This window comes from Rana temporaria, chromosome 7 (assembly GCF_905171775.1).
Source record: "Rana temporaria chromosome 7, aRanTem1.1, whole genome shotgun sequence".
Taxonomy (NCBI): domain Eukaryota; kingdom Metazoa; phylum Chordata; class Amphibia; order Anura; family Ranidae; genus Rana; species Rana temporaria.
Genome location: NC_053495.1, coordinates 155,816,912 through 155,961,090, shown reverse-complemented (window position 1 = coordinate 155,961,090; position 144,179 = coordinate 155,816,912). Strand labels below are relative to the sequence as shown.

General features: G+C 43.4%; 5 protein-coding genes across 5 annotated transcripts in view; 2 read left to right on the top strand and 3 right to left on the bottom strand.

The window, feature by feature from the left end:
• LOC120945797 (ranaspumin-like) overlaps positions 1-25,388 on the top strand; it is a 359,304-nt gene extending 333,916 nt beyond the window's left edge. Inside the window, exons 7-15 of the mRNA XM_040360207.1 lie at positions 5,950-5,997; positions 6,409-6,453; positions 7,484-7,531; positions 8,495-8,545; positions 11,026-11,079; positions 16,067-16,138; positions 16,457-16,489; positions 20,655-20,705; positions 25,207-25,388. Of these exons, the coding sequence (XP_040216141.1) occupies positions 5,950-5,997; positions 6,409-6,453; positions 7,484-7,531; positions 8,495-8,545; positions 11,026-11,079; positions 16,067-16,138; positions 16,457-16,489; positions 20,655-20,666 (363 nt within the window). The 3' untranslated portion in view covers positions 20,667-20,705; positions 25,207-25,388. The remainder of the gene's footprint in view (positions 1-5,949; positions 5,998-6,408; positions 6,454-7,483; positions 7,532-8,494; positions 8,546-11,025; positions 11,080-16,066; positions 16,139-16,456; positions 16,490-20,654; positions 20,706-25,206) is intronic.
• Positions 25,389-33,575: 8,187 nt separating this feature from the next.
• Positions 33,576-100,654, bottom strand: LOC120945794. Its single transcript, XM_040360203.1, has 2 exons — positions 100,317-100,654; positions 33,576-38,169 (listed from the first exon to the last, which is right to left on the bottom strand). Exon 2 carries the CDS (start codon positions 36,169-36,171, stop codon positions 33,598-33,600), a length of 2,574 nt encoding a protein of 857 aa, XP_040216137.1. The 5' UTR covers positions 36,172-38,169; positions 100,317-100,654; the 3' UTR covers positions 33,576-33,597.
• Positions 78,203-115,030, top strand: LOC120945796 (ranaspumin-like). Its single transcript, XM_040360206.1, has 15 exons — positions 78,203-78,380; positions 78,499-78,563; positions 79,271-79,324; positions 83,460-83,516; positions 86,113-86,160; positions 89,380-89,445; positions 98,106-98,153; positions 98,565-98,609; positions 99,640-99,687; positions 100,650-100,700; positions 103,121-103,174; positions 106,908-106,979; positions 107,298-107,330; positions 110,466-110,516; positions 114,977-115,030. Exons 1-14 carry the CDS (start codon positions 78,287-78,289, stop codon positions 110,475-110,477), a joined length of 747 nt encoding a protein of 248 aa, XP_040216140.1. The 5' UTR covers positions 78,203-78,286; the 3' UTR covers positions 110,478-110,516; positions 114,977-115,030.
• Positions 115,031-115,124: 94 nt separating this feature from the next.
• On the bottom strand, positions 115,125-117,668 carry LOC120945795. The gene is made up of 2 exons (XM_040360204.1): positions 116,823-117,668; positions 115,125-116,377 (listed from the first exon to the last, which is right to left on the bottom strand). Exons 1-2 carry the CDS (start codon positions 117,604-117,606, stop codon positions 116,361-116,363), a joined length of 801 nt encoding a protein of 266 aa, XP_040216138.1. The 5' UTR covers positions 117,607-117,668; the 3' UTR covers positions 115,125-116,360.
• Positions 117,669-119,018: 1,350 nt separating this feature from the next.
• Positions 119,019-123,037, bottom strand: LOC120946223. The gene has a single exon (XM_040361046.1). The coding sequence runs from the start codon at positions 122,402-122,404 to the stop codon at positions 119,489-119,491; it is 2,916 nt and encodes a 971-aa protein (XP_040216980.1). The 5' UTR covers positions 122,405-123,037; the 3' UTR covers positions 119,019-119,488.
• Between the last annotated feature and the right edge of the window lie 21,142 nt (positions 123,038-144,179).

Genomic DNA, 144,179 nt, shown 5'->3' with positions numbered 1-144,179 from the left:
AGACATCAGTTCTTCGGTTGACTTAAGCCTAGTGCCCCCTATCAGTTTTTTGACAGGGAACACAATGGTCAAGAGTACTAATCAGATGCCAATCTGCAGACCTTTTTCGTTCATGTACCTTTGACAGAAGCCGGACGTTTGCCTTGGCTTCTATTGAACCAGCTGATGTACACACAGGCTGAATGTCGGATGTTTTCTGTGTGTACGGGCCTTATGGGAGTAAAATTACAAAACCCCAAAAAGTACAAAAAAAGGGCAAAACCCCCAAAAGAATGGATCATATGTTTATAAATGACATCATCTCAACACATTTAGTGTCATATTTTATAAAGTAATGAAGTTGGCATTCACTGGTGGTGAATAGTTTACTGCATAATATCACTTTCCAAAGGCAGCTTGCTCACCGGACCTGCAATGAAGCAACGAGTGGAGTAATGAATTTATCAATAGGTCAGGATCTTTAGAGTGCCTAGACATGCAGTTCATTTGAAATTCGGATGAATTTTGTTTTTTCAGAAACTCAGATGTAGTCGAATTTCAAGATTACAATAGTATCAAATTAACCACCTCAATACAGGGCTTTTATACCACCTCAATACCGGGCCTATTCTGGCACTTCTCTCCTACATGTACATATCATGCTAGAAAATTACTCAGAACCCCCAAACATTATATATGTTTTTTTAAGCAGATACCCTAGGGAATAAAATGGCGGTCATTGCAACTTTTTTTCTTGCACGGTATTTGCGCAATCATTTTTCAAATGCCTTTTTTTTAAAAAAAATTGTTTCATGAATTAAAAAATAACAAAACAGTAAAGTTAGCCCAATTTTTTTGTAAAATATGAAAGAAGATACCTCATATGTCACGCTTTAAAATTGCGCACACTGAATGGAATGGCACCAAACTTCGGTACTATCTCCATAGGTGACGCTTTGAACATTTTTACAGGTAACCAGTTTAGAGTTACAGAGGAGGTCTAATGCTAGAATTGTTGCACACGCTCTAACGCATGTGGCGATACCTCACATATGTGGTTTGAATGGCATTTACATATGTGGGCGGGACTTACATGTGCGTTCGCTTTTGAGCGTGAGCTACCAGGCACAGGGGTGTTTTAATTTTTTTTTTACTTAATTTTTTCATTTTTACACTTTTTTTGACATTTACATTTTTTGGATCACTTTTATTCCTATTAGAAATGTAAACATCCCTTGTAATAACAATGGTATGTGACAGGTCCTCTTTATGGAGAGATGAGGGGTCAATAAGACCCCCATCGCTCCTCCAGGCTGGAAAGCATGAGATTGGGAAAAATAAATCACTGATCTCATGCTTACTAGCCGCAATTTACGGCTTTGTTTACTTCCAGGAACCCAGGCATGACGTCACAACATCACGCCCAGGCCTCCGACGGTCAAAGACCATCTGGTCACCGTAAATCTCTATGATCCCCATGCGACGCTGGCCGATTTGGATGAAATTTGATTTTTGAATCAATTCGAATAGTTTTCTTATAGTTTCAAATTCAAATGTGAAGTTTCAAAAGTTTTTAAATTCAAATAGTTTTCCAATTTCTCTAAAGAGAATAAAATAGAATAGACATTAAAGGAATATAATAGAAAACAAAATACAATCGAAAAGAATATAACTGAAAATAAAATAATTTAATATAATGAAGTAAAACAGAACAAAATAGAAAATAAAAAACAGAATAGAAACAAATAGAATAGAATAAAAAAAATACAAAATAAAATAGGAAGAATATAACCATCTTCTGAAATTTGTATTTCAAATAGAATACATTTGAATTCAAATACATAAGAAAATACACGAATAATAGAATAGAAAGAATTTTACCATTTCAAAAAATTCTAATAGAATCAATTTGGATTTGGATAGACTAGAAAAAGATTCGAAAAGGAAAATGGTTATATTCCATTCTATGATTTTATTTCTACAATATATTATTTTGTTATTTTCTATTCTAATCTATTCCTTTCTATTCTATTCAAATTTGAATTGATTCTATTTGCATTTTGGGAAATGGTTATATTCTTTCTATTCTATTCCAGTTTCAGAAGATGTTATATTCTTTCTATTTTATTCTATTCTATTCTTTTCTATTCTATTTTGTTCTGTTTTACTCTATTATATTTTATTTTTGTTATGTTCTTTTCTATTACATTTTTTCTATTCTATTCCTTTATTTTCTTTTCAATTTTATTCTGTTTGGAAATTCGTAAACTATTTGAATTCAAAAACTATTTCGCTGATGTGAAAACGATTCATATCGATTTTAATTTGAATTCCAAAAATTCTAATTGAATCAAATACGAAAAAGTGAAACAAATTCCACAAATGAATTAAATGAATCAAACAAATTTAACTAACCAAATATGTAAATAACTAAATCGAAACAAAATAAAACAAAACACATTTTTTCGTTCTGCACATGTCTAAGAGTGTCACGGTCCTATGAATAGGAGAAGGTGAACAGGTGATTTTAACCACTTAAGACCCGGACCAAAATGCAGGTAAAGGACCAGGCCCCTTTTTGCGATTCGGCACTGCGTCGCTTTAACTGACAATTGCGCGGTCGTGCGACGTGGCTCCCAAACAAAATTGGTGTCCTTTTTTTCCCACAAATAGAGCTTTCTTTTGGTGGTATTTCATCACCTCTGCAGTTTTTATTTTTTGCGCTATAAACAAAAATAGAGCGACAATTTTGAAAAAAAAATTATATTTTTACTTTTTGCTATGATAAATATCCCCCAAAAATATATAAAAAAAAACTTTTCTCCTCAGTTTAGGCCGATACGTATTCGTCTACCAATTTTTGGTAAAAAAAAATAATTGGTTTGCGCAAAAATTATAGCGTTTACAAAATAGGGGATCATTTTTTTGCATTTTTATAAAATTATTATTTTTTTACTACTAATGGTGGCCATCAGCGATTTTTTTTGTGACTGCGACAATTTTGACACATTTTTGGGACCATTGTCATGTTCGCAGCAAAAAATGCTATAAAAATGCATTGTTTACTGTGAAAATTACAATTTCAGTTTGGGAGTTAACCACTAGGGGCGCTGAAGGGGTTAAGTGTGACCTCATATGTGTTTCTAACTGTAGGGGGGAGGGGCTGGATGTGTGATGTCATTGATCGCCTTTCCCTATATCAGGGAACAGACGATCAATGACAGCGCCACTGTGAAGAACTGTTCTTCGGGTCTGGGGACCCACGGCTGGGCATTTAACAATTACGTACAGGTACGTGATTGTGCCCAGCCGTGCCATTCTGCCGACGTATATCGGCGTTAGGCAGTCCTTAACCAGTTCCCGACCCCCGCATGTACATATACGTCCACAATATGGCACGTAGAGGCACATGGGCGTACTTGTACGTCCTTGCCTATTAGCGGGTGGGGGGTCCGATCGGGACCCCCCCCCCCCGCTACATGCGGAGGTCGGGTCCGCTCGGGGAGCGATCCGGGACCACGGCGCGGCTATTTGTTTATAGCCGCTCCATCGCGATCGCTCCCCGGAGCCGAAGAACGGGGAGAGCCGTATGTAAACACGGCTTCCCCGTGCTTCACTATGGCGGCGCATCGATCGCGTCATTCCCTTTATAGGGAAGACACGATCGATGACGTCATTCCTACAGCCACACCCCCCTACAGTTGTAAACACATACTAGGTGCACCCTAACTCCTACAGCGCCACCTGTGGTTAACTCCCAAACTGCAACTGTCATTTTCACAATAAAGAATGCAATTTAAATGCATTTTTTGCTGTGAAAATGGTCCCAAAAATGTGTCAAAATTGTCCGAAGTGTCCGCCATAATGTCGCAGTCACGAAAAAAATTGCTGATCGCCGCCATTAGTAGTAAAAAAAAAAAAATTTATAAAAATGCAATAAAACTATCCCCTATTTTGTAAACGCTATAAATTTTGCGCAAACCAATCGATAAACGCTTATTGCGATTTTTTTTACTAAAAATAGGTAGAAGAATACGTATCGGCCTAAACTGAGGAAAAAAAATGTTTTTATATATGTTTTTGGGGGATATTTATTACAGCAAAAAGTAAAAAATATTGCATTTTTTCAAAATTGTCGCTCTATTTTTGTTTATAGCGCAAAAACTAAAAACCGCAGATGTGATCAAATACCACCAAAAGAAAGCTCTATTTGTGGGGGGAAAAAGGACGCCAATTTTGTTTGGGAGCCACGTCGCACGACCGCGCAATTGTCTGTTAAAGCGACGCAGTCCCGAACTTTAAAAACACCTTGGGTCTTTAGGCTGCATATTGGTCCGGGGCTTAACTGGTTAAGTGGTTAAAGAAAGATTTCTGGTAAAAAAAAATTCTACTGGAATAAAAGCTAATCATTTATTTACTAAAGGAATAAAGATTAGTCACTTAGCTTAGTGAATAAGGTGAAGTTGTTTTCTCTTTAATAATCCAATCACATGCAAGCAAAAACCCTGTTTGTTTATTTCCATTGCACATGATTGGGCATCCAAAATGAACAATCCTTCATCTAGTTTACTAAGGCTAACCATACATGGCTTGATGTGTCTCATTCAGCCCCACAGACTGAAATAGAGAAATCAATCTATTGCTCCAGGGAATCTCCATTGCTGGCTATTGTATTCAGCAGTCATGTGGCTGCCTGAATACCCAAGCAGTGAGGCCCCGTACACACGTCCGAGGAACTCGACGGGCAAAACTCATCGTTTTGCTCGTCGAGTTCTGTGTGAAGCCGCCGAGGATCTCGGCGAGCCAACTTTCCTCATTGAACAACGAGGAAATAGAGAACATGTTCTCTATTTGGCTCGACGAGGAACTCGTCGGCTTCCTCGGCCGAAAGTGTACACACGCCGGGTTTCTCGGCAGAATTCAGCTCCGATCGAGTTTCTGGCTGAATTCTGCCGAGAAACTCGGTCGTGTGTACGGGGCCTCATGGCATCTAATAGGATGCAGACACTGCCGGGCTGATACTTTTCTACTTGACTAAATTTTACATTGACTTTTTTAGCTGGGTTGCAAGGCCACATATGGCTTGAATTTTGTTCAATTCAGCAGGAATAATATGAAATTCATCTACTGAGCAGGGGGGAGGGGCAGGAGCACTATTGGGGGACCCAAGAAGAGGAGGATTGGGGGTGTTCTGTGCAAAACCACTACACAGAGCAGGTAAGTATAACATGTTTGTTATTTTAATCTAAAAAATGTAACCTTTATAACCACTTTAAGCTAAGTCAGCATTTCATTTTCTATGTAAACAGTCTCTATTCCATTAGTAAAAGAAAACCCCCAGGTCCCCTTGTCTTCCAATATAAAGAGAACCTGTCTGAAGAAAGTAACATGACAAATCTGAGACTGATGAGAAAGAGCCACGTAGCTGATATATTCTTGGAAAGGGGGACAAATCGATGATTGGGGTACAAAGCCAACGGTAATATTATTGTCCCCAGGAAGGAATAAGTCTTAAGTCTCATTCACATGACACTCAGGCCCCGTACACACGACCAGTTTCCTCGGCAGAATTCAGCTTCCGACCGAGTTTCTGGCTGAATTCTGCCGAGGAAACTGGTCGTGTGTACACTTTCGGCCGAGGAAGCCGACGAGGAGCTCGGCGAGGAAATAGAGAACATGTTCTCTATTTCCTCGTTGTTCTATGGGAGCTCTCGTCCCGCCGAGCTCCTCGGCGGCTTCAGGGCTGAACTGGCCGAGGAACTCGATGTGTTTGGCACGTCGAGTTCCTCGGCCGTGTGTACGAGGCTTTAGACCAGCAGTCTGTGATTGGGCCGTGTGTTGATGCAGCTTGAGCCACCAAGTGGTGTGTGCAGACAGCCCATTGAAGCCTATGAGGACGGGGTACAGGCCTTACTATAATGTGTGTATAGAAATTATACTAATCATCTTTTTTTGTCTTGTGTTTTTTAGGATTCACTGAAACTATCTGAACCCGTGTTTAAGGCTGTTTGTGCAGTGGTAAGGTCAAAACTGTATATTGACAACATTTTTATTTTGTTTACTATAATGAATATCCTAATATTTACCAATGTATTGCTGAGTAAATTGATTTTTATTAGGCAAGTTACAAGGATTTTTTTTTATAAAATGTAGTACATTACCGTACTGAAATATGTGTGACTATAACAAAAATGGGACCATCACAACTTTTTGAAGAAGAAATCAGCCACATTGCTCATGTAAAACATATATCATTTATTAAATACAACAATATGAGGAAGCAATATGTTTTCTCATATTGTATTACATAAATGGTGTTTTACCTATGCATGTCTCTGTTCACTGCATTATATGAAGATTTACATGATTTCTTTATGTATAAACTTTAATTATCCATATATACTAATTAGAAATAATATTCTCCAATAGGGAGGGAAACTTTTAGCATCAGAATGCCTGAGGAATGCCCTTGCGGTATGTATATATAATATCATCTGTAAATTAGAAATGGCAGAAATAATAGATTGTATAATGTCGCTTAGAATTATTAATTGCTACAGAACCAGAATCTGAACTTTTACATACCATTTGGAGATTTGTCTAATACCAAACACAGCCTAAGATTTTTACTGAAGAGACTTTTACAGATTTATCACAGAGGATAATGAACATTATAATACATCTTCATGATATTTTAATCAAGATGAACCCCATGAAGACATAACAAACATTATTTGATCCAGGTATTCAGTCAATAAAATTCATAAATGTTTTTTGACAGACAGAGCTGCAGAATAGTAGAAACTTATGCCGCGTACACACGGTTGTTTTTTGTGATAAAAAAAAACGACATTTTTGAAAACGTCATTTAAAATGACCGTGTGTGGGGAAAACGTTGTTTTATGTCTTCTGAAAAACAACAAAAAAAAAAAAATTCGAACATGCTTAAATTTTTTGTGTCGTTTTTCAAAACGTCGTTTTTTGTGTCATTTAAAATGATAGTGTGTGGGCAAAATGACGTTTAAAACAACGTTTTTAAACCCGCTCATGCTCAGAAGCAAGTTACTGTATGAAGCGAGCTTGAATGGAACAGAGTGCCGTCGTACGTGCTGAACGTAACCGCGCTTTTCTAGAGCATTTTGAAAAAACGATGGTGTGTATGCTGCGTCGTTTTTTAAAATGAAGTTTCAAAAACGTCGTTTTTTTTCATCACATAAAACGTCGTTTTTTTTCTATCACAAAAAACGACCGTCTGTACGCGGCATTAGTGACCAACAGAAGAGAAAAGTCAGGACTGCTAAGGTTGCTTCATGAACACAATGACAAATCTCTTAGCAGGTGAAAAAGTATATAGAATTATCTGGAGCTTAGCTCTAAATCATGTCATAAAGTATTCAGAGAAATATACGAAGGTATAAACAGTTTTGCTATTGTTTGTGATTTGTCAATAAATGTTTGTCATGTGGATATGAGTTGTTGTGTGAACTTTTGTATTTCATTTCAGAATAATGCTGCGGGTGCAGTAACGGGTCTGAAAAACCTTTATTGTCAGGTAATATTAAAAACTATGTGAAAATGCTATTTTTTTTTTTTTAATTCTAAACTCAGTAATAATATAACCCTTTCAGCATAACTCATGGACTAATTTTCTTGCAGTAATCATTCAATCCCATTTTGTTCCCAAATTCTTTGTGTGTCTCTAAAACTCCATTTGCATTTTATATATAAAAAATAAAGAAAAAATGAAATTCAATAGCCGAGGGAGTTGTTGTCAAACTGGCTGACAACATCCACTGCATATGTAAAGTCCTGCAATATCAGCATATACATATTTCCAATGAAATCCTCAGAGAATTAGGGATTCTGACTGTTAAACGCTAATTCATAAAGTACAGCGCTGCTATAAATAACAAAAAAAAAATCAAATTCATATAAATGCAATAACATAAAACTGTCCCACGTGATGATTTTTTTTGGTGTCAACCAAATTGAATAAATATCACTAAATAACTAGTGTATGCAGAACATTAAAATCTATAAAATACAACAGATCAGTCCAACTGTGGTGCACAAGTAAAAGTGCTCTCATGCTATAAATGTGTATCGCCCTCTGTGCTCACACTACACTCACCTCTAGTTTTGACATATAACATTTATTTTATAGGTATTATTGTCCATCTACCTCTTTAACGGGTCTCAACACCACTGGTCTCCTTCCAGAATCCTCCTTTCCCTCTTTCCCTTTACATAGATAGAAGCCACAGTATCCACCAGACAAGGATGTGTCAGACTTAGCTCCAAATAAATACATAGAGATCTCAGAGCTTTGACACGGGTGCTTAAAGGCATGTGTTGATGTCTGCATTTCAGGAAGAACCGGTTAGGGTCAGCTTTAACATTGATTTGCTTTGTAAATCCAGCAAACAAAATAGAAATCTTATAATCAGTATTTGAATGTCATTAGCACTGTGTTGGATAAAATATAAATTTGCATTCATTATTTTCTGTTTTATAGTTAAATAAAGATGGTGCAACTGATGCTGCTGCTAATGTAGAAGAATTAGTGGTAAGAACCTTTTGTAATGTAAATGCAAAATATTGTAAGGAATGGAAACCAATTACCAATCATTTCTTAACTAATGGGAATAAGTTGAAATCTGATTGCTAGGTGTAGATTTTGTATATAAAAGTTGCTCTACTTGAAATGTCTCCTTTAATAAGCCCACAGGGCTTGGCAACTATATACTGTTCACATTTATTCAATTCCAAACCTACCATGGTAAATGACAACTGGAGAATAAAAGTTTTAATTCTGAACATCTGCTATAATATATTCCAAAAAGACTTAAACATGATTTGATATAAGGTAACAACCAATCATAAAGCACCCTGTCTGTCCTGACATCAGTAAAATTACAATTGGCTGCTATGTGTCCCTTCATGTTGCTAAAATATTTCATTGAGTAAAATCAATGGGGATTGGTGAGATGAACACTGTAGACAGAGAAAATGCCATATTTTTAGTGGGCAATATGGAGAGGAAGGATAATTCTCAGCATTGCAGTGTAATTTTGAAATGCAACTAAAAGTGTACTAAGCAATGTTTATCAAACTTCTGAACAATGTATATTTATTGATGCAATGGACAGATTGGGGTTGATTTACTAAAGATTAATAGACTTTGCAAGTGTAGTTGTTCCAGAGCTTAGAAAATAAGGTACACTTTGCAAAGAGTACCCAATCACATGCAAGGAAAAAAAAAAAAAGCATTTTTTGCTTTCACATGATTGGATGGTGTAAGTCAGCAGAGTTCCAGCTTATTTACTAAGCTCTGAAGCAACTGCACTTGCAGAATGCAACTGTACTTTGCAACGTGCACCGTCTCTTTGCCTTTAGAAAATCAACCCCAGAGTCTCTGCAGGTGGAACAGATCACTGATCAGTAAGAGCCCCAACTGCTGTCACTTCTCAAACATCAGTCCCCAAACCCATTTGGCAGATACCATGTGACCAATGTCATGAGTAGGGATGAGCCGAACACCCCCCAGTTTGGTTCTATAAAGTCTATGCGACATGAACATGAAAAATTGTGCTAATTTTAAAGGCTTATATGCAAGTTATTGCCATAAAAAGTGTATGGGGACCCGGGTACTGCCCCTGGGGACATGTATCAATGCAAAGTTTTTAAAATGACAGTTTATTCAGGAGCAGTGATTTTAATAATTTGAAACAATAAAAATGAAATATACATTTACATATTGGGCCTGGGGGTTCCATAGACCCCTTTCACACTGAGGAGTTTTTCAGGCGGTACAGCGCTAAAAATAGCGTTGCTCTACCGCCTGAAAAACTCCAGCTCAGCCTTCTCAATGTGAAAGCCAGAGGGCTTTCACACTGGGGCGATGCGCTGGCGGGAGAGAAAAAAATCTCCTGCCAGCAGCATCTTTGGAGCGGTGAGAGGAGCGGCGTGTATACCGCTCCTTCACCGCTCCTTCCCATTTAAAACAATAGGAAACTGTGGTAATACCGCGGTATTAACCCTTTCGCGGCCGCTAGCGGGGGGTTAATACCACACCGCTAGCGGCCGAATCCTGCAGCAAATCCGACGGTATAGCGCCGCTATTTTTAGCGACGCTATACTGCCACCGCGGCTTCCGCCCCAATGTGAAAGGGGCCTTAGTCTTCTTTGTGATGTGTTTTACAGTGCCGCAGCATAATGACATTTTCAAAGGACATTTTTTTATTTAAAATTATCTTGCGGCTGTAAAGTATTCCTTGCTTCAGGCGATATAGATAAAAATCCAAGAAAAAATGAATGCCATTTTTTTTCCTTTTAAAGAACAGGGTCTCCCCCAAAATCCCTAACAGGCCCTTTGGGTCTGGTATGGATATTAAGAGGAACTCCACACTAAAATTTAAAAAAATCCATACCAGACCCTTATCTGAGCAAGCAGCCTGGCAGACCAGGAATGGGGGAGATGAGCAAGTGTCCCCTCTCCTGAACCATACCAAGCCCCTTGGGGACAAGGGCCTTGTTCCCACAACTCTTGGCCGGTGGTTGTGGGGGTCTGTGGGCTTATCAGGAGTCTGAAACCCCCATTTAACAAGGGGGCCCTTAAGTTCCCGCCCCCCTATGTGAAGAGGTATCGCGTATATTGTACCCCTACCCATTCACCAAAGAAAGTGTCATAAAGTAAAAGAACTGGCAGTGCATTATGGGGCGTTCTGCGGCACTCAAATTTGCCACAAATGCCCCATATGTGTGGTTCATTTTAGAACAAACTGACATCAGGCTCATCCCTAGTCATGAGGGTGAAATGTGACTATTTACCAGAGAGGGTAAAGAGACCATATATTATAGCAACATTTTACTGTTTTTTCTTTTACCATACTTCATTCTTGGATTGTGTCACATTTGAGCCTAATATATATATATATATATATATATATATATATATATATATATATATATATATATATATATATATATATATATATATATATATATACTCATGTATGAAACTCCTGTTTACCTATTTTAAAACAGAAACGTGTTCCATGCATCTTGGGGGAACTTGGACTGTCAGATTCTGTTGAACTGGTAAGAATGTTCTCCAAAATGTATTTAAATGAATGTTCATCCTTACAATTCTGTTCTTGAAACCTCTTCAGCAGGTTCTGTTGGAATAAAAACTATAGATTAAAAAAATAAGCATATAAGCAATGAGCATTTTCTCAGGCTTTATAAGAAGTGCACTAACAAAATTCAGCTTAAAGTGACAAAGTATATAATGACGCAACTTTTTTGTTTTTATTGCTTTGTGTGCCCCATCAGGGATATTCCCCCTCTCTATTTGCCCTTTTTACCGTTATCTTTGAAAGTGAAAGTAAAAGAAATTTTACAATTTTGGTCTGACACCAGAACAGAAAAATATGGGAAATCTTCCAATGGGGACATTGGTTACAGTTCTGGTTACACTCTAGGATTCCTTCACTTTGGAGTGATTTCTGCTCACTTCCTGTTTTGGCTATGGGACAGGAAGTGAAGGGAAGTGAAGGGAAATCCCCCAAATGGGACACATATGAGAAAAAACTGTCAGAGGTTATAATCCTCACTTACTCTGTCCAAAATGAAAAAAAAAAGTTGCCTCTAGTTCTACTTTAAAGCGGTAGTAAACCTGCTGCTGTTTTTTTTTCACACCTGAAAAGCAAAAGCCATAATGAACGAGTATGCACCGCATACTAGCTCATTATGAAATACTTACCTTGGAACGAGGTGTGAGGAACTTAGCTGGTCCATGCCGAGGGAGATGTCATCTTGCCTCAGTATGTCTTCCAGGTATCGCCGCTCCAGTGCTGTGATTGGCTGGAGCGGCGATGTGGTCACTCCCGTGCGTGCACGCGGGAGACTTCTTTCTTTGCTGCCAGGCCTTTAGCTGAGGATCGCCGCTGCTCCTGCTCCGCTGCAGTCAGCGGCGCATTACGAGGGGAATATCTCCTAAACCGTACAGGTTTAGGAGATATTCTTTATACCTACAGGTACGCCTTATTATAGGCCTATCTGTAGGTAAAAGTGGTAGTACAGAGTTTACTACTACTTTAAGAAAAAGCTGCTTAACCACTTAAGACCCGGACCATTACGCAGGTAAAGGACCTGGCCAGTTTTTGCGATTCGGCACTGCATCACTTTAACTGACAATTACGCGGTCGTGCGATGTGGCTCCCAAACAAAATTGGTGTCCTTTTTTTCCCACAAATAGAGCTTTCTTTTGGTGGTATTTGATCACCTCTGCGGGTTTTATTTTTTGCGCTATAAACAAAAATAAAGCGACAATTTTGAAAAAGAAACAATGGCCCAGATTCAGGTAGATTTGAGCAATATTTGCGTGGGCAAAGAGCAAAGATTTTTCTCTGCGCCCACGCAAATATTTCGATTTGCCCAGCGATTCACGGAGCAGTAGCTCCGTAAATTGCGCGGGCGCTATGCTAATTAGCCCTGCGTAAGGGCGCCTAATGTAAATGATCCCGCCGGGGGCGGGAATCATTTAAATTAGGCGCGCTCCCGCGCCGAGCGAACAGCGCATGCTCCGTCGGGAAACTTTCCCGACGCACATTGCGGCAAATGACGTCGCAAGGACGTCATTTGCTTCTAAGTGAACGTGAATGGCGTCCAGCGACATTCACGAATCACTTACGTAAACGACGTGAAATTTAAATTTCACGAGCGGGAAGCGCAGCTATACTTTAGCATTGGTTGCCCCTGCTATTAGCAGGAGCAACCTTGCGCTAAAGTTGCCGTACGGAAACTCCATACCTTGCGTGCGCAGGGCCCGCGCAACTTTTGTGAATCGGTGGTAGTATGCAATTTGCATACTATACGCCGATCACAATGGCCGCGCCCCCTAGCGGCCAACGCAAGAATGCAGCCTGGGATGTGAAGGCATAAGGAGGCTTATGTCTGTCAGATCCTAGGCTGCAGTCGGTGTAACGAGGTTCCTGAATCAGGAGCAAGTAAGCACTTGCGCCGCGCAACCTATGGTTGCGCGGGCGCAAGTGCTTCTTGAATCTGGGACAATATTTTTTACTTTTTGCCATAATAAATACCCCCAAAAAAGTTATAAAAAAAACTTTTTTTTTTCAGTTTAGGCCGATGCCTATTCTTCTACCTATTTTTGGTATAAAAAAAAAAATCGCAATAAGCGTTTATCGATTGGTTTGCGCAAAATTTATAGCGTTTACAAAATAGGGGATAGTTTTATGGCATTTTAATTAATATTTATTTTTTTACTACTAATGGCGGCGATCAGCGTTTTTTTTCGTGACCGCGGCATTATGGCGGACACATCAGACAATTTTGACACATTTTTGGGACCATTGTCATTTTCAGAAGCAAAAAGTGCTATAAAAATGCATTGTTTACTGTGAAAATGGTAATTGCAGTTTAGGAGTTAACCACTAGGGGGCGCTGTAGGGGTTATGTGTGACCTCATATGTGTTTCTAACTGTAGGGGGGCGGGGCTAGATGTGTGACATCACTGATCGCCTTTCCCTATATCAGGGAACAGACGATCAGTGACATTGCCACTGTGAAGAACGGGGAAGGTGTGTTTACACACACACCTCTCCCCGTTCTTCAGCTCCTGTGACCGATCGCGGGACACCGGCGGCGATTTGGTCCCGCGGTCACGGAGCTTTGGACCGGGTCGCGGCCGTGCGTACGACCCAAGGCTGGGCACTTAAAGGGGACGTACAGGTACGTTCCTGTGCCCAGACGTGCCATTCTGCCGACGTAAATGTGCAGGAGGCGGTTCTTAAGTTGTTAAAGAGATCTGTGCTTGCAAAGAAGAAAACAAAATACCTATCATGCTTCCCGTGAACCCTGAACACCATTCTTATTTAGGGAAATCCTAAAGTGAATTTCCTTCTTAAACAGACACTTCCAGGAGTGTCCATTTCCTGTGACCTCCACTGCACTTATTGATCCTCCCACCACCCCTCTCATCATTACTGTATCCTGTACTGCACCCCTTGACAAATATACTTTGATCATTTAGTACCCTTTGTGATCTGTTTTATATCTGACTTGATTTGATAAAACATTGCACTGTTAATAATGGATTATTTTTTTACAAGCGGGTGTACCCCCTTAAAAATGCTTGAAGTATCTCTTGGGGTACATGTTGATAAGCTGTGCCCTAAACTGAGGAAAATATATATTTTTTTAATTATTCCAAAGAGCCAGGATGAGATTCATACTTCCTGCCACCCTAAGCCGACTATCTAGTGCCCACTTACTGCAAATGACTGACTAATCTTAGTAATATACCAACAAGACCTGACCAGATAGCCACACAAGTCACACTGAGGATAGGAGTGGAGACGATGAACAAAACAGATTCCCAGACAGATTTAAGCTAACACTGATGATTAGAAGATGAGGCAAACTCTCACCCTGCTCTGCTAGCAGTTCAGTTTTAGGTGTAGAGACCCAATGTGGATGAATTATAAGCACACAGTATGAGGTGTGGCAATTAAATTCCCGGAATGCCTGTGGCATAGCACTATGATGGTGAGGCACACAGCCATTTACACTTCAGCGTGTTCTCACTTGATCTAACTTGCACTCTCCTGGGTTGCAGACCAGTTCACTCAGTCTTTACAGAGTAGTAGAAGAAATAATACTTGTGTGCATTGCACTGTTGGCAGAAAATGAGTGGCAGGAATCTGGAGCAGTGGATTAACATACAAATTTGCATGGCAATTGGCAAAAGTGCAAATAAAAATTTAGCTCTATTACAACAGGCATTTGGTGATAATTCAATAAAAAAAATCGGGTGTTTTTGTTTGGCATAGGCAGTTTAACCTTCATAGCGGTGTTCCTGAGTGTGGCTCAGGGTGGAATTTCAGTACCATTAGCGGTAACCCCGAGCCACACTCGGGATTGCATTGCAGGATCCTATTGTAGCATACTTAAAGGGGTTGTAAAGACAAAAATATTTTCCTCTTATATTAAAGTCTGACAGTAGCTGATAAAGTAAAAAGTAATGTTTTGCATTATAACTAGTTTGATACCTGTTGAAATCGAGCTGTTTTATTCACCTCCAGCACTCCTGAATCGTTATTCTCACTGACTTCCTGGTTTGTGGTGAGCATTCATTCTTGCTACATCACGGCCTAATGGGAACTACAGTTCCCATTAGGCTTAGCCTCCATGCCTGTGAGGGATAAGAGAGCATCTTCATGCAGGGCTGTAGTCATAGGGAGGGGGTGAGCACATTCTGCTTTCCACCATGCAAAATGGCTGAGATGCTGGTGGAAAGCAAGAAGAGGAGAGACAGGAAATGGCATTTTCAAACCTGGATTACTGTATTTTGGAGGTCAAAAGGAAAAACGAGGTAAGTGATATTTAAATGCTCTAGCTTACAGCAATCAATTGATCTAATAAAAAACGAACCTTTAGTGTTCCTTTAAAGGGTCACTAAAGGAATTTTTTTTTAGCTAAATTGCTTCCTTTACCTTACTGCAGTCCTGGTTTCATGTCCTCATTGTTCATTTTTGCTCTGATGTTGCTGTAATCTTTCTCTGTTCTGGATACTTCCTGGTTGTCTGTTTCCTGAGGACCACAGTACTGGGAGATTCTAGTTTCGTTTTCCAAACCATCACTTCTCTATGGCTCTGTACATGCACACACATCTCTTATGGCAAGAAAGCTTTGAAAATAGAACTGATCTCTCTAGCAGATTGTTAAAATGCCAGTTTCAGATGTCTCTGTAAATGACAGAACTGTCTTTTTCACCCTCCCCTCCCCCTGGTACTTTTCAGTAGAGTAAAGGGAGATATTTTTACCTTAATTAGTCATTCTTTAGCAACCTTTCTCCTACTGTCACAGCCAGAATTAGTTAAAAGCTCCAAAACAAAGTCAATGCTGTAAAAAATCACCAAAAAAAGCATAGCAATTATAAAACCAATTAAAACATACAGCAGATATATAAAGCAATAAACGTATTAAATAATGATACTTTGCATTAACCTCTAAAACTGTTTCTATGTAGTTTTAGGATTTCACTAAATTATTTGTTTTATTTAAGGGAAAAACACTGGACGTTCTTGGTCCGAATACTCTTCGGGATCTGCTTGCAAAGATACTTGAACTTACTGGGGTAAATGTTTTGTTGGTTTGTGATTTATACTGTGTATGCATTCCTCATTCTGCTGTATACAGCTAATATTACATTGGGTGAACTGTATAGTGGGATCCAGAAAAGCAGCCAGGAATCGAAGAACACTTTTTAAATTACATTTTCCTGAATAAAAATCCCACAGAACTACTTTACAGCTAAAGAAAAAAAACTTGTAACCTCTTTATTATGTTGTTTACAGCTGAAAAAATTTAACAGTATAAATACTTAAAACAATATTTCTCTTATTAAATAGACTTACCACAGTGTATTGATTATCTTGTTTTATATTTAATATAGAATGATGTGGCTGGCGATCTACTTTGTTCTGTGGTAAGTTTGAAATACATTCCTTAGTAAATATGGCTTTGCATATGCTGTCTTTCAAATAGTATTTTTTTGGAGATTCTGCTTTTGGGTTTGGCTAAATCATATACAGTATAAAAGTATAATCATTTCTTTAAGTGCAGTTTATCTACAGCAACAGCAAATGATCAAAGATAAAGTTCTCTCTAACAATAACAACTGCATTGTAAGTGAGGGGGGAAAATGTATTTTGTCCAACCTTTATGTTAACTCTTACATTCCACTACACCTACACAGAACTACTCCGGGCAAAACCAAATCTTCTCCATAACTCTGTAGAAATCTTTAAATCTAAACTGTTAATAATTCTAATTTCTAAAGCTACACTAGCTACTAATACACAAACATGCTGATCTCCTAAACCAGACCCTTCACAAGGGTTTATTGTCTGTGTCTGCCCTGCTTACGGCTGCATTCTACAGCGTTTTGAATCGCAGGCAGTTTGCCACGAATTGCCTGCAATTTTTATAATTATGAAAAACGGTCGTGTGTATGCGGCATTAGAGTCATCAAAAGAATACTGTCATGAAAATTAGTATACTGAAAACAGCAAAGTGTTAAAGCCAAACTCCAGCTTTTTCTCACTTTAAAATAGTTAGTTTGGATCAAGCAGGCCTAACAAACCATTATCTTCACTAACAGATTCACATACTGTCAGCGCTGTATAAACTGTATGTTGTGTCAGTTATATACAGTATACAGCGCTGTGTTCCAGCAACAAAAAGTGCAAAAACGGCTCTGGCACTGGATTAAATGAAACAAACCTGACGACTATTAAATACAAACTTTATCAGCTCCTGCAGAATTGGTTCAGGTTAGCAAAACAAAACCCCTTGGGAAACGGTTGCCATTTCCACAAAGGAGGAAACAATTATTTCTTGAAGCACTAAGGGCAGTTGGATCAAATCCCTGGGCCAAAATATCGCTCTACTGGCCTTCGTTTTATGATTTTTGTAGTTGCAAGAATATCATTTATTCTTTTTTTTTTATTTTATTTCCCATATCATTATTAATCATACAGTAAAGCATAGGTGTCAAACACAAGGCCCGTGTGCCGAATGCGGCCCTCCAGGCCATTTCTTGTGGCCCTCGCACCTCTCCTGCAGCTGTGAGAGAGCTCCAGCCCTCCTCCAGAGCCTTACTTTCTGCTTTCAAGCAATACATCCAGCTTTTTCCCAGCAGCAGCATAAGGAAAGGGGGGTGCACTGTGATGTAAGGAGAGTGGGGGACACAACTTCTGATGGTGGGGTGGCTCTTGACATCTAATGTAAAGGGGAGGGGATGTGCTGGACATCTCATTTTACAGATACAACCGGCCCTTTTGAGGGCAATGGTAATGCTGATGCGGCCCACAATGAAATTGAGTCTGACACCCCTGCAGTAAAGCATTCCACAGCTTACACCCTTACTGTAAGTAAATTCTTTATAAAATCTCCTTCCCTCCATTCACAGATGATGTCCCCTTGTACTTTGTAAAGTCCTTATAATAAAAAGGCAATTCACCAAAACATTTTCACTTTTGACATTTAAATGTTTTAAATAAATTACTTCCAACATTGTTTTCAAACCAAGGATACGCAAGTGTCCAATCTTTCACTGTAAGGTTTCCCATGCCTTTTAGAGCTCTCTCACACGGGCGGCAGTAAAACAGGCTGTTGAATTGCAGTTTAACCCCCCGGCCACCCACCTAAATAATAACATTGCAGCCAAATTGGGGCTGTACACATGCCGTGGCCAGGGCAATTTGAACTCATCTTGCAGAATGACAGGTGACACCGCCTGTGAACTCTACTGTTGAGGTCAATGTGAACCCTCTGCAATGGTGGGCCCAACGCTTGACTTGTGGTTGCTGTGCAGTTTTTAATACAAATCTCCCCCTTTGGCATTAAACAGACATTCAGAAGGTAGCAGGATTGCCTGCTAGTCACTGCTATACCCCTCTTTGAAAAGTGATCCACTGCAGATTGCTTTTCAGAGGGCAGTATGCACTGCCACCAGTGCAAAACCTGTATGTGTTTTGTTGCCTGCCTCTGTATTCAAAGTGTCTTGTCTTTATTAAACAATAGTACCTAAGATGTGATCATAAAGCATAGCTACTGCCTTAATCAATAAAGGGCAATGCAATTCCCTTGGTTTATGTGCTTAATGCTATAATAACATTCATTTGTTATTTACCTGCCCACGCTATCATTCTGCCAAAATCTTTCAGTAACATCCAGTATTCTGAATTAAAGTGCTATTCAATGCAAAAGAAAACATTTATTGTATTGCAGCTTACCAATTCCTAGATGTGATGGCTGCATTAGTTTTCTTTTTTAGAATTTCTTTCCTTTACAGTAAAACCTTGGTTTGAGAGTAACTTGGTTTGAAAGAGTTTTGCAAGCTAAATTTTTAAATAACATTTTGACTTGATATACAAGCGATGTCTTGATATAGTAGTGTCATGTCACAACTGGGTATACAAGAGAAGCGAGGTGCTTCTAAGTGTAGCAATGTGGTTACATTTAATGAAGGTACAACACTTTGCAACATATTGCTACACTTGGAGGCGCCACTCTTCTCTTTTATACTCTGGAGCTCCTGTTGGATTTTGCTTCTAATCCATTGTGGAGGCTTCCATTTGTGGATGGACATTTTATGGTTACACAACCTATCACATTGCTATAATCGTTTTATATGGCCTATAAACGGAAGGACCTATGAATAAATGGTTGTGCAATGAATCATTTGAGTTTCCATTATTTCTTATGGAGTCATTTGCTTTGATATACAAGTGCTTTAGATTACAAGCATGTTTCTGAAATGGATTATGCTCACAATCCAAAGTTTTACTGTATTTTCATCAGGTGATCCTGCCAGTAAATCTATTTTTCAACATAACAAGCTATCCTATTGGTATAATACCCCAGCTAAAATGCACAAATGGAACCCACAGATCCCAGAATCCTGCTGGAGGTGTAACGAGGGTTCCGGCACTTTGCTACACATTTGGTGGCAGTGCCCGATCATAGCACGGTTTTGGGACAGTGTGAAAGCGCTAACAAAACAAATCACAGACACTGAAATTACTTTAGACGCGGCGGCTTGTTTGCTCCAGGTCACGGATATCTCCTTGAGGAGGTTTAAGAACTCCTTGACGAGACACTTACTGAACGCTGCTAGATCATTGATACCTCTCTATTGGAGGTCTCAGAGGACCCCCTCCATTGCTGAATGGTTGAAAAAGGTTTCGGATGTTCACGCAATGGAGGAAACTTTGACCCAGGCAACTGAAGGCGTGGACAAATTCTGTAAATTGTGGCAGCCTTGGGTGATCTTCAGGTACTCATCAGCTTACACAGACATTATGTCTCGATCAACACCCCGGATGGTATAATTGAGTTCTAGTTAGACACCTAATTCTGTGACTACATATAGTACATCCACGACTAAATGAGTTATGCCAACTATTTCTTTCCCTTTTTTTTTTTTTTTTTCTCTGGCTCTTTCTCTTGGGCCTTGACTCTTCATACCTTTGTTCTTACTCTATACTTTTCTTACTAAATATCAGAAATCAACTATTTCTGTAACTGTCCGCAATATGTGAAACCCATCTATCACACTTAAACTACAACCATGTAGGCTTCGCTAGATATGGGTGGCTCAGTCCACCTTGAATTGATTTAAGACCTAGTGGGGATTATGTTTGCATACATTACTATCTTTTGATATGAGAGTGTTATATAGGCTTAGGTTAATTAGCTTTCTTTTCTAAATCGCTCTTGGACCGATGTCCTGTGTTCTTATGCTGTGATTCACATTGTTTGCTTATACTTAAAAGATGTGAGCAGTTGCATCTGCACGAAATACATATCTTGTATGCTACAAGTTTGACTTTAATAAACTTGGAATGTTAAAAAAAAAAAAAACAAGCTATCCTACAGATGTAGCAGTTAGAGGGTTGAAACCACCCATATAACATTGACAGGGGTGCAATGATCACCTTTTATTTATGTAGAACCTTTATGCCAAAGGGAAAGAACAGATTGCTGTGACTATGTATATTTTAACAGTCCATATATTGCAAGCCTGACATGAAGCAATATGGTTTTCTGTCAACAGTTAATGTTTATTTATATTTTTTCTTCCCAAGGTCGGTAAATGAACTTAGGCTGGAAACTACTTCCTGAATTATTATCATGTGGTAAGTTTAATATTATATATATATATATTCTTTAATACATCTACCAGGATTTTACTGCAAGGAAATAAGAGAAATGGGCTTATATGATAATAAAATCAGACATTTCATCTTAAGGGAACCTGTGAGGGCAGAAATATGGGGACTGGCATTGCTGACTTGGTATTTAAGTTGCAGGTTCCTGGGCAGTCATCCTGATCCTGGATTCATTATCTAGTGAATCGCCATCCTTGGGCACACAAGCAGGAACTGAGTTTAGTCTTTTATAAATACACCGGTTACATGTTCTTTAAAATGTGTGGCTACTTCAGAGCCTGTCCCTTTAAACCCATATCAGCAATGGCGGCTTCTATACTGTTATCCTTACAGACAAAATGTAATGATATTTTATATTAGGACGTCACTATCATCTAATTGTTCCCCTCAAACTGTAAAAAAAAAAAATGTATTATTTAAAAAAAAAAACTGTCACCAAATGCATTCAGGGCAAAGTGACAATGTCTGTATAAAGGGACTTCCCAGCACACTGATACTCACCTTGCCTCCCTCCACTTCTTCCTCCATCACAGCTGTCTCCACAATCCTCCATGTCAGACACTAGGGGGAGCAGTGACATCACTCCTCTGTAATGATAGACCCAAGCACTGTCACTTGGTAGAAGGTCACATCCCTCATACCCAAAGCACGGGGGATTTTCACTGGCTGGTAGCAGCTCTAGTGGGTGAGGGTAGGTGGAGTGATGACAAGGTAAGTATCAGTGCATCAGAGAGGTCATCTATCTCTTTACAGCAGAACTTTACCCCTGAACAAAGATTTGCCAGCATCCAGACTTTTTATTACAGAGACATTCTGGGGGAGATTTACTAAAACTGGGACACACATAATCTGGTGCAGCTGTGCATAGTAACCAATCAGCTTCTAATGTCAGTGTGTTCTATTAACCACTTCATTACTGGGCACTTAAACCCCCTTCGTGCCCAGACCAATTTTCAGCTTTCAGCGCTGACGCAATTTGAATGACAATTGCGCGGTCATACAACACTGTACCCAAATTATATTTTTATCATTTTTTCCCCACAAATAGAGCTTTCTTTTGGTGGTATTTGATCATCTCTGCGATTTTTATTTTTTGCGCTATAAACAAAAAAAGACAGAAAATTTTGAAAAAAAACCACAATATTTTTTAATTTTTGTTATAATAATATCCCATTTTTTTAAAAAAAAAATAAAAATTTCACTCGGTTTAGGCCAATACGTATCCTTCTACATATTTATGTTAAAAAAATCGCAATAAGCGTATATTGATTGGTTTGCGCAAAAGTTATAGCGCCTACAAAATAGGGGATAGATTTATGATTTTTATTATTTTTTTATTTTTTACTAGTAATGGCGGCGATCTGCGATTTTTTTTTTGTCAGGCCTGCGATATTGCGGCGGACGTATCGGACACTTTTGACACAATTTTGGAACCATTCACATTTATACAGCGATCAGTGCTATAAAAATGCACTAATTACTGTATAAATGTGACTGGCAGGGAAGGGGTTAACACTGGGGGGTGAGGAAGGGGTTAAATGTATTCCCTGGGTGTGTTCTAACTGTGTGTGGAGGGGGACTGACTGGGGGAGGTGAGCGATGCTGTGTCCCTATGTACAAGGGACACAGCATTGGTCTCCTCTCTCCCTGACAGGACGTGGCGCTCTGTGTTTACACACAGAGCTCCACGTCCCTGCTGTCACCGCCGATCGCGGGCACCTGGCGGACATCGCGGCCGCCAGGCACGCGCATCGGCTTCCCAGAGATGCGCCGGGCACAGTGTTTCCCCGCTGCGCGCCCCCAGTGGCGCGCACAGGGAATGTAAACAACAGGACGTCCAGGGACGTCCACCCGGCACTTGAGAGCCGCGCTGTGGACGTCTTTCGTCTACAGCGCGGATCTCAAGTGGTTAAAGGGTAACTCCACTTTTGTGGGGAAAAAAAGCTAACAAAAAATAAATAAATATAGCATATATAGTTGTGGCACAAGTCATATTATAATTCAATGTTATTAAAAATTATCTTTTCTTTTCAATCTGAGGCACTGAAATGTTATGTAAAATGCAATATGGCTACCTGGAGATGTTCTGTGCACAGATGGTGTAGAGAACTCCTCCCAGAAATGTGATTGGCTCACTGACTTTACCAGACATCTGCACTAAGACACAAGTTAGATTTTGAGCATCCCCTGCAACAAAGATTTCATTTTTGATGTGACTCTCTCAAAGGGAAATCATGTTAAAGGGATGTAGGCCCTGCAACCTTCCTCATTAGAGCCGTGCAGGTGCAGCAGCTGATTGATATTTATAAAAACACTTCTATACAGATTCCATACAGACACAGACAAACACATGGCAATTTCCTCAGAAAAACAAAAGGTAGGAATCTGCAACAAAGTTTGTTAAAATCCCTGCAATGTACATAGATAACCCAGAGGGGGATGTTTTTTTCTCAACAAAAGTGGAGTTACTCTTTAAGCTTTGGCAATAAAACTTAGAAGCTGATTGGTTACTATGCACAGCTGCACCAGATTCTGTGTACAGCAGTGTTAGTAATTCTCCCCCACTATGTCTCTTCTTCTATAAAACATTCATACCTGCCTGCTCACAAACTTCCTTTGAATGCACAGCTCAGTGTACTTCCTCAGCATTCCTCAGTGCTGGAAATAATTCATTCCTGTGCATGTGTGTGGGAGTTACATCATCCTGGCCCAGCCAATCAAAGTAAAGATGACAAACCTTGTAGAACAGTGGTCATCAAGCCTGTCCTCAGGGCCCACTAACAGGCCAGGTTTGCAAGATAACTGAAATACATCACAGGTGATATCATTTGCTGCTCAGTGATTGCAGTATTCTAGTCTGCATCTCCCCAAGGTAATACATAAAACCTGGCCTGTTAGTGGGCCCTGAGGACAGGGTTGATGACCACTGTTATAGAAGACCGGGTGAAGATGTCAATGCTGGAGAGGGAGTTCCTGGACAACATTGGAGCAGAGGTAAGTATTGGAGTATTGGAGGCATAAGATTCTAATATCAGAACATGACAAGGTTTGAAACTTTATTTAATGAATGCTTCCCCTCAGATTCCATCAATAAATGTGAAATGTTACTGACATTTGTATGCAGTTAGCAATGCAGTAACTTTGTGCAAACAACTTTTTATTTAAAGTGATAACTTTAGGTGCATGACTTAGATGTCTGAGTTTGTATTAATGATCTATACTGTTGATTTCTGGTATTTCTCCCAACCAACTGAGTTCCAGACATTTGAATAGTCTCATACTTCCACAATAGTCATCTTTGTTCAGTACATCACACATCTGTGCTTACAGTTGCAGGGAAGCCACCAGACTATGACATTGTGATATCCAGCCAGGACAGGTTCCAAAGGAGGAGACATTTGAAACCAGAATGCAAACAATTATTAATTCCTTTGGGAGATGCCAGTGTTGCAGGAATTGGGGTTGTGCTGGATTTGGGTCGGAACATTGCACCTGGGAAAACAGGACAACCTACTGTGGTTTCTAAGCAGGGTGGCACAACATATGAACAAGTTAATAATGCCCGGGAAATGCCTCATGGTATAGAGGAGGAGGAAGAGGAGACATCTTGGGGTAAAAGGAAGAGAAACGCGTACAGCGATGTATATGATAAAAGAAAGGAAAGGGGAGGTAGAAAGGCCTGGGAATTTCAGAGGATAGAGAAAGTGATACAAATCTGATGAATGAGTGGTGGTCAGAATAGGAGAACCATGGCAGGGGATGAGTAGAGTAGAGATGGAGGAGGGAGGAGGGTACTAAATATTCATGATTTTCTTCTTGGATCCCATGAGTGATGCCATTGGCCATAAAGATTTTCAGTTTCCTGACTTTTATAAGCTCCAGTATACAACACTTTAGACACCATCACAGTTGTGGTCACCAGGACCACCTCCTGTAACAAAAATGCATAGACTTCATTGCCTCCATACACAATGACTCCGTCCCTTACTAGGTCTGTAGGCTGGAGATCCGGGCTAAATTGTCAGTTCAGTACTTTAATGTACAGCCTCCACTTTCTTTTCTGAGAAGGTATTTATTTCAATGGAATCATAACATAACAGTGCACCAAGTTTTGGGAGATTGATAATGAAGAGGGTTTTGGATTCAAAATTCATGAATTTCCAGAGGAGCAAATATTTCAATATTATATCTCATATGTATAAATACTGTGTTATAGGACTAAGAGGTTCTTTCTCATTATACATATTACTGTATATTGTTAACAAGACCTCCACTTTTAAATGCATTGAATTTAATCTGATTACTGATCAAAACACTTCCCAGAGTCACATCTCTAACTCTATATATTCTTCTTGTTATGTTTTTATGTGCAGATAAGAGATGCACATAAAGTATTCTTAATGCTGCAATACTGAATGCATTATATTTAGTTGTTTATTGATATGGCTAATTTGAGTTTATTTTCTAGGTGCATTCTGAACTTCGAACGTAGCAAATAGGACAGCATGAATAAAAAATACCAAAAAAATATAAAATCAAATCAATGATTTTTTTTCTGATTTTCTTACATTTCCTTTCTTACATTTCCATGTGCCACAAAACTCTTAACTCTAACTTTATTCTCTAATCAATAAACTTTATTCAAATCAATGAATTTGTGCAGTTTTGTTATTTTTACCAAGAATATTTTTAACATATGATGTGTAAAGTATATAGTTTATTATTTGGGAAGGATAACTTCTGGAGCTTTCAGTAGAAGGTATTGTACTATAATTTGATGTCATTTAAATTATCTTGATTTTAAATAAATACATTTAAATCTTGCCTAACATTGCTCTCAGCATTTGCCGTTAGGCTGCATTCACACTAATGTTTTTAAGTGTGGGGAGATTTGCCATGAATCTGCTGGCGATTTAACTGCACTGATGTGTGAATGACAAATCATGAATTGCGCATTCACGATGCCATTCATTTGAATGACACCTCAAATTGAGGTGCGGGTCTGCTGCAATTGTCACACAATAAATCGCGCTGTAATCGCGGCAACACGCATTGTGGGACACATGTTGCCCAAAAAAAGTTCATGAGCTACTTTTGGGTGACGTGTCCTGCGATGTGGGTTGCCATAATTGCAGCACCATTTATCATACGACAGTCGTGGCAGACCCACACTGCGATTTGAGGTTTCATTCAAATAAATGGCTTCTTGAATACACGTCTCGCAATTTGTTACTCACACATTGGCGCTGTCAAATTGCTGTAGTGTGAATGCAGCTTTAGCAGTCATAAATAAATACGTTATCAGTATATAACTGTTATGCAATACAATGTGTCCTTACAATAATTTTCCAGTCAGGTTTATATAACTATAGATGACCACAGATAATGTCCTATGGTACCAAGAACATTATTGCTTGGTCTCTATAGGCACTGGACACAGAAGCAGAGAATCCTTGGCCTTGGCCTCCAACACTCTCCCAATGTACCCCTTGCTGTTTAGTGCAGTGCACACTGTTGGACTTGTTGGCATATCTGCCATTGCTCCCATTTAATCCCATGATAGCTCTAAATTGGCAAAACTAATTGCTGTACAACCCATACAGAACACAACTGTATGTGTGCATATATACATAGGGGTGATCAGACTCCAGCGGTAGGTGCGTCTTTAGTGAGTACGCCAGTCCAGAACTGAGTTTAAGGGCCTGGTAGCCCACTTTTATTTTAAAGCACAAAAAGTTCACAAATACATCAGTAGCCCTCGCAGGGGGTTCCACCATTACTGTATCTTGAATACTCAACACTTTAGCCTCCTGGCTTTCATTCTTGCCATCCGGCTGTTTCAGGCCTGTAGACTAGGCCCAAGTTCTGTTCCTCAGAACAAACAGAGTTTCCTGATCAGCACCTTGCCGCTTAATCACCAATGACATCTGCCTCCTGCAGACATGCATACTCTAGCTGCACCCATGCAGAGTCTCTGACTCCTCTCAGAGAGCTAGGCGTTCACCTGACTCCCAGGAACAGACTTCCTGTCTGTGGGGTGGGGCTCTGAGCCATGGCGGGTCAAAACTAAATAGCTGAACACACAGCTGTGCAATTAATGTGTCTTTCTCTCCAAAATATGGCATAAACCAGCAATCTTTAAGATCGCACAGAGTCCCACCACCACATATCCCCCCCCCCGTTTCGAACCGGAGGGAGGAACACAAACCCATCATCACAAATGGGACACCTCTGTGCCAGCCATTGGCTGCGTAGGCCCATTTTTTCGGGTATGTTTCCACCAACACTTTACCGTGGCGCCTCTGTGCCAACTATCAGCAGCAAGAGTCCTAATCTGCCCAACCTTTTCTCTTAAGGGGCACTCCACCCACATCTTCTTCCGGGTGTGCTTCCACCAGCACTTCTTCCTAAACCGTGGGCTCCCACTAATCTCTCTATCCCTTCTACCTTCTGGCCTCAGGATCCTTTTTCCTCCCACAGACCTATTCTCCTGGGACTGTTGGGGACCCACTTCCATGAAATCTGTCAGAGACTGACCGCTCTCACTACCTGACACAACATTAACCAACAACATTTGTTTCTCAGGTTCACTAACCCCTATGTGGTTACCTTTGGCAACCAAACCATCTGAGATCAACACCACATCCTGCTGTTTAACCTCAATAGCAATGTTCCACAAGGGGTTATTCAACTCAACATTGTCATTCGGACCTCTTGTCCCCTTGTTTGCTAGGACAGTGTCTATGGAGGAACCACCTACAGGCAAGCAGTTACTCCCTATGGGACAGTCCCACAGTTTCACATCTCCAATAGCAATTGTCCTACCAATGCACATTGTTCACCACATTTTTCAACACCAATCTCTTTAACCATTTCTGTGTCCATTGGTACCTCAACCAATAGCTCAGAGTTGTCTGACCGTGCTCTACAGTACTTCCCATACACTTTTTAATTACAGTTACCATTACTGTTATTTCTTGTCAAAGTGTCTCTGGGTACCTCAAACTGCACCTCTCCACGAGTGATGGCTTGAATTCCCACTGCTGCCACGTCCATTCCGAGCCCTTCCTTTACATGAGGTCTAGCGGGTGAGACAGTACACGCGCCATGTACCAACCATTGCTCAGCCGCACCTCGGACCGCACCAGCAGGAATGCACCCCATCACACCAGCATACGGAGAGACTTCCACTATGTCTATTTCTGATTCCTCTAACAATTCCCCTGAACGCCTTCTGCACATAACTGCCGCTGGAAGCACTCTCGAAGAGAACTGTGAGGCAACTTTCCACAAAAGTAACCAACAGTGCAGCAACCAATTTTCATCAACATTGCTTAACAACGCCTGTACCACCTCCGTCCACTGATTGGTACTACGCAGTACCATGTCGCCCCTCTGCTGTGGATACACGCAGGTGTACATTGGAAAGATTTTCACCAATTCCAACAACATCTCAGTTATTTCTAGACATGCCACATCTAAACACAGAACTCTAGGAACTTTTCCTTTACTAACGATGTGGAGGGACTCATTTGCTAAGGCGTGAGAGGCTGGTTCACTTAAAGAGACCTCTACCTCAGAGGCAACTGACAAAACTTGCGGCTCCCTCTGAGCACTGCAAATCGCATGTGTCACCCTCATCCTCTCTTTTTCAGCAACACTGAGAAATTCCAAATCGCTATCCATTACCCCATCAACCTGACGCTCAACATTCCTCATCTCTTTTGCTGTGGACAAAACCTCTGCTATGTATGTGCCCTTTTCCGATCCTTCCAACTGGAGAGGGTTAACTTCTGCAAAAGCCAACACACCTGTGTCTACCGGCCTTGCAGTCTCTCCATTTAGCATAGCAGAACTTGTATCCACTCCACTGTTATCCACTGCAGACACATTTTTAAACACAGCAGGCTGCAAACAAGTAATTTCAGACATTTGAGTTTTACCATTTTTCTCACCACCAAGGTCAAGTAGAAAAAATAATAGCTGCGCTAAATCAAGTAAATTTGTGAATGCTACCAATGAAGGAGCATCAACATGTGCATAAGTGAAACATATAAGGGTAACATATAACAATGAACCATGCATATGATAAGATCTGCAAAAAGTCCATAAATGTACATAGGTATTAAGGGCCAGATTCACAAAGCACTTACGCCGACGTATCTAGAGATGTTTTTGCGCCTGATCCTCAAAACGAAATACGCCTGAAAACCATTTTTTTCCGTCCTACCTAAAACAATTACACCGGCGCTTCTTCGAGCGCAAAATACGCTAGACACACCATTGTTTTGCTAGGCAAAGATGCAAATGAGGGAGATAAGGCGATCCACAAAATAAATGTGTGCGGCGTAGGCTACGCCCTGTGGGCATCTGTTAGTTTCCCGGAGTAAAGTTACACTTTATAAAAGGTGCCCTAACTTTGCTCCAGCCGTGTAAAGGTCAGCTAAAGCAACACCATTAAGTAAGAGATGAGCACACACACTTGCCGGACTACAATCTGCATGCCACCATGCCAGGGGCATCCATGCTCATAACTATACTAGTGACTTTAGTAACCAAGGGTACCCCCTCTTCTGAGGGAACAGCAGTCAGGAGACGCCTCGCAGAATGCATCTTTGCACAGTAAACACACACATTAATCATGGCACAATGAGAATGCATGCATGCACACCCACTGTGGTCCCTAGCACAGACACATCACATGCACATCTAATTGGATTGGACCCTAGAAAACCACATGGTATTAGGGAGCAGTAACGCCATGCCACGGCTCCAATTATGTCACTGTGCATTCATACACCTTTCACACGGACCTGGGATCACTTCTCCCTGGTCCTGGGGATCCCTAATCCACCAAAACTGAGGGTGACACCCTTTTTTTACCAGGAATGTCACCCCCACATTCATACATCATTCACACACAAAAAAAAAAAATAACACAATAAAAATTCAGAAAAAAAAAAAAGAAAAAAAAAAGTATGACCAAAATCTCAATGGCGGCGGCGTGAGCTACTCCTGGGCCGGCCACGGGCACGGCCACGGGCCCTCAGGGGAGACTTATGGGGGGGAGGCAGGGGAAGGAGGAGCCTCCCCGGGTGGCTGTTCACCTGCTGGCCTGCCCTCCAAGGCCACGGCGATCCTGTTGAGGCCCAGAGTGAGGGCTGCCGTATTGGCCTGGACAGCCTGGGTGTTGTCCTGGACAGCCTGGGTCAGGGCAGTCACCTCAAGGGCCACGCCTGTTGTGGCGGCCTGCAGCTCACAGAAACAATTAATCAGTGCTACTGAATTTGTGCCCACGTCACTGACTGACTCATTGATGGAGGCCAGGCTCTCCTCTATCTGTCTGACGAGCCTGGTCCCTCAGCAGATTTGCAGGCAGGAACTCGGCCACCCCCCTGGTCTTCTGGGTGGCCTTCCTGCCTGCAGTTGAGGCTTGTGGCCTGGGAGGAGGGGAGCCCCCTGGGGGGGCAGCCCTGTTGGGGGAGGAGTGGGAGGGACTACCCCTGATGGTGGCCTGACTGCCTCCAGATGAGGCTTGTGGCCTGGGAGCAGGGGATCCCCCTGGGGGGGGCCTGTTGGTGGAGGAGTGGGAGGGACTACCCATGATGGTGGCCTGACTGCTGTCAGGCGCAAGGGAATCCTGATTCCAACACAACATCACTTCTCGGGCAAGCTCCATCGGATCATCCTCAACCTCCATCCCCTCATCCTCCTCCCCTGAACCTCCTCATGAGGGGAGGTGTGGCCACTCCCCTCCCCTGGGGACTCCGGGCTTTCTTGGGGCTCCTCAGCAGCCTGTTGTCCTGGGGGTGGTGCAGCCTGGTCTGATGGCCCAGCAACCTCCTGGCCTGATGGGCCAGCAATCTCCTGGCCATCTGTGGAGGACACAAAACATACACAGTGTAATGCCTCGGCTGTGTGTGTTGCTTTAGGTACACAGCTTAACATCAAGTATAAACCAAGTCCCAATGAAAGACGCGCTGGTTGTTGAACTGATGCAATCTTTACTGAGATATAATGAACAGGAATGTGTACAATAGTATGATGATATGGGATGAGATGTGATGATATGATATGTGGTAAAACTGTGAAACAAACATAAAAAGACAAATGTAAGCATGGCTATTCAAGCAACATACATTATACATGGCTAATACAAAAGATAGGCCTAACATGTGCTTGCTTACTACACTGAAACACACATTATCTATCTGCAATGTCTAGCATCCCTTTACACAAGCTGAACTAGCAAAACCCCTTTACTCACAGGCTTTGGTGTTCGTCAGGTTTGCAAATTGTAATAGCTTTAAGATGTCTTGTGGATCTGGTCACTACAGTAGCTAGAGCTGGAATGAAACAGGAAATGTCCCAGCAAGCCTTAGACATACAGAGAAGACCCGCCTCTAGGCATCAAGAAAATGGAGGGTCTTAAAGAAACAGACACTGCTGAGTGCCAAGCATGTAATATACATTGCAAAGGCAGCACACTCCCCACCTGGCATACCTTTTGTTATGCCACTAACCTTTGGACAGAAGTAAAACTACTTCGGAAATTGGCCTAGCATACACCTTGGGAATGCCCTGTCTAACAATTCTAACTTCAACCATTCTAACTCTAGCATCACTACTAGGATCAGTCCCCACAATGAGTCCAATAGGCCATTCGTTCCGGTGGGCTTGAGTGTCTTTTAATAAGACAATGTCTCCAACTTGTAAGTTGGGTTTGTCATCTTGCCATTTCTTGCGTGGCTGGAGTGTCACCAGGTATTCCTGCCTCCACCTCTTCCAGAAAATGTCCGCAAGACTTTGAACTTATCTCCATTGCTTGGTGTACAAGTCCTTAGGTATGATGAAGGGATGTCTCTCTTGGATAGTCATATCCGCTGCCGACAAACGACCTCCAATTCTTAGTACTCCGTCTTCGTCAAGGATAGGGTTCAACTTCTTGAGCGAACTGTGTCGAGAAATCTCTTCCTTTTTCAGAAGGCTTTGAATTTCTTCTTTAAAGACTTCCTGCTGGATGCATTTGATGATCGCGACCTTAGCTTGTTCAAGATGGTCGTTGCTACGCTGATCAGTATCAGTAGCTCTGCAGGAGTATCTAGCTAGACAGATACGTTTTCCGATTGCACGGGTTAAAGACTTCCAACTGGAAAACCTTTCAAATCTATGGGCGCCCAGACTGTCTCTGGTAACTAAAGTCTTACAAACTGCAACTTGAGGTCTTACCTCTTTGTCTTGATCTGGTTCTATGAGCTGAAAGGTCTCTACCTGAGTAGTCTCTTTGGTTTCTGACTTACCAAGAAACGATGGACCTACGAACCAGTTAGTTTGCTTGAGTACAGCGGCTGACACCAATCTTGTCCCATGATCAGCTGGGTTCTTGTCTGTGCTGATGTGATGCCACTGATCTGGACTTGTAGACTTTCTGATACGTGTCACTCTGTTGGTCACGTATGTGTAAAATCTTTTTGAAGCGTTGTGAATATATCCTAACACAATCTTGCTGTCTGTATAAAAGTTCACTGCATGGATCTCAATGTCCAGTTCAGTCGTAATCATGTCTGCCATCTCTACCGCTAAGACAGCAGCACAAAGTTCTAGACGTGGGACAGTGTGAGCAGGTCTGGGAGCTAGTTTAGATTTTCCCATGATGAACCCAACATGGCTTTGTCCCTCAGTGTCTATTACCCTAAGGTAAGTTACAGCTGCGATAGCCATAGTGGAAGCGTCAGAGAATACGCATAATTCTCTCCTCTTTGTAGAATACAAGGAAACAAATACGTACTGTCTTGGAATGTTGAGTTGTTCAAGCTCTAACAATGAGTCTTTCCACAACTTCCACTGCATTTGCTTCTCTTCAGGAAGAAGTACCTCCCAGTCAATTTGTTCCTGCTCAGTAGTGATCTGTCTCAAAAGAGCTTTGCCTTGCATGATGATGGGTGCTACGAATCCCAGGGGGTCATAAAGACTGTTGACTGTAGATAGGACACCTCTTTTTGTGAATGGTTTCTCTTCTCTGGAGACCCTGAAGGTTAAACTGTCAGTCTTTATGTCCCAACTAAGCCCAAGACTTCTTTGCAAGGGTGGTGATTCTGTTCCTAGATCTAAGTCTTTGAGGTCTTTCGCACGGTCTTCCATTGGAAATGCTTCCATGACTCTGTAGCTGTTGGAAGCTACCTTGTTCAATCTTATGTTGGATTCTGCCAACATTTCTTTTGTACTTTTCAGGACGTTAATAGCTTCTTCGTTGCTGGAGAAAGAAGCAAGTCCATCGTCCACGTAGAAGTTCTTCATGACGAACTGTTTGGCTTCTTGACCATGTCTTTCACCTTGCTGTGCTGCTCGTTTCAGATTGTAGATAGCTACAGCTGGGGAAGGGCTGTTTCCAAACACATGTACCTTCATCCTGTACTCTGTGATGTCTTTGTTAAAGTCATTGTCTGCATACCACATGAACCTTAAGTAGTCTCTGTGATCTTCTCGAACGAAGAAACAGTAGAACATCTGTTGTACATCTGCTGTTACTTCTACGAGTTATTTTCTGAACCTGATGAGTACTCCAAGGAGTGTGTTGTTCAGGTCAGGTCCGCTGAGAAGGACGTCATTTAATGAGATGCCTTCGTGCTTCGCACTAGAGTCAAATACTACACGTATCTGACCTGGTTTCTGAGGATGATACACCCCAAATATTGGTAAGTACCAGTGTTCTTGGTTTTCTTGTAGTGGTGGTGCCCTTTCTGCCTGCTTGTTGTCAAAAATCTTTTGCATGAAGGCTTGGAAGTGTTTCTTCATATTTGGCTTTCTTTGTAGAGTGCGCTGCAACAAACTGAAGCGTTTCTCTGCTTGTACCCTGTTGTCAGGAAGGCGATGGCGTGGTGACCGGAAGGGTAGAGGGGCTACCCAGCTGCCTGACTTGTCTCTGTAGACTTCTCTGTCCATGATCTCGAAGGAAGAGGGTATCTTCTACCGAGGGTGCTGGCTTGTCGTCGTCTCGTGTTCTTTCAAACACCTTACAACCCAGTTCATCTGCATTTCCAGTTGAGGCTAAGTCTTCCATGCACCTCTGGATACTTCGATGATGTGTTGGGTTATCTAATCTCTCTTTAATGTGTAGACTGTTGGTACATGGGCAAAGACAAGATGTACGACCATTCTGCAACAGATGTGTTCTGTAGACATTTACCTTTGCTGGTTTGTGCAGTCCGTCTAGACATACTTCTCCAACGATGACCCATCCGAGATCAAGGCGTTGTGCAAATGGTGCATTGTGTGGCCCATTGTACTGTTCTCTGACTTTGTGCACTCTGAGGATATCTCTCCCAAGTAGAAGGGTGATTGCAGCATCTGGATCTAGTGCTGGTATTTGGTCTGCTATTCGCACTAGATGTGGGTGATGACGAGCAACTTCAGGTGTGGGAATCTCTGACCTGTCGTCTGGTATCTCATCACATTCTATGAGGGTAGGAAGAGTCACCTTTGTCTTTCCATCTAATGACTCGATGATGTAGTTATTTGCTCTTCTCCCTATTGTCTCTACAACTCCAGAACAAGTCTTCAAGGTGTATGGAGTTGGACTTCCTTTGTCACCGAAGAGGTCAAAGAATTCTGTTTTTGCCAGAGATCTGTTACTCTGTTCATCCAAGACTGTGTACATCTTGATTGCTTTTTCTCTGAAACCTGCTGGATACACCTTGACTAAGCATATCTTGGAGCATGATCTTGAGCGGCCCTGCTCTGTACAGATCTCAGTGCACTTTGAGGTTACTGCTGGCGTTGTACTCTCGCCTTGCTCCCCACCATGATCTTCTTGAGTTGCCGGAACTTCTTGTTTCCATGGTGGTGGTCCCGGGTGCAGTGTTGACAAGTGTTTGTCACTGTTACACTCTGCGCATTGCATTGTTTTTTTACAGTCTTTTGCAAGATGCTGAATTGAAGCGCAGCATCTGAAACAAATGCGATTGTCTTTAAGATAAGCTTTGCGCTCTTCTAATGTCTTACTTCTGAAACTGCGACATTTTCTTAGTGGATGAGGCTTGTTGTGGATAGGACATATTTTGTCTGGCTCCTCAACTTTCTTCCTTGTGTTGTCTTCCTGATTGGCTGCAGATTCAGGCGGAACTTCTGTCTTCCTTACAGAAACTGTTGCTCTGCGTTCTTTGTAAAGCCCTGGAGGTTTCTGCTCTACCTTTGGGAAGCTTGCCGTTCTCTTGTTCAGGAAAGCAAAGCTTGGGTCATTGCGTATTTCAGCTTGGTCTTCTATGAATTCAGCGAAGAAGGCGAACGGTGGAAATGCAACTCGATGATCTTTCTTGTATCTTGAAGCTTGAGCTACCCACCTTTCTTGTAAGTTGTAAGGAAGTTTCTCGATTATGGGCTCAACTCCACGTGCTGTATCCAGATATGAGAGACCTGGCAGATATCCACTAGACTTAGCGGCTTCTATTTCTAAGAGTAGGTCTCCCAAACCTCTCAGCTTTTGGTAATACTTACTTGTTATTCTTGGATAGTTTTCTATCCTTTTCAGCAGAGCATCCTCGATCACTTCAGGTGATCCATAGCATTGTTCTAGTCTCCGCCACACCATTGCAAGTCCTGCTGCTGCGTCATGAACATGTACTGATCTGATCCTTTGGGCTTGCTCAGTGGACTCTGGTCCTAGCCATCTGACGAGCTGGTCAAGCTTTCCTTTCTCCGTCATATTTAAGTCTTGGGTACCACTCAGGAAAGATGACTTCCAGGCCCAGTAGTTTTCTGGACGGTCATCGAATTTCATGAGACCAGCGCTTACTATCTCATGGTGCATCAGGAATTTTGCCACTTCTATAGCACTTGTTGCGTCTGGCGAATACTTCTCGGGTGTAAACTCAGGGTATGGCTGCGGCTGGTAAGGCTGATGAGGCGCTTGACTGAATCCACTTTGTTTAGGTGGTTGTTCTCGTCTGTTGTAAGTCTTTCTGCTATAATCCAGACTTGTATTTGCTTGAGGAGGGAGTACGCGAGCATCCGTTTGCACTCTTGGAGGGTTGGCAGATTGGTCTCTGAGCATGCGACCACTTGACTTCCCACACTGAGATTCTGATTCAGCCTTGCAATGTTGCGTAGTATCAAAGTTGCTTATTGCTGGTGGAGTCAATGAAGACCTAGGTGCGTCATTGGACTGCTGGTCGGTGTACATGGTTGCTTGTGACTGTACGTACTCACGGGTGCGTTGGATTGCGCTGTGGGATGACATCTGGTTTTCTATGCCATCGTACTGAGCTTCGGCAGCCCTTGTGAAAACTTCTGCCTCGGCTAAGGCTGCTGCAGCGTTTTTCTGCTGTTTGACTAAGTGTAAAGATGCTTCCACTTCTGCTTTCTTTTTGAGTGCTTCAGATTCACTCTTTGCTTTTTCTCTCATCAATTCAGCTTCTTGCTCCGCATAAGAAGCCATGGCGCAAGCTGCCTCTGCTTTTGCTCTTGCCTTAGTCGCTTTGTCGCTAGCCGATGACAGACTGGTGATGCTTGAATGTCTAGAACTAGTACGCTTAAATCTTGCTGAATCGGCGCTAGCTGAAGTCAGATTTGTTTGACTGGATGCTCTAGACAATGTTGTGCATCTAGACTTGTTTCTTGGCAAGCTGTGTGTGTCATCCTCCTTATAGGAGCATTGAGGGTTAACTGTCGATGATCTTTCTTGTATCTTGAAGCTTGAGCTACCCACCTTTCTTGTAAGTTGTAAGGAAGTTTCTCGATTATGGGCTCAACTCCACGTGCTGTATCCAGATATGAGAGACCTGGCAGATATCCACTAGACTTAGCGGCTTCTATTTCTAAGAGTAGGTCTCCCAAACCTCTCAGCTTTTGGTAATACTTACTTGTTATTCTTGGATAGTTTTCTATCCTTTTCAGCAGAGCATCCTCGATCACTTCAGGTGATCCATAGCATTGTTCTAGTCTCCGCCACACCATTGCAAGTCCTGCTGCTGCGTCATGAACATGTACTGATCTGATCCTTTGGGCTTGCTCAGTGGACTCTGGTCCTAGCCATCTGACGAGCTGGTCAAGCTTTCCTTTCTCCGTCATATTTAAGTCTTGGGTACCACTCAGGAAAGATGACTTCCAGGCCCAGTAGTTTTCTGGACGGTCATCGAATTTCATGAGACCAGCGCTTACTATCTCATGGTGCATCAGGAATTTTGCCACTTCTATAGCACTTGTTGCGTCTGGCGAATACTTCTCGGGTGTAAACTCAGGGTATGGCTGCGGCTGGTAAGGCTGATGAGGCGCTTGACTGAATCCACTTTGTTTAGGTGGTTGTTCTCGTCTGTTGTAAGTCTTTCTGCTATAATCCAGACTTGTATTTGCTTGAGGAGGGAGTACGCGAGCATCCGTTTGCACTCTTGGAGGGTTGGCAGATTGGTCTCTGAGCATGCGACCACTTGACTTCCCACACTGAGATTCTGATTCAGCCTTGCAATGTTGCGTAGTATCAAAGTTGCTTATTGCTGGTGGAGTCAATGAAGACCTAGGTGCGTCATTGGACTGCTGGTCGGTGTACATGGTTGCTTGTGACTGTACGTACTCACGGGTGCGTTGGATTGCGCTGTGGGATGACATCTGGTTTTCTATGCCATCGTACTGAGCTTCGGCAGCCCTTGTGAAAACTTCTGCCTCGGCTAAGGCTGCTGCAGCGTTTTTCTGCTGTTTGACTAAGTGTAAAGATGCTTCCACTTCTGCTTTCTTTTTGAGTGCTTCAGATTCACTCTTTGCTTTTTCTCTCATCAATTCAGCTTCTTGCTCCGCATAAGAAGCCATGGCGCAAGCTGCCTCTGCTTTTGCTCTTGCCTTAGTCGCTTTGTCGCTAGCCGATGACAGACTGGTGATGCTTGAATGTCTAGAACTAGTACGCTTAAATCTTGCTGAATCGGCGCTAGCTGAAGTCAGATTTGTTTGACTGGATGCTCTAGACAATGTTGTGCATCTAGACTTGTTTCTTGGCAAGCTGTGTGTGTCATCCTCCTTATAGGAGCATTGAGGGTTAACTGTCAGAGTGTTGTTCTCTGTGTTCTGCATCTTGATTTAGCTGGCAGCATGGATAATGATGATGACTGGACACAGGCAGTATCAGTTTTGTAGTGAGTGAGAGAAATTAGTTTCTCTTTAGCTTCACTCCATGTGGCTGAAAGGAGTTTTTAGTCCTTTTACTGCGGAACGACGATTCAAAGCTGTTTAGCTGCTTCTGACAACGATTTAAAGCCTTTTTACTGTAATGCCTCGGCTGTGTGTGTTGCTTTAGGTACACAGCTTAACATCAAGTATAAACCAAGTCCCAATGAAAGACGCGCTGGTTGTTGAACTGATGCAATCTTTACTGAGATATAATGAACAGGAATGTGTACAATAGTATGATGATATGGGATGAGATGTGATGATATGATATGTGGTAAAACTGTGAAACAAACATAAAAAGACAAATGTAAGCATGGCTATTCAAGCAACATACATTATACATGGCTAATACAAAAGATAGGCCTAACATGTGCTTGCTTACTACACTGAAACACACATTATCTATCTGCAATGTCTAGCATCCCTTTACACAAGCTGAACTAGCAAAACCCCTTTACTCACAGGCTTTGGTGTTCGTCAGGTTTGCAAATTGTAATAGCTTTAAGATGTCTTGTGGATCTGGTCACTACAGTAGCTAGAGCTGGAATGAAACAGGAAATGTCCCAGCAAGCCTTAGACATACAGAGAAGACCCGCCTCTAGGCATCAAGAAAATGGAGGGTCTTAAAGAAACAGACACTGCTGAGTGCCAAGCATGTAATATACATTGCAAAGGCAGCACACACAGGTTAGAGGATCCACACACTTGGCACATATTCCCTTCCCCCACCCACACATGCTACTTACCAGATGGAAATAAAAAAAAACTTACCTTTCCTCACAGGATCATCAGATTCAAAGCCAGGCAGGCCCACCACTTGCTGGCTATGGAAGCACTGGGCCACCGCAAGTTCCTCCTCAGTCCACCTTACGGTGCAGGGTGGGCCTCCTCCAGTGCCCCTGGCATGGGCTGCTTGCTTGGCCATCTTGTCACGGACCAAACTCCTCAGATCATTGATCTTCTTCTGAATCCCACTGGGGGTCCTCGTCTCCCCCCCCTCCGCATTGATCCGATCAGTTATCTGCTGTATGATCGCCCTCTTCCTGGCCGTGGTGACGTCCCGGCTGTCAGGGCCATGCAAAAATCTCCCAAATTGGGTGATCGCCCTGGCCAGCAAGTGCTTCTCTCGCACCGAGAAGTTTAATTTTCTTCTCGTAGGTGCCATCTCACAACACAGCACTCAGCAACAAACAGACACTAAATTGAAACAGAACAAACAAACACAAAAACACACAGAACAAACAGACAAAAAGACACAGAACAAACACAAAAAGACACAGAACAGACAGCCAAAAAGACACAGAACAGACAGCCAAAAAGACACAGAACAGACACACACAAAAATCAGACAGCAAAAAAACAAAAACACAAGCAGACAGCTAATACAAATTCAACCAAAAAACACAGAAGAAACAGACACAAAAAACACTCAGAAAATACACACAGCTTATACAACCTCCTACTACAATAAATCTTTAATATAACACTACACTCACCAATAAACAGCCACAGACAACAGAGCAAAAGACACTTGCTTTAGGAAGGGAAACACAGGGATGTACTTTTGCAAGGGAAGTGCGTTTGTCTGGGGCTATTTAAGCACAGGGCGATTCTCAAACTAAGTACGCTTGGCCTTTTTCCTATCTCACTGATTGCGCCGAGCCGAGTTCTGCACATGCCCAGTGAGGTGCAGATTCGTGCGCGCATGCGCAGTACGGCCGGCCCTTCATTTGCATGGGGTCACGGTTCATTTTAATGGAGCACGCCCACTTCCTTCCCACTTGCAATAACCTAACTTGCATAACTTAAATGATATATGTTTGGAGTAACTTAATTTGCGCCGCTCTACGTGAATCTGGCCCTAAATAATTAACATAATAAAGTTCATGTGAATAAAGTTCATCCAAGATGTGGTGCAGAAACACCTGTGTGAAATCCAAAATCTAGATTTTGTGAAGAGGTCTAGCCAAACAAATAAGATCCGCCACCATAGATAGGTATACTGCTTACCAGAAGCATTGGTCCAAAAAAGGACCTAATACAGCATAAGGATAGATTCCGATGGACCACAGCCCACGATGGCTAGTGATGTAGCAGACCTCAAACAGACTCCACAACTCTCATACCCGTGTAGCGTTGTTGACATGTAAGGAAAGGATGCCTCTCATAGTGTAAAACCAACGGTAAATTATTAAACAAAAATAGTAAAACTCACATTTCCATGTAGTAAGATACGCCTTAAGCCTGTTGCGCCAGCCGGACGCAAACAGGCAAACCCGTCCTGTGTAGAGATTCAGCAAATGGGGGGTGGTGACGTCAGCACGCCGCTCGTTCCGCCCTACGCGTTTCGTGATAGGTCACGTCGTCTCGGGGGACGGGCGGTGTGCCGCGTCATCCCCCCATATAGGAAGACAAATTAAACCAAGCCTCGTTTCAGACGTCTGCGCGCCCGTGCGCTCACCTCCGAGGATCAAGCCTCGTTTTGACAGTAAAGACGGCCCCATTCTCCCATCCATCTAGAGCTTATCAGGCACCGCTGGAGAGGAATTAGAGCCGTGCGCGCGAGCCCAAACGGCCGGAAGGGCTGGTACACTCGTGTGTCACGTCAGCTCACCAAATTCAGATGCGCCTAGGGGACACCGGACATGTTGGATAACAACATTTCATCGTATTAATTGACTCTACATGTTTTTCCAAAAAAAAACGCAATCACATATATGAAATTGTGAAATTCATAAATGATTAAGAATACAACTGTAAAAAGTATATATATAAAAAATATATCATATATAATATATATAACATTTTTAAATTTTAAAACTTTAATACAAAAAATACCCCAATATGCAACCTGGGTTCACTATAGGGTAATGCGTGCTCGCATATACCCGTATGGGGCCAACATGCCCCAACTAGCGGGGGTGCATAGTTGGTCACGTATTGGTTATTAGATGTTGAACATTAAAAACAACTACCAAACCCCATCATAGGTGCAGAGTTTGGTAATAAATTTAGAACCGGCAATGCAATCAATGTCAGAAATACTACATTCTGGCCAGATAGACATCCCAAAGGAGGAAAAACTATAATTGAATAAGGGAAATTTATAAGGGGGGGGAGGGGGGGAAACCTCCCAACCTACAGAGAACCTGCAGTTATCAGCAGGACACTAGCCTACGGTGGGAAACAGGAGGAGGGGTAGTTCCTGCGTCCATATTTAGTCCCAAGCCATCCCTGGGTCCCCACCCCTCGACCAAACATTAGTTGAATAAACTTATGGGTTTAAATTTTCATGGTTAAGCCTGGTAGATGGACATGGGCCGATAGAGGCCAACACCCTTTAAGCGTTGTTTATAAAGGCATTGACGTCTGTGTCGACATTGAGTCCATGAGGGAGATACGTTCTCAAACGATGGATCCATGACATCTCCTGTTTAGATATTTCTCTGTGCTTGGTCATAGTGTCTGGACACCGAATGATTAGGAAAACCCTTCCTAATGTTGGCTATGTGTTCATTCAGCCTGATGCGTAATTCCCTTTTAGTCCTGCCAACATACTGAAGTCCACAGGGACATTGGATGAGGTATGCTACCCCCTTGGATGAGCAAGTTATGAAGGGTTCCACCTCATGGGTCTTACCAGTACTGGTAGAACTGAACTGGATGATCTTCCGATCTTTATATTTGTTCAGAGTACAGACCTGACATTTCTTACACCTATGGTATCCAGTCAGGTTTTGCAAAAAGGTCCTGTTCTCACTGGGGGGGGCCTGGACACTTGGTGCAACCCGACTCGATAATGATGAGGCCCCTCTGAAGACCACTGATGGTCTTTCCGGCAAAATGGGTGCCAGAAGCTGATCGCTCTCTAGCACATGCCAATGTTTCCGGATCAGGCGTTTGATGCTCTGATGCTGGGCCGAAAAAGTTGTAATGAACGGGATAGAGAAGTCAGACCTTCCCTCTCTCACTCGATCACCCAAAAGGATGTTTCTATCCATATCTTTCGTGGTTAGTACCAATCTGGACAGTATAGTTGGGTCATAACCCTTTTCAAAGAATCTGCCAGAGAGGATTGTTGCCTGATTGTCATAAGCTTCCACATGTGTACAGTTCCGTCTGAGCCTGGCGAATTGCCCCTGAGGGACCGCTTTAAGCGAGGGGGCGTAGTGACAGCTATCAAGGGGAATATACGAATTCCTATCCGTTTGTTTAAAAAACGTTGTAGTTGTAAATCTGTCACTCTCAACTGAGATCACTAAGTCCAAAAAATGGACCTTATCCTGGCTGGCTTCAAATGTAAACTTGATACCCCTAGTGTTATCATTGAGTGACAACATGAACCCTTGGAGATCAGGCTCACCTCCATCCCAGAGGAGGAGGACATCGTCGATGTACCTAACCCAGAGAACCACTTTGGGTCTCCGGTTGACATCCACAACATACTCCTTCCACTTGGTCATAAATAGATTGGCCAAGCTGGGGGCATACTTGGCCCCCATGGCCACTCCTCTATCTTGACGAAAGAAGGCATGGTCGAACCAAAAATAATTATGGCTCGCCGCAAATTGCAGCAAAGTCATAATAAACTTTATTTGAGAGCGGCCCAAATCAGACCCTCTATTCAGATAAATCTCCACTGCTTCAAAACCCAAGTCATGGGGGATGATGGTGTATAATGAAGTCACGTCCGCTGTGACCAACCAAATTCCCTTTTTTGGTGTGATGTCTGCTAACAGGTTGATAACCTGTTTGGTATCCCTAATGAACGAGGGAATCTTCTGAACCAGTGGTTGCAGGAAAAAGTCTATATACTTGCCCACCCGAGACAAGGTCAAGTACCCTCTTATCCATCAGAGCGGCACCACAGTTGTCCCAGGCAACCTCTGGCTTTAACACACAAAGCTCCCTGGAGGTTTCCAAGGACACCGCTTCAGCCTTATATACGGTTGCTAAGGGGAATCTCATATCCTGCTTAGCGATCACCCCTACCTCATTAACCTCCCTGGCGGTATGATTATTTCAGAAAAAAGGTGCTGAAAGCGGTACCATTATTTGCAAGGAAATTTGGCGTTTTATACTGTAGGCCTGTAATTCTTAGGAATAACTCACTTAAATCTGACCAAACAAGAGACTAGTAGGCATCCTGGGTATGACATTTTTTTAAAAACAAAATTATAAATTATAATATAATAAATAATTATAAATAATTATAACAAGTAATAATATCATTATAATAAAAATTATTCAATAATGTAATCAACTCAAAATCACTGAAATTTGCTCAGTTGCATAATTGTCGCTGTCATTACTTTTATTTTCTTATGACGAATTTCCCCACAAATCGCTATCGCACAATTCTGCAAGTGATTATAATTTATTATCGCTGTTTTCTAGCTGCTCTAAAACCATTTTTGACATAAAGGGACACTTTTGGTTGCTATGGACAATCTACAGTTTGCAGGCAGAAAGAACAGTTTTTATTATATAAAAGTACATGTAGGACACTGGGTAGACCACTAGGGACAAGGGGTGTGTGTATTTTTTACATACAGTAAGATTACAGTATACTGTATGTAATGTGTTTGTTTACGTTATTGAATTTGGCGCCGTTCTCCGGTCCCGTGCGTCGTAACGTCGCAGGGAACGGAGATCGGCGGCACAGGAGGAAACTGTGTGAATCGAGCGAGGTCCCGCTCGCTCACACAGCGTGGTGGCATCGCTGGATCCAGGGACAAGGTAAGTAACTTTGTCTCTGGCTGCAGCGAGGCAAGCCCGAGTCTGACTCGGGGTTACCGCTTTTGGTATAAAAATCTCACCCCGAGTCAGACTTGGGAATACCGCTAGGAGGGTTAAGCATCACATCACCATAAGCACATGTATCATCAGCAATATCTTCATCATCATCAGCATTCATAAACATAGCAGTTTTATAATCTCTATCAGATTGTCCTTTGTCAGAACGCATGGCACCCTGCGTGCCACACAGCACATCACCCTTCCTCTCCAAAGGACAAAGTAGGGTGGTAAATAGATAAAATGTATCATTTATAATATAATTTATAATATTTTTTTACCATGCCCAAGTTGCTTTAACTGACATTGTGTGCAAATCACAGGAAATTCCTTGGATGTGCACAAAATAACTAAATAAAAATACATTGTAACAATAACATTGATGCAATGTATTCACAAAGTTTGCAGACAGTGTTTGCGGGTTCTGTTTATACTGGAGCCACTTCCAGCTCTCCTTCAACAGAGTCTGGGACCAAGATGAATGCTAGAAACACTGGGGGAGATTTACTAAAAATTGAGTGTGCAAAATCTGGTGCAGCTCTGCCATAGAGTAGGAGATAGTGCCCGCATCCCTAAACCAGACAAGTTACAAAGAAAGTTTTCCTCTAAATGAGACTTTGAAGGGCAGTACTCCTCATAAGATCATGGCATGAATATAAAAATAAGTGTTTTATTAGAAAAAATAGAAGAACAGTATGGAAATTCATACAGGATGCATTTACATTGATGTGCCATCAGTCCACAAAATATCATGCATGACATGCACATTTCATATGGTAATAGTCCTTGCAAATATATGTACAGTAGGTGAACCCGATTTTGTGTCAATCTCGCTCTCTTTCTCGGCGAGATTGAGCACCTACGAGCCCCATCGCGGGAGCCAGCGCCGAGCTGGCTTGCCGCGATGGAGACAGAGCCGTCATAGAAGCGACGGGAGATCCGACTTGGATTCCCGCCAATTCTACACGTGTGCGGCATTTGTTATGAATCCTGAGGGGGAAGTCCCCGCCGGATTTTAAATAAAAATCCGGCATGGGTCCCCCCTCAGGAGCATACCGGTCCCTTAGGTCTGTTATGGGTTGTAAGGAGAGCCCCCCCTACGCCGAAAAAAACGGCGTAGGAGGTCCCCCTACAATCCATACCAGACCCGTATCCAAAGCACGCTACCCGGCCAGCCAGGAAGGGAGTGGGGACGAGCGAGCGCCCCCCCCCTCCTGAGCCGTACCAGGCTGCATGCCCTCAACATGGGGGGGTTGGGTGCTCTGGGGCAGGGGGGCGCACTGCGGCCCCCCCACCTCAGAGCACCCTGTCCCCATGTTGATGAGGACAGGGCCCCTTCCCGACAACCCTGGCCGTTGGTTGTCGGGGTATGCGGGCGGGAGGCTTATCGGAATCTGGGAGCCCCCTTTAATAAGGGGGCCCCCAGATACCGGCCCCCCACCCTAACTGAATGTGTATGGGGTACATCGTACCCCTACCCATTCACCTGCAAGAAAAGTGGTAAAAACACAAATAAACCACACAGTGTATTAAAATATTTTATTAGTCTGCTCCGGAGGCCGCCCCTGTCTTCTTTATTAGCTCTTTTACCAGGGGGGCTTCTTCTTTGACGTCTTCGGGTGGGTGGGTGGGGGCCGCCGTCTGGTTCTCTTCCACCGCCGGGGGGGGTGGCTTTTAAAAAAGCCCCCACCCCCCGGTGGGTTTCCTCCGGCGTCTTCGGCGGGGCTCTTCTTCTTCCGCTATCCCGACGGGTCTTCTCCGCTATCCGGGGGGTCTTCTCAACTCTCCGGGGTTCTCCTTCTGTCTTCGCCGCTCTCCGTTGTTGACTCGGCGCACCCCGGTTCTTCGTCTCGCAGTCCGGTCCCTTCTTCCGTGCTGTACGTCTTCTTCTCCTTCCGTGCTGTGATGAGTTCTTCTTCCGCGCTGTGACGTCATGTTCTTCACGTCTCTCCTTCTCCCGATGTTGTCACGTCGCCTTTCCTCTCTGCAATGACGGGTGCGCGGGTGCATCGGACCTATATAGGCCTCACAGTCCCATCATGCTCTGTACCTACCCATGTGATACCTACCCACGTGGGTAGGTATCACATGGGTAGGTACAGAGCGCCCCCCTGCCCCAGAGCACCCAACCCCCCCATGTTGAGGGCATGCAGCCTGGTACGGCTCAGGAGGGGGGGGCGCTCGCTCGTCCCCACTCCCTTCCTGGCTGGCCGGGTAGCGTGCTTTGGATACGGGTCTGGTATGGATTGTAGGGGGACCTCCTACGCCGTTTTTTTCGGCGTAGGGGGGGCTCTCCTTACAACCCATAACAGACCTAAGGGCCCGGTATGCTCCTGAGGGGGGACCCATGCCGGATTTTTATTTAAAATCCGGCGGGGACTTCCCCCTCAGGATTCATAACAAACGCCGCACACGTGTAGAATTGGCGGGAATCCAAGTCGGATCTCCCGTCGCTTCTATGACGCGCTTGCTGGGATGTGCTGTCACTATTCCAGTGAGTGCGAGGTGTCGGCGAGATCTCGGCACCACGTCGCCGAGTATCAGCGCGACGCTGTCGTGCTAAAAGCACAATATCACAAACACCTACTGTATATGTGGCATTAACACCCCAGAGAACTCAGGTGCCTTAAATGATCTATGTGATTACCTGTGCTTTGGCTTGGTCCCTGTACAGTCGGGTCTGATCTGAATATGCAGCATGTGACTGAGACTGGAGAAGGTGCCCATTTATATGGGTGGAACTGACATCAGGCGTCCCGCGGATGCTTGACGGGGCATGATGACTTCATGCATCGGGTGAGAGAGGGCCGGATCTGACGTGACAGCGACAGTGGCCTGCATCGGCGGCTCACGGCGCACATCGGGAGCTATGGTGACCAAGCTAACCTGGCTATCGGCTCCAATCACAGGGAGCCAGCTGCATCATGGAATGAGGTGGGCGGTCCCTGTGCTCCGAGTGAGTAACAGCTGAATGGGCAGAACAGTGCGCCCGCTATCTGGACCCACTCAATGTACCACAAGATGATTGTTCCGTTAAACCATCTGACAATATTGAAGCACAATGAACCGCGGATCGGGTAAGCACTAAACATACCTCTCTACAATATAGTGGATCACACATATGCCGACAACATTCTGTCCAAATCAGAATTGGACTACGTATGAACCCAATTACCTCGCACACCAACGTTCTATTCCCTACTAAAACTCCATAAGAGGATGCACTGTCCATCGGGAAGACCCATCATATCAGGCAATGGCTCAATAAGTGGAAAATTAAGTAAATTTGTGGATGGACATTTACGCCCCTATGTCACAAATTTACATCGTTATTTACGTGACACTATGCACCTTTTACAAAGTATCGATGGTCTGTGCATTCCCTCCACGTCGGTCTTAGTGACCATCAACATGGAGGCTCTGTACAGTTCAATACCACATGACAAGGGCCTGGCATGCATCAAGCAAGTAATTTCCCAGAACAGTCATTTTGAAAAAAAGACCAATGAATTCCTGATAGGTACCTTGGAGTTTATACTCCACCACAGTTTACCCCGACTGTAAAGGGACCGAGCCAAAGCACAGGTAATCACATAGATAATTTTAGGCACTTGGGTTCTCTGGGGTGTTAATTCCACATATACATATATTTGCAAGGACTATTACCATCCAAAATGTGCATGTCATGCATGTTATTTTGTGGACTGATGGTGTCCTCCCCATTTCACAGGCCACCTGTCCCTGATTAGGTACAAGGATTCCCAACATTTGATGTAAGTCTGGTGATGACCGATGGGTTCATCTTTTGCTTCAACCATTTAAACAACTAGGTCTGTACGTTTTGAACCAATATCCATACAGTAGTATTTGTAAGCATTATTCTAATGCAGTGTTTCACATAGTGGTTGTAACAATATATTTTCAATTTTCAGCGACACTAGTTTCTCTGGGCTACACATGGGGCAGTATTGCTGGGGCCTGGATTGAGCGCCCTCTGTGGGTGACTTCCCCTGGTTTTGGGTTTTTCCATGCGTGCCCACCTCTCTGGACCCAAGTTGGTTGGCATATGGCAGCAACAGCTCTCTAAATGTTTTTGTTTGGATGCAAGATTAATGATTTCTTATGCAATTTTTATGGTCAGTGGATCTGTACAATGTGTTTGACCAATTTTTGTTGTGATGTACAATGTATATATACTTATAGCTCTCTCTATCAATTATAGACATATAACGTCCTGTGTAGAACCACCTACCCCTGAAGAAGAAAACTAATATTGCTAACTCAAAACACATAGGGTCATCTCTGTTGTTATTGCACCCGTCAGAGTAGTGGTTTTGCAACTGTCTTGTATCATTGCACATCATTGTAAATACATCTTGTGTGAATTTGCATACGGTTCATCCATTTCTAACTTTTTCTAATAAAACACTACTATATATATTTATGCTTTGATCTTTTGAGGAGTACCGCCCTTCAAAGTCCCGTTTAGTGGAAAACTTTTTTTCTAGCTTTACTGGATTTTTAACAGTATAGGCACTTTTTAATATTTTACATAGCTATACCCGCAAAAGGGGCCAGCCTGAAGTGATCCAGCAGGACCTAATTTTCTGACCAAAGTTCCACTTTAAAGGCCAATTGCACCTTCCAAAAAACAAACAAACAAAACAACAACAGCAGCAGGGATTGTAGAGCTCCAAATTTAACTCAATGGGGGGTTGACGGTGGGCATCTGCAGTAAGACTCATGCAGAGTGTAATAGCCTGGAATGGCATCTTCTGCCCTGCTCTATGGGAAGCGTTATCTAAAAAATAGCAGAACACCCATAAACTTGCTTGTATTGTTGTGGATGTCATGGATGCTCAAGAGGTGCAATGATCTAGAACTGCACCCTCTGCCCAGCTCTACGGGAAGCATTCACTAAAACATAGCAGAACAACAACCATAAACTTGCCTGTATTGTCATGGATGCTCAGGCGGGATACAAGCTGATCTGTGATTGGTTTTAATTGTTTTTATGCACAATTTACACCTATTGTGTGTAAGCAGGTTAGCCACAAAATATATGCCAGCCTAGAAAGTCACTAGAGTCACTCATATTGTTCTTAAATAAATCATCTTATGTACTGCTTCTTTTAATGTATTAGAAATGTAAAGATTGATTTATTAATATGTATACACTTTATGAAAACTCCACAAGATTACACCATTAGGCCTATTTATAGAGATTTACACCAAAGATTCATAAAACTGTCACCCAGGAATCACATATTTTCTCACTTGAAATCAGTTAGAAAAATGTGTGACTTTTGGGTCAAGTTGTGTAATTCATAAGTAAAAACAAATAGACCCCTATGGTGTATTTATTATCAGAATTTAAGTTTTAATGATAACAGTACATGCATTTTGCTAGAAATACACAAGATGGGGAAGTAGCACATTATCAGTGATGACATTTTACTGATAACTAGAAACTTGAATTTACATCATAACTCATATATTGTTGTACATAAATTGAACTTTCTTATTCCAATGCTTAAACCTTTTTGGTGCATTGTAGATGGGTCAGAACACTGAGCTCACAAGGTGCAAAGCAGGTGAATCTGGATCTGGTGCAAAAAAAAAAAATTCATTCATCTTCTAAACATGACTTTTTCTTTGCCGCCCCTATGAGGAAAAGCCTGTGGGGTTTGTTTTGTAGGATTTACCGTACACAAAGTGTGTGCAAGGAGAGCAATAAGGAAGAAAGAATTGGCAGCAGATTATAGAATGAAGAACACACAACGTTTGATGCCTAAGACAACACGCTTCTGCTGGGACTTCCTAGAATATACAGAACATTTTATTGTATTATTACTCCAAGTCCTAAACTGGTTTAAAATAAGGAGACCCTGTCACCAACTCAAAGGCGTGCAGGTAAATGCACAGACAGATTAAAGATTTAACATTTTTAGTTGAAGTATTTTTATTTTCCTTAAACCATTTCTCTCAGTGACAATATGCCTTTTAACTCACGGGATAGTTTGATTTCTTCAGGAAAAGTAAATTCCTAGTACACCCCCCTCTCCTTGCACATCATAGCACTCTCGTTTTCAGAGATTGTCTAACTATGGTCTGTGCTGGCCAAGATCCCTCTCCTCACCTCTCTATATAACCAGGGCCGGATTAACAATGGGGCTGATGGAGCTGCAGCTCCAGGCCCCTTTCTCAAGATAGGCCCATTTGCCCAAAAAAAAAAAAAAAAAAAAATTTTTTTTTTTTTTTTAAGAATTTTTTTTTTCTAAGATCGAATTTGGGGGGTTGTAGCTCGATGACCAGAGGTCACAGAAACCCTACATTTGGGGGTAGGCATGGGAAGAGATACCCCACAACTGGTTAAAATATGGGACGGCTATCCTTTATGGTTCCGGAGATACGGGGCTGCTTGCACAGCCTGTCAGAAGCTACATTCAGAGCGGCCAATATAAATACAAGCTGACACACTACAGCAGACTGATAGGATCACAGGGCTTATAATAATTATTTGTATATTACTCATGGTAATTAACCCCTTGCCACCCAGGCCAATTCTGACACCTCTCTCCTACATGTAAAAATCATCATTTGTTTTTTGCTAGAAAATTACTCTATGGCGGTCTTTGCACTTTTTATTTTGCATGGTATAGAGCTGCACGATTCTGGCTAAAATGAGAATTGCAATTTTTTTGCTTAGAAGATAGATCACGATTCTCTCACGATTTTTGCGGCGTAACATCATCTTTCACATAAAAAAAAAAAACAAAAAAAAATGGGCTAACTTCACTGTTTTGTTTTTATGGTTTTTATTATTCATTGAAGTGGGCAAATGCAGTGTGACATAACATATTGCAGCAATAGCCATTGTATTCCCTAGAGTCTCTGCTAAAATATATATAATGTTTGGCAGTTCCAAGTAATTTTCTAGCAAATAATATTGCTTTCTAACTTAAGAAACAAGTGTTGGACTTTAAGTGGTTAAATTTAGTTACAATGTTAGTTAGTTACAATGTTTCATTTTGTTTACAAACTTCGCAGACTGCCCAGATTTGTTCTTTACACACAGAAGTGTATCCCTTTGATCTAAGAAGGAAGTGTCAGTTACAATGTTTCCTGTTAAAAACTTGGCAGACTGCCCAGATATTTTCTTTTGACAGCTGAAAGTCTCTCCACTTGTTATATGAAAGAATCAGCAAACTCTGCATTGAAGATCGTCAGGGGGGTTGAATCGAGATCACGATTTTTTAAACGATTAATTGTGCAGCTCTAGCAGGGTATTTGCGCAGCAATTTTTCAAACATGTTTTTTTGGAAAAAAATGTTTCATTCATTAAAAAAAAAGTTAGCTAGTTAAGTTAGCACAATTTTTTTTGGTATCCTAAGCGATGCTTTACATTTTTTTAGGTTACATGTTTAGAGTTACAGAGGAGGTCTAGTACTAGAATTATTGGGCCAAATTCCCAAAAACGTAGCCTAACTTAACTTTCAGCAGTTAAGTTACACAGGCGTTAAATTTCTACCTAATTGCCCGATCCACAAAGCACTTACCTAGAAATTTCAGGCCGTGTAACTTAAGTGCCTCCGTCGCAAGGCGGTCCTCCTCTCCGGGGGGCGATTACAATTTAAATGAGGCGCGCTCCCGCGCCGGCCGTACTGCGCATGCGTGTGACATCATTTTCCAGATGTGCAGCGCGATAACGTAATTTACGCCCGGCTTTGTGGATTGCGACGGGACAATAAAGTTGCGACGGGTGAAAAATAAAATACGCGCCGGGAAAAAAAATTCAAATTTAAAAAAAAATTGCGGCGAACGAAAAAAAGGTCTGGTTTTACATGGTGTACTAACTTTACACATTGTAAAACCAGCCCTAATTTAATGCAAATAGTAACTTATGCAGAAAACACAAAGCTTTAATGCTTTGTGGATCTGCTTAAGTACTCATTTGCATACGCTAGCCGGCATTTCGACTCGAAATGCCCCCAGCGGCGGATGCGGTACTGCATCCTAAGATCTGACAGTGTAAGTGTCTTACAGATGTCAGATCTTCTGCCTAACTTTGGAAAAATCCCTTTGAGGATCGTTTCCAAAGTTAGGCACAGAGATAGGCAGGCTGAACAGCAGTTCCGCCTGCGTATCTCTTTTGAGAATTTGGCCCATTGTTCTCGCTCTAACGATCGTGGCGTCTGTAACCTGTGTGTATCTGGCTCTGATACTAACAGTGCCTACCCAGCCACTGACTAGTATCTCTCCCCAGCCTGTCCCCACACACCCTCTCACCTGCTGACCTGTGGATGGGGGAATCACTCCTGCAGTGTTATTGTGTTCTGCCAGTGCGTACAATGATCAGTGTTGCTAACTTTAGCTGGCAAGACTGATTGTTTTAAGAAAAAAAAACAGGCTGGTTGTACTCAAGTTGATTAATAGATTGACTTGTGTAAAACCAGCTAGCCCATACATAGATTGACTATGGCTGGTCTCTGCATAATTGGCGCAATTTCAATCCATGTATGACCCGCTTAACCACTACTCAGTCCCTAAATATCCTTCCACTCCTGTACATAGTGCTCACTGTCATACTCTCCACACTCCTCTCCTGTACATAGTGCCCACTGTCATACTCTCCACACTCCTCTCCTGTACATAGTGCCCACTGTCAAACCCTCCACACTCCTCTCCTATACATAGCGCCCACTGTCATACCCTTCACACTCCTCTCCTGTACATAGTGCCTGCTGTCATACACTTCTCTCCTGTACTTAGTGCCCACTGTCGCACCCTCCACACTCCTCTCCTGTACATACTGCTCACTGTCATACCCTCCACACTCCTCTCCTATACATAGTGCCCACCGTCATACCCTCCACACTCCTCTCCTATACATAGTGTTCACTGTCATACCCTCCACACTCCTCTCCTATACATAGAGCCCACTATCATACCGTCTACATTCCTCTCCTGTACATACTGCCCACTGTCATACCCTCCACACTCCTCTCCTGTACATACTGCCCCATCATACCCTCCACACTTCTCTCTGGTACGTACTACCCTCTGTCATACCCCCTCACTCTTCCTGTACATACTGCCCATTGTCATACCCTTCACACTCCTCTCCTGTACATAGTGCTTTTTTCCGTACCCTTTGTACTCCTCTCCTGTACATAGTGCCCACTGTTAGACCCTCCACATTCCTCTCCCTCACCTGCACATACTTCCCACTTATATACCGTCCATACTCCTCCCCTATGTCGCTTACCCACAAAAACAGTTCTTTAAAATTATACTGAATATCCTCAATGTTACCAGCTCTAGAATGGACACACTTTTGTTAGTTCAACTAAAGGAAATATCAGTTCTCATATTTGTTCTGCCCCATTATTAGTACTCATTTAATTTTGTGATTACTACTATGATGTATAGAGGAACATCGGGGATCTCAGCTACTCTAAATATAGCACTTATATAAAAAAGTGGCCCTGAAAATATTTTTTAAATGTTGGCAACTGTGCACTTAGGCACTGCCCAAGGGCCACCGTCCACCGGGTCAGTAGGGGGCCCCATGAGAGGCTCCTGGGATCCTGTGATAATAAAGCGGTAGTAAACTTTCCTGACATTACTACTTTTTAGAGGCCCTGGGGTAGGTTATGCCACAACGTACAAGTATGCACAGCATATTAGCACATTAGTGTACACTTCAATTTTCAGACTGAGCCCTCCAGTGCTGCGATGAATCAGGCGGGGCCCGGGCACTTCCATCTTCACCCGGTCTTCCTTCTGGGTTCTGTGCCTTTGGTCACTTGCCTTGGCTGGGCTGCGTTCATGTCATTCCCACGCATTTATTTATTATTTATTACACCCCATTCACACCTCCGCGACAAAACGCCTGACGCCGGCCGCTCGTGCCGCTGGAGGGGAGAATTCCCATTGCTGGTTCACATCTCATAGACGCCGTACACCTGCGGCATGAAAAAAAAGTCCCATACCCTTTTTTTCAGGCGGCATTGGCGTTCGGCCATACAAAGCAATAGGAAGGATTTGTAAAAAAAAAGTTACACTATTCGCGGCAAAATACGCCGCGTACGCGGCGTTACTTGTCGCGGAGGTGTGAATGCAGCCTAAAAGGCCCCACCAAAATCCTCAGCACCAGGCCCATGATGTTCTTAATCTGGCCCTGTATATAACCTTTTATGTAGCTGCCCGGGGCGGGGGAGAATAGAGTGTCACTTGACTTCAAAGATGGTGGCAGTCTCAAGGCCTCTGTATGTCTACACAAGGGAGACTTTTACAGGTAAAAATGCCCCATATACTTCAATTGCACATCTAATCTTATGGGATGATAGTTTTGAAAAAAAAAAATTGAATGATCTGGCGACAGAAAATCTTTGCATACTTCTATATCTTCTTACATTAGCTACTCCAGTATGCTGAACCACAGCACCCAGCTGGAGAGCAGGTATCCGACACACCCCAGAGTACAGCAGCATCCTTCACTTTACTAAAGGTTACTAAAGATTGTGCTCCCCACCAACCAAAAAAACTTGCACTAGATTTCTTTTACAGGTTGCAAAGGATTTGCTTTTTTTTTTAAGTAGTGACAGGGTGATATTAAACCCTCCATTTACAAATGACATACAGCAACATACTTCAGAATATTTGATGTTTGCCTGCTGTTTTCCTCTTGTTGTCTCTTTATATTTTCCACTTAATATCTCCTTAACCTCTGATTTTTAGGGTAGCTCCGTTCCTGTGCAGGATCCCCTGGAGACACCCCAAGTGTGTGGGGGAACCAGCTGAAATTCAAAGCTGGCCATGCATGCACAGGAAACACTCTAGTATCTGAATTAGGAATGTGGGGCTTCCCATCAGCACTGTCAACTGCAGAAACCATCGCCAGTTAATAATGTGGTCTCTCCCTGATTGGGTACCCATACCTCCCAACTTTCTGAGATGGGAATGAGGGACACCTATCAGCAAAAGTATGCAGGAATAGGACACACCCGTTGTCACACTCCCATAAAGGAGAATTGTACAAAAAATAAGATTGGTTAAACCCGCAAGTGCTGTTTTTACCACCACTAATCCTTTATTTGGGTTTTGGAATTTACAAATGCAGCAATTTAGAAATCAGATGAAAGGTTTAGCACTGGGAAACACTTTTTGATAAATAAAAATTGCATTTTATATACATCTATATAGATCAGACCAAAATGAGGGACAAATGAGGAGGAATGAGGGACAGAGGGGCATTGCTCCAAATCAGGGACAGTCCCTCGAAATCAGGAACAGTTGGGAGGTATGGGTACCATGGGCCTAGGCCCCACCTACACAGTGACCTTAGATGACAACATTTCACCTTCTGGGCTTGGGATATCTGTACGAGAAATAGTGGGACACAAATAATAACATCCTCATGCTACTAGAATTGTGCTTTTGTCTGTGTCTCCATTGGCAACATTCCCCATCACTTCCTGGCCTGACAGCCTGGGAATAGGGATGAGCCGAACACTCCCCCCGCTTTGGTTTGCAGAAAAAAATGCTAACAGGCAAAAAAATTGTGCGAACACTGTTAAAGTCTATGGGACACGAACATGAAACATCAAAAGTGCTCATTTTAAAGGCTTATATGCAATTTATTGCCATAAAAAGTGTTTGGGGACCCGGGTCCTGCCCCAGGGGACATCAATACAAAAAAAGTTTTAAAAACAAATTTCTTTCTCAGTTTTAGGCTGATATGTGTATTTTGCTACATATTTTTTGGGAAAAAATCGCAATAAGCGTATATTGATTGGTTTGCAAAAAAGTTATAGCGGCTACAAAATAGGGGATAGTTTTATGGCATTTTTATTAATAATTATTTTTTACTAGTAATGGCGGTGATCTGCAATTTTTATAGTGACTGTGACATATGGCGGACACATCGGACACTTTTGACGCTATTTTGAGACTATTATCATTTATACAGCGATCAGTGCTATAAAAATGCACTGATAACTGTGTAAATAACACTGGCAGGGAAGGGGTTAACCACTAGGGAGTGAGGAAGGGGTTAGGTGTGTCCTAGGGAGTTATTCTAACTGTTTGGGGGCTGTGCTACCAGTGAGCCGGACACTGATCACTGCTCCCGATGACAGGGTGTCTCCGGTGGAGACAGGTGATGCACTTTACGCTGCGGACATCTCATCGCTGGATCCTGAACCCGGATGAAGAGGGGATCTTCTCATCGCTGGACCCCGTAGAGGAGATCACCCATCGCAGGATACCCACAGCATTGGAGCGGAGACCGAGAGTGGATTACCACCGCTGGAATCTTTTTTTTTAATAAAGGACTTTCCCAACGGTGTCTGTGTTTTTTTTTTTACAAATTGTTACACTTTCTTTGTGAAATGGTAGGGGTATGTACCCCATTACCAATTCACATGGGGGGGCGGAATCTGGGGGTCCCCTTTGTTAAAGGGGTCTTCCAGATTCCGATAAGCCCCCCGCCCGCAGACCCCCACAACCACGGGCAAGGGTTGTGGGGATGAGGCCCTTGACCCCCAAAGCATCCTCCCAATGTTGAGGGCATGTGGCCTGGTACGGTTCAGGAGGGGGGGCGCTCTCTTGTCCCCCCTATTTCCTGCGTCCTGACAGGTTGCGTGCTTGGATAAAGGGTCTGGTATGGATTTTAGGGGGGAACTCCATGCCATTTTTTTTAAATTTGGGGTGGAGTTCTTAAAATCCATACCAGACCTGAAGGGCCTGGTAATTGAATTTGGGGGGACCCCCATGCATTTTTGTTTTATTAATACATTTTCTCTGTATTGCTGGGAGCCGACAATTCATTATAGCCGCAAGTGATTTTAAATGACTTCAGAAATGACACTTTGTGCAGGGACAGTTCTAAGCATGGGAAACAAGCGCTGCTTTACAGGCATACTATACATCCCCCCCCACCCCCCAAGTACGAAATTTATAGGAATATTTTACTTTTAATGTTTCACTTTAAGCAATATTAAAATCACTGCTCCCGAAAAAACGTCAGTTTTTAAAACTTTTTTTGCAATGATACATGTCCCCTGGGGCAGGACCCAGGTCCCCAAACACTTTTTATGACAATAACTTGCATATTAACCTTTAAAATTAGCACTTTAGATTTCTGCCATAGACTATTCGGATTTGCACCCCAAATTGTTCGCTGCGAACGGGCAAACAGGCAATTTTCGAGTCAAACATGAGTTCGACTCAAACTTGAAGCGCATCCCTAGTGGTCGGCAAGCGATTGAAGGGACTTTTTTTTAAATGACAGAATTATTATTTTTTTATTGCATTTTAAGTCTAAATATGAGATCTGAGGTCTTTTTGACCACATATCTTATATTTAAAGAGGACCTGTCATGCTTTTCTCTATTACAAGGGATGTTTACATCCCTTGTAATGGGAATAAAAGCAACCCAAAAGAATAAAAGCAACCCAATTTTTTTTAAAACAGTGTGAAAATAAAAAAATGTAAGTCAAATAAATAAGATTTTTGTTTTTTAAGTGCACTGTCCCGACGAGCTCGGGCGCAAAAACGAACGCATACATGAGCAGCGCCCGCATATGAAAACAGTGTGCAAACCACACATGTGAGGTATTTCCACCATCGTTAGAGCGAGAGCAATAATTCTAGCTCTGTATCTCAAAACATGCAACCTTTAGAATTTTTTAAATGTCGCCTATGGAGATTTTTAAGGGTAAAATTTTGTCGCCGTTCCACAAGCGGGTGCAACTTTAAAGCGTGACATGTTGGGTATTTCTTTCATAATTTAAAAAAATTGGGCTAACTTTACTGTTGTCTTATTTTTTTATTCAAAAAAGTTATTTTGTTCCAAAAAAAGTGAGCTTGTAAGGCCGCTGCGCAAATACGGTGTGACAAAAAGTATTGCAATTACCGCCATTTTATTCTCTAGGGTGTTAGAAATATATATATATATAATGTTTGGAGGTTCTAAGTAATTTTCTAACAAAAACTGTTTTTTAATTGTAAACACCAAATCTCAGAAAGAGGCTCGGTCCTTAAAGCGGAGTTCCATTCAAATATGTAACTTCCGCTTTAAGCACTCCTCCCCCCCTTTGCATGCCACATTTGGCATGTAATGTTTTTTGGTGGGAGTGGGGGCTTTGTTTAGAGTGTCTGTTTCCTCCTACGGGCTACCTAGATGACCCCTCCTCTCCACCTAGGTGGCCCCTCCCTCTCAGCAATCTTTTGGGACACGTGACATGTCCCAGAAGATTGCTTGTCCACTGGGAGAGCGCAGTGCGACTCACGCATGCACAGTGCGTGCCCGGCCATGAAGCTGAAAGCTGTCATGGCCGGGTGCCCACAGTATCAATGGAGGCGCCGGTGGAGAGGAGGGGGAGAGGAGCAATGATCTGGGTGGCCATCGCAAGTGTCTGTTTATTAAAAGTCAGCAGCTACACTTTTTGTAGCTGCTGACTTTTAATAAACATAAAAAGCCTGGAACTCTACTTGCTGAGTAGCACAATTAGGTCCTCCTTCAAAAATGTATGAATTAGTGAAAAAAAAAAATGGAAAAATAATAGCTAAACGGTAGGGAAAGGTTAATTATGGCTAATAAGGATAAGTAGGGTGGTAAATAGATAACATTTATCATTTATAATATAATTTATAATATTTTTTTACCATGCCCAAGTTGCTTTAACTGACATTGTGTGCAAATCACAGGACATTCCTTTGATGTGCACAAAATAACTAAATAAAAATACATTGTAACAATAACATTGATGCAATGTATTCACAAAGTCTGCAGACAGTGTTTGCGGGTTCTGTTTATACTGGAGCCACTTCCAGCTCTCCTTCAACAGAGTCTGGGACCAAGATGAATGCTAGAAACACTGGGGGAGATTTACTAAAAATTGAGTGTGCAAAATCTGGTGCAGCTCTGCATGGTAGCCAGTCAGCTTGTTCAATTATGCTTTGACAAAAAACTGGAAGCTGATTTGTTTCAATGCACCAGATCTTGCAATCTCCAGGTTTAGTAAATGGAATCCCACTGTTTGCAGGCTTCTATTAGCTAATCTACTGTCATAAAGTTATGTGAAACACATCAAGGTATTGTGTAAAGCCGTCTTTATGAAGGTGATATGAGAACTACTTAAAGTGTAACTTTACCTATAAAAACTTGATAAAAATAATGTTCTTTAGCAAGGAACATACAGTACATTTCACATTAATAATTATGCTACCAAAATCAGTGTGTGCTTTAAATTGCCCCCAGCATTGTTCCTGTTTCTCCTTGCTGGTGGCTGCCATTTTGCTGAAGGCCAGAGCCCCTGAACAGCAGTAAATCTTTAGGCTTTCAGCAGATTGGTCTCTACAAATTTAGCACAGTGTTTAAAAATAGAGATCCGCTGAGCATGTGCAGAGCAGGGTGAGGCAGTGAATTACTTGATTTTAAACCGTATATTTGCCGTATATACCGTATATTTGCTAAATAGTGCTAGTCCATGGAGTAGGAGATAGTGCCCGTATCCCTAAACCAGACAGGTTACAAAGAAAGTTTTCCTCATCTGGAGATACGCCGTCGTAAGTCCTTTCTGAATCCGGGCCGGAGTGTGCAAAATATGGTGCAGCGCTGCATGGTAGCCAGTCAGCTTGTTCAATTATGCTTTGAAAAAAAAACTGGAAGCTGATTTGTTTCAATGCAACAGATCTTGCAATCTCCAGGTTTAGTAAATGAATCCCACTGTTTGCAGGCTTCCTTCACACAGGCGCACGGCTAGTATGCAAAACAGTGAACTAAGCATGTGGTTCCTGCTTCTATTAGATAATCTACTGTCATAAAGTTATGTGAAACACATCAAGGTATTGTGTAAAGCAGTCTTTATAAAGGTGATATGAGAACTCTTTAAAGTGTAACTTTACCCATAAAAACTTGATACAATAATGTTCTTTAGCAAGGAACATACAGTGCATTTCACATTAATAATTATGCTACCAAAATCAGTGTGTGCTTTAAATTGCCCCCAGCATTGTTCCTGTTTCTTTCTTGCTGGTGGCTGCCATTTTTCTGAAGGCCAGAGCCCCTGAGCAGCAGTACATCTTTAGGCTTTCAGCAGATTGGGCTCTACAAATTTAGCACAGTACTTAAAATCAGAGATCGGCTGACAATGTGCTGAGCAAGGTGGGGCATTGTATTACTGGATTTTACAAACAAAGAAAGTTTTCCTCTAAATGGGACTTTAAAGGGCAGTACTCCTCAAAAGATAAAAAAAAATGGAAGAACAGTATGCAAAGTATTCACTCAGGATGCATTTACAATGATGTGCCATCAGTGCAAAAAATATCATGCATGACATGCACATTTCATATGGTAATAGTCTTTGCAAATATATGTATATGTGGCATTAACACCCCAGAGAACTCAGGTGCCTTATATGATCTATGTGATTACCTGTGCTTTGGCTCGGTCCCTGTACAGTTGGGTCTGATCTGAATATGCAGCATGTGACTGAGACTGGAGAGGGTGCCCATTTATATGGGTGTTTAGGATCGAGTGATACAATCTTATAGAGGGTGTGGGAAGGGGCCAGGGATCAGGGAGTGCCCCCTGAGTCCCCGACGTGTGAAATCGCCTCCGCTCTGACTTTCTGGTGGAACTGACATCAGGAATCCAGTGGATGCCAGGCGGGGCGTGATAGCTTCATGCATCGGGAAAGAGAGGGCCGGATCTGACGTGACGGCGATGATGGCGGCCCGCGGCGCACATCAGGAGCCATGGCAACCAAGCTAACCTGGCTATCGGCTACAATCACAGGGGGCCCACCGCATTCATGGAATGATGCGGGTGGCCCCTGTGCGCCGAGTGAGTAACAGCTGGATGGGCGGAACAGTGCGCCCCGCTATCTGGACCCACTTAATGTACCACAAGATGAATGTTCCATTAAACCAACTGACAATATTGAAGCACAATGAACCGCAGATCGGGTAAGCACTAAACATACCTCTCTACAATATAGTGGATCACACATATGCCGACAACATTCTGTCCAAATCAGAATTGGACTACGTATGAACCCAATTACCTCGCACACCAACGTTCTATTCCCTACTAAAACTCCATAAGAGGATGCACCGTCCATCGGGAAGACCCATCATATCAGACAATGGCTCAATAAGTGAAAAATTAAGTAAATTTGTGGATGGACATTTACACCCCTATGTCACAAATTTACATAGTTATTTACGTGACACTATGCACCTTTTACAAAATATCGATGGTCTGTGCATTCCCTCCACCTCAGTTTGGTGGCCATCGAAATGGAGGCTTTTAACAGTTCAATACCACATGACAAGGGCCTGGCATGCATCAAGCATGTCATTTCTCTGAAGAAGAGAACTAATATCGCTAACTCGAAATGCGTTGAATCATCTCTGTTATTAACACAGATTAGTGATTTTCCAACTGTCTTGTATCATTGCACATCATTGTAAATGCATCCTATGTGAATTTGCATACTGTTCTTCCATCTTTTACTTTTTCTAATAAAACACTACTTTTTATATTCATGCTTTGATCTTTTGAGGAGTACTGCCCTTCAAAGTCCCATTTAGAGGAAAACTTTCTTTGTAGCCTTACTGGATTTTAAACAGTATATCCACTTTATAATATTTTACATAGCTATACCCGCAAAAGGGGCCAGCCTGAAGTGATCCAGCAGGACCTAATTTTCTGACCAAAGTTCCACTTTAAAGGCCAATTGCACCTTCCAAAAAACAAACAAAACAACAACAGCAGCAGGGATTGTAGAGCTCCAGATTTAACTCAATGGGGGGTTGACGGTGGACATCTGCAGTAAGACTCATGCAGAGTGCAATAGTCTGGAATGGCATCCTCTGCCCTGCTCTACGGGAAGCGATACCTAAAAATTAGCAGAACACCCATAAACTTGCTTGCATTGTCATGGATGTCATGAATGCTCAAGAGGTGCCATTGTCTGGAACTGCACCCTCCGCCCAGATCTTATGCCGCGTACACACGATCGTTTTTCGGCATGAAAAAAAACAAAGTTTTTCAGCATGTAGAAGAACAAAGATTTTTCCAACTTCATCAATAAAACGACGTTGCCCACACACCATCGCTTAAAAAAAATGCTCTAGCAAAGCGTGGTGACGCACAACACGTACGACGGCACTATAAAGGGGAAGTTCCATTCGCCTTTGGGCTGCTTTAGCTGATTCCGTTTTAGTAAAAGACGATTCGCGCTTTTCTGTTACAGTGTGATGAATGTGCTTACTCCATTATGAACGGTAGTTTTACCAGAACGAGCGCTCCCATCTCATAACTTGCTTCTGAGCATGCGCAGGTTTTTCACGTCCTGTTAGCCCACACACAATCATTTTTTACAACCCGGAAAACGACATAGTTTAAAACGTTGTTAAAAAATGCAGCATGTACGAAATTTTTTTGGTCGTTTTTCAGAACCCGAAAAATGATGTGAAGCCCACACACAATCATTTTAAATTACATTTTTAAAAAAACTTCGTTTTTTTCATGTCGAAAAACGATCGTGTGTACGCGGCATAAGGGAAGCATTCACTAAAACATAGCAGAACAACAACCATAAACTTGCTTGTATTGTCATGGATGCTCAGGCGGGATACAAGCTGATCTGTGATTGGTTTAATTGTTTTTATGCACAATTTACACCTATAGTGTGTAAGCAGGTTAGCCACAAAATATATGCTAGCCTAGAAAGTCACTAGAGTCACTCATATTGTTCTTAAATAAATCATCTTATGTACTGCTGCATTTCATGTATTAGCAATGTAAAGCTTGATTTATTAATATGTATACACTTTATGAAAACTCCACAAGATTACACCATTAGGCCTATTTATAGAGATTTACCCCAAAGATTCATAAAACTGTCACCCAGGAATCACATATTTCTCACTTGAAACCAGTTAGAAAAATGTGTGAATTTTGGGTCAAGTTGTGTAAAAAAAAAAAATAGACCCAGTCCCATATGGTGCATTTATTATCAGCATTTAAAGCAGAGTTCCACCCAAAAGTGGAACTTCTGCCTAATCCACTCCTCGCCCCCTTACATGCCACATTTGGCATGTAATTTTTTTTGGGGGGGAGTGGGGGCTTCAGGAGGAGTGGGACATCCTGTCCCACTTCCTCCTTCCGCCGAGGGGCTGCTAAGGCGATACGTCATATCGCCTTTTGGTGGCCCCTCCCTGTAGGCGATCGCCTGTCCAATCAGATAGCGCAGCGCCGCTAGCGCATGCGCAGTGAGTGCCCGGCCGTGAAGCGGAAAGCTGTCACGGCCGGGTGTCCACAGTAACAATGAGGACGCCGGCCGGAGAGGGGGGGAGAGGAGCGGAGCTCCGACCGGCGTGTCGCTGGAACGTGGAGCAGGTGAGAGTATGTTTATTAAAAGCCAGCAGCTACACTTTTTGTAGCTGCTGACTTTTAATAAACATTAAAAATGCCTGGAACACTCCTTTAAGTTTTAATGATAACAGTACATGCATTTGGCTAGAAATCCACAAGATGGTGCAGTAGCACATTATCAGTGATGACATTTTACTGATAACTAGAAACTGGAATTTACATCATAACTCATATATTGTTGTACATAAATTTAACTTTCTTATTCCAATGCTTAAATCTTTTTGGTGCATTGTAGATGGGTCAGAACACTGAGCTCACAAGGTGCAAAGCAGGTGAATCTGGATCTGGTGCAAAACAACAAATTCATTAATCTTCTAAATATGACTTTTTCTTTGCTGCCCCTATGAGGAAAAGCCTGTGGGGTTTGTTTTGTAGGATTTACCGTACACAAAGTTCTGTGCAAGGAAAGCAATGAGGAAGAAAGAATTGGCAGCTGGATTCATTTGGCAGACAATGTAATAAGGCATCTTTACTACGTACAGAAGTTATCAGGAAGAGCCGTCAGCAAAGTTTGACTTTCATCACAGGTGCATGAAGAACACACAACGTTTGATGCCTAAGACAACACGCTTCTGCTGGGACTTCCTAGAATATACAGAACATTTTATTGTATTATTTCTCCAAGTAATAATCTGGTTTAGAAATAAGAGACCCTGTCACCCAGTTAAAGACGTGCAGGTAAAAGCACAGACAGATCAAAGATTTAACATTTTTAGTTGAAGTATTTTTATTTTCCATAAACCATTTCTCTCAGTGACAATATGCCTTTTAACTGGCTGGATAGTTTGATTTCTTCAGGAAAAGTAAATTCCTAGTACACCCCCCTCTCCTTGCACATCATAGCACTCTCGTTTTCAGAGATTGTCTAACTATGGTCTGTGCTGGCCAAGATCCCTCTCCTCACCTCTCTATATAACCTTTTATGTAGCTGCCCGGGGCGGGGGAGAATAGAGTGTCACTTGACTTTAAAGATGGTGGCAGTCTCAAGGCCTCTGTATGTCTACACAAGGGAGACTTTTACAGGTAAAAATGCCCCATATACTTCAATTGCACATCTAATCTTATGGGATGATAGTTTAAAAAAAAAAATGAATGGTCTGGCGACAGAAAATCTTTGCCTACTTCTATATCTTCTTACATTAGCTACTCCAGTATGCTGAACCACAGCACCCAGCTGGAGAGCAGGTATCCGACAGCCCATAGTACAGCAGCATCCTTCACTTTACTAAAGGTTACTAAAGATTGTGCTCCCCACCAACCAAAAAAACTTGCACTAGATTTATTTTACAGGTTGCAAAGGATTTGCTTTTTTTTTAAAGTAGTGACAGGGTGATATTAAACCCTCCATTCACAAATAACATACAGCAATATACTTTTTTCTCTTGTTGTTTCTTTATATTTTCCACTTAATATCTCCTTAACCTCTGATTTTTAGGGTAGCTCTGTTCCTGTGCAGAATCCCCTGGAGACACCCCGAGGGTTTGGGGGAACCAGCTGAAATTCAAAGCTGACCATGCATGCACAGGAAACACTCTAGTATCTGAATTAGGAATGTGGGGCTTCCCAGCAGCACTGTCAACTGCAGAAACCATTGGCAGTTAATAATGTGGTCTCTCCCTGATTGGGTACCATGGGCCTAGGCCCCACCTACACAGTGACCTTAGATTAAGGTGACCAGATTTTTAAAATGAAATCCGGGGACATATTTTTTCTTTACTAGTAATGGCAACAATCAGCGACTCTCTGCCCGTCGCCGCCCACCTCACAGCCTCTCAAGTCTTACTTTTTGGGCCCCGGCTACTACTGGATGGGGAGCAGAGGAAGATCACTCCGCCAGGGAAGGCAAGGAGATAGGCAGGTGAATGGCCAGGACTTGAGCCAAGGCAGAAGAACATGCGAGAGAAGCTGAATGGGCATGCGCCCGAAACTGAAGAAATATTCCCTCCGCTCCGACCAGCACATGATCATCAGAAAGGGGCACAGATAATGGGAAAAATACAACCCCCCTATGCTAGTAGGCACGGCGAAGCAGGGGGGGAGGGTGTAATTCTAATTTTTTTTTATTTTAATTCTGCACTGATTGTCTTTGAAATTGCCCCTGACCCCTATTAAATCCAATCTGGGGACAAAACCAGGGACAGACTTGTTCCGGGGGCAGTGTCCTCAATCAGGGGACTGTCCCCTGAAACTGGGGATGTCTGGTCACCCTACCCCAAGGGTCTGATATGTAGTTTGGGGTTGCTTTGTGGGGTCTGTGTACTTTCTTTTAAGAAGCTGGCAATGAATTTCATTGGCTGGCAATTTAGATCTGGTTGACAGTGGTGTGGCTTTGTCCTACTTCAGCACAATTTCAAAGCTGCAGATCAGTGAGATTTGCTCTGCCGATTTCATTGAAAATTCTGTTTATTGCTTTTAACAATTTATACAGTATACAGTATACAACAATATATACAACTGTTACAACCTTAACCACAGAAACAGCATACAGTATAGTAGTCCGTACAACTCCAAAAACCATGTTGTATACATCCATCACAAAAATGACATCAGTATGGGATATACAAATAAGCATTTTTTATAACAGTAACCAGTCCCATGAAAGAGCAAATGGACTCTGCAGGATATTGACAGTCATAACCATAAATGAACATATTACACAATGCTTGCAAATTCATTTAACAGAAGTCTATGTATGTCACAATGAAATCGAAAAAAAAAAGTAGTGCAAGAACCTTTTTCATCATTGCTGTGACATGAGTCACGGCGATATGACTGGTTCCATTGCAGGCAATTGGTTGCGACTTGTCATGCGATTTGGAACTGTGAACAAGGGCTTAAACTGTAAAAATTTTCTCTTATGAAAAATGTTATTTTAACTGTAGCACCTCTTACAGCAAGAATTAAAAAAAAATCGTAGAGTCTGGTATGGATTTTAGGGGGTACCGCACACAAAAAAGGAGTGTGAGGCCTCCCTAAAATAACCCATACCACACCCTTAATCTGAGCATGCAGCCTGGCTGACTAGGAAATGGGAGAGGGACAAGCTTGTGCTCCTCACCCTCCTGAACCATACAAGGCCATATGCCCTCACCATGTTGCTGAGTACAAGGACCTCTAAATCACAACCCTGGATGATGATTTTGAGGGTCTAAAGACAGGATTATCAGAATCTGTAAGCCACTTTTAACAATAAGGGGGCACCCAGATATTTTCTTCCCCTATTTAAATGAGTTTGGGCTACATAATACCCCTACTCAGTCACAAAAAAGTTGAAGCCCTAGAAATAAAGACACTCATGTATTTGACAAGTCCTTAATCAAAAAAATAAAAATCCCCACAAAAACTGTCCCTCGTAAATACATTGTCAATCACGTTATCCAGTGATGCAGATCCATGCCAAGCACAATGCCCAACAGGCAACGTCCCACCAAAAGAAGGAAAGATGCCATCACTGTCATCACCCACTCATTCGCTTGTCACTCACTGAATGACAAGTCTGGGGAATGACAACTGTTGTATACAAGGCAGTAGGGGTCCCCTGGTGACTTTTTTTATTTTTCTTTCACAAACTTTTATTTTAAATGTAAGATCTGGTCATTTCTTTTGTCATCTATATAATAATGGAACTTTTTTCTCAGTTATAAAAGTCTGATGCAACAAAAGTAAATTTTGTGATGGCCTCTGCCAGAGTCTCTCCAGGATGCATATTATTGATGCCAAATGAACCCTGATTGAAGTAACTTCTATATCCTTCATGTTCCAGCAAGACACCCTTCCTTGTCTTTCTCATTAACATTTTGTGTACAGAACATTGATTAAAACAAATACTGTAGGCATTTTTCATTTTATTTGTTTATAATATAAATGTCACGTCTGAAAGACTAATGTATTTTTTTGTTAGCAAGTCCGGCTTCCATTATGGCACACCCTGTGAGATGTATGCCTGTCAGTTAAAGCAACTGGTTAACCCCTGCACATTGAGAACATTTTCTCATACCCATTACTGTATGGCTTGATGTATAGACAAAACCTTAGAGTTTATTAATCACCTCAATAAAAGGACACTTACACCCCTTTCCTGCCCAGGCCATATTTCAGCTTTCAGCGCTGTCACACTTTGAATGACAATTAAGCAGTAATGCTACACTGTAACTATGTGACATGTTTAGAATTTTCTTCACACAAATAGAGCTTTCTTTTGGTGGTATTTAAAGGGGTTGTAAAGCCTATGCATTAAGGTTAAAAAACACCTTGCACTGTCCGGCCCCCCTGAGTCCCCGTTTTACTTACCTGAGCCCCAAACTTCTGTGGGCGCGATCCCGCATCATTCTCCCCACAGCTTCTAGGCTCTTCATTGTATAGATTGATAGCAGCACAGCCATTGGCTCCAGCTGCTGTCAATCAAATTCAATGACACAGCCGCCGGGAAGCAGGGTCTATGTACGTCGGTTGTATGACATGGGAGAACGCCTGCAAGGTAACCTCCTTGGAATAGAGCTTCCCAGAGGAGGTTATCTATTGCGGGGAGGAGCCGCAAGAGCCGCTGTGGGACCGCAGAAGAGGACGATCGGGGCCACTCTGCAAAACAAACTGCACATTGAAGGTAAGTATGACATGTTTGTTTGATTATTTTTTTTAAAGTGTACCTATAGTATCGCTTTAATCACTGCTGGTTTTTTATTTTTTACAAAAAAAATTTTCTTAGTTTCTGTCAGTAAATTTTGTAAAAAAGTAATTTTTCTCCTTCACTGATGTGCGCTGATGAGGCTCTCATGGCAGTTTTCCTGCCGGGAAAACTGGTTGTGTGTACGAGGCATTAGCCCTGAAAACTGTCAATTTCAAGATAGTGGAATTAATCACTAACTTGCTGCATGAGAATGATCTTGGTCATGCACAAGCATCCCTTGTTCATTATTTTGCCTGGTAGGCTATCCCTGCCCTCCATGAGCACATGGAATGTGTCTGTGCCAACCATGCTGTCAGTGGCAGAGTACACATAACTATGAACATGTGTTCAAACAAGCATGGGTAGGGATGTTTCAAATCCTTCATAGCACATTGGGCCAATCATCTGGCAGCCAGGGAGGATGCATGATGGGGGTATATGCTGAAGTTAGTGGTGTTGCCCTGTGTCTTTTATATTGTTGATAGCATAGTCCCTTCTCCTCAGAGGCATCTTCCTCTGGCTCTTTGGAGACAGTAGTCCTTTAAAAGCACTTCAGAGCATTTGCAATATCCTAGGTTAAAAATTACTATGCTTTTTTTTGCAGCTCGTATGACTGGGGGGAAATAAACAGTAGGCCAGGCCCAGGCTGAGAGTTGGCTGACCCTATGCCATATTCAATAAGGCAAGGTTGTGTGTAATAACAGCACTATCCTGCTGGCTTCCCCTCACCAGGGAAAATGACACACATAGCTTGACTGCCAAATGTCCTCAGGCTGGTTATGTAGTGGTTCATCATTAGATACTCAAGCTTCCAAGTGGTCCTTTAACAGGCCAGAATGTTTTGTGGTCGCCACAAACTGCAATGCAGTGCAGGAAATTCAGCCAACACAAACTGCCTGATAACTGCCTTATCTCTGACACCCCACATCCTGTGACAATAAATTGCCCATGCTGAACCACCATGAATGAGTACCTGTGTAATTTAGGGACAGGCTCTGGGGCAGGGGCATTGCTATGGGAGTGCGGACTGCTCCCGGGTAGGGTGACCACTTGTCCCGAATTGCCCGGGACAGTCCCGCATTTTGCAGGTCTGACCCAGGCACCTTCTTTCCTGGACAAAACAGTGTCCTGGAATGAAACTGACACAGCTACCCCCCCCCCCCCCCCCCCCCCGGGCCAATCTGATGCCCCCAAAAAAGGCCGTCACATTACCGCTTTACTCACTGACAGTACTTGCCCTGGCCGGGAATGCATTGAGGAGCACAATCCCCACCCCCTGCTTGTGATTGGAGAAGTCATAATTCCCGCCTCTTGTGTCCAATCACTGTGCTGTGATTCGTTACAGCACAAGCTGATTTTTGGGAAGTGGGGTGTGCCTGCATGGTAGTTTGGAAATGTGGTCACCCTACTCCCGGGTGACACCCGCCAGAGGGGTGCACTGAGAGCTTGTCTGTGCCTGAATGACAGGAGTAATGCTGCTTGCCATCACCCCTGTCATTCAGCTAGAGAGAGATTAGCATACTGCATAGTAGTGGCTGGAACATCTGCTGGAGGAGAGCTTTCTACTCTCTCCTCCCTCCAGTGATCAGCTGTGATTGGACACAGCTGATCACATGGTAAAGAGCTACCATGATTGGCTCTTTACCTTGATCTGTGATCTTTGTGTCTGAAGTACACAGGGATCACATATCCCTGCTGATGTGCACTGTAGGGGGCGTGCAGGAAACGCGATCATGGAAGGATGTCAATAGATGCCCTCCCAAAAATGTGCGACCACTCTGTAGCTGTCATTCAGCTATAGTGCGGTCATGAAGAGGTTAAAAATGCCACAGCTGCAAAGTGAAGTGCCACAGCCTCAGCATGTATACAGCTCTGTCCAGCTATTATGTTACAGCTCAGGTTGGCAGCCATGGGTGGGTGGAGAACCACAGCCCAGCTGATTGTTTTTACCATCCCCCAGCTGCCAGCTCTAAAAGAGCCCTTACTTAGTGGAGCCAAAAGATTAATATTCTTCTTCTGAGTGCTTCTTCTTCAATAAAAGCCTGCCTGCTTGCTGTTTCTTACTGTGGAACTTCAGTTCTGCTTTAAGGTTTAGAATTTTCATATGATATTGTTATTCAAATGTGCTAGTTGATTGATAGTTGTTAACCACTTCAGCCCCAGAGGATTTGGCTGCCAAATGACCGGGCCACTTTTTGCGATTCGACACTGCGTCACTTTAACTGACAATTGCGCGGTTGTGCGACGTGGCTCCCAAACAAAATCAATGTCCTTTTTTTCCCACAAATAGAGCTTTCTTTTGGTGGTATTTTATCACCTCTGCGGTTTTTATTTTTTGCTCTATAAACAAAAATAGAGCGACAATTAAAAAAAAAAGAAATATTGTTAACTTTTTGCTATAATACATATCCCCAAAAAAATATTTCTTTCCTCAGTTTAGGCCGATACGTATTCTACATATTTTTGGCAAAAAAAACTATAAGCATTTACTGATTGCTTTACGCAAAAGTTTTAGCGTCTAAAAAATAGGGTATAGTTTTATGGCATTTTTATTAATAATTTATTTTTACTAGTAATGGCGGCAATCAGCGATTTTTGTAAAAATGGGAGTTTTTGTGGCGCTTACTAATAACTTAATAATAATACGTTATATAAAATAAATTAATACTGATAAATGCAAATAAATAAATATATAAATAAAGTGCTGTATAAAATCCACAGTGAAAATCAGCAAATGTGCAAAATATCGCTGGTGATAAAAAGAAGCTGACAACGGTAAAGTACAGCTGGCATAAATAGACGTGTAAAATGTAAAAAAAAATTCCAGTGAATTAGTCTCTAAATAATTGTGAACAATATTTAGTAAAATAAACGTGAATAAAAATGGAAATGATCCCAATGCAAATACAGTTATCATGTAATAAATATAAAGTGCAGCTGTGAGTCTCTGTGTGGTATGTTTTCCAGTATCCAATGACGTGCAAAATATTCCACCATCCACAAATAATCCTAAAAGTGCAGGTGCTCTAATCCAGGTGACCTTGTTTCCCCCAGCCCCCCACCTTGGCTGGCTTGCAATCAAGCCTCTTTAATCCCACAATGGCAGAAGCAACTCCTCAGCAGCAGCAATAAACACCTTAAAGCAGTGTTTCACCCTAAAAACTAATTTCTAGCATGCCATCAAGCATACTAGCGCGATCTACAGTACACCTTTCTTTTATTTTTTGGCGCCGTACTTACAGTTTACTGCCGTAGTGAAGTTTCAGACTCCCCGCGGGGAATGGGCGTTCCTATGCACAGGGAAGATGATTGACGGCCGGCTATGGCGCGTCACGCTCCCCGAAGATAGCCGAAGTAGGAGTTGCCTCTTCATGGCGCTATACGGCGCCTGCGCACAGACATCGGAGCTGACTGCGCAGGCGCCGTGAAGAGGCAAGTCCTATTGCGGCTATCTTCGGGGAGCGTGACGCGCCATAGCCGGCCGTCAATCATCTTCCCTGTGCATAGGAACGCCCATTCCCCGCGGGGAGTCTGAAACTTCATTACGGCAGTAAACAGTGAGTACTGCGCCAAAAAATAAAAGAAAGGTGTACTGTAGATCGCGCTAGTATGCTTGATGGCATGCTAGAAAAAAATTTTTTTTAGGGTGAACCCCCGCTTTAAGCGTGCGGTGAAGGCTCTCAATGACAGAATGAGACAAAAAGGGGCTCCATAGTGTGATATCGTTTCCGCGAGCGGAAATGATGTCACCACTGGCTCTCCTCCCTGACCCCCCTTACGCATTATGTGGCTGTTCACGCCACTTAATCATAGGGTATGGAGCCGTGGTGTAGAAGGGTGACTTTTAAGCGGCCGCGCTGTCATGGTAACACATGACACAATGACAACAGGCCTATCAGATTACATTTAGAACCAATGTGTTAATAAAGAATTAAAAACATATTATGCTCATAAAATAATATCATCCTAAAAATCCCTAAGTACATAGGGACTGACAGACCAGACACTCCATCTGGTGGTCAAACTCAAATATTGCACCCTAGATCATTTTCAATATAACCATAAAAAATCCTAATGAATGATAAAAACTGATAACATCTAATGGTCTATGATATAACGATATAGGTATAAAAGTGATTAAAACGATAACATCAATAATGTATTAAAATGGCTACATTAAGGCCCCTTTCACACTGGGGCGTTTTTCGGGCGTTATTCAAGTGTTTTTCGAGCGTTATTTGAGCGTTATTCGAGCGTTATTCAGGCAAAGCCTCATCTGCAATCCCAATGTGAAAGCCAGAGTGCTTTCAGAGCTCTTTCACACTGCCAGCGCCCGAAAAACGCTGGTAAAGCTCCGCTAAGACCCTAACGTTTTAGGGCGTTTTTGCAGTGCCTCAGTGTGAAAGGGCAAGGCGTTTTTACAGCGCTTTTAATTCATTTCAATGGAGAGTGGCGTTTTTGGAGCATTTTTTTCAGCGCCCAAAGGCTGCTCCAAAGATGCTGCTTGCAGGACTCAGTGTGAAAGGGTCCATTGAGATGCATTGAGAGCGTTTTATGAGCGTTTTAATAGCGCTATTTTTAACGCTAAAATGCTGTAAAAACGCTTCAGTGTGAAAGGGGTCTTAAATAATGACACATATGGAAACAAAACGGAAACTCCATCTAGTGGTCATTTAGTCAATTGCACCCTAAAAAAAATATTTTAATTGTGACTGCAACATTATGGCGGACACATTGGACACTTTTGACGCTATTTTGGGACCATTCACATTTATACAGTGATCAGTGCTATAAATGTGACTGGCAGAGAAGGGGTTAACCACTAGGGGGCTAGGAAGGGGTTAAGTGTGTCTTAGGGAGTGATTCTAACTGTGTGGGGGCTAAGCTTACTGTGACACACCACTGATCACTGCTCCTGATGAGAGGGAGCAGATGCTCAGTGTCCTGTCACTATGCAGAACAGGGAGATGCCTTGTTTACACAGGCATCCCCCCATTCTGACGCTCCGTGACACGATCGCGGAAAAAGTCCGCGGGTCCTGCGGGTCCTGATGGCACACACGTGTCTGTACGCCTATTTGCCTGTCCGTGCCATTCTGCCGACGTAAAAGTGCGTGCGCTGGTCGGCAAGTGGTTAACAGCACTACTATCACCATTATATGCAGTGTTATACGGGAAAAAATATTGTGGGGCAAACTCTCCGAGGCCAATTATCCTCAGATGATATCTAAATTGAAACAATTGCTCAAACTTTGGTCCCCACTCCATATTTTTTTCTTAGGCAGAGTTACAGCCCTCAAAATTATGATTCTCCCCAAGTTACCTTACCTATTTCACTCCCTACCGATTAGACTCTGAAAAACGTATCTACTTAATTTTCAGTCCCATTTTAACAGATTTATTTGGCAAGATAGACCCCCGAGGTTTGCTAGAGACATTCTGTACCGCTTCTCCATAAGAGGTAGCCTGGGGGTCCCCCATATATGGCTTTATTATTTAGCTAGTAGATATACTCAACAAGCCCAATGGAATATTATTGACTCCATAGTCCGATGGGTTAGGTTTGAACAAGATTCTATCTCACCCCTATACCTTCCTGGACTTTTATGGACCTCAAACCCCTCTAAGTCCGGTTTGAGAACTCAATAGTGGCGATTGGGTTGAAGTTGTGGGATGACTATAAGTTAACATATATACTCATATCGCAGACCCCCCACAGAGCCTCATTTCTTGGAGATTCTAGATTCCCCCTGGCATATGATCACCCGACATATTTTCAGATCTGGGTGGACTACAACTTGACTAAGTTGGATGACTTTCTATTAGATTCAAACTTTGTAACATTCTCCTATTTACAAACTCATCATCATATCGCTGCAGGGGAATTGTACCACTTTCTCCAAATCCGTCATTTTTTTCAACATCACTATGCTTCACCAGTATCTGATTCTAACACATTTTTTGAGGGTATATGCTATTCAGCCCCCAGATAAAAGGGCCTAATTTCGGGAGTTTTGTCAGTTAACGAACAGCGCATATTGAAATATAGATCCCAGTTGGAGCAGGATCTTAACTTGGGGGAGGAGAATTTGGATTGGGCGAAGGGTTGGCAAAACATGCGTAAATGTACCAAGTCTTTGACAGGCAGGGAAACGGCTATTGAATTATTAACTAGGTGGTACTACACTCCCCTGCGCCTAAGTAAAATGTACCAGCAGACCTCCCACTCTTCCGCTTACCAGGGCTCCTTCCTGCACCTATTTTGGGACTGTGAGAAGTTACAAGCTACCTGGAAGGAGGCCCTGGAGTTGATAGACAAATTGGCGGGTGGACCCATGGCTCTGACTCACAAGCACTGTCTCTTATTTCAAAGTCTGCCTGATACCCCCAAACCTCTTATGAAATTGATCCATTCAATCTGTATTGCCATGCAGTGGCCCATTGGAAAACGACCTTGTTTCCATTTGCTCAGGTTATTGCACGTGTAGATCAAATGATGTTGTCGGAAACAATATTTCATACCTTCATTCACAACTCTGTCCCCTTATTTGATGCTAAATGGAACCCTTGGTTCTTGTTTAGACTCCAAGACTGACTGAAATTATGTTTGTTGTTTTATTTTGATTTCCTTTTTTGGTTCTGTTATTGGGTTACCTTGCATGATTTGTTTATAATGTCATCACACGTTATGAGTTGATGAGCTCATAGGTACCTCTAACTGTTCTGATCTGATTCTCTGAAACCATTGACTACCATTTGTCATCATCTTGATTTGATACCGGCTGATTCGATTTTTGTCTTATGTCCATTATATATGTTAATTATTTTTATGTTTAATAAAAAACTTTTAAAAAAAGAAACAAAAAAATATATTGTGGGGGGTGACACCATGTTTTCCCACACCAGGTGACACCAACCCTAGGGACGCCACTACTCTGGGGAGCTGGGGATTCTTTTCACCATGTACTGTAAGTGGCTCATCATATGAGATGTGTAGCAAGTGTAAACTCTGTGGCCTGATAGATTGGAGACACAGCAGCAGGAGGAAGAGAAGAACTTGCTGCTGTTTTGGGGCCAGAATGATCGTTTCCCAATTGCCTTCCTCCCTATGAGGCAGAGGCAGCAGGAGGAATATGAGGAGAAGAAGAAGAGTAGGGATGATGGTGGTAAGGAGTAGGAGGAAGAAATGGGCAAACTTTGAGATTATATTTCATCCCTCCCAAAGTCAGGAGTTGTCTGATGGGTAGTGAGACCGTTAAGGACAGTGTTGAACTCAGTGACACTGAAGACTCAGGGATTGTGCAAAATAGGTTATTTATTTTGTAAATTCCTGCACAGAGACCCCAGAATTTGGTGTATAAAAGAGAAAAAAAAAACACAATTGGATGGCCACCCTATTGGATCCCTGATGAAAGAATAAAATGACTGATCTACTATTGCCATCCCTGTGTGAGCATAACATGCAGAACTCTGAACATATACTGCCTTATGCCTAGTACACACAACCGTTTTTTCCGTCGGATAAAAATCCGACGGATTTCCTGACAGAATTCCTTTTTGGCTGCCTTACATACACACACTCAGACAAAAGTCCAAAGCGGGGTGACGTACATGTACGACGGCACTATAAAGGGGAAGTTCCATTGCAACGGCGCCACCCTTTGGGCTGCTTTTGCTGATCCTTGTTTTAGTAAAAGTTTGGCAAGAGACGATTTGCGCTTTTTAGTCTTCGTGCATTTCAGTCCGTTACAGCGTAATCTCCATTACGAACGCTAGTTTTACCAGAAAGAGAGCTCCCGTCTTATACTTGATTCTGAGCATGCGCGGTTTTCTGCCCGTCGGAAAACCATACAGACGAATGGTTTTCCCACTCTGATTTTTGGCCTGATGGGAAAAAAGAGATCCTGATCTCTTTTTTTGTCTGGCAGTTTTTCCGTCGGAAAAACTGCGATGGAGCATACACACAGCCGGAATTTCTGACGAACAACTCTCATAGCAGTTTTCCCGTAGGAAAAAACGGTTGTGTGTACAAGGCATATGAGCCTCTTTCCTGCATTTCCTGATGGTGGCAGGATCCTCTCTCATGATGTATGCCTCCAATTCTGTTATTCCTGAAGTAACAAGCTGTGACAGTAGTGGCTACCTTATCACAACTTTTAACTACTTGCCGACCAGCCGCCTTATAACTGTTATACGGCAGCAGGTCGGCTCCCCTGCGCGAGGTCACGTAGATCTATGTCACCTCGCGAATCAGCCACTAGGGGCGCGTGCGCACCGCCGGAGGCGCGCGCCCCCCGCTCGCCCCTACCCCCGGGCACCCGCGATCGCTCGTTACAGAGCGAGAACCGGAAACTGTGTGTGTAAACACACAGCTCCCGGTCCTGTCAGGGGGGGAAATGACCTATCGTCTGTTCATACAATGTATGAACAGCGATTTGTCATTTCCCCATGTCAGTCCCACCCCCCCTTCAGTAAGAACACACCCAGGGAACATGATTAACCCCTTCCTCGCCCCCTAGTGTTAACCCATTCACTGCCAGTGGCATTTTTATAGTAATCATTGCATTTTTATAGCACTGATCGCTATAAAAATGACAATGGTCCCAAAAATGTGTCAAAAGTGTCCGAAGTGTCCGCCATAATGTCGCAGTACGGATAAAAATCGCTGATCGCCGCCATTACTAGTAAAAAAAAATATTAATAAAAATGCCATAAAACTATCCCCTATTTTGTAAACGCTATAACTTTTGCGCAAACCAATCAATAAACGCTTATTGCGATATTTCTTTAACAAAAAATATGTAGAAAAATACGTATCGGCCTAAACTGAGGAAAAAAAATGTTTTTTTATATATTTTTGGGGGATATTTATTATAGCAAAAAGTTAAAAATATATTTTTTTTTATAAATTGTTGCTCTATTTTTGTTTATAGCGCAAAAACTAAAAACCGCAGGGGTGATCAAATACCACCAAAAGAAAGCTCTATTTGTGGGAAAAAAAGGACGCCAATTTTGTTTTGGAGCGACGTTGCACGACCGCGCAATTGTCAGTTAAAGCGACGCAGTGCCGAATCGCAAAAAGTGTACCAGCAATATGGTCCGGGGCTGAAGTGGTTAAACATAAGCTAGCCTGGCTGCAGGCAGCGCTGACAGCCAGCACCTGAACCAATGTTGACTACATAAGGTTGAGGAATGTGTGGACTGTCAGGAATTGGATCACCTGCTGGTGGCACTGTGGCTCCCAGACCTGTTGGCAGTATTTCCAATGTTCACCAGCTGGTGTCTCCCCTCCATCAGTACAAACTCCCCCTCAGGACAAACCACCCACTCCATCAGTACAGACCCCCCTTAGAACAAACTACCCCCTCCATCAGTAAAGACCCTCCTCAGTATAAACCCTCGCTCCATTAGTACAGACACCCCCTCAGGATAAACCCCCCTCCATCAGTGCAAACCCCCCTCAGGATAACCCCCCTCCATAAGTGCAGACCCCCCTCAAGATAACCCACCTTCAATCGGTACAGACCCCCCTCAGGATAACCTCCCCTTTATCAGTGTAGACCCCCCTCAGGATAAACCACCACCCCCAATAAGTGCAGACCCCCTGCAGTATAAACCCCTCCTGCATCAGTGCATACCCCCCTCAGGATACCCCCCCCCCAATAAGTGCATCCCCCCTCTATCAGTGCAGAGCAGACCCCCTCAGGATAACCCCCCAATAAGTGCAGACCCTCTCAGGATAAACCCCCCAGGATAACCCCCTCCATCAGTGCAGACCCCCCTCGGGATAAACCCCGTCCATCAGTGCAGACCCCCTCAGGATAACCCCCCAATAAGTACAGACCCCCTCAGGATAAACCACCACCCCCAATAAGTGCAGACCCCCTCACGATAAACCCCCCAATAAGTGCAAACCCCCCTCAGGATAAACCCCTGCAATAAGTGCAGACCCCCTTCAGGATAACCCCCCTCTGTCAGTGCAAACCTCCCGTCAGGATAACCCCCCCTGGTCAGTGTAGACCCCCTCAGGACAAACCACCCCCCTCCATTATATCAGACGTCCCCTCAGAATAAACCCCCTCCATCAGTGCAGACCCCCTCATATTTTCCCTATAAAATATAGAAATTAAGTCTGGTTGCATCACAAAGAAAGTGCTAAGACAAATGGTTTAGCCTGGTATAGAAAACTCTTAACATTTAATAATATTACCATACAATTTATTTATTTATTTTTAAAGGCCACAATGTGCAGGAAGATGAGATAGTAGGAACCAGAATTAAAACAAAAATGTAATTTTGTCTTCAATGTTTACATTTAGTCTTGCACTGCTTGTTTTCTTAAACTGCTGCCAACAAATCTGATTGGATGTTTCATCAGCATGAATGTTTTTTTGATGTCTAGGACACGTGTCAGTGTGCGTGGCTTTTGGTCATGTGTTTAATGTTGTCATTGAATTTAACGAGTATATAAGAGAAGCTGAGATGTACAGGCAATCATACACTGAGCTGAAACCAGGAAACAGTACAATGAAGGTCATCCTGCTTTTTGCACTGTTTGGTCTGAGCTTCTGTCAAGGTAAGCACTATTGATCATTAAATCAGATTTTTATTATATTGCTAGAAAAATGTGGACACATTTTTAAGGGTCTTCCGGTAGTATTAAACTATGTCTGTATTTTGTCATTGCATTCTAGATGGCGCATGTAAAAACAAAGTTTCTAACCCAGAAGGTGGAAATTGTCTTGCACTAGCACTAAAGGTAAAGTGGTAATTAACATACAAGAAAACAATTGTTTTTAGATCTTTTTTATTTGCTGAATTTGTCATCAAGACAAGGTAGAGACCGCTATTTTAAATTTAGTTGAATAGGAATCTAGGTAATGCATTGTATGGGTAAGTGGCATCCAGTACAACTTCTCAAACACTAAATCATACTGTTATATCACCCCTAATTTTATTCTAAGATTGGAATGTAGAATGGATTATAGGGTCCAGCTATCCTATGACATAGAACTGTTCTTGATTACACCTGCATTTTGCTTGATATTGTTAAACAATCTTTTATCTTGTATTACATTTTTGTCATCTACAGATATATTGTATGTTTAATTGTAACTTGTCATGCTGAGTTTGTTTTATATAAAAGTCCTCATTTTTACAAGGTCACTGAACTAAAGAATAGAGAGGATGTTCACTTAGTAAAGTGAATAGGGAAAGATTGTATTCACGTTTAATACACACAATATTTAATGAATTGTGATTGCATGATTGAAGCGAACAGTGTCACCGTTTTACTAAGCTTCACTATTCTAAGTAAACAGTCTCTATTCTTTTTCTAAATCAGCTCTATTCATTTCAAAAGTTCTTCTTGTGAAACAAACTATCTATACCCTGTACTATTACAATGCATTTCTTTATTAATAGTGTTGGATGTATTAATCTCTAACATATGTCATTCATTTTCAGGAGACTTCGGAATTAGGCCCTGCTCTTGCCAAATTAGCTTGTGAATACTATAAGGTACATTTTATTGTGACTATAACAAAGTGTTATAAAATAACCCAATCTTGAAAGCACTGTTTATAAAGATCCACTATACAAAAATAATGTCTATGGAGCATCTCATTTATCCAGGTCATAGTATATCTAGTCATAGTTAGTCACATTCAGCTCTAGTTAACTACTACTTGGTATATAAAAATATAAAAATAATTATCTTTAAGCAGTTTATGTAAAACATTGCAGAGATAATAACAAGTGAGACTGAAGTGTGAGTAATGTGAAGGAGATGTTATTCTTGGTAAACTGCATATTACTAATTCTAAAAAAAACAAAATTTCACCTTCCTCAGCTTACTTGCAATTATTCTATTAAAAGCAAGACAGTAAATTAAATCTTAAAAAAAAAGAAAAGTAAACTAAATAACCACAAAATGTTTCAAGATATCTCATAGTTTCTAATTTACCAGATATACTTTGTTGTATTTTTCCTTTATTGATGCCTGTGTACCAATGGGGAGATTTACATTTCATTTCTGCCCTGGGGATGAAACAGGAAGTGAGAGGAAATATATATAAAATTCTGGAATTTTCTTCTTGCTGACATTAATATAGAAACAGGTGTCCCCAAATTGCAAGATTTCCTCTAAACTCCTTTCCTGGCACCAACTGTGAGGCCTCGTACACACGACCGAGAAACTCGACAGGCAAAACACATCGTTTTGCTCGTCGAGTTCCTTGTGAAGCCGCCGAGAATCTCGGCGAGCCAAATTTTCCCATTGCCGTCAAGGAAATAGAGAACATGTTCTCTTTTTGGCCCGACGAGATCCTCGGCGGTTTCCTCGTTGAAAAGTGTACACACGACCGGTTTCCTCGGCAAAAAAAAAAAACCCAGCAAGCTTCTTGCTGGTTTTGCCGAGAAACTCGGCCGTGTGTACGAGGCCTAACATTTTGCATCATTTTATGTCCTGTGACAATGGCCACCCGGACAAACAGGGAAGGTGAAACTTCTTTGCAGGGACACAGACAACAATAAAAACATATACAGTATATAGTCCAATGAGAGCACCAAACAAACAGCCAAAGCTTTTATTGATAAAACTGGTTCATAGCAGAAAAAACAACAACACATTTTAATGGTCAGACAGACTCCCCCTTCACCAGGTCCTTTGCTGCACTGTCTTAACACTGGGATAACTTACCTTTTAAAACAATTTCAAGCAGAAAACCAACCACAGATTTGTCTGATATCCGCTATTATAAGTCCATTAACCACTTGACCTCTGGGAGGTTTTAACAACTTAATGACCAGGGCATTTTTTGATATTCAGCACTGTGCTACTTCAATTGGCAATTGTGCGGTCAGGCAAAACTTCCCAAATGAAATAAAAAAAAAATCCACACATGTAGAGCTTTCTTGTGGTGGTATTTAATCATAACAATTTTTTTTTTGCTATATAAACAAAAAAATATATTGAAAATTTTGAAGAAAAACCCACACATTTCTTAGTTTCTGTTATGAAATTTTGCAAACAAATAATCTTTCTTCATAAATTTAGGGCAACATGTAGTCTGCTAAAATGCCAAGACAGTACAAATACCCCCCAAATGGCCCCTTTTTGGGTTGTTTTAAGCATCATTAAAATCACTGCTCCTGCATCAGTAGACAGTCCAAGTTATTTAGTGTCAAGTTTTATTTTTTTGCCAATTTTTTTTGGAAAATTAAGAAATTAAAAAAAAATCTAAATCACAATTGTTTTTAACATGCTGTCACCAGTGTAGTAGAGTGTCATCATATGACTAATGTGCAGGTAATCAGAAATACTGGCTGGTAGCAGAATCTAAAAAAAAGTAGATATTTTTTATTCAAATTCTGAAAATTCTTAAAGTGGAGTTCCACCCATATAAAAGTCAGCAGCTACAAAAAGTGTACCTGCTGACTTTTAATAATCAGACACTCACCTGTCCCATGGTCCAGCAATGCGGGCAAACAAAGCCCTGCTCCTCTACCCCTCCTCTCCTTGGCACCGGCATTGTGATTGTGGGTGCCAGGCTGTAGATTCACAGCCGGGCATGCACTACACATGTGCAAGCCATGCTGCATGCTGTGATTGGCTGGGCAATCTTCTGGGACCTGTGACATGTCCCAGAAGATTACACAGAGGGAGGAGGGGAGGGGAACTTTCTTCCAAGTGCCACAGAGCCCGGGAGGAAGTGGAAGCTGGGTGCCTCTAAAAAGAGGGTATCCGCTCCCCCCAAAAAAATGACATGCCAAATGTAGCATGTCAGGGGTGGAACTCTGCTTTAACCTTTAATAACATTTACAAAATACAGAAAATAATAATACAAAAAGCCAAGATATTCAGAAGGTTGAGGTAATAGGGAACAGATTTAAAAAATAGAGGTCATGATGGTTTTAATATTTGCAATTAATATTGGCAAGCACTGCTTGTTTCCTTATGTGTCCATTTAACAAGGTGCAATCTGACCTTTACACATCATGGCTATTCACCACATATAAATTGTTTATTAACCATTGTAATTCTTTTCTCTGGCTGAGAATAAAAGAATGGAATATGCAGTGAATGGCCATGATGTGTATTGGAAGTGAAGAGTAAAATTCTCTTCAATAAAATAAGCAGGGAAAGCAGGAAAAATAACAATTAAAAATAAAACGAATTGTTAATTAAAGACATATTGGTGAGGAAATATACATGAATAATGTGTTTTTATTCATATCAAGACATTCCTGTGATACTTGTAGTAACCAAATGTATTTATGGCTTTACAAATACACTCTGGTACAATTGTCACAGGAATGTCCTGATATAAATAAAAACACAATTATTCATGCATGGACCCTCTTCGATAGGACTTTTATTATTGTTATTGTCCACATACAGGATAAAAATATACTGAGGTCTAGTATGAGAATATACCCACATTATATCCCAGGGAATATAAAGGACACGATCCTCTGAGCACTAGGACTTTCTTAGGGGACAAAGGTCCCCAAACTTTATAAGCCATAGGGGGTATAGTGATATATTGTTCCCTATAAATAAATATATATATATATATATATATATATATATATATATATATATATATATATATATATATATATATATACACATACACACAAGGGTTCTTCAAAAAGTTTCCACACTTTTATTAAACTTAGTTATATATATATTGTACAGAAGTGTGGAAACTTTTTGAAGACTCCTTGTATATACTACATATACTGTATATTTATATAGACACACACACACACACACACACACCCACACACACACATGTATATATATATGTATACATAAAACCTGAATGAGGAGGGTGATTCTACTGCCAAGCAGTGACATTCATCTGCTCCCTCATCATATTGTGACTATTTCTCTTTCCCTTCTATTACTATCTCTGAGGTGGAGAATCAGGGAGGGAGATCATTTTCTCTCATTTTGCTGCAGTGGGAGACAGAACAACATCTCCACTCCTCATCACAGCCACATAAACCGCTGTACAGTGGAAAAAAGTGATAATCAATATTGTGGCATATATCAGTTCATAAAAAGCCACTTTAATCACTGACAACAGATCGGATTAGGTGTTCTGAAATCATTTTAGTGTCTAGGACACTTTCTTTTTCAAATTTCATTTGCCATGACACTTTAGGCCAATGGCCTTACTGTAGAACAGTGTTTCTCAACTCCAGTCCTCAAGGCGCCCCAACAGGTCATGTTTTCAGGCTTTCCATTATTTTGCACAGGTGATTTGATCAGTTTCACTGCCTTGGTAATTACCACAGCCATTTCATCTGAGGGAAATCCTGAAAACATGACCTGTTGGGGCCCCTCGAGGACTGGAGTGGAGAAACTGCTGTAGAATATTCTGGCAGACAGAAGCACATAAACCAGCTGTCACCCAGCCAATGACTTTTATTAAAGTGTTACTGGTTTTCTGAGATTGCTTTAAGAGATCTTATTTTATTAGGGTAAATATAATAACATAATAAATAATAATAAATAACTAAAATAATCTTACTATCTAACAAAATACATTTTATACAAACCACTTGCGTTGTATTATGTGATTAATGACAATAAATGCATTCACTTTCCTTTTAGTAAATTTGACTTGTTTGTGTTATTTTTTAGGAGGAGAAAAACAAAGAAAATCTAGAAGCTGCATTCAAAGAAGTTGGCGATGTACTGGTATGGAATACTAATTTTAAGATATTATGTACAGATTAGCTGTTCAAGAATAGATTTTCATTTTCTTTCTATGGCCACCAAGTGACTTGGATATCCTTAGTAATGACCTTGTTCCTCATTAGAGTGCAGCTTTCTTGTCATTGTAGTACAGTGAACTTCATACCCCATAGTGCTATTATAGGCCCAGGTTCTTTGTATATGCCATTCCCATTATGCACTCTTTAATGAATAACTTCAGACCAGGCTTAAAGTGATACTATGGGTTCAGTTTTTTTTTTAAATAACATGTCATACTTACCTCCACTGCATTTAGTTTTGCACAGAGTGGCCCCAATCGTCCTCTTCTGGGATCCCATGGTGGCTCTCGCAGCTCCTCCCCGCAATAGATAACCCCTCTGGGAAGCTCTTTCCCAAGGGGGTTACCATGCGAACACGCTACCGTGTCATACACTTAGTGTCCATAGCCGTAGAGTGTATGATTTGGCCCTGCCCCCTGGTGGCCGCGTCATTGGATTTGATTGACAGCAGCAGGAACCAATGGCTGCGCTGCTATCAATCTATCCAATGAAGAGCAGAGAAGCCATGGGGAGAGCGACGCGCCCACAGAAATTTGGGGCTCAGGTAAGTAAAACAGGGGGGCCAGGCACAGCAAGGTGTTTTTTCACCTTAACGCATAGGATGCATTAAGGTGAAAAAACACGAGGGTTTACAACCCCTTCAATGAAAATGTTATCTGTCTTTACTGATATTTTTGGTGTAAAGCATGATATCAGGATAAAACACAAACCATTCCTACATAACCCTGATTAACTAGAATAGCCTTGGCATACCTTGAGAGTATTTGAGAGTCAAGGTATGGTTGATATTAAATGTTAATATTAAAGCCTAAATGCAGCCAAAATCAATCATAGGAAAATCAGCACAAGGGACATATCTTACAGGCAGTATGACGATTCCTCTTCTGTTAGTAGAAATCCCCCTCTGTCCTGCCCTCCCTCTTCTGTTACTGTAATCCTCGGCTGCAGTGGGAGTTAATACAACTGAAGCTTTGTACACACGTCCGAGGAACTCGACGGGCAAAACTCATCGTTTTGCTCGTCGAGTTCTGTGTGAAGCCGCCGAGGATCTCGGCGAGCCAACTTTCCTCATTGAACAACGAGGAAATAGAGAACATGTTCTCTATTTGGCTCGACGAGGAACTCGTCGGCTTCCTCGGCCGAAAGTGTACACACGCCGGGTTTCTCGGCAGAATTCAGCTCCGATCGAGTTTCTGGCTGAATTCTGCCGAGAAACTTGGTCGTGTGTACGGGGCCTGAGGGGCATCTTCTCAAGAGACTATACCTGCACTTTCTGGCCAGATCCTCCATTCATAGAAGCCGCTACTACAGCCTCTATGAATGGAGGGGCAGACGTTTCAATCATCTGCCCATCCTTCATTTGTGGATCTTGTTTCATTCATAGAAGCTATAGTATTGCTTTCTATGAATGGCAGAGCTGGGCGAAAAGGGTGGGCATAGTTGGGCTTGCTTGATCAGAGCCTGTGATAGCCCCTTGTTTTGTATTTAGACATGTCCAGTTCGCTTTGTTCCAAATTGAAACTCAGACAATTTTATGTATCCGAATTTCTGAATTACAATAGTAACAAATGTAAGCAAATCCGAAATAATGAAAAAAAAAATTGGATGAAATTTGAATTTAAATCTATTTGAATCGTTTTCTAATCAATTTTGAATAGTTTTCGAATTCTTAAGGTTTTTAAATTCGAATACTTTTCGATTTGTTTTGTAAAGATAATAAAATAGAGTAGAAAATAAAGGAATCGAATATAGAAAATTTGAATAGAATAGAAAATAAAAGAATAGAATATAATCTAGTAAAACAGAACAAAATAGAATAAAAAACAAGAATAGAATAGATTACTAAACAAATAGAATAGAATAAAAAAAGAATGGAATGAAATAGAAATAATATAACCATCTTCTGAGATTCAAAATGTCAAATGGAATAAGTTTGAATTCATAAGAAAAGAATGGAATAGAAAATAATTCAATATAAAAAATAATAGAATTAAGAGAAAAATAAAATGCCAAAATTCAAATACAATCAATTTGAATTTGAATAGAAAAGAATAGACTAGGATGGAATAGAATGAATATAACCATCATCCAATATTAAAATTTCATATCGATTGGAATTTGGAAAATTTGAATAATATTGAATATGAATAAACAAAACAAATTCCTAAAACGAATTAAACAAATTTAACTAAACAAATTTACGTAAATAATGAATCAAAATGAAATGAAACAAAACAAATGTTTGCATTCTGCACATGTCTAGTTGTATTAACCCCCACTGCACTGGAAGATTACAGGGGGAGGGTTGGGGGAGGATGGACAAAGTTTTCTCCCAAAAAGGAATGAGCAAAAGGGACACATCCTACTCACTGTAAGTTAAGCTTATAGACATAGAAAACAGATACTACCCAAATCACAAACAGGAATGGAATTCCCTCATCTACCATTTTTATTGAAGTATTTTATTATTACTATTATTATTATTATGTCTAATAATGCACTTTATACTTTCTTTGCAGGAGTGTGTAGGCTGCAAACTTGTTGACATTACCAATAATCCTGCTTTGGTAAGGCTCTTGCCATCTACATATGTTTTTAAATCTCATGTTGATATAATGTATGCAATGCGTTTCCAGCTCATGAGCCACATTCAAATTTATCAAGTGGCAGAAAACCAAATGATTTTGGTCATTCTAATTCAATAAAGAATCATCCAGTCATGCACAAGGTAAAATCTTCAAATGCTTCTCCCCATGATTTGGCCTTTAAATGTGATTGTTTTTTTTTTGCCCCACAAGAAAAAACAACCCCTGTAAACCAGTTCAATAAGCAATAAAGATGCAGTGCAGTAATGAAGTGCAATAATTATGCAAACCAATCACATTTTCGCTCTCATTGAATGACAGCATTCAGAGCAAACAAATGTAACTACTGGGCAACACGTTTGATAAATGACAAATTAAATAACTTTGCATTATCTCCATGGATAGACATAAATATTTAAACACAATGCTACATATATGTATGTGTAACTATCAATCTATATATAGAATGTTCTATGATATCTGTTCTGCAACACCTCGGGTGATTTATTTCAATATTTACAAAATGCACAAAAGTCATATGTGATAAATCCATGCAATCTCTTGAACCGTCACGGTCTTTGCTCAGGTAAAGTATCTATAAAACAGAAACAGATCATTTCCTTTTTAAATGTTAATTGCAACTGGAAACATGTACCGCAATTATCGGGGTAAAGCGTGCACCGCTGTATAGCGCGCTCCCCAAACCTAGAAGGGAATTCTAAGGAAAAAAAAGAAATACTTACAGTTTGAATGCCCCTCGTCGGTGTCTTGCCCGGCGTCCATTGGCGGCCTTGTCCGGTCCGGCGTCCTTCTGCGGCCTTGGTGGTGTCCTCCCCACTTCTCTCGCGCTGTCTCTGAGCGCCGCCGCCGACATTTACCGAGCGCAGTACACTCGGGTACACTCGGCCACACTCGGATCCTCTCGCATAAAGGCTAGGAGGCAGGACAGGGCGTGACCGCGAGCGGAGCCGAGCCTAGCCAAGTGTACCCGAGTGTACTGCGCTCGGTATATGTCGGCGGCGATGCTCAGACAGCGCGGATGGGCGTATAACGCGCACCCACGATTTCCCCCTGATTTTAAGGGGAAAAAAGTGTGCGTTATACGCTGATAAATACGGTAACATCTGTGCACACGTCCCACCACTATGTATCAAAGAACCGCTCTCACAGAGCAACAATAATTAAATGTTTGATGGGTGATAAGAAGGAAATATCTTGCCTCCTCACCACCTGTTTTAACCTCCTAAATGCCACACCACTGTTCTCCGATCATGTGCATTGCACATGGTTGTGGGGTGATTGTAGACTGGCTCCATTCACTTGAATGCATCACATTCAGAAGGCAGTAGTGCCCATCAAATATGACAGTGGGTATAATTCCTGCCGTGTCCGTGAGGCAAAGCATTGCAGCTGTGGAATGTATAAATCTTCAGTTGCTGTCTTTTTCGGTAAAGGGGAAGCAGTTGGGGGCAGTAAGGCTGTGGCTCAAATGTGTTTTTTACTGTCCCCCAACTACCAGTGCGTATGAGCCCAAAAACATGACATACATGTAATATGTACAATAAATTGGAAAAAAATATCTTGCTATTTATTCTCTATTCTCCATTCAAGGTACAATCTATAAAAAAATATATAAAAATATAAAAACAAATGCTGATAAAACTCACAAGAAAAGGAATAAATCCAAGTTGGCATTTAACCCTGTGTGTTGTTTAGTGTCCAGTTTGGCTATCCATGTAACCTCTCTGCACTCTAGGAACATGATCAATGATTAGAAATCTAAGCTGGGAGATGGAATGTCAGGAGATGGAACAGGGAGCTCTGGCTGATCTGCCCCTTGAGGATTTATGTTGTGATAATCTATATTTCATCCTGTGTCATCTCCCCATTATAGTACAAACCCCAGGGGCATTTTACTGCATAAACTACAAAAGAGCTCTGAAATGTGTTGTACTCTTTGATGTTGTTTTTTGCCCGTGTATGGGTGTGAAAAAGATGAACCGTCAATCATGTTAGAACAATGTGCACAGGACAAACATGGAAAAGATCCACATTGTTTAGGTCCTAAAAAGGTCAAAGCCTGTAGTTTAGGGAGAAACAGATCCGCCCCCCTAACTATACTGTCCATAAGGACTTGTCTTTTCTATATGATTTTTCATTCATTCTCTGTGAGAGCCGATCTTTCATACAAAGTAGTGGAGAGATGTGTGCAGTTGTGCACAGGTGTTACATGTTTCCAGTTGCAATTAACATATAAGATGGAGATGATCTGTTTCAGTTTTATATATACTAACCTGAGGAAGGACTGTGAGCGACTCACAACTGTTACACACATTACATGTATTTATCACAGTGATTTTTTGCCAGGATTTTACCACAATTTGTGCTGCGATTTTGATGCAACGTGAAGCAATGCCTGTATATTCTTGAGGTCTATGGACCTCAAGTCACATGAAAGTTGCTGCGACTTGAAGTCGTACAGATATTAATGGTACTCATTGGAAATCATGGGGTATGACTTGTCATGCGATTTTCCAATCCCAAGTCGAATGACAAGTCGCATTAGTGGAAATCGAGCCTTAATCACCTGGGGTGATGCAGAACAAGTATCATAAAATATCTCCTACATATGGGAGCAGATGGTATACCTCATTTAATGTGTGCACCCATCAGGACTGGATAGGAGGGGAGAGATCCCAGCACTACATATACAGTATATATAAATATTCTATACTTATATATGATACAAACTATTCCATTCTCACATACATGTACAGTATATTAGAAGGTACAAGCTTTTATAAACAGTAAATGTCCACATAAAAATATAAAGACATAAAAAGTGTGTCCATGATCATCAAACATCAAAGCTCTTAATGCTGAAAATCTATCTCCATGTTTTGGGACCTCTTACTATGAATATTGTAGATGTGGTCACTTTCTATTCTCATAATGTAAAAGTAATGCATTCAATAATTTAAAAAGCCCCCCCAAAAAATGCCAACACTCGAAACATAAATGAGCACCAACCACACACACAATTACAATGCCCAAAATGTTTTTATGTATTTTTTTTAAATATAGGCTAATTTTTCAGATAGTTTAACTTGTTTGTCATTTGTAATCTGTAAAGCTACATCTTATCTGTATTAAGTGAGATATTTGACACACATACACAATCCTGTTGTATTTTGTTTTTAGACTAAATTATTAACTGGGGTTGGAGATGCTGCAGGCGATGCCACTGAGGGCGTGAGAGAGCTTCTGGTAAGTTTGTTTGTTCACTCGCTTCATTTCTGTTTCTTCATATCCGCTGGTCAGAGAGATACTGAGGCTGATTTAAAGTGATTGTAAAGTTTTTTTAAATAACAAACATGTCTATCCTAACGTCCTCTGTGCAGTGATTTTGCACAGAGTGGCTATGATCCTCCTCTTCTGGGGTCCTCCATGGTGTTCTTGGTTCCTCCTCTTCTGGAGTGCTAATAAGTCCTACTGCTGCATCCATTGACACAGACATCAGGACTCAGCCCCACCCGCTGTCTCCCGTGTCACTGGATTTTATTGACAGCAGCAGGAGACAATGGCTCCTGCTGCTATCTATCTATCCAATAAGGATCTGAGACAGCGACTGAAGCTCCTGTGCTTGTCCCCAATGCTTGCTCAGGTAAGTAAAAGGGGTGCTCTGGGGGGCCGCTGCAGCACAAAAGGTTTTTCGCCTTAATGCATAGAATGCATTAAAGCGGATGTGTGCTGAAAAAAATATTAAAAGCCAGCAGCTACAAATACTGCAGCTGCTGACTTTTAATATTAGGACCATAGGCGTGCGCACAGGGTGTGCCGGGTGTGCCCAGGCACACCCTAATCATCCTGTGCAGCATAGATTCCCCCTACTACCCTGGCTCCCCCTCCTTCCCTCTGCAGCACGGCCGACTTCCCTCCTCTCCTGCCAGCTGTTGCTGGGGAGATGTTTTAGGATGAGTGAGGGAAGGGGCCGGTAAATATGTATTTACCAGCCCCTTCCCTTTCTGAATGAACATCATGAGTGATCGGTGGTGTGTATTTGAGCTTTGGGGTGCACACCCTAATGCAATAGGCTGCGCACACCTATGATTAGGACACTTACCTGTCCTGGAGTCCAGCGCTGTCCGCAGCAGAGGACGAGCGATGGCTCATCACTCTGCTGCCCCCCCGCCATCCTCGGTGAGGGAACCAGGAAGTGAAGCGCTCCAGCTTCACTGCCCGGTTCCCTACGGTGTATGCACGAGTCGCGCTACGCCTGACGATTGGCTCCTGCTTTGTACTGGGAGCCAAGTGTTCCCAGAACACAACGGGGGGACGGGGGACGGGAGGTGACGTCATGCCTGCAGTCTGCCCGAGACTGTGTGGCCGGAAGTGGGTGCAAATACCTGTTTTTAGACAGGTATCTGCACCCCCTCCCCCACCGGAGGGGGGAAGGTTTCCGATCAGCGGGAGTTCCACTTTAGGGTGGAGCTCCAATTTAAGGTAAAAACCTGTAAGGGCAGTGGCGGAACTACCAGAGTTGCAGAACTTGCACTTGGACATTCTGCCACTGTGGGGAGCCCTAAGACTGCAGAAAGACTTCACACAGGTGACCTGACATCAGTTAAGCAGCAATTTTGATTATCCATTCATATCCCTGGTGGGATGAAGACACGGAGAGCACCGCAAAGGTTGGCATCTGCAGATCTCACCCCTCTTGTGTGTTGGTTCCCTGTCTAGCAGCACACACAGGGAGCTCATCCTGCCCTGGAGGCCCACATTGTGTGTGGGTTTCCCATTCCATCAGTAGAATCAGCTGTATCAGGTTACAGCTCATTACAAGGCAACAAGTCCCCGGGAGGGGAGGAAGATTGGGTGAGTCTTCTTGTCATTGTTTACAGAATAATTGCAGTCCAGCCATCCATCCAGCTTAGAGCATTTACAGTAAGCCGTTCAGTTACCCTGTTTCCCTGAAAATAAGACCTACCCCAAAAATAAGACCTAGCGTTATTTTCTAGGAGTGCTGCAATATAAGCCCTACGCCAAAAATAAGTCCTAGTTTAAAATGCTTGTAAAATCCTACAATCCACTCTATTACAGTGGTATATAACAGGCCTCAAAATTTCCCCTCGCCTATTCGCATTTTGCGAGTGCAAAATCGTTTCTGGCGAGGAGCTGGGAGTGGGGGGGGGGAGCGCGGGTACCGCCGGCATGCAGGGATTGATCGGGAGCCGTTTTCCCATCAAACACCCTGGGGAAGAGAAAAGCCGCAGGATTACATAGCTGATAACCCGCTGTTACAGTTTTCTTTACATTGCAGCTCCCTCCGCTACACTCGCGGTTACACACAGCCCCGCCTCCTGACCCCGTGCCTGTATCATATAGACAGAACACGTCCCAGCATTGGACTGGCATTCTGTCAATCTGATACAGGCATGTAGTCAGGAGGCGGGGCTGTGTAACCACGCGTGGAGCGGAGGGAGCTGCAATGTAAAGTAAGCTGTAACAGCGGGTTATCAGCTATGTAATCCGGTGGCTTTTCTCTTCCCTCTTGATCGATGGGAGAACGGCTCCCAATCAATCCCTGCATGCCGGCGGTACCCGCGCTCCCCCCCACTCCCAGCTCCTCTTCCCCTGGGGCTACAATCGTAGGCACAATGAGTAAAAGCTGAAATGGTGGGCACAGTTTGTAAAGGCTGTAATGGTGGGCACAGTTTGTAAAGGCTGCAATGGTGGGCACAGTTTGTAAAGGCTGCAATGGTGGGCACAGTGAGTAAAAGCTGAAATGGTGGGCACAGTTTGTAAAGGCTGCAATGGTGGGCACAGTTTGTAAAGGCTGCAATGGTGGGCACAGTGGGCAGAGGCTGCAATGGTGGGCAGAGGCTGCAATGGTGGGCACAGTGGACAGAGGCTGATAAAGGGCACCGCGATGGAAGCAAATGGCCCTGGGATGGGGTCAGGGGGGCCCTTCATGCTTTCTTGCACTGGGGCCCTGAAGGGTCTAGTTATGCCTCTGTGTGAGAGTTTATAACCCCTTTAACCACTTGCCTATAGGGCACTTACTCCCCCTTCCTGCCCAAGCCATTTTTCAGCTTTCAGCGCTGTCGCACTTTGAATGACGATTGCACGGTCATGCTACATTGTACCCAAATGATATTTTTATAATTTTCTTCACACAATAGAGCTTTCTATTGGTGGTAATTAATCACTGCTGGGTTTTTATTTTTTACAAAAAAATAATAATTTGAACAAAAAAAAATCAGTAAATTTTGAAATTAAGTAATTTTTCTCCTTCACTGATTTGTGCTGATGAGGTGGCACTAATAGGCTAAACTGGTGGGCACTGATGAGGAGGCACTAATATGCTGCACTTATAGGTGGCACTGATATGTGGCACTGTTTGGTGGCACTGATAGGCAGCACTGGTGGGCACCGATAGGTGATACTGATGGGCATTGATGGGTGGCACTGATTGGCAACACTGATGGGCATTGATAGACAGCAGTGATGAGCATTGATGGGCAGCACTGATAGGCAGGACTGAAAGCCAGCACAGACTGGCATCACTAATGGACACTGATTGGTGGCAATTGTGGTCAGTGGTGGGCACTGATTGCTGGCACTGATCTGTGGCATTGGTGGCACTATTGTAATCAGAGCACTGATGATCAGTGTCCTGATTACATGTGTAGATGTCTCCTGTGAGGAGATGCCACTGATCGGCTCTCCTGGCCACACAATCTGTCAGTGTGAGGAGAGAAGCGCTGATTACCGGCATCTCTGCATTTACCTGTGACCGGCTGTGATTGGACACAGCCGATCACATGGTTAAAGAGCCGTTTTTTTTCCTGAAACTTCCCTCTTAAAGTTAGGGTGCGTGTTATACGCCGATAAATACACAACAGAGACATCAGTTCTTCGGTTGACTTAAGCCTAGTGCCCCCTATCAGTTTTTTGACAGGGAACACAATGGTCAAGAGTACTAATCAGATGCCAATCTGCAAACCTTTTTCGTTCATGTACCTTTGACAGAAGCCGGACGTTTGCCTTGGCTTCTATTGAACCAGCTGATGTACACACAGGCTGAATGTCGGATGTTTTCTGTGTGTACGGGCCTTATGGGAGTAAAATTACAAAACCCCAAAAAGTACAAAAAAAGGGCAAAACCCCCAAAAGAATGGATCATATGTTTATAAATGACATCATCTCAACACATTTAGTGTCATATTTTATAAAGTAATGAAGTTGGCATTCACTGGTGGTGAATAGTTTACTGCATAATATCACTTTCCAAAGGCAGCTTGCTCACCGGACCTGCAATGAAGCAACGAGTGGAGTAATGAATTTATCAATAGGTCAGGATCTTTAGAGTGCCTAGACATGCAGTTCATTTGAAATTCGGATGAATTTTGTTTTTTCAGAAACTCAGATGTAGTCGAATTTCAAGATTACAATAGTATCAAATTAACCACCTCAATACAGGGCTTTTATACCACCTCAATACCGGGCCTATTCTGGCACTTCTCTCCTACATGTACATATCATGCTAGAAAATTACTCAGAACCCCCAAACATTATATATGTTTTTTTAAGCAGATACCCTAGGGAATAAAATGGCGGTCATTGCAACTTTTTTTCTTGCACGGTATTTGCGCAATCATTTTTCAAGTTTCATGAATTAAAAAATAACAAAACAGTAAAGTTAGCCCAATTTTTTTGTAAAATATGAAAGAAGATACCTCATATGTCACGCTTTAAAATTGCGCACACTGAATGGAATGGCACCAAACTTCGGTACTATCTCCATAGGTGACGCTTTGAACATTTTTACAGGTAACCAGTTTAGAGTTACAGAGGAGGTCTAATGCTAGAATTGTTGCACACGCTCTAACGCATGTGGCGATACCTCACATATGTGGTTTGAATGGCATTTACATATGTGGGAGGGACTTACATGTGCGTTCGCTTTTGAGCGTGAGCAACCAGGCACAGGGGTGTTTTAATTTTTTTTTTACTTAATTTTTTCATTTTTACACTTTTTTTGACATTTACATTTTTTGGATCACTTTTATTCCTATTAGAAATGTAAACATCCCTTGTAATAACAATGGTGTGTGACAGGTCCTCTTTATGGAGAGATGAGGGGTCAATAAGACCCCCATCGCTCCTCCAGGCTGGAAAGCATGAGATCGGGAAAAATAAATCACTGATCTCATGCTTACTAGCCGCAATTACGGCTTTGTTTACTTCCAGGAACCCAGGCATGACGTCACAACATCACGCCCAGGCCTCCGACGGTCAAAGACCATCTGGTCACCGTAAATCTCTATGATCCCCATGCGACGCTGGCCGATTTGGATGAAATTTGATTTTTGAATCAATTCGAATAGTTTTCTTATAGTTTCAAATTCAAATGTGAAGTTTCAAAAGTTTTTAAATTCAAATAGTTTTCCAATTTCTCTAAAGAGAATAAAATAGAATAGACATTAAAGGAATATAATAGAAAACAAAATACAATCGAAAAGAATATAACTGAAAATAAAATAATTTAATATAATGAAGTAAAACAGAACAAAATAGAAAATAAAAAACAGAATAGAAACAAATAGAATAGAATAAAAAAAATACAAAATAAAATAGGAAGAATATAACCATCTTCTGAAATTTGTATTTCAAATAGAATACATTTGAATTCAAATACATAAGAAAATACACGAATAATAGAATAGAAAGAATATTACCATTTCAAAAAATTCTAATAGAATCAATTTGGATTTGGATAGACTAGAAAAAGATTAGAAAAGGAAAATGGTTATATTCCATTCTATGATTTTATTTCTACAGTATATTATTTTGTTATTTTCTATTCTAATCTATTCCTTTCTATTCTATTCAAATTTGAATTGATTCTATTTGCATTTTGGGAAATGGTTATATTCTTTCTATTCTATTCCAGTTTCAGAAGATGTTATATTCTTTCTATTTTATTCTATTCTATTCTTTTCTATTCTATTTTGTTCTGTTTTACTCTATTTACTACTTACTATTATATTTTATTTTTGTTATGTTCTTTTCTATTACATTTTTTCTATTCTATTCCTTTATTTTCTTTTCAATTTTATTCTGTTTGGAAATTCGAAAACTATTTGAATTCAAAAACTATTTCACTGATGTGAAAACGATTCATATCGATTTTAATTTGAATTCCAAAAATTCTAATTGAATCAAATACGAATAAGTGAAACAAATTCCACAAATGAATTAAATGAATCAAACAAATTTAACTAACCAAATATGTAAATAACTAAATCGAAACAAAATAAAACAAAACACATTTTTTCGTTCTGCACATGTCTAAGAGTGTCACGGTCCTATGAATAGGAGAAGGTGAACAGGTGATTTTAACCACTTAAGACCCGGACCAAAATGCAGGTAAAGGACCAGGCCCCTTTTTGCGATTCGGCACTGCGTCGCTTTAACTGACAATTGCGCGGTCGTGCGACGTGGCTCCCAAACAAAATTGGCGTCCTTTTTTTCCCACAAATAGAGCTTTCTTTTGGTGGTATTTCATCACCTCTGCAGTTTTTATTTTTTGCGCTATAAACAAAAATAGAGCGACAATTTTGAAAAAAAAATTATATTTTTACTTTTTGCTATGATAAATATCCCCCAAAAATATATAAAAAAAAACGTTTCTCCTCAGTTTAGGCCGATACGTATTCGTCTACCAATTTTTGGTAAAAAAAAATAATTGGTTTGCGCAAAAATTATAGCGTTTACAAAATAGGGGATAATTTTTTTGCATTTTTATAAAATTATTATTTTTTTACTACTAATGGTGGCGATCAGCGATTTTTTTTGTGACTGCGACAATTTTGACACATTTTTGGGACAATTGTCATGTTCGCAGCAAAAAATGCTATAAAAATGCATTGTTTACTGTGAAAATTACAATTTCAGTTTGGGAGTTAACCACTAGGGGCGCTGAAGGGGTTAAGTGTGACCTCATATGTGTTTCTAACTGTAGGGGGGAGGGGCTGGATGTGTGATGTCATTGATCGCCTTTCCCTATATCAGGGAACAGACGATCAATGACAGCGCCACTGTGAAGAACTATTCTTCGGGTCTGGGGACCGATTGCGGGACTCCGCCGGTGATCGGGTCCCGCGGCCACGGTCACAGAGCTTTGGACTGGGCCGCGGGCGCGCGCCTGCGACCCACGGCTGGGCATTTAAAAATTACGTACAGGTACGTGATTGTGCCCAGCCGTGCCATTCTGCCGACGTATATCGGCGTTAGGCAGTCCTTAAGTGGTTAAAGAAAGATTTCTGGTAAAAAAAAATTCTACTGGAATAAAAGCTAATCATTTATTTACTAAAGGAATAAAGATTAGTCACTTAGCTTAGTGAATAAGGTGAAGTTGTTTTCTCTTTAATAATCCAATCACATGCAAGCAAAAACCCTGTTTGTTTATTTCCATTGCACATGATTGGGCATCCAAAATGAACAATCCTTCATCTAGTTTACTAAGGCTAACCATACATGGCTTGATGTGTCTCATTCAGCCCCACAGACTGAAATAGAGAAATCAATCTATTGCTCCAGGGAATCTCCATTGCTGGCTATTGTATTCAGCAGTCATGTGGCTGCCTGAATACCCAAGCAGTGAGGCCCCGTACACACGTCCGAGGAACTCGACGGGCAAAACTCATCGTTTTGCTCGTCGAGTTCTGTGTGAACCCGCCGAGGATCTCGGCGAGCCAACTTTCCTCATTGAACAACGAGGAAATAGAGAACATGTTCTCTATTTGGCTCGACGAGGAACTCGTCGGCTTCCTCGGCCGAAAGTGTACACACGCCGGGTTTCTCGGCAGAATTCAGCTCCGATCGAGTTTCTGGCTGAATTCTGCCGAGAAACTCGGTCGTGTGTACGGGGCCTCATGGCATCTAATAGGATGCAGACACTGCCGGGCTGATACTTTTCTACTTGACTAAATTTTACATTGACTTTTTTAGCTGGGTTGCAAGGCCACATATGGCTTGAATTTTGTTCAATTCAGCAGGAATAATATGAAATTCATCTACTGAGCAGGGGGGAGGGGCAGGAGCACTATTGGGGGACCCAAGAAGAGGAGGATTGGGGGTGTTCTGTGCAAAACCACTACACAGAGCAGGTAAGTATAACATGTTTGTTATTTTAATCTAAAAAATGTAACCTTTATAACCACTTTAAGCTAAGTCAGCATTTCATTTTCTATGTAAACAGTCTCTATTCCATTAGTAAAAGAAAACCCACAGGTCCCCTTGTCTTCCAATATAAAGAGAACCTGTCTGAAGAAAGTAACATGACAAATCTGAGACTGATGAGAAAGAGCCACGTAGCTGATATATTCTTGGAAAGGGGGACAAATCGATGATTGGGGTACAAAGCCAACGGTAATATTATTGTCCCCAGGAAGGAATAAGTCTTAAGTCTCATTCACATGACACTCAGGCCCCGTACACACGACCAGTTTCCTCGGCAGAATTCAGCTTCCGACCGAGTTTCTGGCTGAATTCTGCTGAGGAAACTGGTCGTGTGTACACTTTCGGCCGAGGAAGCCGACGAGGAGCTCGGCGAGGAAATAGAGAACATGTTCTCTATTTCCTCGTTGTTCTATGGGAGCTCTCGTCCCGCCGAGCTCCTCGGCGGCTTCAGGGCTGAACTGGCCGAGGAACTCGATGTGTTTGGCACGTCGAGTTCCTCGGCCGTGTGTACGAGGCTTTAGACCAGCAGTCTGTGATTGGGCCGTGTGTTGATGCAGCTTGAGCCACCAAGTGGTGTGTGCAGACAGCCCATTGAAGCCTATGAGGACGGGGTACAGGCCTTACTATAATGTGTGTATAGAAATTATACTAATCATCTTTTTTTGTCTTGTGTTTTTTAGGATTCACTGAAACTATCTGAACCCGTGTTTAAGGCTGTTTGTGCAGTGGTAAGGTCAAAACTGTATATTGACAACATTTTTATTTTGTTTACTATAATGAATATCCTAATATTTACCAATGTATTGCTGAGTAAATTGATTTTTATTAGGCAAGTTACAAGGATTTTTTTTTATAAAATGTAGTACATTACCGCACTGAAATATGTGTGACTATAACAAAAATGGGACCATCACAACTTTTTGAAGAAGAAATCAGCCACATTGCTCATGTAAAACATATATCATTTATTAAATACAACAATATGAGGAAGCAATATGTTTTCTCATATTGTATTACATAAATGGTGTTTTACCTATGCATGTCTCTGTTCACTGCATTATATGAAGATTTACATGATTTCTTTATGTATAAACTTTAATTATCCATATATACTAATTAGAAATAATATTCTCCAATAGGGAGGGAAACTTTTAGCATCAGAATGCCTGAGGAATGCCCTTGCGGTATGTATATATAATATCATCTGTAAATTAGAAATGGCAGAAATAATAGATTGTATAATGTCGCTTAGAATTATTAATTGCTACAGAACCAGAATCTGAACTTTTACATACCATTTGGAGATTTGTCTAATACCAAACACAGCCTAAGATTTTTACTGAAGAGACTTTTACAGATTTATCACAGAGGATAATGAACATTATAATACATCTTCATGATATTTTAATCAAGATGAACCCCATGAAGACATAACAAACATTATTTGATCCAGGTATTCAGTCAATAAAATTCATAAATGTTTTTTGACAGACAGAGCTGCAGAATAGTAGAAACTTATGCCGCGTACACACGGTTGTTTTTTGTGATAAAAAAAAACGACATTTTTGAAAACGTCATTTAAAATGACCGTGTGTGGGGAAAACGTTGTTTTATGTCTTCTGAAAAACAACAAAAAAAAAAAAATTCGAACATGCTTAAATTTTTTGTGTCGTTTTTCAAAACGTCGTTTTTTGTGTCATTTAAAATGATAGTGTGTGGGCAAAATGACGTTTAAAACAACGTTTTTAAACCCGCTCATGCTCAGAAGCAAGTTACTGTATGAAGCGAGCTTGAATGGAACAGAGTGCCGTCGTACGTGCTGAACGTAACCGCGCTTTTCTAGAGCATTTTGAAAAAACGATGGTGTGTATGCTGCGTCGTTTTTTAAAATGAAGTTTCAAAAACGTCGTTTTTTTTCATCACATAAAACGTCGTTTTTTTTCTATCACAAAAAACGACCGTCTGTACGCGGCATTAGTGACCAACAGAAGAGAAAAGTCAGGACTGCTAAGGTTGCTTCATGAACACAATGACAAATCTCTTAGCAGGTGAAAAAGTATATAGAATTATCTGGAGCTTAGCTCTAAATCATGTCATAAAGTATTCAGAGAAATATACGAAGGTATAAACAGTTTTGCTATTGTTTGTGATTTGTCAATAAATGTTTGTCATGTGGATATGAGTTGTTGTGTGAACTTTTGTATTTCATTTCAGAATAATGCTGCGGGTGCAGTAACGGGTCTGAAAAACCTTTATTGTCAGGTAATATTAAAAACTATGTGAAAATGCTATTTATTTTTTTTAATTCTAAACTCAGTAATAATATAACCCTTTCAGCATAACTCATGGACTAATTTTCTTGCAGTAATCATTCAATCCCGTTTTGTTCCCAAATTCTTTGTGTGTCTCTAAAACTCCATTTGCATTTTATATATAAAAAATAAAGAAAAAATGAAATTCAATAGCCGAGGGAGTTGTTGTCAAACTGGCTGACAACATCCACTGCATATGTAAAGTCCTGCAATATCAGCATATACATATTTCCAATGAAATCCTCAGAGAATTAGGGATTCTGACTGTTAAACGCTAATTCATAAAGTACAGCGCTGCTATAAATAACAAAAAAAAAATCAAATTCATATAAATGCAATAACATAAAACTGTCCCACGTGATGATTTTTTTTGGTGTCAACCAAATTGAATAAATATCACTAAATAACTAGTGTATGCAGAACATTAAAATCTATAAAATACAACAGATCAGTCCAACTGTGGTGCACAAGTAAAAGTGCTCTCATGCTATAAATGTGTATCGCCCTCTGTGCTCACACTACACTCACCTCTAGTTTTGACATATAACATTTATTTTATAGGTATTATTGTCCATCTACCTCTTTAACGGGTCTCAACACCACTGGTCTCCTTCCAGAATCCTCCTTTCCCTCTTTCCCTTTACATAGATAGAAGCCACAGTATCCACCAGACAAGGATGTGTCAGACTTAGCTCCAAATAAATACATAGAGATCTCAGAGCTTTGACACGGGTGCTTAAAGGCATGTGTTGATGTCTGCATTTCAGGAAGAACCGGTTAGGGTCAGCTTTAACATTGATTTGCTTTGTAAATCCAGCAAACAAAATAGAAATCTTATAATCAGTATTTGAATGTCATTAGCACTGTGTTGGATAAAATATTAATTTGCATTCATTATTTTCTGTTTTATAGTTAAAGAAAAGTGGTGCAACTGATGCTGCTGCTAATGTAGAAGAATTAGTGGTAAGAACCTTTTGTAATGTAAATGCAAAATATTGTAAGGAATGGAAACCAATTACCAATCATTTCTTAACTGATGGGAATAAGTTGAAATCTGATTGCTAGGTGTAGATTTTGTATATAAAAGTTGCTCTACTTGAAATGTCTCCTTTAATAAGCCCACAGGGCTTGGCAACTATATACTGTTCACATTTATTCAATTCCAAACCTACCATGGTAAATGACAACTGGAGAATAAAAGTTTTAATTCTGAACATCTGCTATAATATATTCCAAAAAGACTTAAACATGCTTTGATACAAGGTAACAACCAATCATAAAGCACCCTGTCTGTCCTGACATCAGTAAAACCAGTTGCAATTGGCTGCTATGTGTCCCTTCATGTTGCTAAAATATTTCATTGAGTAAAATCAATGGGGATTGGTGAGATGAACACTGTAGACAGAGAAAATGCCATATTTTTAGTGGGCAATATGGAGAGGAAGGATAATTCTCAGCATTGCAGTGTAATTTTGAAATGCAACTAAAAGTGTACTAAGCAATGTTTATCAAACTTCTGAACAATGTATATTTATTGATGCAATGGACAGATTGGTGTTGATTTACTAAAGATTAATAGACTTTGCAAGTGTAGTTGTTCCAGAGCTTAGAAAATAAGGTACACTTTGCAAAGAGTACCCAATCACATGCAAGGAAAAAAAAAAAAAAAAGCATTTTTTGCTTTCACATGATTGGATGGTGTAAGTCAGCAGAGTTCCAGCTTATTTACTAAGCTCTGAAGCAACTGCACTTGCAGAATGCAACTGTACTTTGCAACGTGCACCGTCTCTTTGCCTTTAGAAAATCAACCCCAGAGTCTCTGCAGGTGGAACAGATCACTGATCAGTAAGAGCCCCAACTGCTGTCACTTCTCAAACATCAGTCCCCAAACCCATTTGGCAGATACCATGTGACCAATGTCATGAGTAGGGATGAGCCGAACACCCCCCAGTTTGGTTCTATAAAGTCTATGCGACATGAACATGAAAAATTGTGCTAATTTTAAAGGCTTATATGCAAGTTATTGCCATAAAAAGTGTATGGGGACCCGGGTACTGCCCCTGGGGACATGTATCAATGCAAAGTTTTTAAAATGACAGTTTATTCAGGAGCAGTGATTTTAATAATTTGAAACAATAAAAATGAAATATTCATTTACATATTGGGCCTGGGGGTTTCTATAGACCCCTTTCACACTGAGGAGTTTTTCAGGCGGTACAGCGCTAAAAATAGCGCTGCTCTACCGCCTGAAAAACTCCAGCTCAGCCTTCTCAATGTGAAAGCCAGAGGGCTTTCACACTGGGGCGATGCGCTGGCGGGAGAGAAAAAAATCTCCTGCCAGCAGCATCTTTGGAGCGGTGAGAGGAGCGGCGTGTATACCGCTCCTTCACCGCTCCTTCCCATTTAAAACAATAGGAAACTGTGGTAATACCGCGGTATTAACCCTTTCGCGGCCGCTAGCGGGGGGTTAATACCGCACCGCTAGCGGCCGAATCCTGCAGCAAATCCGACGGTATAGCGCCGCTATTTTTAGCGGCGCTATACTGCCACCGCGGCTTCCGCCCCAATGTGAAAGGGGCCTTAGACTTCTTTGTGATGTGTTTTACAGTGCCGCAGCATAATGACATTTTCAAAGGACATTTTTTTATTTAAAATTATCTTGCGGCTGTAAAGTATTCCTTGCTTCAGGCGATATAGATAAAAATCCAAGAAAAAATTAATGCCATTTTTTTTCCTTTTAAAGAACAGGGTCTCCCCCAAAATCCCTAACAGGCCCTTTGGGTCTGGTATGGATATTAAGAGGAACTCCACACTAAAATTTAAAAAAATCCATACCAGACCCTTATCTGAGCAAGCAGCCTGGCAGACCAGGAATGGGGGAGATGAGCAAGTGTCCCCTCTCCTGAACCATACCAAGCCCCTTGGGGACAAGGGCCTTGTTCCCACAACTCTTGGCCGGTGGTTGTGGGGGTCTGTGGGCTTATCAGGAGTCTGAAACCCCCATTTAACAAGGGGGCCCTTAAGTTCCCGCCCCCCTATGTGAAGAGGTATCGCGTATATTGTTACCCTACCCATTCACCAAAAAAAGTGTCATAAAGTAAAAGAACTGGCAGTGCATTATGGGGCGTTCTGCGGCACTCAAATTTGCCACAAATGCCCCATATGTGTGGTTCATTTTAGAACAAACTGACATCAGGCTCATCCCTAGTCATGAGGGTGAAATGTGACTATTTACCAGAGAGGGTAAAGAGACCATATATTATAGCAACATTTTACTGTTTTTTCTTTTACCATACTTCATTCTTGGATTGTGTCACATTTGAGCCTAATATATATATATATATACTCATGTATGAAACTCCTGTTTACCTATTTTAAAACAGAAACGTGTTCCATGCATCTTGGGGGAACTTGGACTGTCAGATTCTGTTGAACTGGTAAGAATGTTCTCCAAAATGTATTTAAATGAATGTTCATCCTTACAATTCTGTTCTTGAAACCTCTTCAGCAGGTTCTGTTGGAATAAAAACTATAGATTAAAAAAATAAGCATATAAGCAATGAGCATTTTCTCAGGCTTTATAAGAAGTGCACTAACAAAATTCAGCTTAAAGTGACAAAGTATATAATGACGCAACTTTGTTTTTATTGCTTTGTGTGCCCCATCAGGGATATTCCCCCTCTCTATTTGCCCTTTTTACCGTTATCTTTGAAAGTGAAAGTAAAAGAAATTTTACAATTTTGGTCTGACACCAGAACAGAAAAATATGGGAAATCTTCCAATGGGGACATTGGTTACAGTTCTGGTTACACTCTAGGATTCCTTCACTTTGGAGTGATTTCTGCTCACTTCCTGTTTTGGCTATGGGACAGGAAGTGAAGGGAAATCCCCCAAATGGGACACATATGAGAAAAAACTGTCAGAGGTTATAATCCTCACTTACTCTGTCCAAAATGAAAAAAGTTGCCTCTAGTTCTACTTTAAAGCGGTAGTAAACCCGCTGCTGTTTTTTTTCACACCTGAAAAGCAAAAGCCATAATGAGCTCATTATGAAATACTTACCTTGGAACGAGTTGTGAGGAACTTAGCTGGTCCATGCCGAGGGAGATGTCATCTTGCCTCAGTATGTCTTCCAGGTATCGCCGCTCCAGTGCTGTGATTGGCTGGAGCGGCAATGTCGTCACTCCCGTGCGTGCACGCGGGAGACTTCTTTCTTTGCTGCCAGGCCTTTAGCTGAGGATCTCCGCTGCTCCTGCTCCGCTGCAGTCAGCGGCGCATTACGAGGGGAATATCTCCTAAACCGTACAGGTTTAGGAGATATTCTTTATACCTACAGGTAAGCCTTATTATAGGCCTACCTGTAGGTAAAAGTGGTAGTACAGAGTTTACTACTACTTTAAGAAAAAGCTGCTTAACCACTTAAGACCCGGACCATTACGCAGGTAAAGGACCTGGCCAGTTTTTGCGATTCGGCACTGCATCGCTTTAACTGACAATTACGCGGTCGTGTGATGTGGCTCCCAAACAAAATTGGTGTCCTTTTTTTCCCACAAATAGAGATTTCTTTTGGTGGTATTTGATCACCTCTGCGGGTTTTATTTTTTGCACTATAAACAAAAATAAAGCGACAATTTTGAAAAAGAAACAATATTTTTTACTTTTTGCCATAATAAATACCCCCAAAAAAGTTATAAAAAAAAATATTTTTTTTCAGTTTAGGCCGATGCGTATTCTTCTACCTATTCTTGGTAAAAAAAAAATCGCAATAAGCGTTTATCGATTGGTTTGCGCAAAATTTATAGCGTTTACAAAATAGGGGATAGTTTTATGGCATTTTTATTAATATTTTTTTTTTTACTACTAATGGCGGCGTTCAGCGGTTTTTTTCGTGACCGCGGCATTATGGCGGACACATCAGACAATTTTGACACATTTTTGGGACCATTGTCATTTTCAGAAGCAAAAAGTGCTATAAAAATGCATTGTTTACTGTGAAAATGGCAATTGCAGTTTAGGAGTTAACCACTAGGGGCGCTGTAGGGGTTATGTGTGACCTCATATGTGTTTATAACTGTAGGGGGCGGGGCTAGATGTGTGACATCACTGATCGCCTTTCCCTATATCAGGGAACAGACGATCAGTGACATTGCCACTGTGAAGAACTGGGAAGGTGTGTTTACACACACACACCTCTCCCCGTTCTTCAGCTCCTGTGACCGATCGCGGGACACCGGCGGCGATTGGGTCCCGTGGCCACGGTCACGGAGCTTTGGACCGGGTCGCGGCCGTGCGTACGACCCAAGGCTGGGCACTTAAAGGGGACGTACAGGTACGTGCCTGTGCCCAGCCGTGCCATTCTGCCGACGTAAATGTGCAGGAGGCGGTTCTTAAGTTGTTAAAGAGATTTGTGCTTGCAAAGAAGAAAACAAAATACCTATCATGCTTCCCGTGAACCCTGAACACCATTCTTATTCAGGGAAATCCTAAAGTGAATTTCCTTCTTAAACAGACACTTCCAGGAGTGTCCATTTCCTGTGACCTCCACTGCACTTATTGGTCCTCCCACCACCCCTCTCATCATTACTGTATCCTGTACTGCACCCCTTGACAAATATACATCGATCATTTAGTACCCTTTGTGATCTGTTTTACATCTGACTTGATTTGATAAAACATTGCACTGTTAATAATGGATTATTTTTTTACAAGTGGGTGTACCCCCTTAAAAATGCTTGAAGTATCTCTTGGGGTACATGTTGATAAGCTGTGCCCTAAACTGAGGAAAATATATATATTTTTTAATTATTCCAAAGAGCCAGGATGAGATTCATACTTCCTGCCACCCTAAGCCAACTATCTTGTGCCCACTTACTGCAAATGACTGACTAATCTTAGTATTATACCAACAAGACCTGACCAGATAGCCACACAAGTCACACTGAGGATAGGAGTGGAGAAGATGAACAAAACAGATTCCCAGACAGATTTAAGCTAACACTGATGATTAGAAGATGAGGCAAACTCTCACCCTGCTCTGCTAGCAGTTCAGTTTTAGGTGTAGAGACCCAATGTGGATGAATTATAAGCACACAGTATGAGGTGTGGCAATTGAATTCCCGGAATGCCTGTGGCATAGCACTATGATGGTGAGGCACACAGCCATTTACACTTCAGCGTGTTCTCACTTGATCTAACTTGCACTCTCCTGGGTTGCAGACCAGTTCACTTAGTCTTTACAGAGTAGTAGAAGAAATAATACTTGTATGCATTGCACTGTTGGCAGAAAATGAGTGGCAGGAATCTGGAGCATTGGATTAACATAAAAATTTGCATGGCAATTGGCAAAAGTGCAAATAAAAATTTAGCTCTATTACAACAGGCATTTGGTGATAATTCAATAAAAAAAAATCGGGTGTTTTTGTTTGGCATAGGCAGTTTAACCTTCATAGCGGTGTTCCCGAGTGTGGCTCAGGGTGGAATTTCAGTACCATTAGCGGTAACCCCGAGCCACACTCGGGATTGCATTGCAGGATCCTATTGCAGCATACTTAAAGGGTCACTAAAGGAATTTTTTTTTTAGCTAAATTGCTTCCTTTACCTTACTGCAGTCCTGGTTTCATGTCCTCATTGTTCATTTTTGCTCTGATGTTGCTGTAATCTTTCTCTGTTCTGGATACTTCCTGATTGTCTGTTTCCTGAGGACCACAGTACTGGGAGATTCTAGTTTCGTTTTCCAAACCATCACTTCTCTATGGCTCTGTACATGCACACACATCTCTTATGGCAAGAAAGCTTTGAAAATAGAACTGATCTCTCTAGCAGATTGTTAAAATGCCAGTTTCAGATGTCTCTGTAAATGACAGAACTGTCTTTTTCACCCTCCCCTCCCCCTGGTACTTTTCAGTAGAGTAAAGGGAGATATTTTTACCTTAATTAGTCATTCTTTAGCAACCTTTCTCCTACTGTCACAGCCAGAATTAGTTAAAAGCTCCAAAACAAAGTCAATGCTGTAAAAAATCACCAAAAAAAGCATAGCAATTATAAAACCAATTAAAACATACAGCAGATATATAAAGCAATAAACGTATTAAATAATGATACTTTGCATTAACCTCTAAAACTGTTTCTATGTAGTTTTAGGATTTCACTAAATTATTTGTTTTATTTAAGGGAAAAACACTGGACGTTCTTGGTCCGAATACTCTTCGGGATCTGCTTGCAAAGATACTTGAACTTACTGGGGTAAATGTTTTGTTGGTTTGTGATTTATACTGTATATGCATTCCTCATTCTGCTGTATACAGCTAATATTACATTGGGTGAACTGTATAGTGGGATCCAGAAAAGCAGCCAGGAATCGAAGAACACTTTTTAAATTACATTTTCCTGAATAAAAATCCCACAGAACTACTTTACAGCTAAAGAAAAAAAACTTGTAACCTCTTTATTATGTTGTTTACAGCTGAAAAAATTTAACAGTATAAATACTTAAAACAATATTTCTCTTATTAAATAGACTTACCACAGTGTATTGATTATCTTGTTTTATATTTAATATAGAATGATGTGGCTGGCGATCTACTTTGTTCTGTGGTAAGTTTGAAATACATTCCTTAGTAAATATGGCTTTGCATATGCTGTCTTTCAAATAGTATTTTTTTGGAGATTCTGCTTTTGGGTTTGGCTAAATCATATACAGTATAAAAGTATAATCATTTCTTTAAGTGCAGTTTATCTACAGCAACAGCAAATGATCAAAGATAAAGTTCTCTCTAACAATAACAACTGCATTGTAAGTGAGGGGGGAAAATGTATTTTGTCCAACCTTTATGTTAACTCTTACATTCCACTACACCTACACAGAACTACTCCGGGCAAAACCAAATCTTCTCCATAACTCTGTAGAAATCTTTAAATCTAAACTGTTAATAATTCTAATTTCTAAAGCTACACTAGCTACTAATACACAAACATGCTGATCTCCTAAACCAGACCCTTCACAAGGGTTTATTGTCTGTGTCTGCCCTGCTTACGGCTGCATTCTACAGCGTTTTGAATCGCAGGCAGTTTGCCACGAATTGCCTGCAATTTTTATAATTATGAAAAACGGTCGTGTGTATGCGGCATTAGAGTCATCAAAAGAATACTGTCATGAAAATTAGTATACTGAAAACAGCAAAGTGTTAAAGCCAAACTCCAGCTTTTTCTCACTTTAAAATAGTTAGTTTGGATCAAGCAGGCCTAACAAACCATTATCTTCACTAACAGATTCACATACTGTCAGCGCTGTATAAACTGTATGTAGCGTCAGTTATATACAGTATACAGCGCTGTGTTCCAGCAACAAAAAGTGCAAAAACGGCTCTGGCACTGGATTAAATGAAACAAACCTGACGACTATTAAATACAAACTTTATCAGCTCCTGCAGAATTGGTTCAGGTTAGCAAAACAAAACCCCTTGGGAAACGGTTGCCATTTCCACAAAGGAGGAAACAATTATTTCTTGAAGCACTAAGGGCAGTTGGATCAAATCCCTGGGCCAAAATATCGCTCTACTGGCCTTCGTTTTATGACTTTTGTAGTTGCAAGAATATCATTTATTCTTTTTTTTTTATTTTATTTCCCATATCATTATTAATCATACAGTAAAGCATAGGTGTCAAACACAAGGCCCGTGTGCCGAATGCGGCCCTCCAGGCCATTTCTTGTGGCCCTCGCACCTCTCCTGCAGCTGTGAGAGAGCTCCAGCCCTCCTCCAGAGCCTTACTTTCTGCTTTCAAGCAATACATCCAGCTTTTTCCCAGCAGCAGCATAAGGAAAGGGGGGTGCACTGTGATGTAAGGGAGAGTGGGGGACACAACTTCTGATGGTGGGGTGGCTCTTGACATCTAATGTAAGGGGGGGGGGATGTGCTGGACATCTCATTTTACAGATACAACCGGCCCTTTTGAGGGCAATGGTAATGCTGATGCGGCCCACAATGAAATTGAGTCTGACACCCCTGCAGTAAAGCATTCCACAGCTTACACCCTTACTGTAAGTAAATTCTTTATAAAATCTCCTTCCCTCCATTCACAGATGATGTCCCCTTGTACTTTGTAAAGTCCTTATAATAAAAAGGCAAATCACCAAAACATTTTCACTTTTGACATTTAAATGTTTTAAATAAATTACTTCCAACATTGTTTTCAAACCAAGGATACGCAAGTGTCCAATCTTTCACTGTAAGGTTTTCCATGCCTTTTAGAGCTCTCTCACACGGGCGGCAGTAAAACAGGCTGTTGAATTGCAGTTTAACCCCCCGGCCACCCACCTAAATAACATTGCAGCCAAATTGGGGCTGTACACATGCCGTGGCCAGGGCAATTTGAACTCATCTTGCAGAATGACAGGTGACACCGCCTGTGAACTCTACTGTTGAGGTCAATGTGAACCCTCTGCAATGGTGGGCCCAACGCTTGACTTGTGGTTGCTGTTCAGTTTTTAATACAAATATCCCCCTTTGGCATTAAACAGACTTTCAGAAGGTAGCAGGATTGCCTGCTAGTCACTGCTATACCCCTCTTTGAAAAGTGATCCACTGCAGATTGCTTTTCAGAGGGCAGTATGCACTGCCACCAGTGCAAAACCTTTACGTGTTTTGTTGCCTGCCTCTGTATTCAAAGTGTCTTGTCTTTATTAAACAATAGTACCTAAGATGTGATCATAAAGCATAGCTACTGCCTTAATCAATAAAGGGCAATGCAATTCCCTTGGTTTATGTGCTTAATGCTATAATAACATTCATTTGTTATTTACCTGCCCACGCTATCATTCTGCCAAAATCTTTCAGTAACATCCAGTATTCTGAATTAAAGTGCTATTCAATGCAAAAGAAAACATTTATTGTATTGCAGCTTACCATTTCCTAGATGTGATGGCTGCATTAGTTTTCTTTTTTAGAATTTCTTTCCTTTACAGTAAAACCTTGGTTTGAGAGTAACTTGGTTTGAAAGCGTTTTGCAAGCTAAATTTTTAAATAACATTTTGACTTGATATACAAGCGATGTCTTGATATAGTAGTGTCATGTCACAACTGGGTATACAAGAGAAGCGAGGTGCTTCTAAGTGTAGCAATGTGGTTACATTTAATGAAGGTACAACACTTTGCAACATATTGCTACACTTGGAGGCGCCACTCTTCTCTTTTATACTCTGGAGCTCCTGTTGGATTTTGCTTCTAATCCATTGTGGAGGCTTCCATTTGTGGATGGACATTTTATGGTTACACAACCTATCACATTGCTATAATCGTTTTATATGGACTATAAACGGAAGGACCTATGAATAAATGGTTGTGGAATGAATCATTTAAGTTTCCATTATTTCTTATGGAGTCATTTGCTTTGATATACAAGTGCTTTAGATTACAAGCATGTTTCTGAAATGGATTATGCTCACAATCCAAAGTTTTACTGTATTTTCATCAGGTGATCCTGCCAGTAAATCTATTTTTCAACATAACAAGCTATCCTACAGATGTAGCAGTTAGAGGGTTGAAACCACCCATATAACACTGACAGGGGTGCAATGATCACCTTTTATTTATGTAGAACCTTTATGCCAAAGGGAAATAACAGTTTGCTGTGACTATGTATATTTTAACAGTCCATATATTGCAAGCCTGACATGAAGCAATATGGTTTTCTGTCAACAGTTAATGTTTATTTATATTTTTTCTTCCCAAGGTCGGTAAATGAACTTAGGCTGGAAACTACTTCCTGAATTATTATCATGTGGTAAGTTTACTATTATATATATATATATATATATATATATATATATTCTTTAATACATCTACCAGGATTTTACTGCAAGGAAATAAGAGAAATGGGCTTATATGGTAATCAAATCAGACATTTCATCTTAAGGGAACCTGTGAGGGCAGAAATATGGCGACTGGCATTGCTGACTTGGTATTTAAGTTGCAGGTTCCAGGGCAGTCATCCTGATCCTGGATTCATTATCTAGTGAATCGCCATCCTTGGGCACACAAGCAGGAACTGAGTTTAGTCTTTTATAAATACACCGGTTACATGTTCCTTCCAATTTGTGACTACTTCAGAGCCTGTCCCTTTATACCCATATCAGCAATGACGGCTTCTATACTGTTATCCTTACAGACAAAATTTAATGATATTTTATATTAGGACGTCACTATCATCTAATTGTTCCCCTCAAACTGTAAAAAAATATATGTATTACTTAAAAAAAAAACTGTCACCATATCCATTCAGGGCAAAGTGACAATGTCTGTATAAAGGGACTTCCCAACACACTGATACTCACCTTGCCTCCCTCCACTTCTTCCTCCATCACAGCTGTCTCCACAATCCTCCATGTCAGACACTAGGGGGAGCAGTGACATCACTCCTCTGTAATGATAGACCCAAGCACTGTCACTTGGTAGAAGGTCACATCCCTCATACCCAAAGCACGGGGGATTTTCACTGGCTGGTAGCAGCTCTAGTGGGTGAGGGTAGGTGGAGTGATGACAAGGTAAGTATCAGTGCATCAGAGAGGTCATCTATCTCTTTACAGCAGAACTTTACCCCTGAACAAAGAATTGCCAGCATCCAGACTTTTTATTACATACTGGGGGAGATTTACTAAAACTGGGACACACATAATCTGGTGCAGCTGTGCATAGTAACCAATCAGCTTCTAATGTCAGTCTGTTCTATTAACCACTTCATTACTGGGCACTTAAACCCCCTTCATGCCCAGACCAATTTTCAGCTTTCAGCGCTGACGCATTTTGAATGACAATTGCGCGGTCATACAACACTGTACCCAAATTATATTTTTTTGCGATATGGCGGCGGACGTATCGGACACTTTTGACACAATTTTGGGACCATTCACATTTATACAGCGATCAGTGCTATAAAAATGCACTAATTACTGTATAAATGTGACTGGCAGGGAAGGGGTTAACACTAGGGGGTGAGGAAGGGGTTAAATGTATTCCTTGGGTGTGTTCTAACTGTGTGTGGGGGGAGGGGACTGACTGGGGGAGGTGACCGATGCTGTGTCCCTATGTACAAGGGACACAGCATTGGTCTCCTCTCTCCCTGATAGGACGTGGAGCTCTGTGTTTACACACAGAGCTCCACATCCCTGCTGTCAGCGCCGATCACGGGTACCCGGTGGACATCGCGGCCGCCAGGCACGCGCACCGGCTTCCCAGCAATGCGCCGGGCACAGTGTTTCCCCGCTGCGCGCCTCCAGCGGCGCGCACGGGGGGAGGTAAACAACAGGACGTCCAGGGATGTCCACCCGGCACTTGAGAGCCGCGCTGTGGACATCTTTTGTCTACAGCGCGGATCTCAAGTGGTTAAAGGGTAACTCCGCTTTTGTGGGGAAAAAAGCTAACAAAAAATAAATAAATATAGCATATATAGTTGTGGCACAAGTCATATTATAATTGAATGATATTAAAAATTATCTTTTCTTTTCAATCTGAGGCACTGAAATGTTATGTAAAAAGCAATATGGCTACCTGGAGGTGTTCTGTGCACAGATGGTGTAGAGAACTCCTCCCAGAAATGTCATTTCCTGCTTGTGTGATTGGCTCACTGACTTTACCAGACATCTGCACTAAGACACAAGGTAGATTTTGAGCATCCCCTGCAACAAAGATGTCATTTGTGGTGTGACTCTCTCAAAGGGAAATCATGTTAAATGGATGTAGGCCCTGCCAGGGGTGGACTGACAACTCATGGGGCCCCCGGGCAATAGAAGATTATGGGGCCCCCAGGCTTACAGATGGCCACCACGTCAGGAGGCAGTGCAGAGGCGGGGCAGCTAAAATCTCAGAATTTTAACATCAAAAGCATGCCGGTTTCGGACATATCAGAGACAGATGTAAAAAAACACAGATTTTTACATACTATCCCTGGTTTTATTGAGCCTGGCAACCCTGATGGGGCCCCCTAGAGGCATTGGGCCCTCGGGCAGTGCCCGGGAGTCCCAATGGTCAGTCCGCCCCTGGGCCCTGCAGCCTTCCTCATTAGAGCCGTGCAGGTACAGCAGCTGATTGATATTTATAAAAACACTTCTATACAGATTCCATACAGACACAGACAAACACATGGCAATTTCCTCAGAAAAACAAAAGGTAGGAATCTGCAACAAAGTTTGTTAAAATCCCTGCAATGTACATAGCTAACCCAGAGGGGAATGTTTTATTTTCTCAACGAAAGTGGAGTTACTCTTTAAAGCGGATCTCCGCCCGGAAAAAAATATTAAAAGCCAGCAGGTACAAATACTGCAGCTGCTGACTTTTAATATTAGGGCACTTACCTGTCCTGGAGTCCAGCGACGTCGGCAGCAGAGGACGAGCAATCGCTCATCACCCTGCTGCTCCCCCCTCCATCCACGGTGAGGGAACCAGGAAGTGAATCGCTCCGGCTTCACTGCCCGATTCCCTAAGGCGCATGCGCGAGTCACGCAGCTGCACCAGATTCTGTGTACAGCAGTTTTAGTAATTCTCCCCCACTATGTCTCTTCTTCTATAAAACATTCATACCTGCCTGCTCACAAACTTCCTTTGAATGCACAGCTCAGTGTACTTCCTCAGCATTCCTCAGTGCTGGAAAGAATTCATTCCTGTGCATGTGTGTGGGAGTTACATCATCCTGGCCCAGCCAATCAAAGTAAAGATGACAAACCTTGTAGAAGACCAGGTGAAGATGTCAATCATGGACAACATTGGAGCAGAGGTAAGTATTGGAGGCATAAGATCCATTTAAGAAAGATTCCAATATCAGAACATGACAAGGTTTGAAACTTTATTTAATGAATGCTTTCCCTCAGATTCCATCAATAAATGTGAAATGTCACTGACATTTTTATGCAGTTAGCAATGCAGTAACTTTGTGCAAACAACTTTTTATTTAAAGTGATACCTTTAGGTGCATGACTTAGATGTCTGAGTTTGTATTAATGATCTATACGGTTGATTTCTGGTATTTCTCCCGGCCAACTGAGTTCCAGACATTTGAATAGTCTCATACTTCCACAATAGTCATCTTTGTTCAGTACATCACACATCTGTGCTTACAGTTGCAGGGAAGCCACCAGACTATGACATTGTGATATCAAGCCAGGGCAGGTTCCAAAGGAGGAGACATGTGAAACCAGAATGCAAAAAATTATTAATTCCTTTGGGTGATACCAGTGTTGCAGGAATTGGGGTTGTGCTGGATTTGGGTGGGAACATTGCACCTGGGAAAACAGGACAACCTACTCAGTGTAAATCAGATTTGGTTTCTAAGCAGGGTGGCACAAAATATGAACAAATTAATAATGCCTGGAAAATGCCTTATGGTATAGAGGAGGAGGAAGAGGAGACATCTTGGGGTAAAAGGAAGAGAAACGCGTACAGCGATGTATATGATAAAAGAAAGGAAAGGGGAGGTAGAAAGGCCTGGGAATTTCATAGGATAGAGGAAGTGATACAAATCTGATGAATGAGTGGTGGTCAGAATAGGAGAACCATGGCAGGGGATGAGTAGAGCAGAGATGGAGGAGGGTACTAAATATTCATGATTTTCTTCTTGGATTCCGTGAGTGATGCCATTGACCATAAAGATTTTCAGTTTCCTAACTTTTATTAGCTCCAGTATACAACACTTTAGACACCATCACAGTTGTGGTCGCCAAGACCACCTCCTGCAACAAAAATGCATAGACTTCATTGCCTCCATACACAATGACTCCGTCCCTTACTAGGTCTGTAGGCTGGAAACCTGGGCTAAATTGTCAGTTTAGTACTTTAATGTACAGCCTCCACTTTCTTTTCTGAGAAGGTATTTATTTCAATGGAATCATAACATAACAGTGCACCAAGTTTTGGGAGATTGATGATGAAGAGGGTTTTGGATTCAAAATTCATGAATTTCCATTCCAATATTATCTCATATGTATAAATACTGTGTTATAGGACGAAGAGGTTCTTTCTCATTATACATATTACTGTATATTGTTAACAAGACCTCCACTTTTAAATGCATTGAATTTAATCTGATTACTGATCAAAACACTTCCCAGAGTCACATCTCTAACTCTATATATTCTTCTTGTTATGTTTTTATGTGCAGAGAAGAGATGCACATAAAGTATTCTTAATGCTGCAATACTGAATGCATTGTATTTAGTTGTTTATTGATATGGCTAATTTGAGTTTATTTTCTAGGTGCATTCTGAACTTCGAACGTAGCAAATAGGACAGCATGAATAAAAAATACCAAAAAAATATAAAATCAAATCAATGATTTTTTTCTGATTTTCTTAAATTTCCTTTCTTACATTTCCATGTGCCACAAAACTCTTAACTCTAACTTTATTCTCTAATCAATAAACTTTATTCAAATCAATGAATTGTGTGCAGTTGTGTTATTTTTACCAAGAATATTTAGAATATGATGTGTAAAGTATACAGTTTATTATTTGGGAAGGATAACTTCTGGAGCTTTCAGTAGAAGGCAGGGCCGGTACAAGGGGTGGGCGGAAGGGTCGAGTGCCCTGGGCGTGTCTTAATCTGGGGGGAGGGGGGGCGCACTGGGAGCTTCGGTAGCTGCTCCTGCCTCACTGACAGGAGTGACTGTGTATTCACTGCATTACCGGACTCCTCCGCTCATTCAACTCCACTATTCTCTGTTGTTTACTGCTGCTGATAATTGCTCTCTCCTCAAGCAAGCTGCACTTCCGCCCTCAACTTGCTCTCCTTCCCAGGTCACTTTGTGGTGATTTAGGTTAACCTCAAAGGGGGTTAATTAGGATTCTACTGCTGCTTCAAATCAAAAGTTCAGATAACTGGCGTGCACGCGGGTAATAAATGACTGATACAACTTCTCAGTTCAAGTACTACTTTATCTCTGGTTTATTGCAGACAAACCTTCTACATACAGGATGATACTACGTCATTATTATGTTAATGTGAACTGGAAAGCGCATCTAATTGGTCGAGATACAAGAAGAGTACTAGATGGGGTGTCGATCTTGGCCGGGCCTCTGACATGTCTTCACCTCCGCATTCCAAAAGCTGTGTGGGAGTGGGGGGGGGGTGTCCGCAATCTTTGGTCTTCTCCTTTGTTTCTTGATGGAGGGGGTGTGATTAGGAGCTGATTTGAGTAAGGAAGTAGTATAACAGTGGTATACATAAAAAAAGCAATATAAACTTTATATTATAATAAAGATGCATAGAGAATAGACATTTTCTAATTTATCATTGTGCTCATTGCATTCCTTCACAGACCCCCCTAAAATGGCTATTTTCTATCTGTCCCTCAAACTAAAGGACCCAAAATTCCCCAGGGCACGGAGTCTAAGGTCCAGCAGGTTTTCTCCGGAGCCTCTAGTGGTGAGGATGTTCGCTGCAGCTGTACCCAGGTCGCACCACTGGGTTCCCTATCCTTTCCCTATCCTTTCCCTAAATCACTATAGGACTGTGAAATTATGAACGGGGAGTGACTGTAAAGGAGTGAAAGGTTTATCCTCTTCCTTCATAAAGGGATCCTCTTCTTCTTGGTGGAGAAATACAGGTGTACCGTTATCTACAGCCTTGCTCATTAACTTCTTTACAAAGGGCAGGATACAGCATACAACCAGAGCCAAAAGAACTAGGATTATTAATACTGTTACCCCTATCTGGGCGAGCACCTTTTGCCACCCACTCATCCAGCTGAAATATTGATCCCACGGGTCTGCAATACCTGAGTTCTTCTTCAACTCCAATGACAGACCTTCTAATTTCTTCATAGCTAGAGTAACCTTACCATTTGGGCCAGTATTGTCAGGAATGTAGGTGCAACATGTTCCCGTTTTCTTTATCATTTTACAGACACCTCCTTTCTCAGCTAGCACCATGTCTAAGGCCATACGGTTCTCGAATGTCATATAGGAAGTGGGGGCTAACTGGTCAGAAATTCCCTGGAGGGCGTCCCTGGTGTAATTTACAAATCTCTGTTGGTTGTAGTATATGTAGTTAATCCAATCTACATTCTTGTTGACAGTAATCATGGGGATCAAGGACTCAAAACCAGCATTTACCTGGTCCCTGGCTTTGAATTGATCAGGAACCCCCCTTGGGACCCCTATGGCATCTATGTACACATGAGGGTCAAAGCTTCCGGAGGGAGCTGTTCGCTTCCTCCTGTGTCTTGGTGTTGGGTCAGTGTATGCATCATCCTCTGTTAGGATATGGAGGGGCATAATGACCTTTGCAAGGGCACATTCACCGGTCCAGGGTCCCTCTAATCTGGACCTAATTTTTTGGTCCCCGCAGATCCAGTATATGTCACCTAGGGACTGAATTTGGTTTTGTGTTAACTTCCCTGATGCACCACTGTAAGTGGAGCAGTATCCCTCAGTAAAGTTACCCAGGAACCTTCCCTTACCCTGGTAATTAGAGTAGCAGGTATAGTTCCCAGGATATATGGTGATACCCTCTCCAGGCTTTGGGGTTCTGGTAACTATAGGATACTCCTTTTTCCACGTCTCACATGAAGAGTGATTGGTGGATGTATTGGTAAACAGGCTGAGGAAACATTCCTCACTATCTCTTGGAATATGGAGAGGGACTGTTCCTAAATGTGGCCTGGCACTACCACAAACATAACAGTTGCTTCTGTTATGTTGGTTTGCACTGAATCTCATCCACTCAAGCCACAGATTAGTGTCAGAAAACCCGGTTTCAGCTGCCATTGTCTCTTCAAAGGTTGGGTTTGCTATTGCTATCATGTCACCTAATGAGTGGATGGAGGGTTTGAGAGGGTTGACCACTAGTTTCCCGGGCTTGGGTGTCCACTCGGAGGAGTTATACATGTCTCTCAGTAGGAATTTTCCTTTTTCCCCCCCAATGCCCCCTGCTGTCCATGTCCCCAGTACATATGAATGAATGAATGAATGAAAAACTTATAAAGCGCGGCGCATGCGAACTGAATCGCTTCTGGGCGCTAGTTGTTTGTGTCTCATGACATCAAAAGAGCAGAGTTTTGATCCGTCTTCTGAAAGTCAGGTGGTTTTCCTCCAACCGAATGCTGGTTGGTAAAGCGTTCCATAGTCTAGGACCCTGACAAGCAAACCTTCTTTCTCCTTTGGACTTGTATTTGGTTTTTGGTACCCTGACCAGATTTTTTCGGTGGATCGCAGAACGCGATTCGAATTGTGAGGTTCTATCTTGTCGCAAAGATATTGCGGCGCCTTCCCATGGATGCACTTATGTGTCAGGCAGAGTGCTTTAAATGCAATTCTGTCTTTTACTGGCAGCCAGTGAAGGGTTCTCAACGAAGGTGAGATTGATTCCCATTTTTTTTTCCCAGTCACCAGTCTGGCGGCCGTATTCTGAACGACTTGCAGACGGGAGATTTGGTACTTTGGGAGTCCGAGGTACAGGGCGTTAGCATAGTCCAGTCTGGAATTCACGATTGTTCCCACCACGACTGCTACGTCTTCTTTGGGGATAAATGGAATAAGTCTGCGTAGTAGGCGCAACAGATGGTGCGCTCCGCTGACTACTGACCCTATTTGTGCGTCCATTGTCATGAAGGTGTCGAAGATGACCCCGAGACTTTTGACTTTGGAGCTAGGGGTGATGATTTGGCCCAGAATGGGCGGGGGTGTCCAGGTTGTTGCCAGTTGACTCTTTCGGCTGGCGTGAAACATAAGGAGTTCTGTTTTTGAACTGTTGAGTTTAAGATAACTCTTAGTCATCCAGTTTTCTATCAAAGAGAGACATTTCTCTAAACTGAGATGATGATCCTTTTTGTTGCAGATGCGAAAATACAGTTGCGTATCGTCTGCATAAGAGTGATAGAGTAGTTCTTGGCTACTGATAATATCAAAGAGAGGGCGAAGATAGATGTTGAATAGCACCGGTGACAGGGGGGATCCTTGGGGGACTCCACATGACACCGTGCGCTTTTCCGACGTGAAACAACCCAATTTAACTGTTTGTGATCGGTTTTCAAGAAAGGAAGAAAACCATGGTAAATCACCTTCTGCGACTTCTGCTACCTTGGCTAGTCGCATTAGTAACAGTTTGTGGTCTACCGTGTCAAAGGCTGCGCTTAGGTCCAGCAGAACCAGGAGACAAGATTCTCCTTCGTCTGCGGCCTCGAGGGCATCGTCCCATATTTTAAGTAAGGCCGTTTCTGTCCCGTGTCCGGGACGGAAGCCTGATTGTAATGGATCTAGTAGATTGTGGGTATCTAGATGCTGTTGCAGCTGTTGTACCACAACTTTCTCCATTATCTTGTGCCAGCATCATCGGGACCAGGGTTTTCTACGGTCAGGGCGAATTTCATGCTATGTCCTGTTTTCCCACTGTTCAGGCATGTGCCTGTTTTTAGTAGGGTCATTCTGCTGATCAAAGATTTTCCATTCTTATCTCTCCTGTCCAGAGCACTCTGTGGTCGGTACCCCCAATCCGTTCCCGTGTTCCACCCCACTGACCCCCAATAGTCACAGTTTTGTCCCCAATACTTGTCTGTGACACATATATATGTGGAGCGGGACCTGGGTGTGTCACGGTATAAGTTACATTGCCAGGGAACTGGAGGACAGGAGACTATGCTACAGTAATCAAAGGTGAAAGTGGCCACATGTGTGTTGGATGAGTTGTACCAAAATGTGGTCAATAACTTGTCATTTTGTGTGATGGCTACCTGCTGAGCCCCCACCAATCCCAACAGAAAAAGCATATATATCATGATGTAGGCAGGGTCTTGTCCTCAGGGGCTGGGACTTTCTTACAATGGGAGGCGTGGATCCAGGTGCTTTTCCCTTCTAGCTTGACTGAGGTGGCTGTGGTCAGCAAGACTTGGAACGGGCCATCATATCTTGGCTCAAGGGAGTGCTTTCTCACAAACTTCTTTACTAGCACCCAATCTCCTGTCTGAAGACTGTGAGTTCCCGAGTCTGTCTCTGGGTCTGGAATGGAGGAAAATACTTGAGAGTGGATATTGGTTAATTCTTCAGACAAACGTGTGACATAGCTAGTTAACACATCAGATTGTAACTGCAACTGCTGTGGGAAATAACAGCCAAGTCTGGGGGCTGAACCAAACAGAATTTCATAAGGGGACAGAGCATGTTTTCCCCGGGGGGTGTGTCTGACACTGAACAGGGCAATAGGCAAACTGTCTGGCCAACTCATGTTAGTCTCTTGGGCCATTTTTAACATCCTGTTCTTTAGAGTCCCATTCATCCTTTCTACCTTCCCGCTACTTTGAGGGTGGTATGGGGTGTGTAGAGCTAACTGAACTCCCAGTGCTGCCCAAATCTCTTTTGTAAGGGTTGCTGTGAAGGCTGGGCCCTGATCGCTCTCTATCACCTCTGGAACCCCAAATCTACATACTAGCTCACTCAGTAGTTTCTTAGCCGTGGTCTTGGCTGTCATGTTTGTTACAGCGTAGGCTTCTGGCCAACCAGAGAACATGTCCACCATCACTAGGGCATATTCATATCGGCCACTTTTTGGCATCTGTATGTGATCAATCTGTATCCTCTGGAACGCATAGAGCGGTTTTGCCAAATGCTTCTGCGGTGTCTTCTCTGTCCTCCCCGGGTTGCATTTTGCACATACTGCACATGAGGTGCAGTAATTTCTGGTTAGGGTGGTTATCCCTGGGGCCCAGTAATACTTGCTGATTAGTGAATTCATTAAGTTCTTGGAGAGATGTGCAGGTCCATGTGCCCATTGGACGACTGCTGGATACATATATTTTGGTAAACAGGTTTTCCCTCTCATCAGATATAGATCTCCCTCATATTCTGCTCCTTTATCGATCCATTCCAAATGTTCGTCTGTGTAAGCTGCCCTTTGCATAGAGGCCAGGTATAGCCTGTCAGATGGCACATGGACTGCCAGAGGCATCTGCGCTAAAGATTCACTCTCCTCTTTGGCCACTTCAGCCATTTTTCGTTGGTCTTTCGCTCCTTGTTTGGCAGCTATATCCGCTAGGTGGTTCCCTCTGGCTTCTTGAGAATTCAGTTTTCCATGTGCTTTAACCTTCAAGACAGCCACTTGGTCAGGCAGGAGTAGTGCATCCATTAACTCCTTGATGGCTGGGCCGTGTTTCACCAGTGTTCCGGCCGCTGTCAGAAATCCTCTAGCCCTCCAGATGATACCGAAGTCATGGGCCACTCCCAGGGCATACCTTGAGTCTGTGTAAATGTTGGCTCTTTTACCTTCTGCTATCCTACACGCTGTAGTGAGGGCATGGAGCTCCACTTCCTGAGCAGATACAGTTGGAGGTAATGCTCCTGATTGTAGAATTTCAAATTCTGAGGTCACAGCATAACCTGTGTGGTACTTTCCTCCTTCATCCGCATATCTGGAGCCATCCACAAAAAGTATGTAGTCAGGGTTTTCCAGAGGAGTTTCACTCACTGTGGGTAAATGTGTGGTTTCCATGCGCATCATTTCAAGGCAGTCATGTGGAACAGTACAGGGGTCCTTTTCTTCATCTTCTCCGATTCCTTCTTCATCTTCTCCATCTTGTCCCCCCTCGAAAAATGGCAGAAGGGTGGCCGGGTTGAGAGTGAGACATCTCTGGAGGGTCACATTGTCTGGAAGGAGGAGGGAGATTTGCAACCGAAGATGTCTGGCGGTGGACAGGTGTCGGGGTTGCACCTGATTTAAGATGGCAGCAATGTCATGCGGTGCCAGAAGAAGCAGGGGGTGTGCTAAAACGAGGTCTGAAGTTTTGTCCAGTAGTGCTTGGGCAGCAAAGACTGCTCTTAGGCAGGAAGGGCCACCCCTAGCCACGGGGTCTAAGCGGCATGAATAGTACCCAATGGGTCTAGTCCAGCCTCCATGTGGTTGAGCTAGGACTCCTGTTGCATGGCCTTTTCTTTCCGACACAAACAGCTTGAAGGGTATTCCATAATCTGGGAGGCCCAAAGCAGGAGCTGTAGATATTGCTTGCTTCAGCAGAAAGAAATTGTCCAGGGCTTCGCTTGACAGGGTAAACGGCACAGACTTGAGAGCATCGTAGAGTGGTTGCATGAGGATCGATGCATCAGGGATCCACGCCCTGCAGTAAGATATGAGCCCAAGAAAAGCATGCAGTTGTTTAGTGGCCTGTGGTTGGGGAATGTCCTTGATAGCAGCCACTCGGTCTGAGGTGATATGTCTTGTGCCCTTGGAAATGCAGTGGCCCAAAAAGGTGACTGTCTTGGAACACCACTGTATTTTGGCTTTAGAGGCCTTACAGCCTTGGTCCGCAAGGTAGCATAGTAGACTTTCTGAATTTTCTTCTGCAGTGGGTTGGTCATCTGTGCAGAGGAGAAGGTCGTCCACATATATGAGAAGAGTCACTGCAGGGTGTTCTTTTTGCCATGTATCAAGTATTGAAGTTATGGCTTTGGCAAACTGGCTTGGAGAGTTTTGTCCCCCTTGTGGCATAACAGCCCAGGTGTACTGCTTTTTTTCATGTGTGAAAGCGAAGAGGTACCTGCAGGAGGAATGCAGGGGAACACTGTAGAATGCATTTGCCAGGTCCACTACAGTGAAGTATTCTGCCGTTGGAGGTATACCTGATAATAAGGTATGTGGATTTGGCACAATCGGGGTGTCCAACACTGTGGCTTCATTAACTGCTCGGAGGTCTTGGACCATTCTGTATTTCTCTGGTTCTCCTCTTGGGGTCCGTTTCTTCACTGGGAACAAGGGTGTATTGCATTCAGAAGTACAGGGTATCAGAGCTCCATTGGACACAAGAGTCTCGACCTGTTTTGAAATGGCTACGGATTGAGCTGGCTTCAAGGGGTATTGTGGTTTCCGGGGCAATTATGCTCCCTCCTTGAGCTTGACTAGAACTGGTGGCACTTTCAAATGACCAATGTCTTCCGGTCCCGTGGACCATAGGCAGGCAGGGATTCTGTCAAGTACTTCTTGTGGTATTGTACTTGGAGGTATTGCTTCATGAAGTCTCATCATGACAGGCAGAGAACACAAAGCAGATGAGTCTTCTAAGGATAAGGGAGTGTGTAGCTGCACTCCTCCTTCAGGCGTGAAAATGATTGAGGCCTGTAGTCTGGACAGCACATCAGCTCCGAGCAAATTCATAGGACATGAAGAGGACACCACAAATCTGGCAAGCAAATAGGGAAATGTCCCCACTTGGAGTGGCTCAGTAAGTGGACTGGAGCGGGGTACCCCATCTACACCCACACAGGAAACATCAATATTGGAAAGGAAAGAATTAGCAGGCAGGTCCTCAGCCCTCAATACACTCCTGGCTGCACCCGAGTCGACGAGGAAGGTGGTAGGTCTTCCCTGTATAGGTAACGTGACCTTAGCAAGGGGTCCCCCAGTTCCATTCGAGGACACTGCCATTAGGGGTGACTCGGGTTTGCCCATTTCCTAGCGAGAGTTGGGGCGTGCTGGTGCTGGTGGTGGTGGCTGATGTCCGCGTTGCCCTTCACGGGGGTCCCTGTCTTGTCTGGGTTGTCTTGGGGCTCTACATTCCCTTCGGTAGTGACCGCGCTTTCCACATTTGTAGCAAGTGCTCCTATCCCTGAAGGAGGGCAGCGGTGGTGGGCGAGTGTAGGCATGGTCTTCATCGTGGGCTACCATGAGGGGCGTTGGTTTTTTCCCTTTTTGGTTTTCTATACCTCTGGCCACCAGCAGCAGATCGGACATTTTCATAGAGCGGTATTCGGGGCGAGCCACCATCAGGCCTTTCCTGATATCTTCTCTAAGCCCTGAGACAAAAGCAGTTGATAACATGTGTGTGTGTGCCTTTTCATAGCGAGAGAAGCCCAGATCCTCAAAGGCCTGTGTGAGTCTGGCATGATACTTCTCCACAGACTCCCCTTTATCTTGGGTAATATCTTGTATGGTGGTGGTTTGGTCCGCCAATTTCTCCTTTGCCCATTCGTGGAGCTGGGCACAGAACTCCACACCCGAGGAATAAGAAGTGGCACTTGTCAGGCGGGCATCATTGAAGGCCGCTTGCATGACCGGCCAAAAAACATGTCCTGCTTTGATTTGGCATAAACTGATCAAATCTCTCCAAGCAGCTGAATAAGTCTCTTGTATTTGCACCATCCTGCGATAGAAGGGCATTGGATGTTTTTCCGGGTCTGGCAGACTTGTCACTAAGGCCGCTGCTTGTGATGGGGTAAAAGCAACATACATCACCGGTGCTCCTTCTGGCAACTGAGCTTGTTGTTGTTGCGGGGACTGTTGGGGGGTACTGTTCTTTATGGTTGCTAGCATATGTTCAAGGTTCACTCGGAACTGTGAGTCTGGCACTGGATTGGGGGTTAAATCAGTGGGTGGCCTCGCCGCCTGTCGTTGATCTTCCCACTCAGACGCTTCTTCATCATTAATATATCCGGCTTGTGAAGGTGACACTTCTGTGTTGGGGAAGACAGGAGTGTGGTAGGAGCCATACTGGTTTAAAACAGGGAGAACTGGGTATATGCATTGGTTAGGCTTTCTGGGTGTACCAAGATGGCCGCCTGCAGGAAGTGCACTGGGCGGAACAGGAAATGATGATGTGGGTGCATTAAGATGGCTGCCGGGAGGAAGTGCAGTGGGCTGAACAGGAAATGATGATGTGGGTGCATTAAGATGGCTGCCAGGAGGAAGTGCACTGGGCTGAACAGGAAATGATGATGTGGGTGCATTAAGATGGCTGCCAGGAGGAAGTGCACTGGGCTGAACAGGAAATGATGATGTGGGTGCATTAAGATGGCTGCCAGGAGGAAGTGCACTGGGCTGAACAGGAAATGATGATGTGGGTGCACTAAGATGGCTGCTGGAAGGAAGTGCACTGAGCTGTACCTGAGACGGGGTAGGACAGGGTTGTCCCTCCCCTCCTCTGTTCCAAATCTCGTAGGGAGGGGGTTTGGAAACATCCTCAGGTTTGTGGTACACATATACAACATTATCTCCATCTGTCTTCAACTCCTGCTCTATCCATCCTTCGGCATGTAAAGCTTTGGCAACTTTAAACCAAGATTCCGCTACATCCAGTAAATTATTATCAGACAGAATGCCTCTTTGTTCTCTGATCAGCAGACGCCAAATTTCAGGCTGTAACCTAGCAACCTTATCTTTCAAATCACATACTTTTGCTATTCTTGAGAACATTTTAACTGTTTGAGAACCTGCCCTCTTTCTTACAATATCACATGCTAACATGCCTTTGTCTGGTTTAGTAATTTTGTGACCCATCCTGCCCCCCTTCCTCTGGTAAACCAAGCTCGTATCCAAGTTGTCTCACCCTGTCTTGCTCCCCCGCAGCCGTATCAGCGGACGGTTTCAGGGGGGAGTGCGGGCAGGCTAGAGGTGGATGTCCCTCCTCCACTGCTTTCTGTTCTATTTCTTCAAGGGACTGCCCAAACCCCCCTTTAACTGGATAATGAACGTTTAATCTGACAACTAGCACGTCAGGGGTGAAGGGGAGCAGCGGCTTGTGGCCCAATTGTTCCTTCAGGTAGCCGCCTGATTTCACCTTCACCAGTCCCCAACCCCTTTGATTTATGGCAAACAATAATCCACAAACACACTGAGAACAAGACATAACACTTGCTGCCAGTCAAACCACAAAAAAAAAGCATCAACAGCTGAGATACACCCTCATGAGTTAACCATTAACCCTGAGGCCCCATTCACACCTAGGCGTTTTTACGCCTGAAGCGCACTGCTCACAAACGCCAGAGGGGAGAATTAACATTATTCCCTATGGTGACTGTTCACACCTGAACGCCTGAACGCCCAAACGCCTGTCGCGCGAAGCTCAAACAAGTCCCGGACCTTTTTTTGTCGCGCGAATCGCGCGACAGCGGCGTTTGAGCGTTTTTTTTTCCCCATAGAAAGTAATGGGAAACGCGCGTATTGAGCGTATCGCGCGACAACGGGCGTTTGCTACGGGCGTTTCGTCGCTTTAATCAATAGAACTTGTCGCCCATGCAGAAGATTAAAAAAAATCTACCAACATAGCAACAAGTGATGAAAAGATGATAATTTTTCCTATTGGCTAAAATAAGAAACGCCGAAGTACAAAAACGTCGCACGACGCTGTATGCAAACGCGCAAATAAGCATGAATACGCGCGAAAAAAAACGCCCGAAAAAACGACCGAACGCCCTACGCTCAGGTGTGAATGCAGCCTTAGACACTCGTCTAAAAAAAGACACTTGTTACAAAGATTACCGCCCTGTAAAGCGCCAAGCCTTCTGGGCAACCTACTCGTCAGAGTATTCAATTCAATTGTAACAACTTTCAGCTTGCTGACTTTGCAAATTTAAAGGGCAGCAGACACTGAACAATGCAATACAACAGATAACACAGTCAGTAGAAATCCGATAGCAGGTTCTTTAAAACAGCCCCAGGCGAGATATAAATAATTACCTTCCTCTATGTTGACTCTAGGGAACCGTCACAGACTAATTGCCAATCTAGACAAGCGAATATTCCATACAGTGGTAAATATATATATAATATATAAATACTCACCATAGCCAGGGTTGCGCAATCCCTGTATTCGTCTGTCCAGAACGGCAGCTCAGTCCTTAGATTGCGGTCCTCCTTTAGTCAAAAGCCTGGAGCCCCGACGTTGAGCGCCAATTGTGGTGATTTAGGTTAACCTCAAAGGGGGTTAATTAGGATTCTACTGCTGCTTCAAATCAAAAATTCAGATAACTGGCGTGCACGCGGGTAATAAATGACTGATACAACTTCTCAGTTCAAGTACTACGTTATCTCTGCTTTATTGCAGACAAACCTTCTACATACAGGATGATACTACGTCATTATTATGTTAATGTGAACTGGAAAGCGCATCTAATTGGTCGAGATACAAGAAGAGTACTAGATGGGGTGTCGATCTTGGCCGGGCCTCTGACGTGTCTTCACCTCCGCATTCCAAAAGCTGTGTGGGAGTGGGGGGGTGTCCGCCATCTTTGGTCTTCTCCTTTGTTTCTTGATGGAGGGGGTGTGATTAGGAGCTGATTTGAGTAAGGAAGTAGTATAACAGTGGTATACATAAAAAAAGCAATATAAACTTTATATTATAATAAAGATGCATAGAGAATAGACATTTTCTAATTTATCATTGTGCTCATTGCATTCCTTCACAACTTCACCTTCTTCCCTGTTACTTTCACTGTGGTCAGCAGCTCATCTCCGCTCCTCGCCATCTACACTTCTCTCTGCATTTCCTACACGATCACACAGTAAGTCACTCGGCACCTATCCTCCTCGCTCCCCTGCCTAGTTCATTTTTTCCCCTTCTCCGTGGTCTCTCATCTGCTGTCCTCTCCATAAATCATCACCATGCTGCCTCCTGTCTCAGCTCAGCATTCCAGACGGAGATCTTACACCCTTTCCACCCCAGTTTGCTCTTAGCTCTCATAATTGTCCTGTACCCACCATGCAGCCTAGCACATTCTCTTCATTCTGTCACTAATGAATAAGACATTATTAGCACATACTTTTACCACCCCAACCTCCTCACCAATTCTCTCTTTTCTAATCTCTTAGGCCCCTTTCACATGTGCGGACCGTATGTCCGCATTTTAATCCATCCGTTGCGGATGAAAATGGGACATACATTGGTCCCTATGTGATTGCGGGTGTCAGCGGATGAACATCCGCTGACACTCGAAATCACACACCTCCGCAAAGCTCCGCTTTTGCGGATGGAAGAAAATCCTATTTTTCTTCCATCTGGCGGATCGGAATCGGATGAACACGGACATACGGTCCATGTTCATCCGATCCCCCCCATAAGGGAGAGCGGAGGAAAGACAGGGCGGTCCCTGCACAGTGTGCGGGGACCGCCCTGTCAGCCGACGGCTCAGCAGGGATTTTACGGAGGATCCCCGCTGAGCAAAGCGGACACATGGAGGCAGATCATTACTGATCCGCCCCGTGTGAAAGGGCCCTTAGCTCCTTCACAGTTTGACAAGTCACATCCTATTGCCAGCAAGGCAGTGTTTAAATCAATGCAACACCAACTTTGAGTCGCTGCATCAATTTGAAAAAGTAGTACATGCGATTTAGGCTGCGACTTCAATTGACATCTGTGAATGAAGCCACACAGATGTCTTCAAAGTCGCAATCCAAAGTCACACTGAGATGCGGCTCTAAAATTGTGCCATTTTCAGGTTAGGTCGTACAATTTCAAAGCCATAGTCAATGTGAACAGGGGCCAATAGTAGATTCACACTGGTGTGCTGTGGTCTAGCCACAGTGCGATTGTATATGCAGTTTACCCACAGTTTTAGGTGCGCTCCCATTCAATTCTATTATGCCGCGTACACACGGTCGTTTTTTGTCTTGAAAAAAAACGACGTTTTTCAAACTTCATTTTAAAAAACGACGTTGCCTACACACCATCGTTTTTTCAAAAAGCTCTAACAAAACGTGGTTACAACAGCACTCTGTTCCAGAAGCTCAAAAGCTCTTGCTTCTGAGCATGCTCGGGTTTAAAAACGTTGTTTTAAACGTCGTTTTAGCTCACACACGGTCATTTTTTATGACACAAAAAAACGACATTTTGAAAAACGACATAAAAAATTGAAGCACGTTCGAATTATTTTTTTGGTCGTTTTTTAGAAGACAAAAAACAACGTTTTGCCCAAACACGGGCATTTTTAATGGCGTTTATAAAAATTGTGTTTTTTTTCATCACAAAAAACGACCGTGTGTACGCGGCATTAGACTGTTTTCATGAAAGCAAATCACAGACTTGCATGCTGCATCTTTGATGTGCAATCAGAAAACACACAGTCCACTAGAATTCATCAGGAGCACACCTAAAACTGCAAGTAAATCACACATACAATCGCACCGTGGTCAAACCACAGCGCACCAGTGTGAAACCGCTGTAAGGCTAGGTTCACGCGCAGTCAGGATCATGCACAAAATTGTGCCGCTTCATAGGAGTGAATGGAGGTTCCGATCAGGTCCGCCTGAAAAACTGACAGACAGACCTGATCGGAAAGCCCATGTGAAAGGGCTCAAGTTCGAACCGGGGGGGGCGCACTTTGTCATCTTCGCCCTGGGCGCTGGATGACCTTGTCCCAGCACTGGTAGAAGGTATTGTACTATAATTTGATGTCATTTAAATGACCTTGTTTTTAAATAAAGAAATTTAAATCTTGCCTAACATTGCTCTCAGCATTTGCCGTTAGGCTGCATTCACACTAATGTTTTGAAGTGTGGGGAGATTTGCCATGAATCTGCTGGCGATTTAACGATGCTGATGTGCGAATGACAAATCATGAATTGCGCATTCACGATGCCATTCATTTGAATGACACCTCAAATCGAGGTGCGAGTCTGCTGCAATTGTCACACAATAAATCGCGCTGCAATCGCGGCAACACGCATTGTGGGACTAGGGTTGCCACCTTTTCTTCAAGCCAAACCCGAACATTTTTGTGTCGTACGGGAATTTTTTTTGTCGTATACAGTCACAAGGAACTCTGACTACCAATGAAAGATTCTCCCTTCTTTGCAGAAGGGAGGTCTTCTGGATACATAAGTTCGACAGCTTGGCACCTAAGGGGTTAAATGAGGAAATTTAAGTTAACGTTCTTATTTAACTCTTCCTATTTTATATATAGCTTTTTATTCTATATTCTAAAACATTTTATTAGTAGTTTTTATGAATTGCCACTAGAGGGCACCATTTGGATAGAGTGCCCATACAACCTATTGTGGATATTATGTTGCAACAATATAGATTTGTTATAATGAGATCTAGTGACCAGTTAAGACACAAAAAAACTGCTGTTTATCTTTCAGTAATTTATGATATGCTAATATGTTTTTTTAAAAAGAATTCTCTTGCAATATATTTTTAAAAAATAATTCTCTTGCAATATATATGTGATTTATTTGTCTGTTTGTCTTTTTGGATGTCCAAAGGGTTAAATCTCTCGGTTTGGTACACCTCCCCTTTCTCCTCCCCTTCCTCAAATCCCCCCCCTATCTTAGTCTATTTAATTAAACTTTATACCTAGGTCCTATTGACTGTGACAAAGCTCTAGTAAGGGCGAAACGCGTCGTCTAGGACCCCTCTTAATATCCCCCTTTTATGATGGAAGATCCTATTCATGCATAAGAACTTTTATATCCGATTATTTTAATCGCCATACAACGCTGTTGATTTTTCAACAAGCGCATACTGCATTTTGCCCACTGGAGGGCGCCTAAACTTCTCCCTGCAGTACAGCTGGTTTACTGAGACAGCGTCTCAGACGTGGGACGCTTGCACGTTCACCCAGGGAGAGCGTCCTTTCTGATAGGCTGATCTACGCTGTGTCTCCAGCAGTCATATTTATCGGGTCTGTGAAGCTTCCAGACCCGCATAGGAGAGAGCCTAGGATCCCGGACATTGTTACATCAGCCAGGAGAAGGACATTCGATCGATGTTTACATCTGGCTGGGTAATGTACTGTGCTCACCATTTGCACTAATGATGTCTTGCTAGACAGCCCACAAACTAAAACCGCAAGCTTTAACTATTTGAAGTCTGAAGAGGGTGCTGGTCTGATGCAGACATTTGGAAAGTTTTTTTATACTTTTTTTATTATATTGTGTACATTGTGGAAACTTTCCCTTTTTTAACCATATAAAGGACTGGATCTTCCGAAAATTAAAGTGTTAATGTATGTTTTTTTCTTCACAAACATTAAGTGGATTTATAATTGGTGAACTTTCAGGAGCGCAGAGTTTTCCTTTTTGGTGTATTAGTCACTTTTAGGGCACTTTCACACGGGCTCCGCTTTGCTCAGCGGGGATCGCTTCGCCGATCCCCGCTGAGCAGGCAGATGACAGGTCTGTCTCTGCACACTGTGCAAATGAGGGAGATAGGGTGATCCACATAATTAAGTGTGTGCGCCGTAGATTACGCCCTGTGCGCACCTGTTAGTTTCCCTGCACAAATGTACACGTTATAAAAGCAGCCCTAATTTTACACATGCTGTGTAAAGGTCTGCTGAAGCAACAGCATTGAGGAAGAGCTGAGCACACATATTTGCTGGACTTCAATCTGTCTGCCAACATGCCCGGGCCATCCATGATCCTAACGGCACTCGCTACTTTAGAGGCGCAAAGAAGGAGGAGGGCACAGAGGAGGAGGAGGAGGGCACAGGAGAGGGTATACCGCCCACGCCGAGATCTCTTTGGCATGCCTGCTTCTGAGGTCTATGGCAACTTCCGTTTTAACCGGGAAGCCATCCTGGAATTAACCAGAATCCTGCAGGATGATCTCACCACCCCAACCTAACGATCCCATGCCCTGCCACCTCTCATCAAAGTAATGGCAACACTCCATTTCCTTGCCACTGGGTCTTTCCAACGCACATGTGGAGGTCTGTCTGGGATGGCACAATCCTCCATGAGCAGGTGTGTCCATCAAGTAGTCCCTGCAATACTGAGACGCATGGCCAATCAATTTCAAAAACCCACCCAGGAGGACCAGCGATTGCAAACCATGACGGACTTTTACAACATTGCCCGATTCCCATGGACCATCGGGGCCATTGATTGTACCCATGTGGCACTACAGCCCCCCCATGAGACAGAGCACCTGTTCCGGAATCAGAAGCACTGGCATTCCATAAATGTCCAGGTAATCGTAGATGCCCATGGCCTCATCTGGCACGTCTGTGCAAAATTCCCTGGATCCTGCCATGACAGCTATATATTCCGGCAGACCAAAATCTCCAGAGATTTGGAACTGAACATGTATGGAGACAGCTGGCTGATTGGTGAGTGACATGGGTGTCAGGTATGTCCCCCCCCATGATGCAGACATCACGAGGGGCACATGCATGACTAACATCCTCCTGTCCTTTCCCTTACAGGTGACTCTGGATATGCCCTGGGACCACATATGATGACCCCATTCAGGAACCCCCAAACCCCAGGAGAGCAACGCTACAACGAGGCTCACATTCGCACCCGGGCAGTTGTGGAACGCACATTTGGGCTGCTGAAGTCCCGCTTCAGATGCCTGGATAAATCTGGGGGTACATTGTTGTATTCCCCAGACTTTGTGTGGCAGATCATCCGTGCATGTTGCGTGCTGCACAACTTTGCCATGAGAAGGGGACTGGAGATTGACATACATGCTGACCTGACCCCCGACCCAGGCAATCCCCCCCCTAACCCACTCTACCCGGTCTGCTGAGGGAACAGCAGCCAGGAGACGCCTCGCAGAAGGCATCTTTTCACAGTAAACGCACGTGAATAATGTCACAATGAGAATTTTTCTTTTCACAGTAAACGCACATGAATAATGTCACAATGAGAATTTTTTTTCATAGTAAACGCAGATTAATTATGTCACAATGAGAATGCATGAATGCACACCACTGTGGTCCCTAGCACAGACACATCACATGCACATCTAATTGGATTAGATCCAAGTACCCCCCAATGGTACTTGGGAGCAGTAACGCCCCGCCACGGCTCCGATTATGTCACTGTGCATTCATACACCATTCAGGGACCTGGGATCACTTCTCCCTGGTCCTGGGGATCCCTACTCCCCACAGTAACGCCCCGCCACGGCTCCAATTATGTCACTGTGCATTCATACACCATTCAGGGACCTGGGATCACTTCTCCCTGGTCCAGGGGATCCCTACTCCACCAAAACTGAGGGTGACACCCTTATTTAATCAGGAATGCCACCCCCCCACATTCACACATCATTCACACACATAAACCAAATCATAAGTACAGTATACTAAACAAAATCATAAAAATAAAAAAACAAAAGTACCCCTGCAAAATTTATTGCGGCGATTGCTACGCCTGGGCCGCCCACGGGCACGGGCACGGCCAACCGGAGGATCTTCATGGGGGGGGGTGTGAGCAGGGGAAGGAGGATCTTCATGGGGGGGTGTGAGCAGGGGAGGGAGTATCTTCATGGGGGGGTGGGTGAGCACGGGAAGGAGGAGCCTCCCCTGGTGTCTGTCCTCCTGCTGGCCTGCCCTCCAAGGCCACGGCTATCCTTGTGAGACAGAGAGTGAGGGCAGCCGCATTGGCCTGGCCAGCCCGGGTATTGTCCTGCACAGCCTGGGTCAGGGCAGTCACCTCCTGGGCCACGCCTGTTGTGGCGGTCTGCAGGTCCCACAAGCATGTGATGACCGCCAATGAGTTTGTGGCCCCATCACTGATTGCCTCCTTCATTGCACCCATGCTGTGCTCCATCTGGGTCAGAGTCTCTTTTATCTGACCCCCGCTCTGCCACCCCCCTGGTCTCCTGGGTCGCCATCCTGCCTGCCGCTGAGGCTTGTGGCCCTGGAGGAGGAGAGTGAGTGACCCTTGTGGGTTGAGGCCTGTTGGGGGAGGAGTGGGAGGGGCTACCCCTGATGGTGGCCTGACTGCTGCCAGCCTCAGGGGTAGCCTCAGGGGTAGCCTCAGGGGTAGCCTCAAGGGTCAACAAATCCGAGGCCAAAAGGACTTCCCTGCCAATCTGCATATCTTCTTCCTCCACCCCCTCATCCTCCTCCCCCTCAACCTCCTCATGAGGGGAGGTTTGGCCACTCCACTCCACTGGGGAATCCTGCCCTTCTTGGGACTCATCAGCAGCCTCTTGTCCTGGGGGTGGTGCAGCAGCCTGGCCTGATGGCCCAGCAACCTCCTGGTCATCTGTGAAGGACACAAAACAATCACAGGTTTGAGGATCCACACACTTGGCACATCTTTCCTTCCCCCACCCACACATGCTAATCACCAGATAGAAAAACCAAAAACGTACCTGTCCTCACAGGAACATCTGATTGATATCCACGCAGGCCCACCACCTGCTCTGGGTGGAAACACCGGGCCACTGCCCATTCCTCCTCACTCAGCCTGATGGGGCAGGGTCCCCCTCCTCCAGTGCCCGTGGTATGGGCATTGATCCTGGCCACCTTGTTACGGACCACGCTCTTAAGATCGTTGATCTTCTTTTGTATGCCAGCGGGGGTCCTCGTCTCCCCCCCTCGCCGCATTTATCTGATCCGTAATTTTTTTAATCATCGCCTTCCTTTGGGCAGGGGAGGTGTTCCGGCTATCAGGGCCATGCAAATAACGCCCATATAGGCAGGGCCGGACTGGCCTACCGGGATACCGGGAAAATTCCCGGTAGGCCGCCTGCTGTCAGTCAAAAATTGATCCGCTCAGCTGCCTGTGGGCCACGGCGGCGGCCGCCATCGCGGCCGCGGCCGCGACGCCTGCCCTCTCCAATGTCATCATGTTCATGTCTGACTGTTAATGAAAGCAGCGGCGGCCGGCCGCCGGTTGTTTGCGGCCGCCATGCTCGCCGCTGCACTTTCCTTCCCGCGCTGTGTGGACTGGAGCGATCGTGTCACATGTCACTCTGAGGGAGGGGAGGAGCCGAGCGGAAGAAGAACCGAACGTGACGTCAGATCTTCTTCCATCGTCCCGTACGGCGCCAGAACCGCCCAGTGCAGACTGCAGAGTCACGTGTCTTCAGCCGCTGAGGAGAAGTGAACGCCCGGCCCAGCCACCCTTGGAACACAAGGTGAGGAACAAATCCTATATACTGTCTCAGCTGTCTGTATCTCTCGACTCTCTCTCACCATATAACGGTGCACCCCCCCCCGGGCCCCCCCTCCTCTCTCTGTCAGACTGTCACCTACCTACCTTTGCTGCCCCTGGAAAATGTAAACGGTCTGTCTAATAATCTCAGAGAGAGGGGAGGGGGGGGGTTGACCATGGAATGGTGAGAGAGAGAGAGAGAGCCCAGTCCCCAGTGTCACCCAGTCCCCTGTGTCACCCAGTCCCCTGTGTCACCCAGTCCCCTATCTCACCCAGTCCCCTGTGTCACCCAGTCCCCAGTGTCACCCAGCCCTGTGTCACCCAGCCCTGTGTCACCCAGTCCCCTGTGTCACCCAGTCCCCAGTGTCACCCAGTCCCCTGTGTCACCCAGTCCCCAGTGTCACCCAGTCCCCAGTGTCACCCAGTCCCCAGTGTCACCCAGTCCCCTATCTCACCCAGTCCCCTGTGTCACCCAGTCCCCAGTGTCACCCAGCCCTGTGTCACCCAGTCCCCTGTGTCACCCAGTCTCCTATCTCACCCAGTCCCCTGTCTCACCCAGTCCCCTGTGTCACCCAGTCCTGTGTCATCCAGTCTCCTATCTCACCCAGTCCCCTGTCTCACCCAGTCCCCTGTGTCACCCAGTCCCCTGTGTCACCCAGTCCCCTGTGTCACCCAGTCCCCTATCTCACCCAGTCCCCTGTGTCACCCAGTCCCCTGTGTCACCCAGTCCCCTGTGTCACCCAGTCCCCTATCTCACCCAGTCCCCTGTGTCACCCAGTCCCCTGTGTCACCCAGTCCCCTATCTCACCCAGTCCCCTGTGTCACCCAGTCCCCTATCTCACCCAGTCCCCTGTGTCACCCAGTCCCCAGTGTCACCCAGTCCCCTGTGTCACCCAGTCCCCTGTGTCACCCAGTCCCCTATCTCACCCAGTCCCCTATCTCACCCAGTCCCCTGTGTCACCCAGTCCCCTATCTCACCCAGTCCCCTGTGTCACCCAGTCCCCTGTGTCACCCAGTCCCCTGTGTCACCCAGTCCCCTATCTCACCCAGTCCCCTGTGTCACCCAGTCCCCCATGTCACCCAGTCCCCCATGTCACCCAGTCCCCAGTGTCACCCAGTCCCCTGTGTCACCCAGTCACCTGTGTCACCCAGTCCCCTATCTCACCCAGCCCTCTGTCACTCAGTCCCCTATCTCACCCAGTCCCCTGTGTCACCCAGTCCCCTGTGTCACCCAGTCCCCAGTCCCCTGTGTCACCCAGTCCCCTGTGTCACCCAGCCCTGTGTCACCCAGTCCCCTATCTCACCCAGTCCCCTATCTCACCCAGTCCCCTATCTCACCCAGTCCCCAGTGTCACCCAGTCCCCCATGTCACCCAGTCCCCAGTGTCACCCAGTCCCCAGTGTCACCCAGCCCTCTGTCATCCAGTCTCCTATCTCACCCAGTCCCCAGTGTCACCCAGTCCCCTGTGTCACCCAGTCCCCTGTGTCACGCAGCCCTGTGTCATCCAGTCTCCTATCTCACCCAGTCCCCAGTGTCACCCAGTCCCCAGTGTCACCCAGTCCCCAGTGTCACCCAGTCCCCAGTGTCACCCAGTCTCCTATCTCACCCAGTCCCCTGTGTCACCCAGTCCCCTGTGTCACCCAGTCCCCAGTCCCCAGTGTCACCCAGTCCCCAGTGTCACCCAGTCCCCAGTGTCACCCAGTCTCCTATCTCACCCAGTCCCCTGTGTCACCCAGTCCCCTGTGTCACCCAGTCCCCAGTCCCCAGTGTCACCCAGTCCCCAGTGTCACCCAGTCCCCCGTGTCACCCAGTCCCCCGTGTCACCCAGTCCCCAGTGTCACCCAGCCCTGTGTCACCCAGTCCCCTGTGTCACCCAGTCCCCTGTGTCACCCAGTCCCCTGTGTCATCCAGTCTCCTATCTCACCCAGTCCCCAGTGTCACCCAGTCCCCAGTGTCACCCAGTCCCCAGTGTCACCCAGTTCTGTGTCATCCAGTCTCCTATCTCACCCAGTCCCCTGTGTCACCCAGTCCCCTGTGTCACCCAGTCCCCAGTGTCACCCAGTCCCCAGTGTCACGCAGCCCTGTGTCACCCAGTCCCCAGTGTCACCCAGTCCTGTGTCATCCAGTCTCCTATCTCACCCAGTCCCCTGTGTCACCCAGTCCCCAGTGTCACCCAGTCCCCAGTGTCACCCAGTCCCCAGTGTCACCCAGTCTCCTATCTCACCCAGTCTCCTATCTCACCCAGTCCCCAGTGTCACTCAGTCCTCAGTGTCACCCAGTCCCCAGTGTCACCCAGTCCCCAGTGTCACCCAGTCCCCAGTGTCACCCAGCCCTGTGTCACCCAGTCTCCTATCTCACCCAGTCCCCAGTGTCACCCAGTCCACAGTGTCACCCAGTCCCCTGTGTCACCCAGTCCCCTGTGTCACCCAGTCCTGTGTCATCCAGTCTCCTATCTCACCCAGTCCCCTGTGTCACCCAGTCCCCAGTGTCACCCAGTCCCCAGTGTCACCCAGTCCCCAGTGTCACCCAGTCCCCTGTGTCACCCAGTCCCCTGTGTCACCCAGTCCTGTGTCATCCAGTCCCCTGCTGTCACCCAGTCCCCTTTGTCACCCAGTCCCCTGTGTCACCCAGCCCCCTGCTGTCACCCAGCCCTCTGTCACTCAGTCCCCTATCTCACCCAGTCCCCAGTGTCACCAAGCCCCCTGCTGTCACCCAGTCCCCTGTGTCACCCAGTCCCCTGTGTCACCCAGTCCCCTGTGTCACCCAGTCCCCTATCTCACCCAGCCCTCTGTCACCCAGTCCCCTATCTCACCCAGTCCCCTATCTCACCCAGTCCCCTGTGTCACCCAGTCCCCTGTGTCACCCAGTCCCCAGTGTCAACCAGTCCCCCATGTCACCCAGTCCCCAGTGTCACCCAGTCCCCAGTGTCACCCAGTCCCCCGTGTCACCCAGTCCCCCGTGTCACCCAGTCCCCCGTGTCACCCAGTCCCCAGTGTCACCCAGTCCCCAGTGTCACCCAGTCCCCTGTGTCACCCAGTCCCCTGTGTCACCCAGCCCTGTGTCACCCAGTCCCCAGTGTCACCCAGTCCCCTGTGTCACCCAGTCCCCTGTGTCACCCAGTCCCCTGTGTCACCCAGTCCCCAGTCCCCAGTGTCACCCAGTCCCCTGTGTCACCCAGTCCCCAGTGTCACCCAGTCCCCAGTGTCACCCAGTCCCCAGTGTCACCCAGTCCCCTGTGTCATCCAGTCTCCTATCTCACCCAGCCCCTGTGTCACCCAGTCCCCTGTGTCACCCAGTCCCCAGTCCCCAGTGTCACCCAGTCCCCAGTGTCACCCAGTCCCCAGTGTCACCCAGTCCCCTGTGTCACCCAGTCCCCTGTGTCATCCAGTCTCCTATCTCACCCAGTCCCCCGTGTCACCCAGTCCCCTGTGTCACCCAGTCCCCCGTGTCACCCAACCCTGTGTCACCCAGCCCCCAGTGTCACCCAGCCCCCAGTGTCACCCAGCCCTCTGTCATCCAGTCTCCTATCTCACCCAGTCCCCAGTGTCACCCAGTCCCCAGTGTCACCCAGCCCTGTGTCATCCAGTCTCCTATCTCACCCAGTCCCCAGTGTCACCCAGTCCCCAGTGTCACCCAGTCCCCTGTGTCACCCAGTCCCCTGTGTCACCCAGTCCCCTATCTCACCCAGTCCCCTATCTCACCCAGTCCCCTGCTGTCACCCAGCCCCCTGCTGTCACCCAGCCCTCTGTCACTCAGTCCCCTATCTCACCCAGCCCCCTGCTGTCACCCAGCCCTGTGTCACCCAGTCCCCTGTGTCACCCAGTCCCCTGTGTCACCCAGTCCCCTATCTCACCCAGTCCCCTGTGTCACCCAGCCCCCTGCTGTCACCCAGCCCTCTGTCACCCAGTCCCCTGCGTCACCCAGTCCCCTGCTGTCACCTAGTCCCCTGCTGTCACCCAGCCCTCTGTCACCCAGCCCTCTGTTACCTTGCCCTCTGTCACTCAGCCCTCTGTCACCCAGTCCCTTGCTGTCACCCAGCCCTCTGTCACCCAGCCCTCTGTTACCTTGCCCTCTGTCACCCAGTCCCTTGCTGTCACCCAGTCCCCTGTCAACCAGCCCTCTGTCACCCAGTCCTCTGTCACCCAGTCCTCTGTCACCCAGTCCCCTGCTGTCGCCAAGTTCTCTGTCGCCAAATCCTCTGTCACCCAATCCCCTGCTGTTGCCAAGTCCTCTGTCACCCAGTCGCAAAGTCCTCTGCCATCCAGTCCCCTGCTGACGCCAAGTCCTCTGTCATCCAGCCCCCTGCTGTCACCCAGCCCTCTGTCACTCAGTCCCCTATCTCACCCAGCCCCCTGCTGTCACCCAGCCCTGTGTCACCCAGTCCCCTGTGTCACCCAGTCCCCTGTGTCACCCAGTCCCCTATCTCACCCAGTCCCCTGTGTCACCCAGCCCCCTGCTGTCACCCAGCCCTCTGTCACCCAGTCCCCTGCGTCACCCAGTCCCCTGCTGTCACCTAGTCCCCTGCTGTCACCCAGCCCTCTGTCACCCAGCCCTCTGTTACCTTGCCCTCTGTCACTCAGCCCTCTGTCACCCAGTCCCTTGCTGTCACCCAGCCCTCTGTCACCCAGCCCTCTGTTACCTTGCCCTCTGTCACCCAGTCCCTTGCTGTCACCCAGTCCCCTGTCAACCAGCCCTCTGTCACCCAGTCCTCTGTCACCCAGTCCTCTGTCACCCAGTCCCCTGCTGTCGCCAAGTTCTCTGTCGCCAAATCCTCTGTCACCCAATCCCCTGCTGTCGCCAAGTCCTCTGTCACCCAGTCGCAAAGTCCTCTGCCATCCAGTCCCCTGCTGACGCCAAGTCCTCTGTCATCCAGTCCCCTGCTGTCGCCAAGTCCTCTGTCATCCAGTCCCCTGCTGTCGCCGATTCCTCTGTCACCGAGTCCCCTGCTGTCAAGAAGTCCTCTGTCACCCAGTCCCCTGCTGTCGCCCAGTCCTCTGTCACCCAGTCCCCTGGTGTCATGACATGCTGAATCTGGTGACAAGGGACAAGTGGCAAGTGACATTTCCGAGTGTCTCCGATGCTCTCCGGTGCCCCCCACCTCTGGCCACATGCGGTATTGCATGCTTTTGAAGTCAATGCGGAACAAATTATTTTCGTTTCCATTGACTTCTATGGGGAAACTCACTTTGATATGTGAGTACTTTGGATTACGAGCATTCTCCTGAAACGGATTATGCTCGTAATCAGAGGTTTCACTGTAATATATATATATATATATATATATATATATATATATATATATATATATATATATCTCCCTAGCCCTATGTGCTTTCATATCTGTCTTATCTTTATATAATACGCTCTTTAAATGTTTCTTTAAAATGTATGAAAATAATGACATTATGATGTTGGGCTGGTATAATAATGCTATGGGGCTGGTATGAAATGTTTTCCAGGGCTGGTTTTTACTCCCAGTCCGGCCCTGCATATAGGACGATGGCCCGAGCAAGTATTTGCTTCTCTACCAGAGTAAAATTGAGCTTCCTGCGCTTGGGTGCCATCACAGACACCACTCAGCAACAAGAATAAACTCACAGGACAAACAAACAAAAATAATCACACAACAAACAAACAAAAAAACTCACAGAAGAAACACACACAAAAAGCAAAACACACAAGCAGACAGCTACTACAAATTCAAAAATAAACATGCAAAAAACAAACACAAAATACAATCAGAAAAAAACAAACACAAAATACACTTAGCAGAAACAAACACCAACTACAATCTACTACTCCTCCAAAACTTTTCTATCACACACAACTCACCAACACACACCAACAAACGATCAGAGCAGAAGCAACTTGCTCTAGGAAGGGGAACACAGGGATATACTTTTGCAAGGGAAGTGTGTTTGTCTGGGGCTATTTATACACAGGGCGATCCTCAAACTAAGTACGCTTGGCCTTTTACCTATCTCACTGATTGCGCCAAGCCAAGTTCTGCACATGCCCAGTGAGCAGCAGATCCGTGCGCGCATGCGCAGTACGGCCGGCCCTTCATTTGCATGGGGTCACGGCTCATTACAATGAAGCACGCCCACTTCATTCCCACTTGCAATAACCCCGCCTTACGCCTCGGAATTTAAGTTACACTTGCGCAATTTTGGACGCAAATGCGCTGTGGATACGGCACTTACGACACAAAATTAGGGCACCTTAACTTAAATGACATAAGTTTTGACTAACTTAATTTGCGCCGCTGTTTGTGGATCTGGCCCTGTAGGACTTTTCAAACCGCATTGCACCCACAGCGCAGTGGTGTGAAACATCCCATTGCAGAGTAAAAACGCAGGAAAAACACATCAGTGTGAAAGGGTCCTTAGGCTACTTTCACACTGGTGAGTAGCGCTGGTGCGAATTGTAACAGTTCCTGATGTCGCTCTCATCGGCTAGGTGTGGCTCCTGGCTCCCTTCACTTTATTGACATTTTGCCAGTCCGGCGTCCAGCAGTGATCAGCACAGGTAATCATTGGCCATTCAGAGAGGCACGAATAGCTGTGGCCCCTGGTGAAATGTCATTATAGTGAAGCAGGCCTGCAGCCGCACCTACCCACTATCAGCTGTAACAGGAATCGCTCCCTGCCGCTACTATTCACACCAGCCCTAATCACCAAGGTGAATGTAGCCATCGGCTGTTAGTGTTTTGCCTTCCTTGAACAGTTTAATTGCTAATTTACAGCACATTACTGGAGGTGGACTTAAGAAAAATAGGACAGGGAGGAAAAGAAGCTGGAGTTGGGCTTCAGGCTCGGTTCACACTGGAGCCACCTGCGGATCGCACAGGAATACTGTGCTCCCTGTTCTCTGGTTCAGCGAGGAATCAGGGATGAATCTATGCCTGAATTTAGCCCCGAAACAGAGCCAAAGACGCACAGCGTTTCTGTGCTGTGCGCTCCACACCTGCCCCAGAGATATGTGAACCGACTCCATAGAGAGCCAGTCACATTCTCCTGCAATGCTAATTGAATGCGGGGAAACCCACATTCATTTTGCATTGGTGTGAACCCAGCCTTAAAGCGGTGTTCCGCACACACAAAAAAAAAAAAGTTTAAAACCAGCAGCTACACATACTGCAGCTGCTGGTATTTAACAAACAGACACTTACATGTCCTGGAGTCCAGCGATGTTGGGTGCTGCCGCTTCCATTGCGGGTAACAGTACCCGGCAGTGTAGCCTTTTGGCTCCATGCCAGGAACCCTACTGCACATGCACGAGGCGCACTCCTCTCTCCTACTGGCCCAGCGGCCGGGAGAGGAGGGGGGAGCCCTGCGGTGACATCACGGGATGCAGCCTGGACTCCTAGAAGTGGGAAAGGATGCAAAGACAGGTATCCTGTCCCCCCCCTCTCCCCCCAAGAGGTGCCAATTGTGACACTGGAGGGGGGGAGGAATAAGATGAGCGGAAGTTCCACTTTTTGGGTGGAACTCCGCTTTAAGTGAACTGGTTGTTCAGACACCTTAGAAAGACTAGTTATAGCTTATCAGGAAGCCGCGCAGGGCCGGCCCTATGATGGGACTGGGTGGTACCATGGGTACCAGGCAGCACATTTAGGGGGGCAGCATACTGATGCCCGCCAGCCCGTTCTGCCAGCTCCGCTACCCAAATAAAATTGATGTTCTTTTTTTCCCCACAAATAGAGCTTTTTTTTGGTGATATTTGATCACCTCTGCGGTTTTTATTTTTAGTGCTATAAATATATATATTTTTTTACTTTTTGCTATAATAAATATCCCCAAAATTTAGAAAAATAAACTATTTTCTTCAGTTGATGTATTCTACATATTTTTGGTACCAAAAAAAACACAATTAGCGTACATTGATTAGTTTGCGCAAAAGACATTGTGGCCGCCGGCAATTCACAGGTCCCTTTATACTTCTGGATACATGTATAGAGCCATGACAGGCCCTCTTTATACATCTATAGAGCCATGACAAGCCCTCGTTATACTCCTTTATACATGTATAGAGCCATGACAGGTCCTCTTTATACTCCTATATACATTTATAGAGCCATGGCAGGTCCTCTTTATATTCCTTTACATGTAAAGAGTCTCGACAGGTCCTCTATATACATGTATAGAGCCAGAGGCTTATTGCCACGTTGCGGTACCTGGCGACTGGGAGGAGCCTGCAGGACCTCAAGTTCTCGACAGGCATCTCTCCCCAGTCGCTTGGGGTCATCATACCGGAGACGTGTACTGCCATCATACGTGTTCTGAAGGAGGAGTATATTAAGGTAAGTTCCCTCATTTTAACCTCACAATGTATTTTTTTTTAAATGTGTGAGAAAGTCTAATTTTTTTTATTCCCTAATAACCATGAGATTGTAATCTGCTGTGTGTTGGATGTTCCCTTTTCTCCCCATGCATGTTGTTAACCTTTACATGTTTGTTTTGGGCCTACCTGCATATTTTGACCTTACCCACCATAAACCTGTCCAGCATGCTTTCCTAGGCACAAACCCACCTTGCCAATTTTTTGGTGATTTTTTGGCTAATCCATTGTAGCTCTGACCCCCCCCCCCCCTCCTTCCCCCCCCCGAAAATTGTTTATTGCTCTATCATCAGAGGGATGTGGAGTCTGATAATTAAGTGGGCCTATATTTTTTTTTTTTAAATACTCACTTCACAATGCTTGTAGTAAATGTGAATCCTGTTGTTGATGTTGCACAATGATGGTTTTTGTATTTTGTTTGCAATGTTTATGTGCCAAAGTACTAAATCTCTTTATTTGTTTGTCCCCACAGCTACCCTCCACACCACAGGAATGGCAGTCTGTGGCTTCCCAATTTGCCCAGCGGTGGGATTTCCCGAACTGCGGTGGAGCAATAGATGGGAAGCTTGTCCGCATTGTGCCCCCACCCCACTCGAGGTCCTACTATTATAACTACAAGGGTTATCATAGTATTGTGTTGATGGCGGTGGTGTCGGCACAGTATGAGTTTCTATATGTGGACGTAGGGAAGAACGGCCGGCTGTCAGATGGGGGAGTGTTCTCACGGACTGAATTCTACGATCGTCTACAAACTGGGGGTCTGGCATTGCCACCAGATGAAGATAATGTGGAAGGACTTTCGTTTGTGTTCCTAGCTGACGAAGCTTTCGGGCTTGGACCTCACCTAATGCGGCCTTTTCCCCAGAGGACCCTCACCTCAGAGAGGAGGGTGTTCAATTATCGGTTGGCCAGGGCTCGGAGGGTAGTCGAGAATGCCTTTGGGATTCTCTCCAACCGGTTCCGCCTTTTCCTGACAGCGATACACTTGGCGGAATATAAATTGAACACCATTGTATTTGCCTGCTGCATTTTGCACAACTTTTTACGCAGGCACTCCCAGACGTACCTACCCGACAGCGTTTCTGAGGCAAGACTACTCTCAGATCCTCTCCCTGGGCTGGACACTGGTCGCGCTGGCTTTGCCACCCAATCAGCTCGTGAGGTACGCGACAAATATGTTGAGTACTTCATGGGTCGGGGGGCCATTGCTATGCCAGATCATATTTCTTTCTAATTCGGCCCCCAAAAGAAAGAAATATTCACAGAACTAATAAATAATTAGACCATTGGACTTTATACAGTTGTTTGTCATTACTGCTTTTTCGCTTTTTATCTGTCTTCCTGGTTCTCACCAAAAATAGTGCACTTCTACTGCCAAATGTATGGTTCATGTTTTAGTAAATAAACACAATTGTACATTATTCACTCATCTCCAAACTGGGTATTCAGCATATAAAAGAATACAGCCACTCATTTTTAGGATTTTTGAAAAGCTTTTTTTATTTGCAGCTTTTTCATTTTCCTTGATTTT

What these genes read in the sequence shown, in the direction of transcription:
- LOC120945794 (XM_040360203.1), bottom strand. Translation starts at nt 36,171, where the DNA reads ATGGCTTCTTATGCGGAGCAAGAAGCTGAATTGATGAGAGAAAAAGCA.
- LOC120945796 (XM_040360206.1), top strand. Translation starts at nt 78,287, where the DNA reads ATGTACAGGCAATCATACACTGAGCTGAAACCAGGAAACAGTACAATG. An exon ending in AGGGCGTGAGAGAGCTTCTG is followed by an intron (nt 89,446 to 98,105) that starts GTAAGTTTGTTT and finishes TGTGTTTTTTAG; the next exon opens with GATTCACTGAAACTATCTGA. An exon ending in TGAAAAACCTTTATTGTCAG is followed by an intron (nt 99,688 to 100,649) that starts GTAATATTAAAA and finishes TCTGTTTTATAG; the next exon opens with TTAAAGAAAAGTGGTGCAAC.
- LOC120945795 (XM_040360204.1), bottom strand. Translation starts at nt 117,606, where the DNA reads ATGTATAACTCCTCCGAGTGGACACCCAAGCCCGGGAAACTAGTGGTC.
- LOC120946223 (XM_040361046.1), bottom strand. Translation starts at nt 122,404, where the DNA reads ATGGTCCAAGACCTCCGAGCAGTTAATGAAGCCACAGTGTTGGACACC.